General features: G+C 40.6%; 2 protein-coding genes across 2 annotated transcripts; one reads left to right on the forward strand and one right to left on the reverse strand.

The window, feature by feature from the left end:
- The first annotated feature begins 15,856 nt into the window (after positions 1-15,856).
- On the forward strand, positions 15,857-93,743 carry LOC114643211 (zinc finger protein 665-like). Its single transcript, XM_051935859.1, has 5 exons — positions 15,857-15,975; positions 23,054-23,470; positions 31,651-32,683; positions 77,247-77,728; positions 88,165-93,743. The coding sequence occupies exons 2-5, from the start codon at positions 23,080-23,082 to the stop codon at positions 89,118-89,120; spliced, it is 2,862 nt and encodes a 953-aa protein (XP_051791819.1). The 5' UTR covers positions 15,857-15,975; positions 23,054-23,079; the 3' UTR covers positions 89,121-93,743.
- LOC114669136 (zinc finger protein 239-like) lies at positions 52,916-71,686 on the reverse strand. Its single transcript, XM_051927331.1, has 5 exons — positions 71,549-71,686; positions 65,372-65,588; positions 65,134-65,270; positions 62,927-62,986; positions 52,916-55,031 (listed from the first exon to the last, which is right to left on the reverse strand). The coding sequence occupies exons 2-5, from the start codon at positions 65,491-65,493 to the stop codon at positions 54,481-54,483; spliced, it is 870 nt and encodes a 289-aa protein (XP_051783291.1). The 5' UTR covers positions 65,494-65,588; positions 71,549-71,686; the 3' UTR covers positions 52,916-54,480.
- Positions 93,744-141,597: the final 47,854 nt, after the last annotated feature.

Below are 141,597 nucleotides of genomic sequence, written 5' to 3' on the forward strand. Positions count from 1 at the left end.
CCCTTACTTGGTAGTGCAACTGACAGCAAACAACTGACTATGGGTGGCAAGCCACTTTCAAAAGATCTCAGGGATAGGGTTGTGGACAGATATAAGGCAGGAGATGGAGACAAAAACATCTCAAAGGCTTTATCAATCCCAAGGAGCTCAGTAAAGTCCATAATAAAGAAGTGTTTGGTGCTACTAGGACCCTCCCTGGATCATCCAAACTGGATGGAATAGCAAGGAGGAAACTGGTAAGAGAGGCTACCGAGAGGCCAATGGCCACTTTGAAGGAGTTACAAGATTTGATGGCAAAAAGAGATCATTGTGTGCATGTGACAACAATTTCACAAGCACTCCACAATTGTGACTTGTTCGGGAGGGTTGCAAGGAAAAAGCCACTTCAAGAAAAGGTCACATTAAGGCTTGTCTGAGCTTTGCCAGAATGCACCTTGAAGATTCTGATGCCAAGTGGGAAAAGGTCTTCAAACTATTTGGCCTCAATACCAAATTGTGCACCAATGCAGCTCACCATCCACAACACACCATACCTACAGTAAAGCATGGAGGGGGCAGCATCCTGTTGTGGGGGGCCTGGGGCTCTCGTTAGGGTAGAAGGAAAAATGGATGGGGAAAAATACCATCAAATTCTTGAGGAACACCTGCTACCCTCTGCCAGAAAGTTGAAGATGGGCAGAATGTTCACCTTTCAACACGACAACGACCCACAGCACACAGCAAAATGGACCACACAGTGACTGAAGGAGAAAAAAGTGAATGTCCTGGTGTGGCCAGTCAGAGCCCAGACCTAAATCACAGTGAAAATCTGTGGAAAGATCTGAAGATAGCTGACCACCAACGCTCACCATCCAATGTGACCGAACTTGAACAGTTAAACTGTAAAGAAGAGTGGGGAGCAAATATTGAGTGGGCTCAATCTAGGTGTGCAAAGCTGATAGAGAAGAATCAACAGACTCAAGGCCGTCATTAAATCAAACGGGGGTTCAACAAAATGACATTAACATTGGGGGGCTGATCCTTTATTAATCTCAGTAGGTCTTGTCTTTGATTTTTTATAATTCTTCTGAACTGTAGCTGTGATATCTTTCACTTGGATGTTAGAGGTTGCATTGAGGAAGTAAAGCTGGGAAGAAACATTGGTTTGTGTGTTTTCATTTAAGGCTATAAAGCAAAAATAATGGGAATGTTTCAAAGTGGGGGGGGGGGGGTTCTTTTCTATACCCACTGTATAACTCTGTTGCTTTGCTCCCTTTAGGCAGATCTAACCATAACTTGGAACGGCTCATACCTGCATATAAACCCACTGCCAGTCACCAAGAGGACCTTGAATAAATGGACGACAGAGGCTGAGGAGGCTGTAAAGGATTCCTTTGAGAAATTTGACTACAACATGCTTTGTGAGTCACGTGATGGAGACCTTGAGGAACTTGGCCACTGTTATCATAGAGTACATCAAGTGGAAGATTGTGGGTTCACTTCCCAGTTCCTCCCTGTGTGGATAGCGCTTTGAGTACTGAGAAAAGCGCTTTATAAATGTAATGAATTATTATTATTATTAAGTTTTGTGTGGATAACACTGTCCCCCCAAAGGCAGTGCACTTTTTCCCCCAACAACAAATCACAAAAGACCTGAAAGTCCAACTGAATAAGAAATAGAGGGCCTTCAAGGAGGAAATTAAGGTGGTGCAGTCAGAGCTGAGGAAGCAGCTCAATGAGGGGAATGCCCATAACAGAGACTTTTGAGACACAAGTTACAGCAGAACAACATGGAGGCTCTTCAGGAAAATGGCTAGATGAAACCATTGTTGTGACTAGGGCTGTCAAATTATATAAAAAAAGGTTTGAATGACTCTTATGTTATAATGAGACTTTTGTCAAGATAACACTCGGGCCTGACACTTACGTAACACTGTTAGCACTTTTTAGGCCCAAGGAATCCTTGGGTCTTATGCTTACGTGAGACGCGTCTATAGAGTTGTCCGAGTGACACTTGGGGCTAACGCTTTTTTTTTTTTACTTGCTATGCATCTGCAAAATATGACATGCTTGTGGCAAAGTTGTGACGGTCCTGCCTGCCACATTCAACTGGCATCGCGCGTTAAAAACACACCAAGTCAGAGTCCACACAATCTGTCACATTTCTCTCCTTAACAGATGGAGCGATATTCTAATAGGAGAGGCCTGAATATTTTTTATTACACCTCATTGTTTTAGGTGTTGCATGCCAAGCAAGCACTGTGTGAGACACTGTGTGTTGCCTGAGGAAACTGAATATCCATGGCAGACGCTGAACAGGCTCAGGGGATTTTAACGTGTTGTGTTTTCTTTCTTTCATCAGATTGGACTCTAGTATAGAATGCCGAGGATGGGGTGGGCGACCAGGTCTGACTTTGTCTTTAATTTTCCCCCTTAATAATAATTGGCTGCAGACCCCTTTAGAGGTGTGATCTCTCCAGGGATGCTGCTGACGGAGTTTTTATTTTCCACTAGTTTAGTTTTCATTTATTTGTTTATGTAGCACAATTTAAAAACAACCAGTGGTTAATACAGAAAACAAGAAATACATATAACCACTCCACTAAAATAACTAAAAAGCCCGAGTACTCAAGTGGGGTTTTAGCCTGGATTTAAAACATTCAATGGTGAGGGCTTTTTGAACATGGAGAGGAACACTTGTCCACAATTTGGGCCCAGCCATGGAGAAAGCACAGTCACCTTTACGCCTTGTAAGACTCTAGGGGTCACTGTTGCCCCTTCAAACCCAACAAACATACACTCTGGACACAGGTTAAAAGCAACAGGAAAATCCTCTAATTTCTTTCTTCCTCTATAGTGCCTTTAAGCACCTCCACCACAATAAACAGGTAAGTGAATACACAATACTTCAATAATAATCAAATATTCTCTCCTCCACATCTCCCAGCAAGCTCTGTCCTACACCTCCCGACTCCAGTGAGATTGCTGGGTTTACAGCAGTCCTTTATATAGTCCTTGACCTGGAAGTGCTTCTGTCCTTCCGCCCCCATGACTTTCCAGCACTTCCGAGTTAGATGGAGAATTTGCAGTTTCTTCAGCCTGGAAGTACTTTGGGACTTCTGTCCCCGTGACTTTGGAGAAAGTAGACTCTTCCAGATCTCCCTGCAGCGTCTCCTGGCGGGACCCATGGTACCCAGCAGGACTGTGAAGCAAAACTCCAAATCCCATGGTGCCCTGTGGGAATCTGGGGCATCACTATGCTGCAGGGAAGCTGCCATCTAGTGTCCTGGGGGAGGCAGTGTCACAAAGCAGTTGCCTTCCCCCATCCTTCCATTCTTTGGGTGTCCAGGCCGGATTGAGCTGCCGGCCATCCATCATAGCCTCAAATGAGTGTTTGGGACACAAAGCAGCAGCTTATCGGCTGACCTTGGAGCTCTACAAGGACAGTAGGGATGCATGAGGTCAATGAGGTAAGCTGGAGCTAATCTGTTCAAAACTTCAAACTTGAACAATAACATTTAAAACGAACTCTAAATTTCACAGGTAACCATTCTATCGGTGCTAAAATTGGGGTACTATGGTACGATTTTCTTTGCTTTCATTAGCAGACCTGCGGTTGCATTTTGCACAAGCTGAAGACGAGACAGAGAAGTCTGACTGACCTCAAAATCTAATCCATTGCAAAAATCCAGACGAAAGGAAATAAAAGCACGGATTAATGTCTCAAAACGTCTCTACTCCGCTGCCAAATGGCCCATAGTTCAACAATTAATTAACAGACAGATATTGTTGGTTTCCATTTATTGATTAATTGTTAATAGATTCCTACTTGTTTTGTGTGTTTTGAAACAGATCTTTGTCTTTACATATACTAATTCTGCATTTAGTAATTTGTTAAAGTTATCTTTGCATTTTACTGGAGAACTTGTTGCATCGCTCTGTGCTTGCAGTCAATGAAGAGCACCATACAAAAGTGAATAAAGAAAGGAAAATCTGAAGTATTATTTTCCACTTGCATTAATGAGAACAGTTGGACCCAGCCACAGGGGGTGTGTTTCTTCATGCCAGTCCCAAGCCCGGATAAATGGGGAGGGTTACGTCAGGAAGGGCATCCGGTGTAAAATTTTGCCAAAATCAATATGCGGACAACAATATAAATTTCCATACCAGATTGGTTGAGCCCCGGGTTAACAGCGACCGCCACCAGTACTGTTAGCCTACAGGGTGCTGGTGGAAATTGGGCTACTGTTGGCTGAAGAAGAAGAAGCAGAAGAAGACGGGGGAGATGTGTCCAGAGGCAGGAGAAGAGGAGGAAAGTAAAGAGAGTGGAACTGAGGGTAGGAACTTTGATGGACGTGGTGAGTGTAACAGAGCAAGATGTAGAGGACAGGAAGAGATGGAACAATATGATCCACTGTGGCAACCCCTAATGGGAGCAGCCGAAAGAAGAAGAAGAGGATTAATGAGAACAGCCAGAGATATCAGGTTTTGGAGTCATTCACAACACGATTAAAAGCAGAATGATATTTTTAGGGTAAAGGGGGAGTGTTTAGGAAAACTGCTGTGAATGCACTTGTATGCCTGATCAAAGTGCAGAGCAATGGGATAGAAATATTAATTTATTAATTAATTTAGAAATAAATTTAGGTCGGGGCGGCACGGTGGCGCAGTGGGTAGCGCTGCTGCCTCGCAGTTGGGAGATCTGGGGACCTGGGTTCGATTCCCGGGTCCTCCCTGCGTGGAGTTTGCATGTTCTCCCCGTGTCGGCGTGGGTTTCCTCCGGGCGCTCCGGTTTCCTCCCACATTCCAAAGACATGCTGGTTAGGTGGATTGGCGATTCTAAATTGGCCCTAGTGTGTGCTTGGTGTGTGGGTGTGTTTGTGTGTGTCCTGCGGTGGGTTGGCACCCTGCCCAGGATTGTTTCCTGCCTTGTGCCCTGTGTTGGCTGGGATTGGCTCCAGCGGACCCCCCGTGACCCTGTGTTCGGATTCAGCGGGTTGGAAAATGGATGGATGGATGGATAAATTTAGGTGACTTTACATCCTTTGAGGCATTCATTTTAAATATTAAAACATTCCAACACAATTATAGTGCAAGTTTACAGACCATCAGGGTCATATTCATTGTTCATGACTAAATTTAGCAACCTTTTACCTGATTTGGTTATAAATTATGATCACATAGTGCTGATGGGGGATTTTAATGTACACATTGATGTGGAAACTGACACTTTTAGCAAATGTTTAACTTATTTGTTAAGTTCAGTAGGATTTTGTCAGATTGTCAAAGGTCCAACTCATAATTATAACCACACATTAGATTTAATTATAACTTACAAAGTTGAAATTCAAAATGTAAATATTACTCCATTAAATGTAGTTATTTCCGATCACTACTTAATTACATTTGATTTAGTCCTGCCCTTGCCAACACACTCACAGATTAAAACAAAGACAGTGCTTTGAGCAAGTTGAGGGTAATTGTGGAAAACCATTTAGATCAGTTAACATCAAATGTAAACGTGGAAAACAATTTAGATCAGCTAACATTACATTATGATGTGACCTTGAGTGATGCTCTGGACGCAATGGCTCCCCTTAAAACAAAAGTGATCAAAACACATAGAAACTCTCCCTAGTTTAATGAAAACACTCAAGCTCTTAAATTAGAGTGTTGAAAACTGGAGAATAACAAAGCTACATGTCTTTCAAATTGCATGGGCAGAGAGTATTAAAAAATATAAAAAAGCTCTCTTTAAAGTTCGCTCAGAATACTATTCTACAATAATAGATAGCAATAATAAAAATCCTCGGGTACTGTTTAGAACAGTGGCTAAATTAACAAATGGAAATTCAGATCAACAGTGCAAAATACCAACAGATATTAGCAGTACAGACTTTATGAACTTCTTCAATGAGAAAATTAAAAATATAAGACCCCAGATCTCAGCATCACAGTACAAACCACATACAGTACTAGCTTAGCAGACCCTGTCTCACATTGCATTCAGCACTTTAGTAAATTTAATCCTGTAACTAAGCAGGAAGTCTTAATTTTAACTTCTAAAATGAAACCCACTACTTGTTTCCTAGATCCAGTGCCAACAAAACTAGCAAAAAGTGCAATAATGGATGTTCTTGCAGTGCCTATTCCTAGCATTATTAATAGTTCATTACTGCATGGCATAGTACCTGATGCACTAAAAGTGTCAGTCATTAAACCATTACTTAAAAAGTCAGATCTAGACCCACACATACTAAATAATTATAGGCCTATTTCAAATTTACCATTTCTCTCTAAAATACTAGAAAACATCCAGTCAGATTTAGTCACACCTTACGCATTACAATTTATTTGAGAAATTCCAGTCTGGTTTCTGCACTGGTCATAGTACAGAAACGGCACTAACGTGGGTTGTAAGTGACATTCTGATATCCTCTGATGAAGGAAACTCCACTGTAATTATGTTGTTAGACTTAAGTGCAGCATTTGACACCATCGACCATTCTATTTTACTGCACAGGATAGAAAATGATGTTGGGCTTACAGGCACCGTGCTCGCTTGGTTTAGTTCTTATTTATCAAATCAATTCCAATATGTACAGAAATGTGCTGACAGGACTCCATCATTATACACAGAAGTTCAATATGGTGTCCCACAGGGCTCAGTACTGGGACCTTTACTGTTTTCACTTTGCGTGCTTCCACTGGGATCTCTCATTAGGAAACAACATGTTAAATTTTCACTCGTATGCAGATGACACCCAGTTATACCCTTCTTTTAGATCTAATGAAGTTTCTCCGATGTTGTCTATAATTAGTTGAGTTAGTGAATTAAAGGAGTGGATGAATAACAACTACTTGTCTTTAAACACAGATTAAACAGAGGTGTTAATTGTTGGAGGGAATGACGTTGATCACAACAATATTTTGTCATCATTTAACTCAGAATCGGCATTAATTTTACTGAATTAGCCCACAATTTCAGAGTTATCTTTGACTCCAGCATGTTATTTAAAGCACACATTACAAAGTTGTCCAAATCATGTTTCTTCCATCTTAAAAATGTTGGGAAATTAAGGCGCTTTCTAAATAAACAGGATTGTGAGAAATTAATTCATGCATTTATTTCTAGTAGGATTGACTACTGCAATGCAGTGTTCACTGGATGTTCAAACTGTTCTTTATAAAGCCTCCAGTTAATCCAAAATGCTGCTGCAAGAATTACTACAAGAACAAGAAAATACAAACTCATAAACTCCAGTACTTAAATCCTTACACTGGCTCCCGGTTAAGTTTAGGGCAGATTTCAAAATCCTCCTTTTAACATATAAAGCCTTAAATGGCGGAAGTCTGGCTTACTTGTCTGAACTTATCATGACTTACAAACCTGAGAACACATTAAGATCTCAAGATGCCGGTCTGCTTATGATTTCAAGGATTAATAAAATAACAGTAGGAGGTTGAGCTTTTAGTTACAGGGCCCCTAAACTATGGAATGGTCTGCCTGCTACTATAAGAGATGGCCCTTCGGTGTCAGCTTTCAAATGAAGACTCACTACTTCAGTTTAGCACACCCTGACTAGAGCTGCTGATTAACTGTACAGACTACATCTCTGTTGTTGGTCATTAGCACTAAAACATAAGTAACATGATAGTTAGAATTGGATACTAACCTTCACCTATTCTGTTTCTCTTCTAGGTACTCAAATGTGGCACTTGGTGCCACGGCCCACCTGCCAAGTTGTTTTGCCTGCCTAAAGTAAAGTCATCTCTGATGGAGGATCGCAGGAATCGTGGGGTTAGAGGGGTCCTTTCATCGGATTGGCTGGCCCAGCGCTGTTTAAGCTGTGGAATGACCAAATGGGGGAAGCAGTTGGATGGCTGAGGTCTCCAGGACTCTAAACAAATCCAAATCATATTATGGGATATCATCTACTGTTAAATTCTGCTCCGTATTTGTAAAATTTTTATTTTTATACTGTATTGAGGATTTGTTCTGTTCTATGTATTGTATTGTATTGACCCCCTTCTTTTGACACCCACTGCACGCCCAACCTACCTGGAAAGGGGTCTCTTTGAACTGCCTGTCCCAAGGTTTCTTCCATTTTTTCCCTACAAGGGTTTTTTTGGGAGTTTTTTCTTTGTCTTCTTAGAAAGTCAAGGCTGGGGGGCTGTCAAGAGGAAGGGCCTGTTAATGCCCATTGCAGCAGTTCTTGTGTGATTTCGGGCTATACAAAAATAAATTGTATTGTATTGTAAATACTCTGTCCCAAACTACATTGTGAAGGGCTGGCATTGATGAGTTTTACTAATGAAGATAACAAGGCAAAGCATTTTAAGTTACAAAAAGGCTGATCGTGTAAGTGATAGGCAAAAACAGATCTACAAAATACCATGGCACTGCATTGTGTGTCGGGAGTAACATTAGTGCTCTTGTAACAATTGAATGCCAGATTCTGCTTGTGAATAAGTCCTTTTTTTGTAACAGGACCATAACAAATGCTTACAAAATGCAACACTTCTACAATATCATAAAATGGATTATTCATGTCTGTGCTGTGTGGCGTATTGACATGCTGGTATTTAAATGACTTGTTAATATAAAGGATTCATAGGTCATATACTAAAAATGTCATATCAAGAGAAATAAGTCTGAGTTAGGCCCCCTCAGACCACTCCAAATTGTTAGTGGTCACATTGCAGAGATGAATAAACACTCTACTGGAGCTTTGTAAGTGTTATGAAGACCCAAAGAAGCCATTGTTAAGGTCTTGTTACCTAAGAGTAAATGAGTGACAGATGCATTTTGGCAGTGCGTTAACTAAAGTGTTACCAAAAATTGAATTATATTCAGATAGTGACACTCAATATGACAACTCTAGCTGTGACTTAACTACACCTTGTCAAAGTCTAAAGGACAGAAACACAGTCCTACAATTACAGTACAGCAAAGCACAAAAATTGGAATTGCCGTTAAACTCAGTATTTTACTTCACCAAAGAGAGAAAATGGCATTTTGCTGTACACAAAATTTGTTCCATGACTGGGCCTGATGCTGATCAATGCCAGCCATGTCAGTGTTTAAGAGGTGTTAAGGTGATGGATTCTGCTACCATAAATGACTTGTCCAATAGGTAAAGGCCATCAGCCCAACCCTTCAGGCTAATTCTTACATTTTAACACCCACCTTCTCCAGAAGGATAAGAACCTGATGCTTTGGCAGTCTTCTTCATGTCAGATTCCAAACAATTTAGCTTCACCTGGACAGAATGATACTGTTGGCGGCAGTGTGCACTCGGTATGAATCCTAATCCTGGAGCCTCGCCTTCTGATGAAAAACCTTGCCAGTCAGACTTCCATTTGAGGTCTTCTGCCTTTACACCACGGACAGTTTGGTTTTCCTGCATGTTGGTACTGTAAGACATCAGCTTAGAGCCTCCTGGTGCAAAGAACCTCATCAGAATTGGCTCAGAGTGGCGCTCCACAGGGGGCAGTGCTAGGGCCGCTGCTATTTTTAATATATATAAATGATTTAGATAGGAATATAAGTAACAAGCGGGTTAAGTTTGTAGATGATACCAGGATGGGTGGATTGGTAGATAATTTTGAATCTGTTAAATAATTACAGAAGGACTTGGATAACAGACAGGTTTGGGCAGATTTGTGTACAATGAAATTTAATGTCAGTAAATGTAAAGAATTACACATAGGAAGTAAAAATGTTAGGTTTGAATACACAACGGGTGGTCTGAAAATCGAGAGTACACCTTATGAGAAGGAGTTAGGAGTCGTAGTGGACTCTAAGCTATCGACTGACAGATAGTGTTCAGAAGCCATTAAGAAGGCTAACAAAATGTCAGGTTATATAGCACCTTGATGTGTGGAGTACAAGTCACAGGAGGTTCTGCTCAAGCTTTATAACACACTGGTGAGGCCTCATATGGAGTCCTGTGTGGATGACATTTAACATCTTATTAAAGAAAGAAACATCCTATAACAGGCCAAATCAGTTATCAGGCAGGAGAAAAACTGTTCATTGTATCTTTAATTACTCCTCGGCAAAGTGTCGTGGAGGGAGCGTTCATCAAAAACAGTCTGTTACAGCCTGGTCAGAATGATCAGAGAAATAGAATAGAAGTTCATTTTATAAACTGTTGAATTTACATACAGCGTCAATCAATGCAAATATTTACTCTGGTTGGTTCATTGGTTTACAACCAAATGATTTATATAAAATGAAAGTCTATTATATTATATTCAGGTTCTTCTTATACCTTTGAGTTGTGCCACCACCCTTGAAATTTCTGTGCATATTACAATTGTCCATTTTTCTTGTTTATAGGACATCTGCTGATTTCTTAGTCATCTCTTAGTTATCCTTGAGTCCATTTTGTATATTACATCGACCTTTCTTCTGGTACATACTTTATTTACTTGACCATCTCAGGATGGATGAGTGGTCTAAGGCACCAGATTCAAGAATAATTCCTTCCCCAATTGGGTGTTGTGGCCTCTGAATGGAGGCGTGGGTTCAAATCCCACTTCTGACAGCACGATTTTTGAAGTCCATCATCCTCACAGGTAGTGCTGTGGTAGTGCTGCTGCTTTGCAGTAAGGAGATTGTGGATTCGCTTCCCGGGTCCTCCCTGTGTGGAGAGCGCTTTGAGTAGTGAGAAAAGCGCTATATAAATGTAATGAATTATTATTATTATTATTATTATTATTATTATTAAAGAATTATTATTATTATTATTTTTTCCTAAACCAATTCTCATATTTCAGTGTTCATTTTGTTGTTCACTTGACCTTTATCTGGTTTCCTGGTGTGTCTGAACAGGTTTCTGTCTTTTATTAAGCCTTTATGCTATTTCTTTAAGATGAATGCTATATCACCCGAAAATTATTCATCCACCAATTATTTTGCCACCAATTTAAATGTTATTTGTCATTATTGCTGTCTTTGTCTGTACGGTGTGACTGTTGTAGGACTTAAAATAGCAAATATGGATACCTTGTGTGTTATGTGTTTTTTTAAAAATTCAAGTTAAATTTGTTCTCATGTGACTGTAGTACAAAGGAATTCTTACTTGTGTGTCTCCTGAGAACAGGTGACAAAAATACAATACAAAAAAAAAAAAATGAGAAGAACTTGTTGCCATGTTGGGTGGCATGGTGGCGCAGTGGTAGCGCTGCTGCCTCGCAGTTAGAAGTCCCAGGTTCGTTTCCCGGGTCCTACCTGCATGGAGTTTGCATGTTCTCCCCGTGTCTGCGTGAGTTTCCTCCCACAGTCGTAAGACATGCAGGTTAGGTGGATTGGCGATTCTAAATTGGCACTAGTGTGTGCTTTGAGTGTGTCCTGCGGTGGGTTGGCACCCTGCCCGGGATTGGGATTGGTTCCCTGCCTTGCACCCTGTGTTCGGATTCAGCGGGTTGGAAAATGGATGGATGGATGGATGTTGCCATGTTTGAGAAAAGTTCAATTTCTGGCACACTGCTTTACAGATTACACCTGGGAGACATTCTGGGCAGCTGCTCGAAACAAGCGAAAGCTGTACAACGAGAGCAAGACCCGAAAGTAGACAAGCAGCACAACATTGTAATAGCCAGCAGCCCTTCTGACACATTTCCAATCTTTCTCTCGCCGCCATTGTCTCCTTCTGTATAGACATAATGTCATCACTTTAATTTATTTACTTTGTTGTGGGAAACTATTTTTAGACTGTTTTACTGAATTTCTGTGAAGTTTTTGAATGTTTTCTTTTAAAACCCGACTGAATGCTCTGTCACATTTTGTTATGCACTTTTTACTAGATTGACTCTTATACGCACTTCAAAGATAATGAATAACGTCTGACATTGGCAGACTGTGAGGTAAGCCATAGAACCTTTCTAAAACCATATTATAAACTGGGTACACTATGAAGCACCGCAGTTGTAGTAGAAGATCCCTGATTGAGATACCATAGTAATGCAATGAAAGTGGTTCGACCATAGCAGCAAGTAAGTACTAAAACCATTGTATCCTCTCCTCCATAAAAATCATAGATAATATTATTATGGTAATACTATGGTTGTTTTTGGAAGGGAATGCTCTTTGATTTGGGTAAGGGAAGAAGGCTGTGAATTTCTCTTTTATTTAAATCTGTATTGCTTTTGGCAAGTGTACCCACACTCTTAAAAATGAAGGTGCCAGAAGGGTGCTTCAGAGTGATGCTATTGATGTACCATTTTTGGTTCCCAAAAGACTCATTGACATGAAGTTTCTAGAAAGAAGTTTGATTTATCTAGATTGGTAACAGACTCTATACAGTAAATAACCAGAAATGGATGGTAACAAATTTCTAAAATACCAAGAAACCATGATTTTAAAAGAACTTTCTCTGCATACAATAACACAGGTCAAGTCCAGGTTTTCTTACTCTCTAGGTAGCCCCCCACATATTAAAGATTTCAGGGTTTTTTTCCCCTATATACTAGGAAGTATTTCAAAGCACAAAGAACCAACTTCATATGTAAAGAACCCACCCAAGAATGAAATGGTGCTGTGTTAAGCAATGGTTCTATGAGGAACCACACAACCCAGTAAAGAACCATAAAGTTGCTATTAAACAACCAGTAATTTTATCAGTGTAGGGCTGAATGGTGTGTGTTACTGTACGCATTTAGTCTCTTTCATAAAACCAAAGTGTTATTTCTACGGAAGCGTATTAGGGCCAGGGAGAAGAAAACAAAAATATGGACACAGTGAAGAAAAAAGTGTATGTCGAGAATAAAGTCTACATGCTGACTTTATTCTCGACATTTCCACTTTAATCTTGACGCTTATTTCGAGATTATAGTCAACATGTTGACTTATTTCTCGTAGTTTATTTTGTCATTAAAGCAGAATGTCATAAACTTCATCTTAAAATCAATGTTTAATTTATTAGATTTTCTCAAACCCCATCATAACTAATGTAGCACATTAAATGCTTTGTGTTAAGTGTTCCCCGACCCAGTTGTTAATCGCTACGCGCTTCTTAAACTGACTTCCTCTACACTAAGAGGAGATGCAGGCAGGCCCGGTCTTAGGTATTATGGGGCCCTAGGCGAAAGGGGGGTCCAGGGGCCCCCTGAGGGGGGCAGAGCCCCCCTGGAAGCTCTGTGAAATGCGTGAAAATTAGACCAAGGAATCGATCCGGGGCCCCCCGGACGCCGGGGCCCTAGGCGGTCGCCTACTTTGCCTATGCCTAAGGCTGGGCCTGATTGGGACAATTATGTTAACTAAGGTTGTCTTATTTTAATTTCTTATTTGTCTTTTATTCTTCTTTTCTTCATTATGTAAAGCACTTTGAGCTACTTTTTGTATGAAAATGTGCTATATAAATAAATGTTGTTGTTGTTGTTGTAGTATATTTAAGTATACATGACAATTGCTCACTTGGACAATTTGTTTTGGGGGCCCCCAAGAAGGCGGGGGCCCTAAGCTATAGCTTGTGTAGCTTATACGTAAATCCTGCACTGGGCGCAGGCAGCGATCTGCACAAAATACATTCACTTCATGATATTCCTGCTCTCTGAACATTTATTATACTAAGATAAATACTTGATATCATTTTTATGATGAGATGTATTAAAGCATGTATTAAACATGTGGGGGCACGGCGGCGTGGAGGTTGCGCTGCTGCTGCCTTGCAGCAAGTGGGTCCCAGGTATACATTCAGTGTAGATTCAGTTTATGGCAAGTGTGACGAGGCTCCAAAAAGTTACATTTATGAATGGGTATCGCACGGGGTTGGGTACGTTTGAAAGAGGCAGCACTCCTGCAATAATGAAAACCCTCTCAGCAGAACATCCAATGAATTCTGTGTTCGTGTCTCTGACCACCAGCTCACGAACCCAATATTTACACAATATTTCAGTTAAACCAGTGCAATACCTTTTCATTGTGAATTTCCCCTTGGGATTAATAAAGTATCTATCTATCTATCTATCTATCTATCTATCTATCTATCTATCTATCTATCTATCTAAAACACCCAGCTTTATGGAGCCTTGCCACACCTGCCATAATGGTCCTCTATGCTGAACGAACACCTGAGGACTCCTATAGGGTGCAACACAACAGTCATGCCACTGTGCCCCCCTCCCACCCAAAACACACATGTTTAATACCTGCTTTAATTCATTTCATCATGAAAATGATATCAAGTTTATCTTAGCATTCTAAATGTTCAGAGAGCTGGAATATCATGAAGTGAATGTATTTTGTGCTGCGATCGCTGCCTGTGGCTCCTGTCAGTGCAGAGGAAGTCAGTTTTAGAAGCGCGTAACGATTAACAACTGGGTCGGGGAACACTTAATATTGGTTTTAAAGTGAAATTTACGACATGGCAAAGTTAGAGAGAGAAAAAAACAATGGTTTAAAGTGGAAATGTCGATTTTAATCTCCATATAAACAACGAGAGTAAAGTGGAAATATCGACTTTAATCTTGACATATGCTTTTTTTCTTCACTGTGTCCGTATTTTTTCTTCTTCTCCATGGTCGTAATACACTTCCGTATATTTCTGTCTGAGATCGTCGCCTCCTCCTCCTCGGCTTTACAGAGTTCAGCGATCCCACGAGCATATTAAATTAATTATACAGGTACTGCAATGACTGAATGTTAATCGGCGGAGAGGTTTCCTGGCGCTTTGAAATAGAGATTGGAATCGACAACGTAATTGTGACTTGAGCCGCAGACGGGGCCAAGTCGAGCAGAGTCCTAAGAAAGCGGGAGGCGAAGGGGGTGAATACGAGACTCGCCAAATTATTATAATCGCGTGCACTGACTCCGACAGGAAGAAATTGAAGATATTACAGCCACAAATTGACAACCTCAAAACTCAGATCCACATACCTTCTGATAATTTTTAAAAGTCGGCTCAATGAACAACAGGAACAGTCTACGGCGTTGTTCCCTGCTTCAGATTCCTGTCAGCTGCACACCGATCGCCAGTTTTCGTCGCCCTTAGTGAAGTCACATGGCCTGTCACCATGCCCGTCATTTACGTGCACGCGCATTCGCTCGCTCTGGTTTGCATGAATTTGTGCGCGACCGCCAGTATTTTCATTCTTTGCACGCCTTTAAAACAAAAAATAAACGATAAGGAAAACATTTTTAAAGTCACGCAGATATATTATTAAGGTGTAATCTGCGTAAGCATTTTATTTTACTTCAAGGCAGAAAATCCGCTCTTGCGTGAGAGTGTGTAGTGATTCAAGTCTCAAGATAGGAACGTTCTCCATTTTAAAGCGACTTTCTTCATTGTACTCAGATTTAACAGAAGCTTTTCATAAACCGGTTGACTTTATTGGCAGCCCATCTGGTTCTTCAGCGACATAATAATAGAAAAATTAAATAAAATCAGTTCTAAAACGAGCACTAAAGAGGATAAGCCGATAAGTCTTTAAAGGAATCGGCCGGCTGTGCATGCAGCGCCGCCACATCAGGTATTCAGCATACTGTGCGTGCCGAGAAAGTTTCATGGCGCATACCGGACATTTCAAATGCCCTTCTTAATTATCCGCCCAACTTTTTGACAAAAGTAATGATCGTAACACTTTCCCCAATAAACCCTAACGCTCCAATAATAGACTGCTAGCTACGGACCTCCAGAGCTCCACTCCACTTGCAGGAGGTTGTCGCTTAATATAATACGTCAGTAATAACGGCTAGATTAACGTTGAAGGAGGGCTATACTCCAGTCATGTAAAGCAAGTGACAAAAACCTGCAATCCAATTGGCTGTCCAGCGGAGCTTCTGAATCGCGGAGCTGCAGAGGTCTGCAGCTGGACCCATCACTGTTACAGATGCTTGTGGTGACGTGATTCGTGACGTCATCAAAAGCGACGTCCACTGAAGCCTCGCAACCGCCTCGCATTCTGCTGAACACAAAATAAGAAAAGCTGCTGTCTGAGTGAGGCAGGAGTGCGAACGAGTTTAGAAAGAACATCCCAGATAGAAAGAGGGTAAGTGCTCGGGGGTCGGGGTCGTGTGGATGTGGTAGTTTTCATTCGCCCCACTCAGTTACCGCACGCGACTTCAGTGGCAAGCGAGCAGCGCGTTTGTGTCTATTAGCTCGAGCTAATCATCTGTTATGAAGATCTCAGTGGTCCATAGAATTCTGCATCCCTTCTGATTTCGCACAGACGCACTAAAATGTCATTGTTACGGATCTCTTCTTGCTCGCGCATCTTTGTGCGCCGTTTGTCTGTTGTTTAACGCATTATCCGTACAAAGTGCCGCTGTGCCCTTTAGAGACGTGACATGAAAGTGACAGCAAATCTTCTACTCAATATAATCTGGCCAATCTTACCTGCCCAGCGAGGGGATTGAGTGGCCCCTCCATTGGGAGAGGACAAGGGGCACAGCAGACAAAAACGAGATTTAGATGACTTCATATGGTCTTTTTTTAAATAGATCTGAACAACTGTAGTTGTCCAGTGTTCATTTTGCAAGCATCAAATGGAGACACGCATTTCCAAGGCAAAGTCCCAGCCAGGCAAATGTGGATCTCCTCCAATGTGAAAGGACCAAGAGGCACAGTAGATAAGGAAGAATATTGAGACTTCCCAATACATTTTTTAAATACAGTTGATCACATATGACCTCCCATGAGCAACTGTGCATGTAACACAGAAGGGAAACAGTTTTATAGGATTAATGACACCAGCGGCCATCCCCATTTGGTCACGACAGGTACAGGATTTATTTACTTTTGTTAGAACTTTTCGGACACACAATTTATAGCAAAGAGATCACATTCGAGTCCCACAACACAGCCTTTCCTGTGGAAAAGTTTTTTTATCCTTAATTTTTTATTTTATTTTATTTTATTTTGAGTTTCAAGCATACAATGCAAGAATACTTGTATGAAACACTTACACAAAAAATAATTTAAGGTTTCTAGTAGAACTAGGGAATAAACCTGAGGAAATGTTTGACCACAAAGGACAACATGTAGAGTGAATTGGGGGGAGAACATTTATTTGAAAGATTTTGTCTTGCAAATGCCTTTGTACGGGCTTCTTGGGTAATTCATTAATTATTATTATTATTATTATTATTATTATTATTATTATTATTATTAGTAGTAGTAGTAGTAGTAGTAGTAGTAGTGATATTTCTGTGAATCTTTCCATGTTTCTTTGTTGATGAGCTCTCATTAAATGGGCATAGGCAGGCCATGTGGTGTGATGGTCAAGGCTTCAGACTTCCAAACCTGAGGTTGTTGGTTCAAATCCCACTGCTGACACCTATGTGGCCCTGAGTTGGAAAAACAAAAAGAAAATGTAACCAATTGTATCATAAATGTGGTAATCCGCCTTGGATAAAAGTATCAGCCAAATAAGTAAATGTATTGTGGAAGACCTGTACCTGTCACCCCACCGGGTGCCCTGTGTTGTGTTGTGATATTTTGCATACAAGTTGATAAATATTTTGTATGTCTTTATTTGTAACTCAGGCAAAACTAAGTCAGGAAAGTGAATTTTACGACAGAGTTGGGGGAAGTGCTTGAAACAAATATTTCTCTGCTAGAGTCTCTCTCTCATCTCCCACACAAAGCCTGGTTGCCTAACTGCCAAGCTTTACCTCAACAAATGGTCTTGGGAGGTGGCAGGTGTTAAGGTGTTCTGTTCCCCCATTGGTCTGAAGTATGGCTGTTTTGAACAGGCTTGTATTAGAAGCCTTTAAGTATCACAACGTCCTATTGGCTCTAGGGGTTGGACAGAACATCTATAAATTGGCTTCCTTAACCTCACACTCTCTCTTACCAAACTGATGAACTGAAAAGGACAACACAATGAAGAGCACAGCTCGGCAGCCATATTGAGACAGGCATGTGGCCTACTCTAAAGAAAGCTGACCACAAATGTTGTTAACTAGAGACATTTTAAGTAACTAACAAGTCTGTGTACCGCCTGAAACTACACATCAACATTTAATCAGGTTGTATGGTTGCCAATATTCAAATGTACTTTGCATTTTGTTATTATTTATGAATATTATCAATAATACATTATTTTATGTGTAACTTAACTCCTGCTTGTCTTTTACTACACCTAATTGCCTGAGGTTATAGATGTAGAAGGGAAGGTGGGGAGAAGTTATATACTATAATACCTTATAAACAGTGGTAAGTCTGTGAGATTTGAGGCGTTGTGAGAAAGGCTACATATTAATAATACAAAAGGGGAAAGTAGAGCAAAATAATATTCTACCAAGACAAAACACCCTGTTCTCCTTGTCTCTGTTGAGGAAAAATAAGTACAGGCAGGATGAAGCGTCAGTCAATCTTCTTTTATTTTCTAAGTAACGCTCTTTAAGATACAAATCAGGAAAGCAGTAAAAGGAAAGTGTTACAAGCAGGACCTTGGTACCACACTCTTTTATATGCTCTTCAGTTATATCACAGTTCCAAGCAACTCATTCCATGAGCACAAGACCTTTAACATGACTGGTTACATTCAGTTGTTAATGGGATACAGCAGAACGGTGATAACCCTTGAATGGTCTCAACTGACCCCACTCAGTGACTTGTGCACCTCATTTCTCAGCAGTCCATTTTTAACTGGAAGGTTGGTCACTATGTGCGCTGGTGCCCTTCCTCAGATGTGGCAGTTTCTTTCTCCCAGACAGAGGACTCCTCTTCTTCCTCTACTTACCACAGGTTCCTATTTAGAATTGACAGGGCTGTCCGCTCACTTGGCCACAAGAGCGTCTGCAGTTTATTCTTAGTTAAAGACTTGATACGTGCCAGCGGTTACCACTTTTGAATCGGCTTTCAGTAAGCACTCTGCTTTGACATTTAATTGTGTGTGCTTTTATCCATCCATCCATCCATTTTCCAACCCGCTGAATCCGAACACAGGGTCACGGGGGTCTGCTGGAGCCAATCCCAGCCAACACAGGGCACAAGGCAGGGAACCAATCCCGGGCAGGGTGCCAACCCACCGCAGGACACACACAAACACACCCACACACCAAGCTGTGTGCTTTTATATATTACCTAAACTTATAGCAACTTTAACCTTTAAACATAAGGTCAGAAGAGAAGAGACTCGGCATAAACCCAGTAAGCATTGCAGCTGTTTTTTCTTGTGTTGTCAGCACATCTCCATTACATGCCAGGTGCACACTGAACCGGTGATTCAAATTCAGCTTCTACAGTATGCAAGCCAAAGTGGTTGACGATTCAATTAAACAAATGGCTTTGCTCAGTTCTGTTTCAACAAACTGCACTGTCCACAATCAAACACTGAGCAGCAGACTAAAGCGAAATGAACACGTAATACACACACACACACAACACACTTAATGATGTGGCTGTGTGGGTGAAAACAACGATCTTCAAATTAGGATTCTACTACTGTATATTTGTGTTATGGAAGTGCACATTGGTTCTTTCTAAATTATTTTTTATATATTATTTAGTTACATATGACCATTTCTAACTTTACTCTTGTAACTCTTCTTTTATCAAAGACATGCAAGCATGGAGATATTGATAACAACCACAATTAAGTGCACTTGTGCTAAATCCGAATGGACATTGAATTCCACCAGGCACCAACATCTTCAGAACACCACTGGTGGCCAGATGTTTTTGCTATTCAGTGGTGACTACAGCTCATTTACTGTTGTTGAGCTCCATTTAATGCCCAGGCACACCGTCACCATCTCCTATCCATTCCCTTTCTGTTATTCCTCTAGTCATGTGCTTCTGGAATTGACAAACTAATCCTGTACATGCAGTGCTATGATTTCTTCTTCTTCTCTGTCTTTTATGGCCATCCACATCACACATCTGCTGAGTTAAGGTTATTTCAAACAATAAAACAGTAATAAAAAAATTGGGAGTGGTCTCCCCTCGACTTTCTCGTATACTCAGATATGGGGATGGATATTTGAGGAGTAAACCGAAAGATAATGATTATTTTTTTATATTATGTACATTAAAGAACCTTCAACAACAACTCAAATTAATAATATATTGAACAATTACCGGTATAAAAGTAAAGTTGAAAAAATCTGACTCTGCAGCTGCATGAATAAAAGTCGGTAGAAATCTACGCTTTGTACCTAGTACTTGTATGCAAAATTTGGTTGACTGAAGTGAATGTGTACTCAAGTTATTGTGTTTATACACAGACACACACAGACATAATTCAAAACATGGTATTTTCGGACACAGGGAGGTCTAAAACATTGAGATTAATCAAAATCTTAAAAACAGAATTTTTGCAGGATTCCAATACTTTCCCTGTTCTTCATATACAGAGGGGACCCCCTCTTAATTCTTTGGATTTTTGTTTCTCATTGGCTGAGCTTTCAAAGTAGCAACTTCCTTTTAATATATGACATGCCTTATGGACACAGTAGTATTTCAGCAGTGACATTAAGTTTATTGGATTAACAGAAAATATGCAATATGCAACATAACAAAATTAGACAGGTGCATAAATGTGGGCACCCAACAGAGATATGACATCAATACTTAGTTGAGCCTCCTTTTATAAATCTAACAGCCTCTAGACGCTGTCCTCCTATAGCCTTTGAGGAGTGTCTGGATTCTGGATGGAGGTATTTCTGACCATTCTTCATACAAAATCTCTCCAGTTCAGTTCAGTTTGATGGCTGCCGAGCATGGACAACCTGCTTCAAATCATCCCATAGATTTTCGATGATATTCAAGTCAGGGGACTGTGACGGCCATTCCAGAACATTGTACTTCTCCCTCAGCATGAATGCTTTTGTAGATTTCGAACTGAGTTTTGGGTCATTGTCTTGTTGGAATATCCAACCCCTGCGTAACTTCAACTTTGTGACTGATGCTTGAACATTATCCTGAAGAATTTGTTGATATTGGGTTGAATTCATCTGACCCTCGACTTTAACAAGGGCCCCAGTCCCTGAACTAGCCCTACAGCCCCACAGCATGATGGAACCTCCACCAAATTTGACAGCAGGTGGCAGGTGTTTTTCTTGGAATGCGGTGTTCTTCTTCCACCATGCAAAGCACTTTTTGTTATGACCAAATAACTCCATTTTTGTCTCATCAGTCCAAAGCACTTTGTTCCAAAATGAATCTGGCTTGTCTAAATGAGCATTTGCATACAACAAGTGACTCTCTTTGTGGCGTGAGTGCAGAAAGGGCTTCTTTCTCATCACCCTGCCATACAGATGTTCTTTGTGCAAATTGTGCTGAATTGTAGAATGATGTACAGATACACCATCTGCAGCAAGATGTTCTTGCAGGTCTTTGGAGGTGATCTGTGGGTTGTCTGTAACCATTCTCACAATCCTACTCATATGCCGCTCCTGTATTTTTCTTGGCCTGCCAGACCTGCTGGGTTTAACAGCAACTGTGCCTGTGGCCTTCCAGTTCCTGATTCCATTCCTTACATTTGAAACTGACAGTTTAAACCTCTGAGATAGCTTTTTGTAGCCTTCCCCTAAACCAGGAGACTCAACAATCTTTGTTTTCAGATCTTTGGAAAGTTGCTTTGAGGATCCCATGCTGTCACTCTTCACAGGAGAGTCAAAGGGAAGGACAACTTGTAATTAACCATCTTAAATATCTTTATATCTCATGATTGTCTATGAAGTTCAAGGCTTAACGAGCTAATCCAACCAGCACAACCTCATTTAGTAACTAGCTGGGGTTAGAGACATTTTATATTGAACCTTGCACTACTGAAGTTGCACCCAAGAGTAATTAAACATGTGTGTGTGCTGGTAAAACAAATGAAATTACCCAACAGTCCAGTTGAAAGCATGAAGAGTGAGTGTGCCTCAGTCATGTCTCATCTGTTTACAGGGCCACATCTCAAGAATCAGCGCCTCATTAAGCAGCTGGTTGGAGTTTGATGCCCTGACTTAGTTGGTGTTCTGTTGGCTCACTCACTTCACATTTCATTTCTGTTTGGGTGCCATTTAAAGAAAGAAATGAAGCAATTCAGAGGAACAATGAAGAAATTCAGGGGAACAAATCTTAAACAAGCAATTCAATTAAAACGAATTCACAAAAAGTTAATTAGCAGCATAAACAGAATATGAAAGCAGAAAAAAACGAAAGTGTCAAAACAAAGAAAGTAAAGATCGCATTAGCGCAAACAAAGAGAAATTATTACTTGGAGAAATAACGAAAAGGCGAATAGAGATCGAATATATGGACACAGGTGATATGTCAGAAGTATGTAAATATTGTAAGGCTTTGAAGTTTAATTCAGAGAATTTCAAAAACGGGGTTTACCTCACATGCATTTATTGGTTACTTTGCAAAAGAAATTATTAACTGCTGATGACGTCGATCGTTTTGTCTGTGCTGAAATTCCAAACAGAGAAACCTACCCTGAATTATGATACAAAGTCATTAAACACATGTCTCACTGATCTCATTTAAAAGTTTCAGCATGTTTGGACTCAAAAGATTCCAAATATTGTTTTTAACGAAGTTCTGAAAAGTAATGAAATAGCAACAATTCAAAGAATAAAAAATCTTAAAAGTGTGTGTCCGGAAAACCAAACATGGGGGTTGGCAAGCGAAGCGCCCTAGTAGTTCTATAGAGAACAGTCCAACCTCTAATGGATGTGGACCCTCAAGTACTTGTAATAAGTTAGTAAACTCTTGATTTCACCTTCTTGTCTTTTCCTGTTGCAGACTCTGCCTTCCCTCAAAGTTAAGTTCCCCTTTTCATCTTCTCCTTCCTGACATGTATCAGTTTCCTACTCCAGTCTTGTGACTCTATTTATATAAGCATTCCTCACTACAACTGACAACACAATTGTGGGACCCCATCACCACTCACTGTATCGTAATCTCGAGTGATGAATAATACCAGCCCATAATTGTGGGTGATGGCTTTCTGCCATTTTATCGGACCCTCTACTTTTAAGTTTCTTTTACATCTGATAATTTGATATGATGAGTTACTGTCGACAAGTAATGAACTGTCTGACTTGACTGTTGTAGAATGAAATGCAATAACTTTTAGATCTGAATGATGCAGTTGTTAATGTGATAACATTCTCTTGTTTTCACAGAGAGAGACGAGACGCATGAGGCTTACATGGCTATCATGGAGAAAGGAAATGTAAATATTAAAGAAGAGTGTGAATGGGAGTATGTCCATCCTAAACAGGAGAGTCTGGGCATTAAGGATGAGGACTGTGAAGTGGGCTCAGTGGGCATTAAAGAAGAGGCTGAAGAGAAGTCTGTCAGCCTTGAGACACACAAACACAAAAGTGTGGGGAGCATCAAGGAAGATGACCTTCATTATGGGTGTCAAGATGGAACTGTGACTGGGTTGGGCTCTTCTCGAAGCAGGCGTTGTTTTACTCCGGAGCGGTCTATCAATGTGAAGTCTGAATCATTGCAGTCTGACACACAGAGGACTGGGGAAATGTCATCTGTTGGAACTCAGAAAGATCAACCACCACCTACAAAGAAGTCTGGAGCAAGTAAGTGAAAAATAAAAATATGTGTATGCTTTAGGGCAGAGGTGGGCAAACTTTTCTCCCTGAGGGTTACATGGACAACTCCAAGGTCTCTAAATTTACTAAATAATGAATGTTATTTTCACACAAAAATACATTTACTAGTCATGTAACTATATAGCTTTGGTAGTAGTATCAAATAAAATGTAATAGGTCAGGTCAGGTAGGGGAGTAGGCACTGGTATAGCACACTGCTGCACCCACCACATGATGAAACACCTCGGGATCCTGGTTGGCAACCCTGAAGGCAGACACGTGGTCCAGTCCTACCCTCTGTAAATGACCCTCTATCTGCCGCAGCCTGGTGTTACGTGAGCGTGCCCCTGGTACAGCCACTCGGGTCCTCAACAATGAGGATCCTGTAAGTTGGATCACCCTCGGGGAATCACGTCACATGGCCGTACTGCTGTAACTGACGCTCCCTCACTTTGCATGTAATGTGCCTCATTCGGGACTCCATGAGCAACCGCTCATTCGACACAAAGTCAAACCAGTGGTGCCCAAGGATTCTCCGAAGAGACACAATACCAAAGGAGTCCAGTCTTCACCTCAAGTCACTGGATAGCATCCATGTCTCACAAACAGGGGGCACCAGGACTCTAAAAACTTGGACCTTTGTCCTTTTGCACAGATATCAGGATCGCCACACACCTCTTTGCAGCGACCTCATGACCCCTGATGCTCTCCCAATCTGTTTACTGACTTCATAAGAAGAGTTGCCAGAGACATGAATGTCACTGCTGAGGTAAGTAAACCCCTCGACGAGGTTGACATTCTCTCTGCAAACAGACACACTGCTGATTTCCATGGCCAAGAGGTCATTAAAGGCCTGGCTCTTGGTTTTTATCCAGGACACTCACAAGCCCAGACACTCGGACTCCTCGCTCAATCTCTCAAGTGCCCTGATCAGAGCCTCCATTGACTCGGTGAAGATCACAGCATCATTAGCAAAATCAAGATCAGTGAATCACTAATCAAGAATACGTCAGAGCAAATAAAATGAAATATGCCATGTACTCATGTTGCTTCTTAGCCTAAATGTTCTTTAATAACTACTCAAACTGTTATTCAGTTAATCGTTAATGGGATGGGTGCAACTGTCCACAAAGTTTGTTGTAGTCAGCATTCAGCTTACTGGTACTAACTCGCAAGACACTGTGTACGTCTGAGTCTGTTAACAGAGAACTGTTCTTTGATCTGTTAATGGTAGAAGCAAAGAGTACAAACATTTTTTAGGCAAACGTTTTCAAATTACCAAACATTTCTGTACTAAGTGAGGCCTATAAGTCCAGTTAGTTTGATATTCTAAAAAGCCTCCTTCAGGGCATTGTCTGCCAGAAGATCAATTAATTCAAACCGGAGATTATTCGATGCTACTTTAATATTGAAAGTAAAGGGGTAACTCAGCAAATTGAATTGATCTTCCAAAGATATAAACTCAGCAACCGCCTTGGAAACTCTTCTTTTAAAGAAGATACCAGCTGACTGTATTTTCCTGAACACACAAGAATGTGTGTGCTTACATAGCAAGCGGTCTTGCGACTACGTGCGATTGAAACCTCATTGTACGCGTGCGGTTACACGCAGCACGAAACACAAGCTGATGCTTGTACACATGTGACATTATAAACCAGCCTGCTCATTTGTTCACATGTTCCAAAACACGCACTGATTATGTATTTCACACGTCATTTCCGTTAATAAAATCACAATAGTTTTAAGTTTGTGTGCGGGCCGCATAAACTGGTGTCATGGGCTTCAGTTTGCCCACCCTTGCTTTAAGGTCTTTAGGGGGTTATGGGCCTGGTGTCACCTGCCACTCCCCTTCAGAGCAGACACAAACAACGGCACTAATCCTGTGTTTGCTCATCTCGTTTTTCTCCAAGACCACTGCAGCACCTGTATGCCTGTGTATTAATCTGTCGTTTTGTTCATTGCTCTGTTCTGCTATGTAATTAATTAACCCATTTTAACAGACGTGCAGTATTACCACAAAATTAATAATCAACTGTTATTGCTTGTGATATTCTAATTATAATTAATAGCATTTTACTGAAATAATGCAGTTGGCAAAATGTATCCTTTATGCATAAAGTACAGTAGAACCTCCATTTATCAGGAAACTACTTAGAAAACTGTTCAGGTGAAAATGTTACATGATGGATTAGTGGAAATACAAAAACTTTTATGTTTAAAATCGGACTTATTCAAAATGTGTGTTGCTGATGTTGTAATAGAGTAAATACAGGACCTGTGATGTTGTATGAGGAAGTCGGGAGTGGCAGAGAAGTACGTAAGAGTTGTACAGGATATGTACGAGGAAAATGTGACTGTGGTGAGATCTGCGGTAGGAGTGACGGAGGTGGGATTACATCAGGGATCGGCTCTGAGTCCTTTCTTGTTTGCAATGGTGATGGACAGGCTGACAGACGAGATTAGACAGGAGTCCCCATGGACTATGATGTTTGCTGATGACATTGTGATCTGTAGCGATAGTAGGGAGCAGGTTGAGGAGACCCTGGAGAGGTGGAGATCTGCTCTAGAGGGGAGAGGAATGAAGATCAGTAGAAACAAGACAGAATACATGTGTGTGAATGAGAGGGAGCTCAGTGGAATGGAGAGGATGAGGGGAGTAGAGTTGGCAAAGGTGGATGAGTTAAATACTTGGGATCAACAGTACAGAGTAATGGGGATTGTGGAAGAGAAGTGAAAAGAGAGTGCAGGCAGGGTGGAATGGGTGGAGAAGAGTGTCAGGAGTGATTTGTGACAGACGGGTATCAGCAAGAGTAAAAGAGAAGATCTACAGGACGGTAGTGAGACCAGCTATGTTATATGGGTTGGAGACGGTGGCACTGACCAAAAAGCAGGAGACAGAGCTGGAGGTGGCAGAGATAAAGATGCTAAGATTTGCTTTGGGTGTGACGAGGATGGACAGGATTAGAAATGAGGACATTAGAGGGTCTGCTCCAGTTGGACGGTTGGGACACAAAGTCAGAGAGGTGAGATTGTGTTGGTTTGGACCTGTGCAGAGGAGAGATGCTGAGTATATTGGGAGAAGGATGATAAGGATAGAGCTACCAGGGAAGAGGAAAAGAGGAAGACCCAAGAGAAGGTTTATGGATGTGGTGAGAGAGGACATGCAGGTGATGGGTGTGACAGAACAAGATACAGAGGACAGAAAGATATGGAAGAAGATGATCCGCTGTGGCAAACCCTAACGGGAGCAGCCGAAAGAAGAAGAAGAAGAAGATTAGACTTACTGTAAATACAATTTGTATAACCCAAGCATTCCTTTCTTTGTTACTTTTAGCGCTTTGAGTACTGAGAAAAGCGCTATATAAATGTAATGAATTATTATTATTATTATTACTTCTCAAAAATCTGCTATCACCACCACAACATGTTAAACATGGGAATATTAAATTAGGACCCCGTTGAATTAAGGAAAGGAAAGTTGCTTGCATATATAAATGTAATTAATTATTATTATTATTATTATATAAAATCAAAGAACACAATAAAGCCTTAAATGATGGTAATGTAGGATTGAAAAAGAGAAAATAAACACAACTAGATATTTCTGTTGCACAGGTATGTAAAGGCACTCAATGTAGCAATATTAATGTTTAGCCGGCTCGAAACGTATTTAGATGTCAGCACATTGTTTCACTCTGTTGCTATTGTATCATTTATATAACATGCCAGAATACATATAAAGAGCGTTATTGTCAAAATAATTTTCTAGTTCAACATATACTTACCAAATGTTTGCATACTGTCGTGCTGCCCATGCGGCATGGGTAAAAAAAACTGGTCCACGACAAAGATATCCGTCAGTAAGCCCTTAATAATTAACTGAACGATATTCAGAATTATTCAGCAATACATTTGCGTTGAGTTTAATGATAAAGGATGCTGCTTAACAGGTCGTTGCTCTAATTCAGAGTACAGAGTGCATTTAGCGTGCGTCCATAGACCAAGACTGTGAGCAAACAACGACCAAAAAACCTGCGCTTTTACTGTGCATAACAAACAAGATATCTTACCACGTGTCAAAGTCACCCTGAACTTTAGAGCCCTTAAAACAACAGCCCTGAACTTTTTCTGGTCACTGCACTATTATCAGGCAATCATTTGTTACCTATTATAAGAGAAAGACAAGACTATAACAAAGAAAAACATGCAGTAATGGCGGAAAACGGTCTTTCCAGACATGAGTTCAGGATAGAACTGATCTAAGATGGTGGATCTTCTAGCAGGAAGAGGGGTGTCAAAGGTGGACGGACACAGGAAGTGATGTCATTGGTTGTAAAGCTGTCAGTCTTCCTGTCTGCAGAGGTAGGAAGAGAAGAGACATTACTACATAGCGCCAACTCTTAGAGTGGCAGGTTATTACCATTACCAAAGCCCTTACTCTGTCCCCTAACCATACATGTGTGACGCTGTGTAAAATATTGTAATATTGCAATAGCACAGACACCATGACATGCTAAGCACAGCGTATAACCAAAACTTAGCTGTCTGGTCCAGTCACTAATGGCATTGATTTCTTCCTTATCTATAAATCATAAAAGCCTGCCGCTTCCCCTGACAGTTCTTGGCGGCCAGTGCGACTCTCGATCCTTGAGTAGTTGCGGCCCAATTCTTCAGGAAGTGCAACTGCCTCCCCTGCGTGTGTGTGCCAACGTATTAATTTACTGTTAAGAGCCATCTATAAATGGGGAAGTTCAACTTCTGACAGAGCTGGAGTACTAAATGGATTGCAGTGGCAAATAATATGTAGTGGCACTTGTAATTCTGATTAATATATAATTAACTGTGCAGCCCTACATATTAATATATGTTTTGGTGTCCAAGGGTCTTTAGTCTAAATGTGGAGAAACGTTGTTCTCTCTCAGCAGGAAACAGATAACTAATTTTTTGAGAAAACAACGAGATGGGAGCACAAGGAAAAACAAAAGAAAATGATTATAAACCAAAGTGACCGAAATCCAGACAAGCGGCAGCATTCAAAGTCAAATAACATGCAATATCTCAAAAACAAGGCAAGACATGAAGCGTAATCACACGAGAAGTCAAATTAAAAATAAGGATTTTATCTGCAGATCGGATAAGCTTCATAGCAAAAGGCTGACCTTTAATCCTGTTTGCTGATTAATTCAAGCTCATGACCCCAGAGACCACACCACCTAAAAACACGGGATGTGACCTTGACAACAGTACACAAAATGGCTTCCAAAATAAGAAAAAGTTATAAAATATCAGATTTTGCACTAAATAAATCAATACAAGCTTCAGCACACATTCTGATCATTAAAGGTACATTTCACATTGTTAGCAGGGCTCTCTGATTTATAAATGACCCTCTCTTCAATATCATAATACTGAAGAGTTATCACTTTTTTACCTCAATTAATCAAATTAACACTAGAATTACCAGAGCCTACGAAAAAACTTGTAGATCCGTCCCACGTTAAATCACTTCTTAAATCCGTTCGCACCTCTCCGCCATCGTCTTTTGTCTTCTAAATGTGCAGATAAAGACAAGCTGCAAGTAGCCGGCTATTCCATCCCCCCACCGACTTAGAACGTGCACAAACTTCTCCCAGCTCATGCCTTGATTGATTATCTGGGAGTGAAGTGGAGTTTTAGACTGGAAATAATAGATCATTATTTGGAACACACGCATTTCATGTGTGTTTCGTTTCTACAGTAATCTGTGTAAACACATTTTTAAAACAGAAACATTTTTCATATTCTAGTAGTAAATGACAAAATGTAGGCATAAACTATATAATGTATGAAGCCTGAATTCCAAATATCAAAGAAACACTTTCACGAAAGGTACAAATATAACAGAACAAGTGCGCTTTTATTCAAAAATATAACTGCAGAAAAAAAAAAGCCGCCTTAGTGTGCGACATTGACACTTATTTACAATGACTGCCGCCGTGGCACAACAGTATCAGTTGTTGACTGGGAATCAACAGTTCACGAGTTTGATCCTGCATGACTCCCTTTTGAGAAGTGAACTGCTCTTATTTTTACTATTTTAGAATAAAATTATACATTTGATTTCAGTCTGTAACAGCCGGTGTAATTTATGATATTTGTAAAGGTTAGCTTTGTTTTTGTTTTTTTGTATTCACTTTTCATTCTCTCAGTCGCATTCAGGATTCTTCCCTACCCCATCTGACACTGCTGTTTTCACATAAAGACGTGCTATAGTTCTGCAGTGTGTCATGATACATATGACTGCGTGTTTTTTTTTTTTTTTTTCCCCAATCTTGCCAGTCCCCACATGTTGCTGTATGCTGTTTCTTTTGTACTCCAGGACATGCAGAGGAAAGCAAAGTAAAGAGCAGTAACTTCAGCGCTATATGCAATCATCAGACACTCCGCATCTGACACTGCTGTTTTCACATAAAGACGCACTATAGCTCACCCAGGGAGCGCCTTTCCTGCATTTACGACATGTGTACTTGTTGCAGTGTACACACCTCTCTGTGCTATGGTTTCTATTACACTGAACAAGCACCTGTAATTTGCTGCTCTATTCATTATCTCAAAACACCACGCACATTCACAGTAATTCCCAGTTATGTCCACCACTCACACCCACGCCTACAACCATACAGAACTGATTCCACATCAGAGAATTTCCAGTTCCAGCAAAAATTCACACCCGATCTGACGCTGTTCGTTTTCAAATAATATTGCATTAGTGCAATAATGTTTTCACATATATTGTCTTTCTTTCAGGTGTGTAATAGAAACCACAGCATAGAGAGAAGTGAGTACATTGTAACAGGTACACACATTGTAAATGTAAGAAAGACAATCCTTGCGTGTGTGTGAACTGTTAACATTTGAATCTGATGATTGCATATAGCGCTGTCTTATTCAGTGCGCTTATTCAGTGAGCACAAGAACATGCAGGTGGCCAGTTGCTGTGTGCTACAACATGTTGGCAGTGATCAACGCACATTTTAAAAAAAGAAAGAGACAAATATGTGACGTTTTGAAGAAATCATTTTATGACGCGAATAGTACCAATCAGAAAACATCGTCGAAGTAATGCAATATTATTTGAAAACGAACAGCGTCAGATCGGGTGGGAATTTATACTGGCGCTGTTAGAGTCAGATCAGAAGCTGAATAAGCTCCTGTTCTGACTCTAAGTAAAAAGCATGAATTAATCAACAGAAATAACTGTGATCGACATTTTAAACTTAACGATTTACAGTGCATACCAATTTATAAATTTTATGTCCGTTTGAGATTACAAAGAAAAAAAAAACACTTCCTCCCCAACAGGGAATCGAACTCGGGTCTCTAAGGCACAGCAAGGCTGCTATGCTTTGAGACAGCAAATCTTAGCGTTACGCCATGGATGATGTTGTATTATCCTTGAACCTTTTGTGAAAGTGTTTATTTGATGTTTGGACGTCAGGCTTCACACATTCTATAGTTTATGCCTACATTTTGTAACATTTATTACTAAAATATGAAAAAATTTCTGTTTTAACAATGTGTTTACACAGATTACTGTAGAAATGGAACACACATGAAATGCGTGTGTTCCAAATAACGATCTATTATTTCCACTCTAAAGCTCCAGCAGTTCAGTCACTCCCAGATAATCAAACAAGGCATGAGCTGGGAAAACTTAGTGAACGTTCTGCGACGGTGGGGGATGGAATAGCCGGCTGCTTGCTGCTCGTGTTAATCGGCACATTTAGAAGACAAAGGAGAGGTGAGAACGGTTTTAAGGTGGGCCAGATCTACGAGTTTTTTCGTAGACTCTGGTAATTCTAGTGTTAAAAAATATCATTTTGAATAACATTTTAAGAGTATGATCATACTGTAATGTCTAAGTTTTGCAATTTAGTTAACAAAATATGACCAGTAAATTTTTCTCACATGTGATCAATTTAGTTTACTGTTTCAACTTCTAGGCTCCAGTGATTGTGCTCAGTTGTAATAGAGAAAATAAAATGATCAAGTTGAGTGCAAAGTAAGTTTTACAGTTCTTTATGGTTATAAAAGATTGCTGAGAATTTCTTTAATATTGTGACATAACATCAATATTAGGGCAATGGATTGAAAATAATCTTTTATTTTTCCTCTTAAACTTCAAACAGGAGGCAGCCCTTACTGCTGCTCTGAGTGTGGCAAACAATTCTGCGGCAAGAGAACTCTTCAGAATCATAAAAGAATTCACACCGGAGAGAAACCATATTGCTGCTCTGAATGTGGCAAACGATTCCTCCTGAGGAGTACTCTTCACAACCATAAAAGAATTCACACTGGAGAGAAGCCGTATTGTTGCTCTGAATGTGGGAAACGATTCCGTCAGAGGAGTACTCTTCAGAGCCACATTAGAAGTCACACAGGGGAGAAGCCATATTGCTGTGGGGAATGTGGTAAACAATTCTGTCACAGCAGTCATTATTGGGCACATGCTAGAATTCACACTGGAGAGAAGCCATATTGTTGTAATGAATGTGGCAAACAATTCTCTGACAGGAGTAGTCTTCAGAGACACAAAAAAATTCACACTGGAGAGAAGCCGTTTTCCTGCTCTGAATGTGACAAACGATTCTGTTTCAAGACAAATCTTCAGATCCACATTCGAACTCACACTGGAGAGAAGCCCTATTGCTGTTTAGAATGTGGCAAAGAGTTTTCACAAAGTAGCACCCTTCAGAGCCACAAAACCATTCACACTGGAGGTAAGCCATTTTGCTGTCCTGATTGTGACAAACAATTTGCGTGTATCGCCAGTCTGAAGAGACACTCAACAGTTCATACAGGAGAGAAGCCATTTTGCTGTTCTGATTGTGGCAAGCAGTTTTCAAGAAGTAGCGTTCTTCAGAGCCACCGAAGAATTCACACAGGAGAAAAACCATATTGCTGTTTGGAATGTGGCAAACAATTTGCGCATGTTAATACTCTGAGAAGACACTCTACAGTTCACACTGGAGAGAAGCCATACTTCTGTTTGGAATGTGGGAAACAGTTTTCACGAAACAGCATTCTTCAGAGCCACAGAAGGATTCACACAGGTGAGAAGCCATACAGCTGTATGGAATGTGGCAAAGAATTTTCACAGTTGGGCAGCCTTAAGAGACACTCTACAATTCACAAGAGAGAAAAACAGGAAGCCCCAAAAGAGTAAATTGGTTGAAGAACAAGACAAAAGTGGAGGAAAGTGATCTGTAACTTTTCTAATTACTGAAGTCTGGTTCAGTACATTCACACCGGGAGGCTTTGTTCTGCAAGATTAATGTTAAATCTCATCAAGATGAAACTACTGTTGCAGTATGAAAAGCATCCAGAAACGCAAGACCACAGTCTTAGCTCTCAAGATACAAGGGTGCCCTCTGCCTCAACATCAGGGTAGTTGATGGTGATGGTGACAATAAAACATTTTCAGATGAAGTGAAGAAGACCTCCAGTGTGGTGACAGTGTCGCTAGCTCCACCACTGTGGAACAGGCAAGAACAACTTGAGCAAGAGGACTGGACACGATTCAGTATGGAGGAGGATTTTGGATAAAATTAAATAAATAAATATAACCACAGTGAAATGTGACAACAGATAAATAATTACAACATGAAATGTAAGTATGAATAATTAAATGTGTGGCAAAATGTATTTTTTTTTTTTGTTCCTTATTTCTTTATGTATTTACTTATTTCTTGATGTATTTCTTTCAGTAACACGCATGCAACATAAAATAAACCTTGAAATGAAAAGTGTCACTTGTCAGAGATGAGAGGGCTGGTTCTAGTGAGCGCTGTTTTTTAATGGGTGAATCATCGGTAGAATGATGGTGAAACTGTTGGGCGCCTAGTGGCACATTTACAACAGATACTTCAGAGGCAAACTCTTAATGATGAACTCAGAGTTTCTTGAATTAAAGTAGCCACTTCACACAGTGGTTCTGGGAAGCCTTTTCTTACACTTGTGTCCGCCATGCACAGCCACAACACTGAGCATGCGCATGACACTACCACAGTCCCAAGACAAGTAGCGTGCATGTGTCCTCTTTATGGATGATTCACCGGTTAAAAAAAGTATACTTGCTAGAGCCCAGACTCTCAGCATTGACGAGTAGAAGTGACAGTTTCCATTTCAGGGCTTATTTCATGTGGTGTGCAGGGTCACTGAAATAAATTAATAAATACATAAGGAAATGAGAAGCAAAAATGTATTTCACCAACTACTGAATTATTTATCCCTGCATTTAATCTTGTCATAATTTATTTGCTGTCAAATTTCACAGCACTTATTTATTTAATTTTGTCCAAAATGTTTCTCCATAGCCCAGGGGTCAATTGAAGATAAAGAGAAGATTGTGTGCCGCTACTTTTTTTGCAACAAATGCAGAATTTCTCTCTAAGGTGGGCTTGCATGAATTTGAAATCCCACTCCACCATACAAATTAACAAAGATACCTGATGCCACCTGTGGCACGGTGGCGCAGTGGTAGCGCTGCTGCCTCGCAGTAAGGAGACCTGGGTTCGCTTCCCGGGTCCTCCCTGCGTGAAGTTTGCATGTTCTCCCCGTGTCTGCGTGGGTTTCATGTGCCTCACAGAGACCGACATGGCCAATAAATGATTTAATAAAACAGCCATTCTTTCTGAGTTGCGGACCCACTATACCATAGAGGGTCCAAAGACATGCAGGTTAGGTGCATTGGCGATTCTAAATTGTCCCTAGTGTGTGCTTGGTGTGTGTGTGTCCTGCAGTAGGCTGGCGGGCTGGCACCCTGTGCTGGCTGGGATTGGCTCCAGCAGACCCCTATGACCCTGTGTTAGGATATAGCGGGTTGGATAATGAGTGACTGACCTGATGCCAACCTAAGAGCTTTAAATGGAATAATTAAGGAAAGTAAACATTTAGAGAGATTTAGAATACCTGCAAAGAACAGTAAAAGATGAATTCAAGCAGAATAAAACTCAAGGCCTGGGAGCAATGTGAGTAAACAGGGCCAAGTTGAAGGCACAAGACCACAGTTGCCAGGACATCTGCACACGTATTGGATGTGTTGCTGAACTTTGTCTGATTTACAGAGCTACAGGACAATCCAGGTTGTATGGTATGAATGAACACACTCTATTCGCTTTTATTTATGGCACACTAGCTATTAGGATAATGCTTAATGGTTAAAATGTATTTAAGCCTGCTTTCTGTCTTGCACTTTTGCTCTCTCCTATGGCTGTGAACTGAGTTCCTTTCTCAGCTAGGTTACTTAAGGATATGGGGGCACCTCCAACAGAGAAGCTAGAGTGACACTCGTGCCTGCTGATAAAAAATAGTGAACCACAGCCCCGTATGCAAGTGCGTTAACAACTAAGGTGTCAAAATAGGCAAACAAAAGTACAGTTGTACTCAAAATTATTCAACCCTCTTTGCAGATTAGGTTTATTAACAAAATGTACAAACTTTCAGCTGTTGGCAATGAACAAATCAAACAAGAACCATTTAAATAGCTAATATTACAAGTGGCTTCTCCACATTCAACACAAAATGCCACTTTTAACCCCTTAACCGCCCTCTGCCGGATATATCCGGCACCGTTGTTTTATTGCTAACGCCATACTGCCGGAATTATCCGGCACATTTGCCTGTGGTTATATGAATGCCTGGCAAGTAGTATAACTGACGGTTTGGCGTGGGTATTATTACTACGTTGTATTTCGACAAGTCTGTGGTTGTTTTGGCCGGTCATGTGACGTGATTCGCATGTAACAGCTGTGAATATGGCGAAACGTAAACTGACTTCAAGTGAGGCTTTGCAGGCGATTTTGGACAGTTCTGATCATGATTGTAGCAGTTCTGAAGAAGATTTTAGTGACAGTGATGAGCAGCAACGTGCGCTGCATGATACTGTGAATGAAGACGCATCGGATGACGGCGCTGAGTGGGTGTATCCCCAGCATCTCAGCTGGGCTGCTGCCCGTGGTGAACTACCTTTTCTGCATTCGTTTGAGGGAACGTGTGGCTTTATTGTTGATGTAAACAATTACACTGCTGAGCAGTTTTATGAGCTGTTTGTGTCACCTGATTTGATTAGACATTTTGTTCATCAGACAAATCTGTATGCAGCACAGTTTATTGAGAAAAATCCCAATTTACCTCCACATTCCCGTGTTCGTGCTTGGTTTGACACTGATGAAAACGAAATGAAAAAATTCATTGGGATTTTGATGTTGATGGGAATAATCAGAAAACCAGATATTGAGATGTACTGGTCTACAGATCCTATGTATGCAACACCTATTTTTGCAGCTGTCATGACACGTAACCGATTCTCTTTGCTGCTGAAATTCTTTCATTTGAATGACAACAGAAACGAGCCAGATAAAGATCCAAACCGCGACCACTTGTTCAAGCTACGTCCTTTGATTGATCATTTATTTGAAACATTTCAGTTGCCCTACATGCCAGGACCGTCAGTTGCAGTTGATGAAAGTTTATTGTCGTGGAAGGGCCGCTTACAGTTTCGACAGTATCTACCATTGAAAAGGGCACGGTTTGGTATCAAGATGTTTTGCTTAGCTGAGAATTCAGGTTACATTTATAGATTTCGTGTATACACTGGCAACTTGCACAACATTTAGTAGTCAATACTGCTTGAATAAATGTAAAAAATGTAAAAAAGTAAAAAAACGAAAATTGTTCAGATTTCGCCTGGCGTGGGGAATATTTAGGGAGTTGGCGGTTAAAGGGTTAATGACTACTGCAGTCTCGGAATGATTCAACTCCTTCATGACGAGCATCTTTAGTAGTTTGTAGGGCACCCTTTTACCGCACACGTGATGCATTAGCCAGACAGCAGCTTCTGGTGGCATCTTTAATCCATTCCTCCTAGGCAATGGCCTCAGGCTCACTGTTATTCTTTGGTTTGCATGCTGCAACCGCCTTCTTTAAATCCCACCAGAGAAGTAGGGCGGGTGTGACGGTGCCGGTGCTGGTCCAGCTCCATGCTTCCTCTTCCATATTTGGGAGCCTCTTCAACTCAACACCGTCGATAACGTAACTGAATGAGCGTAGCAGATGGGGAAGAAACTCTCCATGCAACAGGATGGTGCAAATTGTCCCAAGTGCTTTTATTACACAAAAACAAAAAATCAAAACAGTGTCCATTAAAGTGCAGCACTTTCGAAAAGGTTCAATAAATAATCCATAAAAACAGTAAAAGAAAAACAAAAGATTCAAAAGACTAAAATCAGTGTCACAGCAGGCGAGTCTTTGTTATTCTCCCGACTTGGACTCCCCAGCTCACCCATAGCTCATGCAGCTTGCAAATACTTCAACAGCCGCAGTCCTCTCCGTCATGGCTGCCTCTGTCGGCATCTGCCAGACTACTCGGGGTCGGTTGTCCTCCCGTCTTTCTTCACGCACACACGTTTGTCCCTTGGATCCCTAGGGAGGATGGCACCTTGATGGTACCCGCTCATCAAAGAATAGTCAGCGGGCACGATCCACCCCTAGAGCACCAAACCCTTGCTACTCTGCGGGGCAAATGACCATGCTGCCGTTCTCCATACTGACTGGCTCGACCTGCCTCTCCACCTACTGCTGATTCTTCCCAGTTCTCTCATTCTTCCTGTGCCAGCCTGTATTTATACGGCTCTGTGGGCACCTCAGGAAGCCGATGAAGCAATTGAGAAAGATCGCGCCCTCACGTGCAGGTGCGACTCGCCCCAATTACCTCACCAACTCCCAGCAGCTCATGGAGACCGACATGGCCAATGAATGATTTAATAAAACGGTCATTCTTTCTGAGTTGCAGACCGGCTATACCATAGAGGGCCACTCTAGAATTTTCCAGGACTCTTTCTGAAGCCAAGCCTTGGTGGACTTAGTAGATAGATAGATAGATACATAGATACTTTATTAATCGCAAGGGGAAATTCACATACTCCAGCAGCAGCATACTGATACAGTAAACAATATTAAATTAAAGATTGAGTAACAATGCAGGTATACAGACAGACAATAACTTTGTGTAATGTTAACGTTTACCCCCCTGGGTGGAATTGAAGAGTCGCATAGTGTGGGAGAGGAACGATCTCCTCAGTCTGTCAGTGGAGCAGGACAGTGACAGCAGTCTGTCGCTGATGCTGCTCCTCTGTCTGGAGATGATTCTGTTTAGTGGATGCAGTGGATTCTCCATGATTGACACGAGCCTGCTCAGCGCCCGTCGCTCCGCCAATGGATGTCAAACTGTCCAGCTCCGTGCCTACAGTAGAGCCTGCTTTCCTCACCAGTTTGTCCAGGCATGAGGCGTCCTTCTTCTTTATGCTGCCTCCCCAGCACACCACCGCGTAGAAGAGGGAGCTTGCCTCAACTGTCTGATAGAACATCTGCAGCATCTTATTGCAGATGTTGAAGGACGCCAGCTTTCTAAGGAAGTATAGTCGGACTGGAGAAAGTACAGTCGAAAGTAAGTGGAGGTATGTATGAGATCATTGTCCTGGTGGAAGGCCCAGTGACACTCAAACTTCAGCTTCCTCACAGACGGCGTGACATTTTCTCCTAGGATTCCTTGATACTTCATCTTGAACTTCACACGCTGCAGGTTTGCAGTGCCAGAAGAACCAAAGCAGACCGCCATGTTTCACTGTAGGCCGAGTGTTCTTTTCAGCATTTGCTTCATTCTTCATCCTCCAGAAATACCGCTGATCCATAGACCCGAAAATTTCCAGTTTGATCGCTCCACAGAACAGAATCCCTAAACCTCTTTGGATTCTCAATATGGTTTTCGAGGATATCAGAGCCAACTTTTCTTGTACTTTTGGGTCACTAGTGGTGTACGTCTTGGTGTCTGGGCATGGAGACCTTCACTGATGAGCATGCGCCTTACTGTGGAAACTGAAACCTCCATGCCTGCTGCCATCAATTCTTCCTGCAGGCCTTTTGCAGTCACTTGAGGGTGTTTGGCCACCTCTGAGATCCGGCATCTGCTATTTATATCGTCCACTTTCTGCCATGTCCGGGTAGTGTAGCCTTGTTCTTTTAACTTTAAACTTGTGAACTGTGCTTCCAGCAGTATCTCTAGGAACATTCAGTGCCTTTGATATCTTTTTTGGATCCTTTTCCTTGTTTGTGCAAGGCATGGATCTCTTCTCTTAACTTTTTGGACAATTCTCCATCTCTAACGTGTGAAAATGAAACGCCTTGACACTGGAGGAGGTTTGGGGCAACCACACCTTGCCCGACCTACTTGACCATATAGGGTGGTCCAGATCTAAAAATGCAATTTTCAATATGCTATAACTTAAGCTTTTTACATAGAGAATTCACAGCACCTGCCTGCACATACAGATGTCACTTAAAATTCTTTTTGTTGCCGATAGATGGCAATGGCAGCACCTGCCCTGCATTCCAAAATGGTGGGGAGACAGTTGTCAGTCGAACAGTTGCATAATTAGATCTGGACCACCCTGTATACTTGAATAAGGCTGCAAAAATTGGCGAATAGGTAGTATGGTAGAGTACAGATCGGAGTCCATAACAGAACTGAGAGCTGAAGGAGGTTGTCTGGCTTTTAAGGCAGGTTGGTGGCAGTGACATCATGGGGACCGGAACCAGAGGTGACATCTTTGGGGACCAGAACCAGAAAGTGATGTGATCAGACCCAGGCAGAACTTCCCATGTTTGGTCTGTAGAGATAATGGAGAGAGGGTTAGTGCACCCCGCCACCCCCTGGCCTGGTGTAGGATTACCTTCTTTTGGTCCTACTAGCTGCCTCCCGTGTGCACGTGTGTGACACATGCAATTTCTAACATGCAAGCAAACATCACTGTGAACACACTTACCTCTAGCCGGTCCGGGTAGTTGATGTGTTCTGGGTCGAGCACACGTGACGAGGCAACTAATGAGGCCCTTGATTAGTCGCATCAGCTACACACCTCATTTATGAATGTGTGGGATTCTAATGATTTTGAGACTGCAGTTGTCATTAAAAGTGACATTCTGTGTCGAATGTGGAGAAACCCCATGTAATATTAGTTGTGTTGAGCTATTTACTGTAAATTGTTCTTGTCTGGTTTATGTATTGCAAACAGCTGAAAGTTAGTAAATTCTGCCAATAAGCCTAATTTGCAATGGGGGGGTTGAACATCTTTGAGTGCAACTGTAATGACAGATGGGTGACATAACGGCGGGTGTTATGGATGCTAGGGGTCACCCCTTAACCCCAACAGACAGACACACAGAACACAAGGGAAAAGCACTAAGAAGTAATTTAATTGATTTTCTTCCTTCTTACAGTGCCACAGCCACTGTAAACAGGTAAATAAAGCACCAATACACAATATGGAATATTCTTCTCCTTCACACCTCCCACCAAGTGTTGTCCACCCACTCCCAACTCAGCCTCGCCTGCTGGGTTCACAGCAGACCTTTGTATAATGCCCAACCTGGAAGTGCTTCTGTTCTTCCGTCCACATAACCTGCCAGCACTTCCATGTCAGAGTCCCTAAGTTTTTAATCAGCCCGGAAATACTTCTGGCCTTCCATTCCCGTGACTTGCTAGGTGTCTCCCATCTTTGTTCTATAGCGTCCCCACTGCACCCAACAGGGCGGAGGTAAAGAACTCCAATGGTGCCCTGAGGGAATCTGGGGCACCACTACCATCCAGGAAAGCTGCCAACTTCCATCTTTGAGGAGGCAGTGTCCCAAAGTAGCTGCCTTCCCCCATTCTTCCAGCCTCTGGGCGTCTGTTGCAGTGTACGAGAAAAGAATCTGTGCATTTATGGGCAGTTCCACAATAAAGCAAAAACAGTTCGATTCGGTGTTAGATTGGAGCACCCAACTAGAGTAGACTACCAGACAAACAGAAAAATTAGGATATTTAGAAGAACCATAGACCGCATGATGCCGAGAACATGATAAAGCAGCAGACAAGTTAAGCAAATGCAAAGTGACTTAGAAAAACAAAGAAGTTATAGAAATGGAGAGGCCTAATGTGACAATCAAAGAAAGAGACACCTGGCTGCTAACTGGACAGCCGCTGCTCCGGACGGCATACTCAACATCTGGCTCAAGCAACTAACAGCAGTGCACCAGGGTATGGCTGAGTTCAAGAACAGCTTAATATAATACCAGCAGCAGGGGCTCATCACAGCTCACTGATGGATAGAAGGAGCGTTTCACAGCACTAGAGGAGAACTTTTATTTGAGCTAAAACATGAATCATATGCATCAGATCAACAAAAATGGACAGTGAAAGCTTGAGTGCAAGTGTCTCAGACCTCCAAAGGCAACTGGAAACACCGACAGTAGATAATGAAGAACTCGGCCCTACACATATTTGATCTCTGGCCGTTGTTCTGTGTCCTGCAGACTCGATATAGAATGACCGTCTAGGGGTGGGTGGCCATCTGGACTGCATCGGACTTTTTCCTCTTACAATGGACCATGGAGCACTGATTTCCCCTATAGATGTGGTTTTCCTCTCCTCCATAGCTCAGTGAGTAATTAATGGACAGAGGATGCTGGGCTCCACTTATGTTAGTCAGTTTCTATTTTGTTTTTTGTGCGTTTTAACAAATCTGTGTCTCTATGGATACTATTTGTATATTTAGTAATTTGTAAATTCTATACTTGCATTTTATCTGTCACACTGCTCTAAGCCTGCACTCCTTAAACAGCGCTCTACAAAAATAAACTGAAAAATAAACTCAATCATCTACAAAGCTTTTTTTGATGTCTAAGGGCAAATAAATAAATACAGTAGAGGATAAGGGGTGCCAGAGAGCCTCCAACGTGAATACAGAAAGACAGTCCCGGGTTCAAATAAAGCGTTTTTTATTACACAATACCTTAGTGTTAAGCACAAAAACAAGTTGTTGTCTCTTCTCCAATTCACCTCTCTTCTCTCCACCACACTGCCCTCCTCCTATCGACTGTTGTCTTCCTTCCTTCCTCCCAGATGTGACTCGCCTGCAGAAGGCAGTGTGTTCTCATGTATTGAGGACCTGGAAGTACTTCCGGTGCCAGGGCTGTTCCCTGCTGGAAGCAGTTCTGGGTTACATGGAAGTCCCACATAGCAAGGTGTCTGTCTACCTGCAGCGCCCTCTTGTGGCACCCATGGACCCTCAGCAGGGTTGCACTGCCAGACTACAATTCCCGGCATTCCTTGCTGGTTCCCGATTGGGCGCCAGTCTCGAGGGCTGCTGCCATCTAGTGACTCAGAGGAATAAACACACAGACAGTTCTTCCCTGTCCTCTTTCATCTTGACCAGGGAAGGTCCTAGAAATATGTCCAGTCGGGATGCCTGTACATCTGCCTGCGGCTTCCTGCCCAGGTAAAGAATCTTTTTTTCCAGGTTGGGATGTCCGTTCATCCTCCTGAGGAGACCTTTTTGGGTTTGGCACCCTTCTCTCCTTTGGCCCAGGTACAGAACCATCTCCTCTCCTGGTCGGGATGTTCATCCGTCCTGTGTGGCAGTTCTTCGTCATCGTCTTCTTCTTTTTTCAGCTGCTCCCGTTAGGGGTTGCCACAGAGGATCATCTTCTTCTATAGGTTTCGGTCCTTTGCATCTTGCTCTGTCCCATCACCTGCATGTCCTCTCTCACCACATCCATAAACCTTCGCTTAGGCCTTCATCTTCCCTGGTAGCTCTATCCTTAATATCCTTCTCCTGATATAGTCAGCATGTCTCCTTTGCACATGTCCAAACCAGCGCAATCTCGCCTCTCTGACTTTGTCTCTCAACCTGAGCTGACCCTCTAATGTCCTCATTTCTAATCCTATTCATCCTCATCACACCCAATTTAAATCTTAGCATCTTTAACTCTGCCACCTCCAGCTCCGTCTCCTGCTTTCTGGTCAGTGCCACCGTCTCCAATCCATATAACACAGCTGGTCACACTACCGTCCTGTAGACCTTCCCTTTCACTCTTGCTGATACCCGTCTGTCACAAATTACTCCTGACACTCTTCTCCACCCACTCCACCCTGCCTGCACTCTCTTTTTCACCTCTCTTCCACAATCCCCATTCTTCTGTACTGTTGATCCCAAGTATTTAAACTCCTCCACCTTCTCCAACTCTACTCCCTGCATCCTCACCATTCCACTGATCTCCCTCTCATTCACACTCATGTATTCTATCTTGTTCCTACTGACCTTCATTCCCCTCCTCTCATATCTCCACCTCTCCAGGGTCTCCTCAACCTGCTCCCTACTATCGCTACAGATCACAATGTCCTCAGCAAACATCATAGTCCACTGGGACTCCTGTCTAATCTCGTCTCTCAACCTGACTTACAATACATAAATAGCAGAGAAATACAATGCATTTCTGAATTTCTAATTGCTTTAAATGCCTGTACACACACAGAGATTAATGTTGTGCGGACCACCGGGCGCATACAGCTGGCCTAACCCAACACAGACAGGCAGACACAAGTTCCAGTTCAGCACACACGTTTTATTTACAGCTGGGGAGCGCTTTCTCTGCTCCCCACAGCACAGTACACAAAGCCCACCACTCTTCTTTTCTCTTCCCAAGAGTCCTTCCCTTCCATTCCTCTCCTGGCAAGCTTCATCTACCACCCCCTGACTCTGGCTCCCCGATTGGCGTGAGGTGGCTCCCTTAATGATGGCCCTGGGAGTGTTCCAAGTGGCTCATTAATCGGACCCGGAATCACTCCCAGGTTTGGTGAGAGCCCACTTTAAGTCTCTGCAGCTCTCCCTGGCAACCCCCATGGGACCCAATAGGGTTGTTCCAAACTCCATGTCCCAGCATACCCTGCGGGAATCCATGGTGTCACAGCCGCCCAGGAGAACTGCCATCTAGCATCCCAGGGAAGGTAGTGCCCTGCCCAGGTTCTCTTTCCCTGTCCTTCTATGCAGTTGACATCCCGGCCAGGTACTGACTGCAGTCGCCTATCACAGTTGCAAAGCTATTTATCATTTTCTCCTAATGCTCAACAGATCTGAATGGCATGTGGAAGACCGAGCTTTTGGCTTGAATCCCTACAGATCTCAACACATTTTTACTGTACTGTTTCCTTTAAGGGCGGCATGGTGGCAGTTAGGAGACCTGGGTTCGCTTCCCGGGTCCTCCCTGCGTGGAGTTTGCATGTTCTCCCTGTGTCTGCATGGGTTTCTTCCGGGCGCTCCGGTTTTCTCCCACAGTCCAAAGACACGCAGGTTAGGTGGATTGGCGATTCTAAATTGGCCCTAGTGTGTGCTTGGTGTGTTTGTGTGTCCTGCGGTGGGTTGGCACCCTGCCCGGGATTGGTTCCCTGCCTTGTGCCCTGTGTTGGCTGGGATTGGCTCCAGCAGACCCCCGTGACCCTGTGTTCACATTCAGCGGGTTGGAAAATGGATGGATGGATGTTTCCTTTTAAATACAAAGTCAATGTCTAATACACATCACTGGCTTCATATGACAAACAGGCCAACACTGGCAAGCTGTTTCTCAGAATTTTCCCATAATGCCTCAAAATCTCTCATATCATTTTGAAGAGCAAGTCCTTGACTTCGTCGTTGGTTGAGGGAAAGGACAGGAGTCAACCGGAAGGTTGAGGTGCCTACTGGGCCACCCCGTTTACTTAAAACAGAGCGATAGGCTCTGGAGAGCAGACTTAACCTCAGGATCAGAGCTCTGTAAGGCAGTGCCACTTATCTCCTAAATGAAATGCCACTTCTCACTTTTGTAGCTCCCTCACTCTAAGGGGCGTGGTTAGTTGCCTTGAGTGGGCGTGTTCTTTGAGCTGTGGGTGATGAGAGAGATACAAGAGTTAGTGACCACTCCCCCTGGTGTCCCGGAATGCTAGTGCTTACCTCAGACAGATGAAAGATGACCCTCGGAGGCTCATGTGTGACAACCTTACAACAAATGTAAGCACGGGAAAGGTGCGATATAAATAAAATGTACAGTGGAACCTCGAGATACGATCACCTCTGTATACGAGAAATTAAAAATATGAGGAAAGTATGAGCGAAAAATTCAGATCTAAATACGAGCATTGGCTCACGTAACGAGCCACGTGCCAGGCTGTGGGTATAGCTCGCGGCTTAGCGAGGGGGCGTGGTAGCTGTAGCGAGCCGCAGGGCGATCTGCGGTGTCTGCGTTTCTCACCTAAGTGCACAGGTGGGAAACTGCCCACATCCATGATTTGTCCTGTGGCTGATGGGCTGGGCAGGGTTGCCACCCGTCCTTTAAAATACGGAATCGTCCAGTATTTGAGAATGAAATTGCGCGTCCCGTTTTGAATCAATACGTATGCGTCCCTTATTTTTTTGTATTAAAAGTGGTAACCCTAGCAGCTGCCATGTCTTCCCCGCATATATAGAGAAGCGCGAGCCGGTTAAGGGGGAGAAGAAGTAAAAGAAAAGAGAGGAGAGGAGAGAGAACGGAGGTTGCAGGAGGAGGCAGGAATCCGCAGCAGTAGGAAGTCGGTGCGAGAGAGCGAGCGAGTACAGGCTCGCGTGTAGCTGAACAGGCGAGCCAAACAGCTGAAGCAGGACGGTGTAGAGAAGGTCAGCTCCATTAAGAGTGTCTCGCCTGTTGCAGAGCCCGCATGGGAGAAGCAGGTGAGACGCTAACAGAGAAGAAGCACCGGGGATTGTCATCTGTTTTTTAAAGACTGCTTCCTGTTGACGTTTTAACCTCGTGTTAAAGGATTGTTATTCTTGTGTATTTTAAACCTCCACTTCACAACTGTTTTAAGGATTATTTATTTAAAGATTTATTGAATGCTCTACTGCACTTTGGACACCTGTTTTGATTCTTTTAATAATCAGTTATATTATTTACCAGTGTTATTTATTAAAGGTAGACTACAGTATATATAATTTATCAGTGTTATTTGTTAGGAAAAATGATTTTTATGTTAATATATTTGGGATGCGGAACGGATTAACTGGATTTCCATTATTTTCAATGGGGACGTTTGTTCTAGATACGAGAAATTCGCTATACAAGCTCAGTGCTGGAACGAATTAAACTCGTATCTAGAGGTTCCACTATATTATTATTATTACTATTATTTTATTTTTTTGAATTTATAAACTAATCAAGTGTCATTATATGAGTAGGACTGGTGGGCTATCTTTGCTGGGCTAATTCTTGGACTCTCCCTTTAATGCCCTAAAATGTCTGCTATTATAACAAAGTGCTCACACATTGCTCATTTGCCTGGCTGTTATCAGTTGAAAGATGAGGAACTTTTGTCGTTTTTGATACGGTATCTCCAAACCATAATTATAATGCATTAAAGTTGCCTCACATACTTTTGACAGATTGGTTAGAGTTATTGGTTTCTTTCTTTAAAAAAATTCCCATAATGCATCAAGACCATTCATTGATCTTTGGAAGGTCAACTCCTTGGGAATCAAAAATGGCTTTCTTATCATCTTTTATTGTGTCATTTTTAAAACTGAATTCATAATGTGTTTAAAAAGTTTAGGTTAAATATACACGCAATCTATTTAATTTTGTACTTTTTTTTGTGTGTGTTTAGTTACACTCAATTGCTTACTAGCTGTGCTTTAGTATGTGCCCAGTAATGCATGGCACACTGCAATTTTGTATCCATTATTTAGTCCATAGTAATTACCACTGTCTTTTAGAAAATAAAATTAAGAAAAAAAGACCCTACCACATCATAGAATACACAGGTTGGCTGGCATCCTGGATGGGGTGGATGATTCCTCACCCGGTAGGGAAGCTGTGATGATGGAAGGATATGGATGGACGGGCAGCCCGACTGGGCCAGTTAGTGGTATCTTTCCCGGTCGAGAGGTCATTAGAAGGAAAGGACAGAGGGAAACTTTTTACGAAGGATGCCCAAGGAACTTTAATGCCCACAGAGAGTCAAGACCTCGGTTTTACATCTCATCTGAAGGACGGCTCCATTTCTATGGCACAGGGTCCCCATCACTGCACTGGAGCATTGGGATCCACATTTACACCACAAGGTAAGCGCCCCCTGCTGGCCTCACCAACACCCCTTCCAGCAGCAACGCGGCCAGGTGAGTCGGAGTCAACAACACTCGCCTACGAGGAGTCGAGGAGGAAGAAGAAGAAGACGTCTGCTTTGCTGTGCTGAATTAAAAGAAGAAGCCTGTGAAAAGTATTTTATGAACTATAAAAAAAAATGTCTACTTGCACCCGGTGTGGTTATGTCTGTGGTTTGGGGGCTCGGTGATGCCCCTCTAAAAGGTCACTCCATTTTTTTTCTGTTGTTTTAATTTCATGGAACATTTGAGTGTCACATCATGGCATTATAAAATTCACAATCTGGGCAAAAATGATTGCTGAGAAAAGACCCTGCACTGCCCCCTACTATGCATGTATGTGATGTTCCTAGTCTAACACATCTTAAGACAAACGAGCAAATAAAGAAATGCACATCTAGTCACATGACACAGCAAATGGCAGGAGCTCACATCACAGCACCTCATCATCACTTACGTGCTATGCATACATTGACACTTTGATTTTATGTTACCTGATTTTTTACTTAAAAGAAGAATGAACACAATCTAACAGAGCACCATCATTTTTTGACTGAATAAATCCCATTTTCATTCGCCACTCTTGTACTGCACTTACAATTTCAGAAGTTCATTATTTCAGAACATTAGAATAAGACTAACTGAGCTACCCGTCAAAGACAAGTGGAAATCTTACTAATTAACTGTAGTCCTCAGGGTTAATGTTTGCAGTGCACCACCTAATGGAATGTATTTTCTAATGCATGGAGTAACGAAAAGCATTACATGTGTCATCCCAACAGATGGCACAAAAATAAAAAGCATTACTACAATATTTGTGACATGCCATCTGTTGGAATAACAAATGCAATAAAAATAAAACGCATTACTACAATATTTGTGATACACCATCTGTTGGAATGAAAGTGAAATGCACATGTCTCTATTATATGCCATTTGGTATGGGATTCATAAAAACAGTGTTGATATGTGTGATGTGCCATCTGTTGGAATGAAAAATACAATACAAATAAAAGGCATTACTACAAAATTTGTGATGTGCCATCTGTTGGAATGACAAATGTAATAAAAATAAAATATATTACTACACAGTGGTACAACAGTAAGGAGACCTGGGTTTGCTTCCTGGGTCTTCCCTGCATGGAGTTTGCATGTTCTCCCCGTGTCTGCGTGGGTTTCCTCCGACAGTCCAAAGACATGCAGGTTAATAATAATAATAATTCATGACATTTATATAGCGCTTTTCTCAGGTTAGGTGTATTGGCGATCCTAAATTGTCCCTAGTGTGTGCTTGGTGTGTGTGCGTGCCCTGCGGTGGGCTGGCACACTGCCCGGGGTTTGTTCCTGCCTTGCACCCTGTGCTGGCTGGGATTGGCTCCAGCAGACCCCCGTGACCCTGTATTAGGATATAGCAGGTTGGACAATGACTGACTGACTGACTATATCACTACAATATTTGTGATGTACCATCTGTTGGAACGAAAATGCAATGCACATGTCTATTATATGCCATTTGGTATGGGATTCATTAAAATAGTGTTGATATGTGTGATGTGCCATCTGTTGGAATGACACTTGCAATGCACATGTCTCTATTATATGCCATTTGGTATGGGATTCATTAAAATAGTGTTGATATGTGTGATGTGCCATCTGTTGGAATGAAAAATACAATACAAATAAAAGGCATTACTACAAAATTTGTGATGTGCCATCTGTTGGAATGACAAATGTAATAAAAATAAAATATATTACTACACAGTGGTAAGGCAGTATGGAGACCTGGGTTTGCTTCCCGGGTCTTCCCTGTGTGGAGTTTGTATGTTCTCCCCGTGTCTGCGTGGGTTTCCTCCAACAGTCCAAAGACATGCAGGTTAGGTGTATTGGCGATCCTAAATTGTCCCTAGTGTGTGCTTGGTGTGTGTGTGTGCCCTGCGGTGGGCTAGCACACTGCCCTGGGTTTGTTCCTGCCTTGCACCCTGTGCTGGCTGGGATTGGCTCATGCAGACCCCCGTGACCCTGTGTTAGGATATAGTGGGTTGGACAATGACTGACTGACTGACTATATCACTACAATATTTGTGATGCACCATCTGTTGGAATGGCAAATGCAATAAAAATAAAACATTACTACAATATTTGTGATGTACCATCTGTTGGAATGAAAATGCAATGCACATGGTCTTTATTATATGCCATTTAGTATGGGATTCATTAAAACAGTGTTGATGTGTGATGTGCCATCTGTTGGAATGACAAATACAATACAAATACAAAGTATTACTACAATATTTCTGATGTGCCATCTGTTGGAATGACAAATGCAATGCACATGTCTCTATTATATGCCATTTGGTATGGGATTCATAAAAACAGTGTTGCTGGGAGTGATGTGTCATCTGTTGGAATGACAAATATAATGAATTGTATTACTGCAAATGTTTGTGATGCACCATCTGTTGGAATAACAGAGACATAGCAACCGGGTGGACACACACGCCCTATTTCTTTTATTAAGGTGGGAGATTTTTTCATTGCTATGAACTTTATCCAATATATCTTGTTCATGTCCAAGCCTTGAGCATGTTAATGTCATCAATGGAAAGAAAATGCATAATATGTAAAAGAACACCTCATCTCCATCTTTACTCTGTTGCTTAATATGAACAGGTACTTATATAATTTTGTCAGCTTACCAGAGATTTTCCATTGGTGATTTCACTTTTCATATTCCCGATGTATCAAAGAAACAAATAGAACTTTCCTGCAGTATCCACATAACTAATTATAAAGGACAGCTGACTTTTGTTTAATCAACAAGCCAAGGAAAAAAAAAATCAGGAGTGCTCTCGGCTCGACTTTCTCATACAGTGGTGTGAAAAACTATTTGCCCCCTTCCTGATTTCTTATTCTTTTGCATGTTTGTCACACAAAATGTTTCTGATCATCAAACACATTTAACCATTAGTCAAATATAACACAAGTAAACACAAAATGCAGTTTTTAAATGATGGTGTTTATTATTTAGGGAGAAAAAAAATCCAAACCTACATGGCCCTGTGTGAAAAAGTAATTGCCCCCTTGTTAAAAAATAACCTAACTGTGGTGTATCACACCTGAGTTCAATTTCCGTAGCCATCCCCAGGCCTGATTACTGCCACACCTGTTTCAATCAAGAAATCACTTAAATAGGAGCTGCCTGACACAGAGAAGTAGACCAAAAGCACCTCAAAAGCTAGACATCATGCCAAGATCCAAAGAAATTCAGGAACAAATGAGAACAGAAGTAATTGAGATCTATCAGTCTGGTAAAGGTTATAAAGCCATTTCTAAAGCTTTGGGACTCCAGTGAACCACAGTGAGAGCCATTATCCACAAATGGCAAAAACATGGAACAGTGGTGAACCTTCCCAGGAGTGGCCGGCCGACCAAAATTACCCCAAGAGCGCAGAGACGACTCATCCGAGAGGTCACAAAAGACCCCAGGACAACGTCTAAAGAACTGCAGGCCTCACTTGCCTCAATTAAGGTCAGTGTTCACGACTCCACCATAAGAAAGAGACTGGGCAAAAACGGCCTGCATGGCAGATTTCCAAGACGCAAACCACTGTTAAGCAAAAAGAACATTAGGGCTCGTCTCAATTTTGCTAAGAAACATCTCAATGATTGCCAAGACTTTTGGGAAAATACCTTGTGGACTGATGAGACAAAAGTTGAACTTTTTGGAAGGCAAATGTCCCGTTACATCTGGCGTAAAAGGAACACAGCATTTCAGAAAAAGAACATCATACCAACAGTAAAATATGGTGGTGGTAGTGTGATGGTCTGGGGTTGTTTTGCTGCTTCAGGACCTGGAAGGCTTGCTGTGATAGATGGAACCATGAATTCTACTGTCTATCAAAAAATCCTGAAGGAGAATGTCCGGCCATCTGTTCATTAACTCAAGCTGAAGCGATCTTGGGTGCTGCAACAGGACAATGACCCAAAACACACCAGCAAATCCACCTCTGAATGGCTGAAGAAAAACAAAATGAAGACTTTGGAGTGGCCTAGTCAAAGTCCTGACCTGAATCCAATTGAGATGCTATGGCATGACCTTAAAAAGGCGGTTCATGCTAGAAAACCCTCAAATAAAGCTGAATTACAACAATTTTGCAAAGATGAGTGGGCCAAAATTACTTTTTCACACAGGGCCATGTAGGTTTGGATTTTTTTTTCTCCCTAAATAATAAAAACCACCATTTACAAACTGCATTTTGTGTTTACTTGTGTTATATTTGACTAATGGTTAAATGTGTTTGATGATCAGAAACATTTTGTGTGACAAACATGCAAAAGAATAAGAAATCAGGAAGGGGGCAAATAGTTTTTCACACCACTGTATATATATATATATATATATATATATATATATATATATATATATGCATGCTCAGGTTCTATTGGCTAGTCTTTGAAACATTGAAACTATTGGCACATATTTGTACTTTGGTGCACATGTGAACCCCAGAGTTAACTTACTGCTGTTAATGCAACACAAAGTCAAATGTCAATCAATCCTCACTTTTGACACCTGTGGCGATTTTCCATAGGTTACAGTTATTGTAAAACACATAGTGGGAAAGTCTGATTATATGTGTATATATATATGTGTGTATATATATATATATATATATATATATATTTAACATGAGGATAAATGTCATAACTCACATACAGATAACATAAGAAGACTCAAGGGTAAGAAACACAATCAAGAAAAAGAGAAGGCAGAATATCAGAAAGGTTAGTAGTCAGACAGCAATGTTTTGTGGGGGTTAGGGTTAGAAGATTCCAATCTATTGTTCTTAAGTAAATATTCTCTCTATATATTTACTTCAGCCAGTGTAGCACAGTCTAAGCTAAGAAATAATAAATGACAATGTTGCACCAGTGTCCTCAGAGAATAGCTCTCATTTTGCAAACAGGAGTCAAAGAAAAAACCTTGACCAGTGTATTTCTAACTACATTTTTAGAAAAGATCAAATTTGCAATACATTTGGACTCTTCAGTCCCAGATTCTGTTACTTAGTACAAAATTTTATTAAGATATGTACACATCTTTCCCTTATATGTTTAATCTCAGGATTTAAACCTTTTGCAAGATTGTCAGACATTTCAAAGATATGAGACTAACAAACATAGTCATAAAATATGTCTATTATATATTTCTTTCGACATGTTAAGATATAGAACTGCTTTCACTTTAGTTGTTCTTTAAGCTAGTGTTTTAATTAATTACAATAATGCATACCTTTCTATCTTGTATGATATGAATTTTAACACTGTCCAAATACTTCATTAGCATGTCAATTTACAGTAAATAAAAGGGAAACCCTCCATTACCCATATAGGAATGCAAATTCACACTGTATTCTTATTATAAACAGGCAAACACCTTTGTGATTTTTGATAGTAACTTTTTCTATATATGGGGTAATTTTTTTTCATACTGAAAATGTACACAATTTTTCTTGAATTAAAGGAAGGATGGAAACAAATCAGCGGATGGAAGAAGATGGAAATCTATGCAAAAAAAAGATAACTTTTGCCCATAATAGCCCCTTCAAAGCTAATTACAACAAGCTGTATAGCTAATTTCTGATATTGACCACATACCCTTATGGCAGAATTGCTGAAAGTGTTGAATCTGTGGAAAAAGCACATTCTACAATTCTGTTGTCTTAAACCTATGGGCACGGGGAGAACAGGCAAACTCCATGCAGGGAACGCTCAGGGCTAGAGCCTTGGTCTACTTGTTAAGAGGGCAGCAAAGCTAACCCCTGCACCATTGTGCCATCCCCTATTTGTCATTCATCCCTTAGCATAGGCACAGAAAAGATTGAAAACATTGTTCTAATGAAAAGTTGTCTGGTCTGCCTTATACAAATTAGTTCACCTCTTCTTTCACTATATATTTTACTACTTCAACAGTGTCAACATTTTATTTCCAAAAAACGTTATCCTAAATTACATAACTAAACAATCCTCTTATACATATTTTACATATAATACACAGAAAAGCCAAGCAAAATGACACCTTTTATTGGCTAAATAAAAAGATTACAATATGCAAGCTTTCAAGGAAACTCAGGCCCCTTCTTCAGGCAAGATGTAATCTTGAAGAAGGGGCCTGAGTTGCCTCGAAAGCTTGCATATTGTAATCTTTTTAGTTAGCCAATAAAAGGTGTCATTTTGCTTGGCTTTTCTCTACATTCATAATGGCTAACACGGTACAACACCCTAGCACTACAGATATAATACACAAAAATACACACAAGACCACAAACATATATGCATCATGACTACTCAATCTGACACACACAAACATTCACATACATACGCACAAATTCCACGGCTAGCAGCAATCAATTTTGTCTTCTTTTATTCTTTATATCTATAAAAAGCAATATCTTCTCACAGGACCTAGCCAGAGCCATAAGAAGATAGGTTTCATATAATAAATGTTTACTTTTATTTTAACAAATTTGGAGGCATCTTACATTTTGCTAATTGTTATACATGACCAAAACCATTAATAAACAGTGTTCTGTTAATGTGACTATACATTTCTCTTATTTTGTGCATATTCTTATTATTTTTAAGCAATTGCTTTAACAATTTAAATGGTATCAATAACAAATCAGTATTATTGTACTTAGAAGAGCTTAGCAATTACATGTCAAACCAGGAGATCTCCATCATACAGACACACTAATCTTTTTTTCACCACAGGAGCACAGCCACAACCCACTACTGAAAAACACTCAGTGGATGAATACATTAATTGCTATGATGGTGTGGTGGTAGCGGTTTATAAAAGGTTCCACATTTTCTTCCCAGGAAAGGTAAAAGATAATTCATTTAAAAACAAAATAGTGTAGATAAGAAAAATTAAACTTGCACAAAAACTATTTGTAAAACTTTTGTTAAAACTCCCTAATACAATATTTATGGGTGGATAAACAAATGCCACCTTTAGTTTTACCTTAACAGTTTAGTAATTAAACAATTAAGACCAAAATAAAATGGAGGTACTTCAAAACATTTTAATTCTAGAAGATGGTATTCCAAGACCAAAGGTTAAGATCTGGTATAGATCTAATCCAAATAAGCCCACCATGTGAAGGTAATAATAAAGACTTGAGTAGTTAGGCAGGTAAATTTTGAGATCTTCCTCTTTCTTCCTCCATCTTTTCCCTCTAATGTACTTCTCAAAGCTTCTACAGGTGGCACCCAAAGTGATTTTACTTTCTGTGGCTAAGAAGAGTGTTGATTTGTGAGAGTTGCGTATCACATTCAGAACAATATGGCTTCTCGTGGGGCTAATTTCTCCCACATTTTCTGGGTGAGGTAGTATCCAGACAGGATGGAGACTCACTCCTTAGTCAGGAAGGTTCAGTTGTACTTCTTTTGCAAGGTCAATTTCTCAGCATATTTAATACTAGGTGAACCTCACACTTCAGCCAAGAAGTGATTTTTGCACTGGAGTTATTCTGTTAGATTTGATAAGGACTGCCGAGCCAATGGTACAGTCCCTTCTTTTATTCTACCTCTGATTCAGCTCAGATTCCATTTCTCATTCTTTGGTTATTTTTTTGCCTTTCTATTCTATGGGGTGATCACTTCGGATTGAAATTTAAACGAGCCATGCTTTATCAGAGCATTTTTTAAAATAATGATGTCTTGTTTCCTTGCTTCTTTTTCTGTCAATTGTTATTAGTATGTACCAATTTACTAACACCTTCCCATTGTCTATTATTCAGCCTGGAGTGTGGTCTTAATGTGTCAGTAGTACTAGCACATTGTATTTTTTTACATATTTTCCAGTGCAGCAATCTGGAAACTTTGTTGGTTCTCTCTATGTGTATAAACCTTCCACCATCAGCACCTTGAAACTGGCAACCAGATGAGTAACTGTTTTGACCTCTGTTTGGCAGACTATGCACCTATCTCTTTGAACAGTTTTTTTCTTTTGTTGCCTTGACCTCTATGAACAGTAGAGTGTCTCTTAAAGCTGTTCATATGAGCAAATTGTCTGCCACATTCAAAACAACAATATGGCTTCTCTCCTGTGTGAGTTCTAATGTGCATCTGAAGAATACTCCTACGACAGAATTGCTTGCCACATTCTGTACAGCGATATGGCTTCTCTCCTGTGTGAACTGTAAAATGTTTCTTAAGACTGCTAAAATCAGCAAATTGTCTTCCACATTCAGAACAGCAATATGGCTTCTCTCCCGTGTGAGTTCTAATGTGTATCTGTAAAATACTCCTGCGAGAGAACTGCCTTCCACATTCCGAACAGCAATACGGCTTTTCCCCTGTGTGAATTCTTTTGTGTCTCTGAAGATGAGCCGTTTGTGAAAACTGTTTGCCACATTCATCACACCCATACGGCTTTTCTCCTGTGTGAATTCTTTTGTGTCTTTGAAGAGTACTGCTGGCACAGAATTCTTTGCCACATTCCGAAAAGCAGTGATGCTTGTTTCCTGGATAAAGTTTCAAAGAAAAAAAAAAAAATAGAAATTAATTTTCTATCCACTCCTCTTCTATTCACATCAAGTCACAACATTAAATAAATGCTGGGAGAAATGAGGAACAAGCTTTGATAAGTATAATAAAATTGTAGAAAGACACTCAACTTGATAATTTTGTCTCCTCTATTACAACTACTCACCACACGAGCATAATCACTGGCACTAAGAAGTTGAAACAGCAAACAGATCACGTGTGATGGAACCAATTGACAGGATTACTGGTCATAATTTGTTAAGTTCACAACCGTATCATCACTTTGACATCAAACTCTTAAAACATTATTCAAAAACGATATACTGTTATTTTATTTTTTTTGTTCTTTATTTCGCCTTATACAATTTCTTGTATTAGATTTGTATTAGAATTTCTTGTATTAAATTGTATACAATTTATTGTATTTTAATAATAGATGTAAAAAGTGACAATCTTCAGTTATCAAGATATTGAAGAGAGCCTCATTTATGCCTAGAATGTGAAATTCACCTTTACTACTCAGAATGTGCTCTGACATTTCTCTTCACATAGACCAAATCCACTGGACTTCAAAATAAACATACAAATGCTTTATTTAAATCACCCTAAACAAAGAAATGATCAAACTGGCATATTAATGTACAGAGCTAAAGGAGCTGCAGTGGTCTGGGATAAAATCAGAAGATGAGAAAACTCAGGATGAGTGCATTTCTTCTCTGAAAGGGAGTGACAGGTAGACTCAAGGACTGGTCAGGTTTGTTACACACTGGTGATATTTACACTCTCTTTTATAATGTTAATAGACATGAAGTGTCATGATTTATTTATGCTAGTCACACTGAAATTTGCTCTGTTTTTGCAGTGTATTTAATCTTATACGTGCGTTCATATATGTATTGTCTGCTTTAATTATCTGTTATACAGTTACTAGCCATGTGTGCCCAACTACGTTGCACGTGTTAAAGTTGTCTGTGAAGGGCTCCCTGTTTAAACGCGGCTGCCAGTCGTGAACTGGGCCCTTCGTCGCACAGCATTATGATTTTATATAAGGGAAACAAAATTACAAAACAAAACCCTTGGACATTGATTCGATAGGAATGGCCTACTCGGAATCACTGTCCGAATAGTAATTATGTGGTGGTGGTGGAGGAGCATTTCTGCTTCTCTCCGTTTACAGTCCGTCTCGTTTTCATGACGCTGTCGTTTCCTCTCACGATCTCTTCTCAACCTTTCTCCAATCTTGCAGGTTGTTTTGTGGCAATACAAAGAGTAAGGAAGAACCAATGCTTCTTTCTTGAACTCCAAACGCCGACTGATGGAAAATCACAGAAGTGTGTCCGACTTATATACTCTGACTGCCGACTCCAAGAAGTGGGTGAACATTCGATTTGGACGAAGTGCTGCCAACGACCGTCGATAGAAACACAAAAAACCACAGTCTCGACAACGAAGCAGGTGTCAACACCAGATCTAAACACAAAGCATGGTGTCAACACCAGATCTAAACACAAAGAGTGGTATCGACAGTGTTTGTAAACAAAAGTAACAACCAAGGTGTTGTGTATTCAGCCAGTACAAACAGCACGTAGTCTCCTTTAGTTCAATCCTCTTTAATCACCACACTCCAACCTCATCCAATGATCCTCCCCCTCACTTCCTCTCCTCCTCCATCACTACTGCCCTCTACTGAACACAGCAGGAACACCACACAAGGTAGTGAATTCGCGGACAAACAAATATCAAGATCCAAATGAAGATTATATATAAAGATAGCTGGAAATGTCAAGTACTCCAAGCCTGTACTCAGTGAAGAGCGATATATAAAAACAAACAAAACTGGCTTTAGAAGAGAAAATGAGCAAAGTTACTTCATTCTGCCATTAGCATTTCTAATCCACGTTTTCTGTAGATTTTCATTAATCAAAGACAAGAAGCTGCCACCTTTTGGTTCATTTCAATCACATCAGGTGACTCTTCTGCTCGTATGGCATGTAAGGCCTCTTTCATCAGCCTTATAGTTTACTGTTAGGGTTTTCCCCAAAGACTCCCGGAGCTGCCCTCATGAAAGACACCAACAAGGATTTGGTCAGAGATCCTTGCAATGGCCTTCACTGCTAAACATGGCTTTTTCAGACTCTGACATTCTGAACTGAGGCTTTCATTATCAATGTGGGTCATCCACCCAAGTCAGCTCAAACAGCATTGAATGGTGACCAGCTGACAGCTCAGCACGTCTTTGTACCAAAACATTCAGACCATTTGGCCTCAGGGTAGACACCACCAAACTCAATCAGGAGCCACTGACCCAAGATATTCTTGGATCAGGTATGCTCATGAAAAACATTGTGATCAGACATGGTGTTTGTTAGAGACCAGATCTATGACCAGCAAAGAAATTCAGTAACAGTTCAACACATTGTCTCAAATCACACAGGTCATTCCTCCTAATCACACCCTCCTCATATCTGTGTCTTTCCCCACAAGCCTGTTGAAGACTCCTAGTAGGCGAAACAGCTACTAGATGGTACCCTTTCAAGCACTGAATCCACACTGTCCAAAAAAGGCCAAAGACTCTGAACAGTGGTTGAATACACATGCACAAATGTGATGAAGGTCCTCCTCTATGCAACTTGAGGTGACTTTCTAATTCACTGGATACAACACAAATTTCACACATTCTGCTGAGGTCTTCTGAGAACACACATACCTGTCTAAAGCCACTCAGGTGAGATTAAAAATGGGATCACCCTTGACTAAGAAGTTTATTTCCAAAGCTGTGTGTACAGGTGATTCCCACTATATCTAGTTCCACTTGTCTTTGTCAGACTATGCCCGACTGGTGTACATGGGCCTCCTCGTCACCATATGCTCACCACTGCCAGGCCTGATCTAGCAGCGAGTCCCAGTATACCCGTTCTTGAAGAGGCTCTGTTTGAATGAATCAAGACTATCTTGACGTTCATTTATGGATTGTGCTTAGTCTGCCACCTCCTCTTAGACGGACCCAATAATAAGCACAAATCTCCAGACAACATCACTTGAAGGACCCTTGACGCATACCAGTCATGCCAACCCTAGGAGTGGTAAGCAACACATAAAATGCTTATCTCATTGTTCTTCTGCTTGCAAATTAAAACAACAGGAGAAAAAAAAGAATTAACTCAATAATAATTTACAAGAGGTACAACAGAAAAATAATCAAACTGAACAAAATTGTATTGCTTGTTTTCTCATATTCCCCAATGAGAAACTAACAATTAGTTTAGATTTAGAGATAAGAAAAAGAGATACAATTGTTTTCACACAAGAGTTCTCTTATTTTTTTAACAAAACTATGCACAACAATATTAGCTGTGTTGCTTATTACTAACAAGCACAATTTAAATCACAATTAAAATACTGATCACAAATATCACAATTACACATTACAGCCCCAAACAGCAGCACACACCTCCAGATGTTACTTGAAGGGTCACTGGGACACACAGGCCACCAACTTACCACACCAGGCATAGGATGGAGAGCTACAAAGTGAGAACATGAAGCGTTTCTCTCATTGCTCCAGGTACACTGTGACTACTAAATGTAATTTTTTACTGAAACAATTTTTATTTTATTTATTGAACAAACACAATAGACCTGTGTTTCCTCAAATCTCAGTGAATTTAGGCAACAGTGTGATCTCTGAATTGTCTCAAAGAGATCTACCACAAGGAAGGCCATTCATGTGAAAATTTCCCACACTTGCCAAAGCACACAACTGTGAAAGAGAGATGCTGGCTGGCCTTATGGGTTTATTTCCGGTCCTCAAATTATACACCATCCAGTGAAAACTCTGCGATAAAATAGAGAAAGGCTACAGGTCGTCAGGAGTTTATGATAAAGAAGAGGCTAAAACCATAAAAAACCGTTCAATACACTAACCATTAATTACATATGTACACATATTAAAACATAAACTAATAAAACAATGACAACTAATGACAACTGTGCATCAGAGCTGGGGGGTCCTCTACAGCGCATCTTCAACCTGAGCCTGGAACAGGGGAAAGTCCCGAGGCTTTGGAAAACATCTTGCATCACCCCAGTCCCAAAGGTATCACGTCCTGGTGAGCTGAATGACTTCCGGCCTGTCGCTCTAACATCACATGTGATGAAGACCATGGAGCGGCTGCTGCTTCACCACCTGAGGCCACAGGTCCAACACGCCCTCGACCCTCTGCAGTTCGCATACCAGAAGAAGGTGGGAGCGGAAGATGCCATCATCTACATGCTACATCGATCCCTCTCCCACTTGGACAGAGGCAGTGGCGCTGTAAGAATTATGTTTCTAGACTTCTCTAGCGCCTTCAACACCATCCAACCTCTGCTCCTTAGGGACAAGCTGACAGAGATGGGAGTAGATTCATACCTGGTGGCATGGATCGTGGACTATCTTACAAACAGACCTCAGTATGTGCGTCTCGGGAATTGCAGATCTGACATTGTGGTCAGCAACACAGGAGCGCCGCAGGGGACTGTACTTTCTCCGGTCCTGTTCAGCCTATATACATCGGACTTCCAATATAACTCGGAGAATCCACTACATCCATTAAACAGTGTCATCTCCAGACAGAGGAGCAGTTTCAGCGACAGACTGCTGTCACTGTCCTGCTCCACTGACAGACTGAGAAGATCATTCCTCCCCCAAACTATGCGACTCTTCAATTCCACCAGAGGGGGTAAACGTTGAACATTATTCAATTTATTGTCTGTTTTTTACCTGCATTTTTTATTACTCTTTAATTTAATATTTTTTGCTGCTGGAGTATGTGAATTTCCCCCTGGGATTAATTAATAAATAAAGAAAGAAAGAAAGAAAGAAAGAAAGAAAGAAAGAAAGAAAGAAAGAAAGAAAGAAAGAAAGAAAGAAAGTATCTATCTATCTATCTATCTATCTATCTATCTATCTATCTATCTATCTATCTATCTATCTATCTATCTATCTATCTATCTATCTATCTATCTATCCATCTATCTATCAACTGAGATTTAAACCCAATAGCCGAAATACAGAGGCAAGCAAATAACCTCAATATTTATCATTAAATGGTATGTGAGGAGAAGACAGTGTGAGTGCAATGGAGGACAGACGGGCACCCAAGCTGGATGATGACATGACCTCTTGCCAGGGGATGGTCGAGCATAAGCCAAAGACCAGGAGAGGTTCCATCCCCCGCCTGTGGTCAACTGTAATCATTCTCATTAATTCAGCTATTCCTAAAGCATTCCAGTGTTTGGAAGTGCAACTGAAAGCAAACAACTATGTGTGTCAAAAGATCTTAAGGAATAAAGTTGTAGCGAGGCAAAAGCTAGGAAATGGATACAAAAAAATCTCAAAGGCTTTATCAGTCCTAAGAAGCATACAGTAAAGTCCATAATCAAGAAGTGGAAAGTTTTTGGTACTACTAGGACCCTCCATGGATCAGGCAGTCCCTCCAAACTGGATAGAACAGTGAGGAGGAAACTGGTCAGAGAGACTACCAAGAGGCCTATGGCAGCTTTGAAGGATTTACAGGACATTACAGCAAAGAGTGGTCATTGCATGCGACAACAATATCAAGAAAAAAGCCACACCTCAAGAAAGGCCACATTCAGTCTCTATTGAGCTTTGCCAAAACACACCTTGAAAATTCTGAGGCTAAATGTAAAAATGTGTTATGGTCAGATGAGACCAAAACAGAACGATAGAATAGAATAGGTATAGAAGAATCAAAGCAAAAGGTGGATCCACAAAGTACGTTGTGGTGGTGGGGTGGGGCGAGTGATCCTTTAACCATCTCAGGGATTCCATTTTTTTTTTTTTTTTTCTGAACTATTGTAATTATATCTTTCACTTGGTTGTTATAAATTGCATTGAGTAAATACAGCTGGAGAAATATTTTTATATGCATCTTCATTTCAGGTTGAAAAGCAACAAAATGTGAATAGTTTGAAGGGGTGACTGTAAGAGGAAGCTAGAAAATCGAGAGTATATATCAATTTATATACGTGATATCAAAATGACTTCAAAATAAAACAGTTGCTATATATAACAAATACTAACTACAAATTGTTTTGTCTTAGAAAGTCTACTCTCAATTTGTTAGAATACATCAGACATGATCATATCATAATTAGAATAACTGCAGATGGTGGTAAAAGTATAAGCACTGTTGTACTCCGGTTTTTAATCTACAACTTAATGTCCCTGATTAAATTCAGTGACTTGACCTGCTTCAATGTAATCCTTATAATTTGAGACACGTATATGCATATGTAGGACTTGGCCACATCACTGCAAAATGTGATCAAGAAATCTGACAGGCATAAGTCAGGGTAGTAGAAGCTTAACACCAGTTGAGTGATGAAACAGAAGAGTGAGACAAAACACAGAGAGAAGAGAAAGGCTGGTGTTCTGAAATAGCCAATCACAGTTCAGAGCTGAACAAAAATGGAGATGCTATAGCCTAAACTGAAGGTGTCTTATCAGGAAAGGGATATTAGAGATTAACACTAGAATTACCAAAGTTTACGAAAAAACTCGTAAATCCAGCCCACCTTAAATCTGCTCGCACGTCTTCATTCAGCGTCTTTTGTCTTGTAAATGTGTCGATAAGCCCAAGGAGCAAGCAGCCTGCTATCCCATCCTCCCACTGCCACAGAAACAGCAAAAACCTCTCCCAGCTCAAGCCTTGTTTATCAGGGAGTCAGGTACCTAGAGCTGTATAGGCTAAAAAAATATATTGTTATTTGGAACACATGCATTTCACATGTGTTCTGTGTCTACAAAGATCTATGGAAGTGTAGCATGATAGAACTGTTGAACACATACCTAATAGACAAACTTTTTCCATGTTTTAGTACAAACGACAAAATTTTCACATGAAGTGTATAATGTGTGAAGACTGAAATCCAAATATCAAATAAACACTTTCAGAAAAGGTATAAGTATAACAAAACAAGTACGGTTTTATTCAAGACTATAACTGAGAAAAAGAAATCGCATTAATGTACATCCCTGTAGTGATTGCTTTGGTAGTACAGTGGTTAGAGTGGCTGACTCCTATTCAAAACATCACTGGTTCGAGTCTTCACATGTCCCAGAATAAATAAATCTGATTTGCGTCTGTAACAGCCAGGGTAAATGTATGGTACTTGTAAAGGTTAGCATTTTTTTATTCAGTTTTATTCTCTCAGTCGCGTTCATGCTCGCCCTGATCTGATACTGCTGTTTTCAAATAAAAATGAGCTAAGGATTACACCTGCTGCAATGTAATCCTTATAATATGAGACTTGAGCTTACTTGAGACATGTATATGCACATGTAGGACTTGGCCACATCACTGCAAAATGTGATCAATAAATCTGACTGGCATAAGTCAGGGTAGTAGAATCTTAACAGAAGAGCGAGACAAAATGGTGATGCCTCCCTACCGTATGAGCTGAACAACTTCTTCGCATTCTTTGAGGCGCAGAACAAAGAGGCTGCAAGAAACGCAACACCACTCTCCACTGACCAAGTACTCGGTCTCTCCATAACTGACGTGAAGAGGACTCTGTCCAGAGTCAATCCACGCAAGGCTGCAGGACCTGACAACATACCTGGTCAGCCACTCAACTGGCTGGTGTCCTCACAGACATCTTCAACACATTTCTGAGCAAGTCATCAGTCCCAGCATGTTTCAAGTTGACCACCATCATACCAGTGCCGGAGAAGTCATCAGTGACATGCCTGAATGACTACCGACCAGTTGCACTCACATCAATCATCATGAAGTGCTTCGAAAGGTTAGTCATGTCACATGTAAAGACTAATCTCCCTGCCTCCCTTGACCCTATTCAGTTTGCATACTGCTTAAACAGGTCAACTGATGATGCCATATGGTCTGCCCTTCAACTCTCCCTGACACATCTGGATAAAAAAGACACACATGTCAGGATGCTATTCATAGACTGTAGCTCCACCTTCAACATAATCATCCCTCAAAAGCTGGTTGTAAAACTGAGCAGGTTGGGCCTGAACACCACCCTCTGCAATTGGATCCTGGACTTTTTGACAGAGAGGCCCCAGTCAGTTCGGATGAGCTGCAACACTTCCAGCATCATCACACTAAGCACAGGAGCGCCACAGGGCTGTGTGCTTAGTCCACTGCTGTTCACCCTGCTGACTCACAACTGCACAGCCATGCACAACACCAACCACATCATCAAGTTTGCGGATGATACAACGGTGCTGGGACTGATAAGCAGGGATGAAGAAACAGCATACAGAGATGAGGTGGAATGGCTGTCTGCATGGTGTGAAGACAACAATCTATCTTTCAATGTTGACAACACAAAAGAGATAATCGTGGATTTTAGACAATCACATCCTGCCCACATCCCACTCAGCATCAATGGTTTAGATGTGGAGTACCAAGTTCCTCGGTGTGCACATAACTGAGGAACTTACGTGGATGCATAACACCTCATCACTAATCAAGGAAGCCCAGCAGAGACTACACTTCCTGAGGCGGCTGAAGCAAGCAAGTCTTCCCCCTTCCATCCTCACCATATTCTACAGAGGCACCATTGAGAGTGTTCTGACCAGCTGTATCACTGTCTGGTATGGCAACTGCAACATATCCGACCGCAAGTGCCTGCAAAGGATAGTGAAGACAGCAGAGAACATTATTGGAGTGCCTCTCCCTTCACTACAGGACATATTTTACAAATGCAATATCTGCAAGGCCTGCAGAATTGTGCAGGACCCCTTACACCCCTCATATGGACTTTCACACTTCTGCCATCCAGGAGAAGATACTGTAGCATCAAAGCCAGATCTGCCAGGCTGCAGGATAGTTTTTACCCCCAAGCTATTAGACTCCTTAACACCAGGCTGCCCCCTGGGATCTTCCACACGGCCTCAACCACCTCTATAAACAGTACTTTTATACATGCGAGCCACTGTCCTGCAATGACGAGTGTGCATTAATAGAAGAACTGAAAATCTCATACCGACCTTTAAGGATTTGGACATTCTTGATATCTTTCTGCGGTGAAACATTCTGACCTGTCATTGTTTACACATGTCTTAAACAACTATTACCATACACTGATAATTTCTGTATTATCTATATCTATCTATTTATTTACTTATTTATTATATTACATATCTAATGACTATATTTATGTATCTAGATTGCAAATACCATACATTGCATCAATGTTCTTATTGATTGCTACATGTCAATATTGCTGCTACTTTTATGTCTTGCCTTTTCACAATGTCTTGTCTTGTTTGTGTTTTAATTCTATTTTTAATTTATTATTTGCACTTCATGTTGTTACACTGTAGATGGACCCTGAGCTTCGCAATTCCGTCATTTGTATACTTTTATATGGTTGAGATGAAAATAAAGTTCGCTCTAACTTGAAATACAGGAAAAAGAAAAAGGTGGTGTTCTGAAATAGACAATCACAGTTCAGAGTTGAATAAAAATGGAGATGCTAAGGCCTAAACTGAAGGTGTCTTATCAGGAAAGGGATTATAGAGATTAAGGAACTGGAAAGGTTTAAGAAGGAGGAATGGGTTAAAACTGAAGGTTGAACAGCAGCAACACAAAATGTTTGGTGGAGCCCATTGTTGCTAAAGAAGAGTCTACCAGTTAGTTTAGACAGGGGGTCACAAAGAGGGCTGTAGAAGTTAAAATGGTATATTGAGGACTGACAAGGAGCGTTTTAGTTTAAGGTGGCTGTGTTTCCCTGTCACTGCGACTTAGTTGAAGATCAGACCACATTGCTAGGAGGAAATAATAAAGAATCCAGGGAACTCCAAAGGGTTCACTAACTTTTTCTTGTCAATCTACTTTTGTATAACACTCTTTACTGAAGATAGGGTTAGAACGTTTGTGTAAAGTTACACCTATAATGGAAGAACAAAAAATTGCTGAACTTTACAAAGAAAACATAAATGAACTCTACATGAAACACACGAAAAAACATTAATTTCACTACATTTCTCATAAAAGCTACAAGACCATCCTTTTCAAATCTTATACAGTTTTATTTTACACTTACTTTTTCCAGACTTATTTGTAGGTGACGGTTGATCTTCCTGAATTCTGACAGATGAAATTTTTCCAGTCCTTCTTGTGTCAGATTGTAATGATTCAGACTTCACATTGACAGGAGGCTCTGGAGATGAACAGGGTCTGCTGTGAAAAGAGACAAACCCGGTTACTATTTCATCTCAACATCCATAATAAAGGTCTTCTTCATCCTCTACACTTTCATATTTGTGCATCTTAAAACTGACCAAATTCTCTTCAGCCTCTTCTTTAATGCCCAACAACACCAGTTCACAGTCTTCATCCTTAATGCCCGGACTCTCATGTTTAGGGTGGACAGACTCCCATTCACAGTCCTTTTCCTCACCATTTACAGTCTTTGTCTCCAAGATATTCATGCCAGCCTCACATGTCTCCTCTTTCACATCCATCTGAACATTACAGTAAACAGAAGCTTTTTCTCTGCTGAAAGAACAGGATAGAACTTAATTAACCATTCAGACCTAAAGAAACTTGATTTTAATTTAACGACACTCTCTCATTTCAGGTTTAGGTGAAGTTAGACAGTTCATAGCATGTTCAAAGTAACTCATCACTCTTCATATCAAATTATCAGATGTGAAAGAAAATTGGGAGGCGAATGAAGGTCCAACAGGCTGGAAGAAGACCACTTTATGTTCATACAGTTGTGGGTCAGCAGCATTCACTATTTTAGTTAAACATACAGTGTGCGGTTGCAGAATTCTGGTATACCAATGAATGTTTCTACAAGCACATACATGGGATTTTGTTAAAAAACAGATCAGGAAGGCGAAGATGAAATAAGAAATTAACTCTTCTGGAATGTACAGCCTGCAACAGGAGAAGACAAACGAGTGAAAGAAAGGGTTTGCTAGCTTAGGCTGACATATGTACGTGATGATGCTTACCTTTTGTCAGTAAGTAAGAAAAACATTTCCCTGGTAACTGTTTAAAAGCATTCAGAAAAAGACACCAGTGCCCCTATTACCTGCTGAGTTGATCATAATATTTAAGTGTAGCAACAGACTTTGATAAAAACCCCTTGTTTTCATCTTAAGTTTCAAAGTATTTTGTTCTATTGAACACTGAACTTTCCTTCTGTAGAAGTAAATAGCACATGGACCTGACTTGAGCTCCTCTGATATCCTTCGCTGCACCACCGCTACAGGGATGGGCACTGATGGCGTTGAAAGGAAAAAGTGGCATATGGATGGCCACTGGATTTGCTTAATACATTGGTATAAATTAACACACATGCTTTGAATGTTTTTTCTCAGGTGCAACTTCAGAAGAGTGAATTTGATATAATACTCATTTAGCCTGAAGTAGTCAGTGAATGAGATAATCCTAATGGTTTTAGATGGGTGCAGAATTGGCTTAGACACAGGAAGCAGAGGGGGATGGTGTGAGGAACCTCATCAGAACTGGCCGATGTTAAGACTGGTGTTCCACAGGGGTCAGTGCTAGGGCCGCTGCTATTTTTAATATATATATCTATATATATATATATATATATATATATATATATATATATATATACTAATTAATAAAAGGCAAAGCCCTCACTGACTCACTGACTGACTCACTCATCACTAATACTCCAACTTCCCGTGTAGGTGGAAGGCTGAAATTTGGCAGGCTCATTCCTTACAGCTTACTTACAAAAGTTAGGCAGGTTTCATTTCGAAATTCTACGCGTAATGGTCATAACTGGAACCTGTTTTTTGTCCATATACTCTAATGGAGGAGGCGGAGTCAAGTATCGCGTCATCACGTATTACGCCTCCTACGTAATCACGTGAAGTGAAGACAAGGAAGAGATTTGCAGCACGAGTCAAACGCGGGAACGAAGGTAAATGACGTTAATTGTTGAGTGTCTTTTAATACTGTGTAATTGTTGAGTGTCTTTTAATACTGTGTAAGCATACATATTAACAGATGTGCAATTAAACGTGTGCATTTACGGGGTGATTTCTCAGGCTTACAGCTCGAAGTGATCACTCGAGTGAAGGCAGCTTCACAGAAAAACTGATCCTTAACAAACTGTTATTGGTATATTTTACCTCAATTTTAAAAGGTTTTCTTTTCTTCTTAATAAAAATTTAAAAGCAGAACTTCGCCGGTGTGAACCGCGGAGATTTGAGCGACTGACGCATACAGACATATTCATGAGTGCAGGTACTTCGGAAACAAATCACCGTGTAAACCTAAAGTTTAAATTAAGTTCATAGACCTACAAAAGGTTGCCATTGATTTCAGGCAAGATTGCTTTTCTCCTGTACAACTATACGTTGCAATCTCAAGAGTGTGCTTGCACGGCTTGGTCATATTACAACCAGAGTGCTGAACTGACAAACTGGTATACAAACAGAACAATCGTAAAAACAGGATTAAATAAAAAGGCTGCTTCCGTTGGCGAAGCAACGAAAAAGGAAGACCTTATATGACGTTCGTTTATAAAACAGCGGAGAGGCTGTGTGAAGTCAGCTACACAAAAAAACAGATCCTTAACAAATTGTTAGTGGTATATTTTACCTCAATTTAAAAAGGTTTTCTTTTCTTCTTAATAAAAATTTAAAAGCAGTACTCGCCGGTACCAAGCGCGGGGATTTCAGCGACTGACACATACAGATATATTCATGAGTGCAGATACTATGGAAACAGAGCACCATGTAAACCTAAAGTTTAAATTAAGTTCATAGACCTACAAAAGGTTGCCATTGATTTCAGGCAAGATTGCTTTTCTCCTGTACAACTATACGTTGCATTCTTAACAGTAAGCTTGCACTGCTTGGTCATATTACAACCAGAGTGCTGAACTGACAATATATATATATATATATATATATATATATATATATGTATGTAGATATGTATATATGTGTGTATATATGTGTGAGATATAGATAGATAGATAGATAGATAGATAGATAGATAGATAGATAGATAGATAGATAGATAGATAGATAGATAGATGTGTATGTATGTAGATATGTATATATGTGTATATATATGTAAATATGTATATGTATATATATATATGTGTCTGTATGTGTATATATATATATATATATATATATATATATATATGTGTGTGTGTATGTATGTATGTGTGTATATGTATGTGTATATATATGTTGATATATGTATATATATGTGGATGTGTATATGTATATATATATATATATATATATATATATATATGTATATATGTAGATATGTGTATATGTAAATATGTATATAAGTATATATGTTTATGTATATATATGTTTACATAACCTCTTTAACACACTACTTCTCCGCTGCGAAGCGCGGGTATTTTGCTAGTATATATATATATATATATATATATATATATATATATATATATATAAATTATTTAGATAGGACTATAAGTAACAGGCTGGTTAAGTTTGCAGATGATACCAAGATAGATGGATTAGCAGATAATTTGGAATTTGTTATATCATTACAGAAGGACTTGGACAGCATACAGGCTTTGGCAGATTTGTGACAGATGAAATTGAATGTCAGTAAATGTAAAGAATTACACATAGGAAGTAAAAATGTTAGATTTGAATACACAATGGGTGGTCGGAAAATCGAGAGTACACCTTATGAGAAGGATTTAGGAGTCATAGTGGACTCTAAGCTATTGACTTCCAGACAGTGTTCAGAAGCCATTAAGAAGGCTAACAGAATGTTAGGTTTTATAGCACGATGTGTGGAGTACAAGTCACAGGAGGTTCTGCTCATCTGTTATAATGCACTGGTGAGGCCTCATCTGGAGTCCTGTGTGCAGTTTTGGTCTCCAGTCTACAAAAAGGACATAGCAGCTCTAGAAGAGGTCCAGAGAAGAGCGACTAGGCTGATTCAGGGCTACAGGGGATGAATTATGAGGAAAAATTTAAAGAGCTGAGCCTTTACAGTTTAAACAAAAGAAGATTAAGAGGTGACATGATTGAAGTGTTTAAAATTTTGAAGGGAATTAGTAGTGGATCGAGACTGTGACTTTAAAATGAGTTCATCAAGAACACGGGGACACAGTTGGAAACTTGTTAAGGGGAAATTTCACACAAATATTAGGAAGTTTGTCTTTACACAAAGAACGATAGACACTTGGAATAAGCTGCCAAGTAGTGTGGTAGACAGTAAGATATTGGGGACTTTCAAAGCTCGACTTGATTTTTTTTAGAAGAAATAAATGGATAGGATTGGCGAGCTTTGTTGGGCTGAATGGCCTGTTCTCGTCTAGAGTGTTCTAATGTTCTAATTAGGCAGGTGGATATGCAGATGAAATCATTTAGCTGAGGTACGAATGGTGCTGGTAGCTTTTAAAAGAGCAGCATTTAGTGTATGCACCAGAAGACACCGTGTGTACTGACAAAGACAGACACACAAGCAAGGTAAACATCTGAGCTGGTTGTGGCTTTTAAATGAATTTCATGATCTTGGGTTTAATTTGTTTCAGGAGATAGATCTTGTTGATTGAAATTAAATGATGGTGCCATGATCCTTTTAGCAAACACTAAATCATCCAAATGGTGATTATCAGCAAGTGATTTTTTTTTTTTTTTAACCAGTTGCTGATGCTGGCTGTAGATTTTTTTCAGGTTTTAGTTATATGTCAGCTTTATTTCCCAGCTTTTTGCTAATCAGCTGAAGTTTGCACTTAAAGTTTCAAATCAATTGGACCCACCTTCTTTTCAACTTTTGTCATATGAGCTTTGCTTTGGAGGTGGGGGTCTGCAGGTTTACGCCTGTGCATTTTTGTTTGCTTTTTCATTTGTAATTCATGTCACAGAGAATTTGATTTGTTTGTACATTTATACTGAATCACTTTTATTATTTGTGTGTAGTTTTGACATTAAGTTTGATTCACCATTGTAATGGAGGCCACGAGTTACCAGATATGTGCTTTAGTGAATGAACAGCAGCCTGCAGTTAAACTGAGCTGTTTAATTCAAACATTAAAAGGTGTGGGGGGTACTGCCTCAATGAATAGCATGACTGCAGTAGAAGGACTTCATAAAGATAAAAATAAACTATTTCTTAAATTTTTCATCCATAAATCAAAGTGAACTAAAATACACAATATCAGGGAATTTATAGTGAACCACTGCCACAGTACACTGCTAATTACCATAATGTTCTCCAAGCACCTTAACCTAATTCTTTTCTAACTTGAACTATTTTGTTTCGCATGCAAACAATTTTGACTTCACAGTTTAAAGATTCACGGAGGGTCATGCATACCAGATTTAGCATGTAGCATCAGCACAGAATTTACAAATGAAACTGTCTGGGAAAAGATGCTTACTGATGCAGGGCAGCAGATAGATTGTACAAGTCTTAAAGAATATCCCCAGACTTTACTTTAAAATCTCTATACCAGAATTTCAGCGCTATTCTCAAGAACTCAAAACAAAATTTCATATTCACTAATTTCATCTTGTACAAGTAAATTTTGCATACACACAAAATCATAAATACATTTAATATTTAACACAGTCCTTAACCCTCTATTAAATCCCAGCTCCTCACAGTATTGTGACCCTGGCATGGTGGAGGCCTTGTGTGCTTCAGTCATCATAGTGTTCTGCTGTCTGGAGATTTGTGCTCCGGATTGACCAGTTTGCCATGGGTAACCCTAAGGGGAGAGGCCAGGGAATGAACAACTTATTATTGGCCTTCATGAATATTCTAATTAAATCAAAGAGAACCGTGCCCAGTAGAAGGATGTCAGACCTGGCAGTGGTGTTCATCTAAGAGTGCCTGGTGGAACACACGACCTGGAAGGGCTCAGAACGATAAAGCCACATGTAGCAGCCACCATATGCAACTTAGCCTTCACCCGACTACCATAATCCAGCACAATGGAATCGCAAATATAAGCCTTTGGAACACGAAAAAAGAGAGTACTTGTAAAGGGCAGGAACTAACTACTGGTCAGGAATGGGCCACTCGCAAGTGTCCAAAACCACACCAACCCAAGTTAGATTTGCTGGACCACTAAACCTGGGTATCTTTAGAATGTCGGGGAAAACAACACCACCAAGGCACACATGTAAACTGTACGCAAACCGTAAACAGACCGAGTTTCAAATTTAGTCTGCTGTAGTTGTGGGGAAGTGACACTAACCTTTAATCTGCATTAACGCCTAGAATACTCATTAACAGGCAATACTGATTTGGAATTTAACGCCGAAAGGTAGGATTTTGCCACATTTGATATGTGTTCATAAAAAAAATAAATATAATTTTAAATCCACTTCAGCGAAGTTTGGTGGTGGGTTCGCGGACAAGGACACGAACACGAACGAGCTATTCACGCACAGTAACTGATTGGGGAGAATAAAAATTCACACACTCATAAAGTGTTGCATCCTAACGCAAGCACTTACCCTCTGTCTCTCGTGACAGGATTCTTTCTAAACTCGTTCGCACTCCTGCCTCATTTGCTTGATAACAGCCTCTACTCTTGTTACCAGTGAATCGCCACCGCCACATCCTTCTCTGCACTTTTGGAAACTTTGCTGTCGCATCTCTCTGACGTCACGGCATCCCTCCTACTTCTCCATACGTAGTTCCGGGCATGCGTTCCGGGTGAGAATCAGAGTCACTGCTGATTGGATGAACGAGCTGCACTCAAAGTCGCTCAACATTAGCTGTGATTTGTCAGGAAAACAGGAAATAAACAAGTCAAGTTGAGCGAGCGGCTATCGAGCTTCTTCAATCTCGTCGAAAGACTCTGCGGTGAGTGAGCAGAATTCGGCTTCTTTACCCCTCGAGCCGAAGGACACATTTGTGTCTGTTCGCTCTTTTTTTTCTTGATCGCCTATCGAATCCACCGCTAAGGCCGCGTGTCACCCCCTTTCACACTGCCATTGTCCCTGCTCCTGTAGTTTGTTTATTCATGACAGTAAATCGCAAACGAAGTTTGTTAAACGTGTGGCCCATCGACCCTAATACACCTCAAAGCGCTTAATGGCATTTCGCATTGACCAGATTTTTTTCTTTTGCACAGTGGAGTGAAATGAAAGATAAACGTTATCTCCTTAGCCGGACAGTTAACGTTACTCTGTTTGATGCCGGTTATCCCAGTCGATAAAGCGGACCACCCGGTACGCGATGGCAGTGGGCTTCCCTCCGAGCAATAACACTTCGATTTTGAAGGTCTTTTGTGCATTCAGTCCACCTTGCTGAGCTGGTCAAGGAGAAGCATATAATAATAATTATTTCTCTCTCTCTCTCTACATTATATTGTAACGACCTTCCGCGAGTAGGTACTTGAACAAAGGAGAAAATGTTGACGTAATCAAAAATTAAACGTTTATTCATCTTAATGATCTAAAACAAAACTAAAAGTGTGTTGAACTTATGCAGCAGTAAGAAAAACAAATCAATTGTAACTATTTAGATTTGTCTATTACTTCTCCATTGATTTTGCATTTGTGGAGGACGCCCAAACTACAGCAACAAAATAGATATTTTTATAAAGTCTAAAAATCACACAGAACAATTTCTCAACGGGCTTTAACTGACCTTGTTTAACTGACAGCCCACAAGCATTGACTCTCTAACAAGACAAGAAAAAAAAATCTTCTAAACCTTTGCAGGAAACATAAGAAAAAAATCTTGGAAAGGCAACTTAAACATAAACACCCTTAGGCAGGTTGAAAGTGCAATGGGTGCGGGACCGTCTTACCAGCATCATAGGCCCCCGGGCAATGTTGTGCACTGGGGCCACTGTATTTATAGCAAAACAGAAACATTCCCCTACGCTCCTGGGGCCCCCAGCCAGGGCCCATTTTCACATATGTTAAGATGGCCCTGATATGGGTGTCAAAAAATAGGATAAAATAAAAGCCAGAAAACAGAATGCAAGTAGTCCTCTTCTCAGCGCTAAGTATCTATTATAGTTATTAGTCTGATGTGAAATGAATACATCAATAAACAGAGTCTATCATTTAGAGATTGTTTTATTATACTTGTAGGTCTGTGATTGGATGAGCTGGGATGACCAGCACTGGTGTTTCATTTGGCACAACAGCTGTCATCTAATTGCCATGATTTCTACACATTTGTCCATTTCACTCCACTGAGTTCCTGGCTTAGTCTCCAGTTGACTCTGTCTCCCCTTTATAACCCCTCTGTTCCTTCGCATAGAGAGCCACATGATGTGGATGGAGTAGAGGAAAGTGAGGAAACAACAACAGATATTCAAAGTGGCAAAAGTTTAAACTCAAGTGTCACTGTGCAAATTAGGCATATCACGAATCAGTCAATTGTAGATAGCAATACAGTAGATATTCAATAAATAAATAAGTAAAACACAGTTAACATGCCCTTTCTGAAGAGCAGCAATCTTCTCAGCAACATACCTCAGCATTCAGCCAAAGAACGCATCCCCATCGCCTCCGTTGCTGCTTGTGAGCCGATAATGCTAGTGACTTTTTGTTCACTTCATCCTCATTCACTCTATCCTCGTGCCATATTCCCCACAGATACTTGAGCCTATTGTTTCCCTCTAATGACCTTTCGTCACCTCTGCTCTTCATGAGGAGACTCAACTTTGCCACCAAACTCAGACCCCTGGGCTGTCATTCTCTCCCCTACCTCCTGTTGGTACCCTCAGTGATTTCTCCATATCTTGCCATGTCCAGTGCTTCTACCAGCTGCAGAGTAGGTTAGATCCTGATCTCTTGGAGCTCATGCCAGTCCCAAGGAGATTCGCCTAGCTCAGCCCTCTATCTCGTTCCTCCATCCACTCCCAATTGTCTCTCCAATTCATTTTTTCCTTTATACTTTGTTTTTCATTTCTTTCCTCCTTTCTTCTCCTTACTCCTTATATACACACACCACATTAACCACCACCTGCATCCTCAGTTGAACCTCATGTATTAACGCGCCTCAACTCACCAATTGCTTGCTCATTGATACTGCACATGCATACTATCATGCAAATCCCTAGTTGTACCATACCCCGGTTTATATGTGAGGTAAGCACTAACATGTATTAATAATGCTTAATGTCCCAAATCAGTGACACTATATGTCACAGACCTGTGCATAGAAGCTGTTCCTAAATCAACAGGTGTGGTGGCCAATGGACTGGAGTGAGAAAAGGGACTGTACAGGATGGCTAAGGTGTTTAATAATCTTTGATTTTCTAAGCCAGTGTGTGCTTTATATGTCCTGGACATAAGACCGGTGGATGCTGGTCATCCTCATCCTGGTAGATCTCTCCTCTCCCTTCAACACAGTCAATCACCAGATCCTCCTTGCCACCTTCTCTGACCTTGGACTGCTTTTAGATGGTTTGAATTCTACCTCTTGGGCAGAGCTTATCCTAGCAAGGGAAGATGTCAAGGGTGCAAAGATTGGTGCTGGGTCTTCTCTTCTTCTCAACCTATATTTTCCCACTAGGCCATATCATCCAGTTCCATGTTTTTTCTAATTAGATCTATAATAACAATACGCAGTTGTAACTGTCATTCCCTCCAGTGGACCACATGGTGTCAGCTAGAATCTCTGCCTGTCTCACTGATGTTGCAACCTGAATGAAGGAACACAATTTCCAGTTCAGCCTGGCAAAGATGGATCTTGTTATCCAACTCATCTGTCTGTTCAGCATGCCCTCTCTGAACAGCTTGGCTTATTCTCACTAACACCTGTCAAGTCTGTATGCACCCTTTGGGTGCTGATTAATGGCTAGCTATGAACAACAACAACATTTATTTCTATAGCACATTTTCATACAAATGATATAGCTCAAAGTGCTTTACATGATGAAGAAAGAGAAAAAAGACAAAATAAATAAGAAAATAAAATTAGGCAATTCTAATTAACATGGAATAAAAGTGAGGTCCGATGGTCAGGGAGGACAGAAAAAAACAAAAAAAACTCCAGATAGCTGGAGAAAAAAACAAAATCTGCAGGGGTTCCAAGGCCCCAAGTCCACCCAGCCCCCTGTAGGCATTCTACCTAACATAAATGATCTCAATCAGTCGTCATGGTTTTCAGACTTCACATGGAAGAATTAGACAATGATGGTCATGTGGACCTCTGGCCTTCAATCCATCAATGTAGGGACAGCACAGTGCTTTGATCAGGTGGTGGTAGCGGCGCAGATCACCACCACAGAAAACCATAAAAAGAACAGCAGAGAAAGTAAGTGTCCTTCAAGAACCATTTCGCCATGGTCTGTTGATCTTTCAGATTCATGGTATACAACATCCCTTAAATCAGATCATATCTGACAGAGTTTGCCGTATAACTCCTGGTCCAGGTGTGGGTCATGACATGTCTGGACTACTGTAACTCTTTTTTGGCAGGAGTACCTGCATGTGTCGCCAGGCTGCTGCAAATTATTCAAAATGCTGCCACATATCTGGGTTTGAACCAGCCTAGATGGGCACATGTTAACTCTGCCTTAAGGCCATTATTTTGACTCCCTGTTCCAGCACACTTTAAGTTCAAATCCATGATGTGTGCTTACAGAATAGTCAATGGGCCAGCACCTATATATCTGAAGACACTTGTAAGTTCCTGTGCTGCATCTTGCCTACTCAGGTATGCTGGTAAATAGCTTCTGGTGATGCTACATCTGTGTGGCATCAAATCTCAATCCAAAATCTTCATGTGTAGATCCTACTGTAGCTGGTGGAGCAGGCTGCCCATCTCCATTTGAAATTATGACTCCCTCTACGTGCTAAGGAAGCATAGGACATGGGAAGTAGTTACAAAGCAACCTAGTCCATTTACAGCAAGAAGTAGAAGGCCACGTTTGAGAATGAATGACATCACAATTTTACAGCACCATTTGCCTCAAATTGTCAAACATGATGACAATTTGTCATTTTCTGATACTAATGCTAAGGCTTCACCACAAAGATAATAATAATAATATTCAAAGTAGTAAGAGAAGAAGAAATGAAAATATAATGAGGTATGATAGTGTGCTAAGCTGTAAGTAATTGTTTCCACATCACAGCTACATCAACAATAACGCTGTAATGAGCACCGAGGTGGAAAGACTGAGGCACACACACACCGAATGATAGTTAATCCTAATAACCGGCATGTTTAATTAGCAATGAATGATCTACAGCCGTAACATTCCCGCTGTTACAGCTTCTGGAAGTACCTTGTAAAATAACATTTATGGAATAGACAGAGCTATTAGTCATATTCATTCTTCAAGCTTCCCTGATCGTCTTTCACGCTCACATGCTGTGTCCCTCTCCATGATTTTCCCCCATGTTTCTGCAAGGCTCTATTCATCTAACACCCTGGAACTATCCACCTGTCTTCTTGAACCTTCCAGGCTTGTAAAGTGCAGTATGAATGTTCCAGGGGTTCATTTAGTCCAGGGCTCAATTCACCTGTGTGATATTTTGCTATAAATCACCGATCTAGCCTCACTTATCTTCAGAGTGACATACTGGCTTCTACAATACAGTTTGCATCCAGGACCACCTCTATGTTGATAACGTGATATCACTTGTGATTCAGATTTTCATGCTCACCCACACTTGAAGCAAGGATTTTTAAGCACTTGTGGATTTGTAAGAAAGTAACTTGCTGTAATATGAATCCACATGGAGTCTTGGGTAAGTATGTGAATCTCAGTATTACCTCACTCATCATAAGGGCATTCGGAGTTGGGTGCAAAATTCACAAAATGGTTGCTTTGGACATTCACAAATCATTGCTATCGCAAAGGCATGTTAAGAATATTATTCCGTCTGTGCCAAATCAATATCTTTTTATGAGTTCCTTGTTGTCCAGCATGTCCACAACATTCAGCCTCTCCTGGGATGTGCGTGGCACTCTCTACCCGAATACCATCTTCTGGCAGCTCCTAGCAACTTAGGATAGCTCACAAGGGCTCCAGAATTCTGGTGAAATTAGGAGCATTTTCCTAAATTAAGAAAATTGATAAAACACTTTTACTCCAAAGAACAGGACCAAATTTGCATCACTCTGAGATTTTTCAGCCAGTTATGACTATTTTCCTACTCTGAGACATGTGAGAAATATGGGCACAGTTCTCTTTTAATTTACCACTAGCTAACCTAAATTATTTTATTCCCACAGCAACAAAGAAGAAGCTGCCATTTCTTGTTACTCTCAGATGGAAGTGACAGAGGAGACGTGCCTGATGGATATGGCTGAAATGGAGGAAAGGACTGTTAACATTAAGGAGGAGAAGGATAACTGTGAATGGGAGTATGTGCACCATAAACAGGAGGGTGTGTACATTAAAGATGAGGATTGTGAACAGGTTATAGTGGGATTTAAGGGAGAGACTGAGGAGAGTCCCATCACCACTGGTCTACTGCATGATAAAGTAATAGACCAGGTCAAGGAAGAAGACATTCAGTCAGAGTCCATCTGTCAGTCTGAGTGTCAAAATGGAGGTGTAACAGGATTAGCCTCCCCTCGGAGGAGAAGCTGTAATGTTCGGAAGCACCCTGTCCGTGTGAAGTCTGCTATATATTCAGATGCAAAGGCCACTGAGGAAATTTCGAGGAGAACACTGGAAGATCATTCGTCATCTACAGATCAATCTGAAGAAGGTAAGTGCAAACTAAAACTGAACATATGGGGAGAAGAAAAAGTTGACACATCATGATTAACACTTCATCTTTTGTTGATGTAAAAAGTCAAAACTTGTTATATCAGACCTTCTTTCAACTTTTTCATCTTCAATATAATCGTATAAATAAGAATATTTCATTATAAAAAATAAGTTACTCATTTTTAGGTAAAATTATTAACGATTAAACTCTCTCAATATCCTGATTGCTCAAGCTGCCACTTCTGGGGCACTGCCCTTGATGACCACACAACATTAAAAAAGGCATGCTAGCCATGACAGACCAACAATGTTCAGAGCCTTCAGCATTTCAGGGTGGATCACATCCACCCTCAGGGCCTTGCCACCACAGTGTTACTTAACTACCTCAGTAACTTCCCTCAGGGAAATGGGCATTGATCTACTTCTTCTACAGAGGGCAAGTTCTGGAGCTACGCAAAGTGTTCCTGATCCCACCAGACTACATTCTCAGTTCAGGTTAGCACTTCTCCACTCTTCCTGAGAAGAGACTTGGTGAAGCCCTGCCTTCCCCTTCTGCATAATTTGATGGTTTGCCAGAATCTCTATCAGCCCGATTGATCATCGTTTTCCAAACTCCTCCCGCATCTGGGTTTTTGCATCTCTGTCCGCCAAGGCTGCAGCCCTTTTGGCCTGTCGGTGCTTCTCTGCTGCTTTGGGAGTCTCCTGTGCTTAGCCATACACAACAGTCTTCCTTTTTCAGCTTCATGACATCCCTCACCTCTGGTGTCCACCATTGGGTTTCTTGGGTTGCCACCTTGACAGGCACCTGTGGCTTGACAGCCGCTTCCATAAAGGAGGTTTTTAACAAAGCCCATTCAGACTCTGTGTCCCCAGCCTCCTCCAGATGTGAGAAAAGCTCTTTCAGAGGAGGAAGATGAAAGTCTTCTGGATAGAGGCCTCCTCCTAGATGTTCCCAGTCCACCCTTACTGCCTGCTTGGGCTTTTCAGGTCTGTCCAGGTGCCTCCCCCCACCATCTAACTCAACTCATCACCAAGTGGTTATCATTTGACAGCTCTGCCTCTCTCTTCATTGGGTGTCCAGAACATACAGCCACAAATCTGATGATAGTATTATAAAATCGATCATTGATTTTTGGGTCTTTTAATTGAAGCCCCCTTTTCTTTAACTCCACCAATATTTCTCTTTAGATGATTTTCTGTCAGTTTTGGACTTGTGATGTTTTTAATATGATGCCAGTGTTCCGGGGGTCGGTGCTTGTGGGGAGTTGAAGAGGTGATCACCACAGACGGCCCTTTTGCAAGGGCAGTATTTTCATGCAACGGTATGTTATTAACATTATGAAATAATAATGCCAAAAATGAGAAATAATTATGAACCTTAAGAACTACACATATACTGTGCACATTTCCTTATTAACCTCCTTAGTGTAAGACCCGAGCGTTAGTTGGGCTGCGAAAACCATGCTAAAAGCATTAGTCCCGAGTGGCACTCTGGAAACTGTACAAATGTGTTTTGTGTAAGCATTACAACCGAGAATCACTCGGGCTATAAAAGTGCTATCAGTGCTGCCGTTCTTTGGAGAAATGATTTTCAAGTTCAGGTTTTCAGTAATTATGAAATACCAGTGAATACACTTGACTTGAGTATTCCTAGTTTTCCTACTCTTTCTTCCTCTGTACGTTTATCATTCGTTTGCTCATAGGTTGATAAGCTTGCTGCTTCCTGAGCAGCTCTTCTTTTTTCCACCCTAGCGGCCCGCTTCTTCTCTTCTTCTGTCTGCCTCTTTTCGCGTTAAAACTGACTAAGTCAGTGTTTGTGTTGCAGTTACTTAGTACGTTTTCCATAATTTTTCACTTAAGCTGGCACTTGAGGCAGATTGAAGATTCAAGAATGATTTAAGATATGAAGAGGTAGGGGAAGTGACTGCAAAGGTGGTATGGATGAGAACAGCGCCAGTACGCATGCACCGCACAGCCGGCCTGCTGCCGACAGTTGATTCTACAATAGCATAAAATAAAAATAAAAAGAGGAATAACCTTGGAGGTCAATCATCACCCCGAAAGCGGATAGTAGACGTCACATAGTATATGTGTACAAAAGTTTAGGTGAATAGGTCAAACGGTTTGTGAGCTACAGTTTATTTAAAGTCCTGGACAGACAAACGGACAGCCACAGTAGCATATTTTATGTAAAGATCTGTACTTTACCAGCAATGAAGACTTTGATAAGAATACCCATCCAGCAGCCAAACTGAAGAAAATTTGGGAGATATTCCAAAATTGTATTTGAAATATGAAATTTTGCCATTGTAGTAGTGCTGGGAGGTATACCGGTTTATACCGAAAACCGTTTTTTGTTTTTGTTATGATATGGATTTTTCTTATACACCGGCTTAAATAGCCTAAACAATGTTTGGAATGTGGTGCAGCGGGAAACTGTTTAAGGGGGGACCTTTTTCACTGCTACACTGCTAAACACCCATGCAACGGAGTACATGCATTAGTGGAGGTATTGAGCGGTGAAAATGGACAGAGAACATTCCAGAACTGAAGCTTTAGCAGATGATAAAGTTGAACATGATGACACAGAAGAACTTTTGCCAAAAAAAGGAGCTGTGTCTGTTATCTGGAGATACTTTGGTTTTAAAAGGTCGGATGTGGACCAAACAACTATTTACTGCAAATGCTGTCGAGCTAAATTTGTTGCCGGAGGCGGCAACACGAGCAATTTGCTGACCACCTTAGCCGCAAACATGCTTTGGAGTACCATGAATGTATGTAACTTAGATTGGTTCCCTGCACGTCCTCAGGTAAAACTGAAAAGGCTAGAGGACACTCGACTCAGATGTCACTTGTAGACGCGTTTGCTAGAGGTACTGCCTATGACAAAACAAGCAAGTGGTGGATTGCGATAATGAACGCCATTACAATCCATATAGCTATCGTGTCAGTGGACAGAGATTGTTAACATTAACAGAAAGTGTAGTTAGTTTACAAAAAATATTTACTATTTATTCCTTTCCTAAGACATGTTCAGTGCAATACAACTTTTGACATGCACCTCTGGATATTTTACTAAGTCTAAATGAAAATATGTTGTCAACATTATAGTTTAAGTTGTTTGCAAAATTTGTTCAATAAATAGGTTCTATATTTTGACTGCAACTGTCATGCAATGTGATTCCTTCTCTTCATTAGTCCCACCCCCTTGAAAATGATCACTTTATGGGGCCATGTAAACCTGTATTAATACTTGTGTGCACATTAAAAAATTTTTTTGTACAATGTACAGTTCTCATAACAGTGGAGTAGGTTATTCTTAGCCAGTCTACTGCAGTAATTGCAGTGGAAACTGGGGTTAACATCCACTCCTGCATGGGAAAAAAATACAGTGAAACCGGTATAATTTTAAAAAATACTGTGATATGAAATTTTGGTCATACTGCCCAGCACTAAATTGCAGCAAAATTTCGGAGCATTTACATTCCAGACCGTCAGCATCGAGGAAAGTCTCGTGGTCTATAAGGGCAGACTGTCATGATATAGTACATCGCGTTAAAAAGAGCGAGATTTGGTATAAAGTTTTATGAGCTTTGTGAATCTTAAACAGGATACATTTGGAATTCGGTTCTGCACACAGGGAAAGGGACAATGTTTGATCTGAAATAGTCAGTACAGCATTGCTACGTCATCGGCATTGACTTTCATAGATGCTTTGTTGGATCAAGGTTACTGTGTAACCATGGACAACTTTTATACTTCACCAGAGATATTTGACATCTTGCTACAAAGAAAGACTGACGCATATGGAACAGTGTGTCCCAACTGTCGTGGCAAGCCTGAAGACTTTGGCAGAGATAAATTACAGCGAGATGCGCTAGTAGCTTGGCAAAAGGGTAAAGTGCTTGAAATGGAAGGGCATGAAAGACATTTGTCTTCTTAGCACTGTACATAATGCAGCTACAGTCACTGGACCTTGTGCTGCGGTCGACTACAAGAGCACAATGGACGGCGTAGATTGTGCAGATCAAAAAATGACTTTTATCCTATTATGCGGAGGCAACAAAAGAAATACTACAAAAAGAAATATCATCTGGTGGAATCGTGCATTTTTAATACATTAGTCTTATAGAAACAAGATTCGTGCAAACTTTACATGCCAGCTTGTAGAACAAATCACTGCTGCACATCCACCGTTCACATTACCGCTAAAGAGACGCGGACAACCCAGTACATCATGGATCAATTAGTAGACATTTTATTGATTTATATACCTCCAACAGAAACAAAAAAAAAATACAACTCGTACCGGTTCAGTGTGCTGTTCAAATACTGATAAACCTGGAAAGAATATCCAAAACAAACACGCAATTATTATCCTGACCGTGATGCTGGATTGTGTCTTACATCGTGCTTGAAGATTTACCACACAAAGGACTCATTTTGAGACTATATAATGTTTTGGCATCATTAATAGTATAATTATTACTGGTGTTGTTATTGTTCATTTCTTATTATTTGTTTTATTCATCATTACTATTATTATTTGTATCATTATTATAATTTTGAGATTTAATAAAAATGCAATGCTTTTTACATGTTTTTTGGAATAAAATGCAACGCTAAGGAGGTTAAAATACTACTTGTAAAAAAAAGAAATGTTTTTTAACAGTTTAAAATTACACAAAATGCAGGCCACAAAGCTTTAACTGTTCAGACAACATCCGAGAATCGAGTTTGTTGTACATGTCAATGCTCAAGCTACAGTTCTGTGCTTAATATTGTCAATCATTTTCTAGATTCTCATGTATTGTATTGTGTTTATATTTGCTTATGTCTTTTTTAAGGATTTTGTAAATTTCTAGAATGTTTTTAAAATGTCAGTCATGTGTGCAGTATCTGTTAAATTCCTCTTAAGTTTGAGGTGTGCATGCCTTGATAGAAAGTTAAGGTGTCTTTATCCATTTCTGTTGTTTATAACGCATAATGTGAATATCAAGGTAATGGAAGAGACAGGAAGACACTACTTAGGATGTGCAGGTTTTAGCACTCAGACACTTGAGCGTATTTACAGTTTTATTTGACATCACGGCACACTACAGGCAGATCTCCAAGTCTTAGCACTTCTTTGGAACCTTCCTATCTGTTAGGGGCCAGGGGGTGTGTGTGTTCTATACACCCTGTCACCACCCTTCTGTACTGATTTGTCTATAGTAAAAGAATTCTTTAGGAGGAACTCTGTTGGGCATCATGCAAAGATCTTTAAGGAAATCTTACATTCTGTACTGAGGAGTGCGACTGTTCTGAATTGACCGATGTTGACTGAGTTCCTCTCCTTCAGAATCCAGACATCCACAGTGAGCCTCCACTGTTGGGCTACTTTCCCCTCTCCCTCAGACTATCCTGATAATCCCCCACAGCTGCTGCACTGTGACAGGGACTGGCAAATCAGAAGTCTTCTTTCTTTAGAATTTTCTTGCTTTATAGTCATTTGAATGTCTGTTCAGACCAAAATGTCTGCATGTGTATTTATTGATTCACTTACTTATCTACCTATTTATGTATTTATTTAAAGATCTTCTGTAAAAAGCCACATTTCTCCAGGGGGCAATTAAAGTTCTATCTATCTAACCACCAGGCCACTTTTTAGCACCCTAACCTGTTAAAGGTTGGGTTTGAAGGCTTTAGTAATCCATTTACAAAATGGTGCAGGCTGTTCACTTTGTCCACATCACCTTCTAAACACCTGAGCCCTGGATTGCCTGAATCCATTAATGATGACCAGCCCTCTCTAGACATTGTGGAAACTGGCTCGGACACAGACAGGCAGACACGCTCATGTCACCCAACACACGTTTATTTACATTATTTACATGGTCCTTATTGTGCTCACAAACCCCAAAGACCTGGCCACAACACAATGCCTTCTCTCTCTTCAGGCCGCCTCCTTGCCGTCCTCCCGACATCATCTTCCTTCCTCCTGACTCTTGTCCATGACTGGAGGGAGGCGGCCCCTTTTATACACACCCGGATGTGCTCCAGGTGCTCCCCGGCAATCTTCCACCGGCACTCCCAAGTGTGGCGGAAGTGTCGGCTGTGTACCCGGAAGCACTCCGGGTGTCCCTTCTTCTCTTCCCCCTAGCACTTCCGGGTGTGGCGGAAGCGCTGGGGTCCAGGGTCCCCAAGGCATCAGGGCACCCCCTGGCGGTGGCCACAGGCCCCTACAGGGTAGAGCTTCCAAGCTCTGTACCTGTGGCCCCCAATACAACCAGGGTGGACGCCCCCTCGCATCCTGGAGGAGGAATGAGCCCTCCTCCTGTCCTCCTGGGTGTCCCGGCCGGGCGTGAGCCCCGTCCGGGTGCCACAACATCCTCTTTCATGTTTCTGAGTGAGTTTGTTTTCTATTTTAGCGTTGTAAGCTTCCTTTCCTTCACTCAGCTTTTTCTTTAGAACTCTCTGTGCGTCCTTTAGAGCCTTTATGACACCAGATTTGAGTAACCTCTTTTTATCATTCAGAAGTTTTTAGCTCCTTAGCAATTCAGGCCTGTTGTTTAAAAAGCAATGCATCCTTTTGGTTCCCCAAGAGTACCATGATAATCTTACTAGAAGACAATATCACAACACTATGGGAAGCAGATCTTTTCAGATGTTAAAGATGACTTTAAGTGTAAACTTCTGCAAGATTTTGGCAGATCTGACCACAATCTGATTCATCTTACTCCCAGCTGAATTCCTGAGCAAATATGATGATCTCTACAGTAATCCCTTCTCCATCGCGGGGGTTGCGTTCCAGAGCCAACCGCGAAATAAGAAAATCTGCAAAGTAGAAACCATATGTTTATATGGTTATTTTTAGATTGTCATGCTTGGGTCACAGATTTGCACAGAAACACAGGAGGTTGTAGAGAGACCGGAACGTTATTCAAACACTGCAAACAAACATTTGTCTCTTTTTCAAAAGTTTAAACTGTGCTCCATGACAAGACAGAGATGACAGTTCTGTCTCACAATTAAAAGAATGCAAACATATCTTCCTCTTCAAAGGAGTGCGCATCAGGAGCAGAGACTGTCAGAAAGATAGAGAGGAAAGCAAACAAATCAATAGGGCTGTTTGGCTTTTAAGTATGCGAAGCACCGCGGCACAAAGCTGTTGAAAGCGGCAGCTCACACCCCCTCCGTCAGGAGCAGAGAAAGAGAGAGAGAGACAGATAAAAAAAATCAATACGTGCCCTTCGAGCTTTTAAGTATGCGAAGCACCGTGCAGCATGTCGTTTCAGGAAGCAGCTGCACAGAAGGTAGCAACGTGAAGATAATCTTTCAGCATTTTTAGACGAGCGTCCGTATCGTCTAGGTGTGCGAACAGCCCCCCTGCTCAATCCCCCTATGTCAGGATCAGAGAATGTCAGTGCAAGATAGAGAGAGAGAAAAGTAAGTTGGGTTTCTTCTCAGCCATCTGCCAATAGCGTCCCTTGTATGAAATCAACTGGGCAAACCAACTGAGGAAGCATGTACCAGAAATTAAAAGACCCATTGTCCGCAGAAATCCGCGAACCAGCAAAAAATCCGCGATATATATTTAAATATGCTTACATATAAAATCCGCGAAAGGCGAAGCGCGATATAGCGAGGGATTACTGTATATAGCTTTGTTCATACAGTGCTGCCATTTAAAACATCACTTACCTCCAGAGCGCTGAATCAAGGCAGACAGAAAAATACAAACCTGTCTCTGTCAAGGAGCTTTACAAGCTGACAGTCACAACAAGGCTTGAGGGATATCATGGGGGTAATATGACCATGTTTTTTACTTTCTGGAAAAATAAAATGAAATTTCTTTTAGTCTTTTATTTGAATTACCACTTTTAATATTAAAGCCATGCAACTTTGAAAGGAAAGTCCATTGGTATTGTTGGATTATTAATCAGGCAGCCGTGGAGGCAAACCAGGCAGCTTGGGTCCTAGTGGTGAGATGCAAGAAAAGAGTTCTGGTCGACTGGGGATTTGAGGAGTAATTATGTGTTGTTTCAATAAGTTTGAAATAAATTCAGAATTTAGAAGTTGCTCCAACTAGTCATTTGCAAACCAGGCAGCTGGGTTCCTAGTGGTGAAGTGCAAGAAAGGAGTCCTGGTCGACTGGGGGTTTGAGGAGTAAATATGTGTAGTGCCTGTTGTTTCAATAAGTTTGAAATAAATTCATAACTTTAAAATCATTGGAACGTTACACTGGCAATGAAGTTGTGGAATCTCTAGAGGTAGTAATACCGCGTGGAATGACAACCTAAGGGAAAAGTTCTGAGTTTGATCCAGAGATGAATGTCTGGCAACAATATATAGAACGACTGGAATTTTACGTTGAGGCCAGTGACATCTCTGATAGCAAACAAATAGCCAGTATTTCTAAGTTATTGTGGAGATGAAGTGTACACACTTTGAAGAGACTTATGTCAGCCCTCCAAACCATCCAAGCTCACTTTTACTCAAATCGCCCAAAGGATCATTTTACCCCCAAACACAGAATGATTGTTCACAGATTCAAATTTCACGCCAGAATGAGAAACTCGGCTGAATCTGTGGCGGTTTTGTGGCTAAACTGCGACGGGCATGTGAGTTACGTAATTTTGTTGGAAACCTTGAGAATATGAAGACATTTCAGAGAATTTATCATCTTCTGTAAGTGGGCCGGGGAGTTATAAAGGGAGACAACCAGAGAAAACTTCTTTTGTGACTTAATTACAGCATATTAAAATGAGGACTCTGCAACCTTTTTCCTTTTCTTTTCAGGAGAAGTTGATGGTCCTCAGCAGTCAATTCTCATTACCACTCCAGCCAGCGTTCTCCCTTCTGGTTACACTACAGCTTTCTTCTTTCTCTCCACCACTGATATTTCCAATCTCCTCTCTAGTCCTCCCACCACCTGTCCGTTTGCCCCTATCCCCTCACATCTCCTCCAGGCTCTCTCTTCCTCACTCATTTCTTCAATTATACATGTTAACAACATCTCATTCAGCACAAGCACTTTTCCTACAATGTTCAAACAGGCCATAATAACTCTTCTACTCAAGAAGCCTTACTTTTGACCCATCTCAAGTAGGTAATTTCAAGAAATAATAAGCTGGGCATACTCTGTTCTAATGTTAAAGATGTCTTTAAGTGTAAACATTTTACACCTTTGGGCAGATCTGACCACAATCTGATTCATTTTACTCCCAGCTTCAAGTCTATTATTAGATGGCAACCTGTTAAAATAGAAATACTGAGGAAATGGCATACTGGGAAATGGATGTGTGAGCCACATGGGAATGATATTGAGAGACTCGGTCAATGCATCACAGACTACATAAATATCTGTATTGAAACTGTGGTAACCATGAAGATAGTATGGTGGTGTTCACAGTTGTGTTTCTTGTCTGTTTTTATTTAATTTTGTATCATTTATTTGTGTTAATATTTCTTTTACTTATAATGTACATTTTACTGTGTGTTGGGAAAGGATGTGGCCTAGGTTACAACCCTTGTGTTTTGTGGGTGGCTTCACCCTACTTAAGGGAGGGCCTCTCACTGTTCCTTGCGGTTCATTGAACACACTTGGGCAGTAGAGTGTTTTCTTGTGTTTCTATCCTTTTGCTATTGCTCTCGATTTTTTTGGGATTTTTAATCCTTGCTCTGGACTTCGTATTGGGACTGTGTTTGTTGATATTTTTTTGAACCTCTGCTCTGTTTCAACCACTACCTTGCATTCTGTTTTGGGATTTGTTTGCTTTGTCTCTCCTTAGTGCTCTTTAGAGTGTTGGGACTTGCAAAGTCTTTTGGAAAATAAACCTTTTATTTTTATAAAGGTTTGTCTCGGCCCTTTGAGTATCTAGTTGAGGTATTTGACTGTGTTTTCCCCCTCTAGTGGGCAACTTTGAAGATGGTTTGACACCTGTGCTATCGGGATTTCCCAGATCACCACTGGCACAGCAGCAGCGTCCTCAAGCGCAGCTACTAAATTTTCTTCTATGTATTTTGAATACAGTTTCTTCTTAAGAGTATGTAATTTTGTCTCATCGTGAGTTGTATTTAGCCATGTTGAATCTCCAGAACATGCTCCCATTTTATCTTCATTTGGGCTCTTTTCTGAGATTTTTACAGGTCAAAGTGGAGTTTACCGTGTTACCGTAACAAATCAATTGCTGAATTACAGACATTGCCTCAACTTCATTTAAATATATTAATGGTGGGTAGCTAAAACTAAAATAATTAATTTTCATTATCTTTATTACTCTACTCTTACTCAATGTTTCCAGTGTTTATTTTTCTTTTCTTTTGTGCTTCAGATTGCAATGGAATTTGAACCATTTAAATGACGTAGGGTTAATTTTGACAGTAAGCGACTCTCATTTTACACATCCCTTTCAATAGGTCACCTTTATTTCCATATTTGTTTTTCTGCAGCTTTACAAGAAAATGGCGGCTTTATCTTACCCTCATCGCCTCAGACATCTCTTCAGCACAGATCACAACAGAAAAAAAATTATGAAAATATGAAGAAACTGACATCCGAATCAGAGAGTGTGATACCAGCCTCTTTGCAGGATGATTCTCTGACGCTGATGAAACTAACAACCGCTCAACTTCATATGCACAGTAGAGACTCGGTCACTGTCCACCAGGAGCAAATGAAAAAGCTGAAAAGCAAATCTAAATCCAGAGATGGTAGTCTGAGTCAAACACAACAGAAGATCTTTGAGTGCTCTGAATGTGGTAAACAATTCACACGAATGGGCAATCTCCAGGTCCATGCCAGAGTTCACACTGGAGAGAAGCCATATTGTTGTTTTGAATGTGGAAAAGGATTCACCTGCAAGAGCAGCCTTAACAAACACAGAAGAATTCACATGGGAGAGAAGTCATATTGCTGTTCTGAATGTGGTAAAGGTTTTACCTGCACTAGCAGCCTCAAGGAGCACAGAAGAACTCATACGGGAGAGAAGCCATATTGCTGTTCTGAATGTGGCAAGCGATTCACACAAATGAGTAATCTTCAGGTCCATATGAGAATTCACACTGGAGAGAAGCCATATTGTTGTTCTGAATGTGGTAAACGATTTTCACAAAAAAGTGCTCTTCAGGCCCACACAAGAATTCACACTGGAGAAAAGCCATATTGTTGTTTTGAGTGTGGCAAGGGATTCACCTGCAAGAACAGCCTTAGTAAACACAGAATAATTCACACAGGAGAGAAGCCATATTGTTGTTCTGAATGTGGCAAACAGTTCACTAGCAGCCATGGCCTTCTGTACCATAAAAGACTTCACACTGGAGAGAGGCCATATTCTTGTTCAGAATGTGGTAAAGGATTTCCTTGTACTAGTAGACTTCAAGAGCACAGAAGAACTCATACTGGTTAACTGTAAACATATGATAATGCAGAAACCTGAGACATAACCACAGTGGCTTACTGCAAGGAGAACCTTCCTGCTTTCAAAATTTGAACAAACTAATATTCCAAAAAATGACTCCCCATTAAAGGGCCCCTCCACCATATACTAGATCTTCATAGCAATAGACCCTGAAATAATTCACACACACACCTGGACCAGAACTGCCTGATGGAAATATCACACAAAGGAAACCAAAGAAAGTCATATGGGACTAGAGAACAGCTGCCACCCTAAATAAAATAATCATGGAATGCTGTGAGAAAAGTGGAAATCTTAGCAAGGTATGGATTGATTGCAAAAAAACATTTAACTGTCTGTCTTACTCTTGGATCTAGAAATGGCTATACAAAATCCACCTCATTCTGATACATTTCATCTCAACTACTGTGCCTCACTGGCAAATAACCTTCCAACTTCACCATGACAAAGAACAGGTCAGTATCCCAAACATAAAATTTAAAGTGGAATATTTCAAGGAGATTAACTAGCACCCATACTTTTCTGTCTGGCATTAAACCCACTACTCACCCTCCTAAATAACCTTGGCTATGGATTTAATGAACCAGAACCTCAGATTGTCCCTCGCCTCCTATTTATTGAAGATTTGAAACTGTACAGCTTCTGCAGCTGACAACTGGAGGAGCAACTACACTTAGTCAAATTGTTGTCAAAAGAGATTAGAATGACACTTGGACATGACAAGTATCCCAAAGCAACTTTCATTACTGGAAATCTAACATCCCCTGTAAATATCAACCTCGATCAGGCATGAGTGTTAATAAAAATTTGTACCCAGATGAAACATTCAAATACTCTAGCATGAATAAAGGAGAGCGGTCATAAACCACAAGACATTAAGAGAGACAACCATCAAGAAGAACATAAAAGATCCTTAGCGGCTTCCTCACCACATGTAACAAAGTCCAAGCTATCAATCAATTTGTAATCCCCATCCTATCCTATAGGGTTGATATAATTAATTAGTCACAGAATAACCTTCATAAAGCGGACACCACAAGAAAAAATCTGCATGCATACCAACTCATTTGCAAAATTCAGTGTTTCAAGAGATTATGTCCAACTATCAGAAGGAGTTATGGGCCTAATTGAAATTGACTACATTTACAGATCGTCAATAAATTGGACTACAAATTTCTTAATTAACTTCAAGGTCCCAAATGTCCAAAAAAATATTTAACTATGAAGTAAGAAAACATAAACCAACATCCATAATCAAGCTAGCTAATTTATTCTGAGAAAAAAATGAAGAAATGATAGGAACTTCCCCACCTTGTGCACAAATGGACTGAAGGAAGAATTCTAAAATTAGACCAGTAACAAAGAAGAAAAAATTGTGAAGACCACAAATATAGTTGTAAGCCTGCACGTAGACCCAGAACTTAATCATGTCTAGCTCACAAAGAGTGAATTATGACCACAAGATGAACGCCTAATCACAGCTGCACATGACAGGGGCCTGTGCACAAAGTGGTTCAGGACAGCAAAAGAAAAAAAGGAATAAGTGACGCTACTGCTAAACAGAACTAGAAACAGTCGCCCATCTCATTGTTGAGTGTGAGGTACTGATAGCTGAAGGCTTACAGTGGCATGTAAACATTTGGAACCTTTGCTAAAAATGTCTGTTACTGTGAATAGTTAGAAGATGAACTGATCACCAGAAGGCATACAGTTAAAGATGACACATTTCTTTAATATTTTAAGCAAGATTACGTTTTTATTTCCATCAGTCACAGGTACAAAATACCAAAAAAAATTTTAAAGGGTCTGAAGGAAAAGCTTGGGCCCCCGACCATGATTAGTACTTAGTAAGACCCTGTTTGTCAAGTATCATAGCTTTTAAACAGTTTTTCAAAGTCAGTTTTTACTTAGGATATTTGTGCCTATTAGTCTTTGCAAAAGTTTTCTTATTCTGCTGGATTCTAGGGGCCTTCTTGTATGCAGTGCTCTGTCTTTTGAGTTTTCTCCACCGATTTTCAATAATGGTTAGGTCAGGGGTCTGTGAGGGTCATGGAAAAACCATCAGCTTGTGCTTCTTGAGGTATTCCATTGTAGATTTGCAGGTGTAGATTTTGTCGATTGGCAGCACGGTGGCGCAGTGGGTAGCGCTGCTGCCTCGCAGTTGGGTGATCTGGGGACCTGGGTTCACTTCCCAGGTCCTCCCTGCGTGGAGTTTGCATGTTCTCCCCGTGTCTGCGTGGGTTTCCTCCCACAGTGCAAAGACATGCCGGTTAGGTGGATTGGCGATTCTAAATTGGCACTAGTGTGTGCTTGGTGTGTGGGTGTGTTTGTGTGTGTCCTGCGGTGGGTTGGCACCCTCCCCAGGATTGTTTCCTGCCTTGTGCCCTGTGTTGGCTGGGATTGGCTCCAGCAGACCCCCGTGACCCTGTGTTTGGATTCAGCGGGTTGGAAAATGGATGGATGGATGGATTTTGTCGATTTGTTTTGGAATCAATAGCTTGTTGTAGGACTCCTCTTTTTTTTATGGAAAGACATAACAAAGTGGCTAGACTCATTTCCTGGAATCTCTGCAAGAAATAAAACTTACCAGCACTAGAAAGAAACTGGGACCACAATCCAGACTGTCCATCCATCCATTCATTATCCAACCTGCTATATCCTAACTACAGGGTCACGGGGGTCCACTGGAGCCAATCCCAGCCAACACAGGGCGCAAGGCAGGTAACAAACCCCGGTCAAGGCGCCAGCCCCTAACGCAGGGCCAATCCAGACCGTATAATGGTAAATGAGGAGGTGTTAGTCACATGGGGCACATGAATACCAACTGACAGAAAAATAGACGCTAGAAAACCAGATATGGTTATCAAGATAAAATGAGTCTAAGAAAGCCTGGATAATGGAAGTATTAGTTCCTAGTGATTACTTAGTTCTGATAAAGGAGAGGCAAAAAATAACTACCATGAAATGCAATCCGAGATATGCCAAATATGGAACATAAAAAACAGAAATAGTCCACACTTTGCTAGACTCGACATGCCTTATAAAGAGAAGCTTTCAGGCCCATATTGACATCCTGTCAATTACCATAACCCCATAAGAATTGCAATAAAAATTCTTAGTGTTATAAGGATCATAAGCATTATTAGTAAGAAGTCAAGCAAAACGTCACCTTTTATTGGCTAACTAAAAAGATTACAATATGCAGAAGGGGCCTGAGTTGCCTCGAAAGCTTGCATATTGTAGTCTTTTTAGTTAGCCAATAAAAGGGGTCATTTTGCTTGACTTCTCATTATATTCACAATGGCTAACACGGTACAACACCCTAGCACTACAAGCATTATTAGGAAAAAGGCAGATACTATGCCAAGCCCTTGCTGAAAAACATAAGGGATTTTAGACTAGCCTGACTAAAGAGTGAGGTTCACTTTTGTTTTGATGGTTAGTACACCAAGAAAATTCAGAGAAATTAAACTTGAAAGAAACCATATTGTTCTGAATGTGGCAAACGATTCAATACCAGCCATGGCCTTCTTTACCACAGCAGAGTTCACAAAGGGAGAGAATCTATATTGTTGTTCTGAATGTGGCAAAAAATTCACTGCCAGCAACAGCTTTCATTACCACAGAAAAGCTCACGCTGGAGTAGAAGCACTAGCACAAGCTGTTGGTCAAGGGTACATATGTGGAAATAAGAAGAACTTTATGACTTCCTTAAAAGCATTCGACAAAATCCAAGCCGTCAACCAACTAGCAATCAATGTGTCCTGATTACAGCTTCGGAATCCTAGAATGACCACAAAATTATGGCCATAGGGTGGACAGTGTAAAACAAGAACATTGCTGCATGCACATCAACTAATGCACTGTTTGTTGTATATTCCAAGAATTTACATCCTGTTATCTAAAATAAGGTATGGGTCTGATTGAAACAGGTTTCATGTGCAGCACAACAGTCTTTGAATTTCAGGCCTACTTGACGTTCTTCAAAGGTGAATTCATAAAGAAGTGTTCAACCATAAATTAAAAAAAAAAAAAACACAATTATGCAGTTTGGTCAACTAATCAGAAGTGAAAGGAAAATGGAAACTCACATTGTATCCAGATAGAAACAGTAAAAACCTGCTAGGCAGGAAAAGCAGGAATTAAAGTACTGAAGTACAAAAAGTGGGAAATATGCTACCCTTCTGCAGCAGCTCCATGTAGGTTAGGAGTTTACCCACAAGTGCTGCTGGGTAGGCTGTGATGTTCACTTCACCTCCAGTTTTCTTTGGACATCACTACGAGTACCTGTGAATCATAAAGCCCATTGTGCATTTTGAAGCTACTTGTTAGTGCATGATATTAGCTTACATTACCCCAAATTTGAAAAGTCATATTGTGTTTATACTGATTGTGTCATTTTGTAAATATTTCAATTCTGGAATCTGTTTTAACATTTTAGTCACAAGAACAAAGTCTGTTACAGTAAATGTCTCCAAAGTCTGCTCTGTTTTTAGTTACAAAGGGCCTTTTCACTTCTGGGACAGTTTGTAATGGCTGAGGTGTTTAGAGAAGCAGACGGGAGGAACAAAACAGAGGAGTTTTGCTTCATATTTGATAGTGTATTAAACGTTTTTTTTATTACCCACCCTTTTTGTGTTTTATTATTTTAAAAATAATCTTTCATTTTTGCAAAAGTAATATTTAGGTATTTACCATTTTGTCTAATGTTCTGAATGTCACAATATGTATTCCATGTGGATGTGGGGCATCACCTCATGCCTAGCAAGTGAGACAAGCTGGCTTTTATGAGTTTAATACCTTATTACTCCACTGACCCTCGGCCACGATTCTCAATGTCCTGGACAGCCAGTTAAAGTCAAAAGTGAGTGAAATCTAGCAACGGATATGAAACATGCTGATTGCTGCCACGTTTATACCACAACCTATAGTGATGTTACTATCACAGTAAAATGATAATAATAATAAAAATAATATATACTGTGTGTATATATGTATATATTATTATATATATATATATGTTGGTGCATGACTAAATATATATATATATATATATATATATATATATAGAGTCACTGGTGGCTGGGGGGGGGGGGGGCGACCCGGCCAGGACACCCCGGAGGAGGGCTTACGCCTCCCCCAGATGACATGGGGGTGACAGCCAAGGGGCGCCCCAATGCCTATGGAGCCCTGGACCTCAGCACTTCTGCCACACCCGGAAGTGCTGGGGGGAATAGGATCGGGGACACCCGGAGTGTTTCCGGGTGCGCAGCTGGCACTTCCACCACACTGGGGAGTGCTGGCGGAAGATTGTCGGGAGGCACCTGGAGCAGTTCTGGGTGATTATAAAAGGGGCCGCCTCCCTCCGTTCAGGGGCTGGAGTCGGGAGGACGAGTAATAATAATAATAAATAATAATAATACATTACATTTATATAGCGCTTTTCTCAGTAGACAAGGTCTTGGAGGAGAGGCAAGGAGGCGGCCTGAAGGAAGAGGCATTTGATAGTTGGCCGGGACTTTTGGGGTTTGTGTGTCACTTATTGTAAATATGAAGAATAAGCATGTTGTGGGTGACTTAAACGTGTCCGCCTGTCTGTGTCTGGGCCAAGCTCCACAATACATATATATATATATTGTTTGGGACCCGAGCAGCTGGACTAGGCCAAAGGGTCACCCATGTAACACCTGGCTGTGGTAGATAGAGGGTCATCTCAGAAGGGTGGGACTAGACCGCGTGTCTGCCTGGGGGGGTTGCAAACCGGGATCCTGAGTTGTTTCATCGTGTAGTGGGTGCAGCAACACACTGTACCAGCGCATGCTCCCAAACCTGACTTGACTTGACTTAACCTCTGCATTCACCCAAACACACAGATATTTGGAAATAACAACTTATTTGGTTACACTAGTAGAAAAATTAAAAAGAAAAATTAGACCAAAAACCTGCAGCCACTTGGAGTAACCAAGATGAGCAACTGTTGTAACGTGTTGAGTGGTCCTTTCATCCTAAAGTCCCCTGCGGTATTCAGTTGTGTGCAGACATTGAAAGAAACAGTGACTGACAGGAGAAATTTCAAATTAAAGAGTCTAAATTAGTGTAAGCCACCATAATGGAGGGCATTCATGAGACATGTGATGATTTACTTCATGAGGCTCACATCCATAATAAGCAAGAATAGTTGTGTTAGTTATTTGTAATATTAAAATGGGTGACGTAATTACATTCAAAATGTAAATATTCTCAATTGCCATAGAAATTGTCACTGTCACCCTCTGACAGAGGTCCATAGATAACAAGACCCCTGATAAAACATTAAAATCAAATATAATATTATTAACCATTGACCTTGAAATAGTAAAAACCAATACTCTACATGCTAATGCTTTAAATTTGTCATTTTTGTCATTCTAGACGTTGCTTGTAGAATACTAGGACCACCCATGAAGAATCAGATATCAAACATATGACCATTTACGTGATCAGCAACCCAAAATATCATGAAACGACATTCCATGTGCCTACATTACCAATCTCCATTTTATCTCAAAATTTTGTTGAAAAGAGTAACTTTGACACCTTGCATCCCACTAGGGGGTGAACCCCTGGGTTTGGTTGATGTAGCATTCACAACTTCAAGTCCTTCTGATCAGTTTTACCAGACACATTAAGTTACTCTTGATCATTAAGGTGTAATTTCTTCCTCAAAATATGGACCAAATATGACCTAAAAATTCTGATTTTTTGGGGGGTATAGGGCGAAAAATAGGGGGGAACCCCAAAAAGCTCAGCGTCTTGCATGATGAAACATCAACTCAAGGCAAACAGTATATTATATGTGGGGGGTGTTGGAGGTTGGGGGTTCTCATATGGGTGATTCAGGAGGTGCCGACCAATTCTTAACTACAATTCCATTTCCAATTATTTGCTTAGCAGATGCTATTATCCAAAGGGACTTCCTCAAGAGGTCAACATAATCAAGAAAACGTCTATCTGGGGGACTGTTTGGGAACAAGTGTGACAGGACAAGGGGATAAAAACTAATAATCACAAGTGAAGAGCTGAGAACACAAAACTGAAGCAAATTACAATTCCAAGATTGCAATACCCAACTGATGAAATCAGTTTGACCGAAATTCACAAAACAAGAAATCCTTCAAATCCTTCTTGAGCACATTGAGGGAGTCAGCAGTTCAAATGGAGTTGGGCAGTGAGCTTCACCAAGAAGCAGCTACACATGAAAAGAGTCCGGACTGAGAATTGATACCACGCAAAGGTGGCATCACTAGATGTCATTCATCAGCACACCTGAGTGGACGAGAAGGAGCACAGGCCCTCAGATATATATGTAGGTGCTTACCTACTGACTGATCAGAAGGCAAACATGAAGGATTTAAACTTAATATGTGCCACAGCAGAAAACAAATTTAGTGATCTGAAGAGAGGAGTGCTTTGGCAGGTTGAACATCAGACGTGCCAATACATTTTGAATCACCTGAAGCAATATGGTGGCACACGCCAGTGGCCTTGAAAATAGAGAATTTCAGTAGTCCAGATGTGACAAAACCAAAGTCTGGACCAGCAGTTGCACTGCTTACTCTGTCAGATGTGGACTTGTCTTGTGGATATTGTACAGAGTGAACCTGAAAGATTGAAAGACTGTAGTGACATGGTCCTTAATCAACACCTGGACGTCAATCACATCCCAAAGGTTACATACAGACTTGGTGGGTGATAGTGATAGTGGGCCAAGCTGAACAGAGATGGGGTGCTGAATAGGTGCAGAAGCCTGGATAACAAGCAGGTCCATGTTTGTCAGGTTGAGCTAGAGATAGTATTCCTTTATCCAAGTCGCAATATCAATAAGACATCAGCTAGAGATTGTAGATGAAACCGTGTGGTATTTAGGATGGAATGACAGGAAGAGCTGAGTATCATCAGCACGGATAGGAAAAACTATGGGATGGGATGATTGGGCCAAGAGAGGACATGTGGAGTGGAGAGATTGTGGAATGGTGGCTCTGTGGCTAAGGATCTGCACTGGTGTTTGGAAGGTTGCTGGTTCAAATCCCATTAACTGCCAGAAATGATCCAATTCCGTTGGGCCCATAAGCATGGCCCTTATCCTGAATGTTGCTCCAGGGGTGCTGTGCAATGGTCTAACCTTGAAAGGTCTTGAAATAAACTATTTTCCCTCAAGGATTAATATAATATATCACATCAAAAATATCAAACTTAGTGAGAGTAGAGGAGAGGCTGCAGTACTGATCCTTAGTGTTCACGGGAAGCACCCATGACATCTCTTCATGTCAGGACACATGGTAGGACCTCCCCAAAAGGTAGGAGAGGTGGGAACAAGGACAGTAACAGTAAAGCCAAAGTCGAAGAGGGTGGAAAGGAGGATGTTGGGTTTAGGAGCGAGTAGACTGGCCAGAGTGGGTGAATAGAACTGAATGGTGATAACTAGCACCTTAACCTGAGAAAAGGTTGCAAAGTCATCAACATTCTGTCATGTCTGACCCTTCCTTGAACCCACCCCCTGTTTGCCCCAGGAAACTGTCAAGAGCAGACTTGATGGATGTCTGCCCCTCCTTCACCCCGGCACCCCTCTCCTGAGGACAAGTCCAGGCCAGTTCCAGCCGGACCCTCGGCATGTCCCCAGGCATGAAGGACCTGCCTCTGCCTCGGCTCCCGGTCAGGAAGCCCCTGATGACTGGCCCCTTCCACTTCCTTACCCACTTCTTCCAAGGACAGGCCCAGAACATGTTCCAGCCGGAGCAATCTACCTTATAGCCGTTCCTGCCTCTACTGTTTTGGGTAAGAACCCTCTGTACCTATCTATCTATTATTTAAAATATCTGTCTAACCTTTGCTTTATCACTTGTAAACCATATTTATTATTTTATCTAAGTCAAGCCACCTTCCCCATCTCACAGAAAGACCAAATGACGGGTTTCAGCCCCAGTCAGCTTTCAGCCGACAGCCCCTGCGAGTTTGCTTGCAAACAACTGCACCCGCCCATTTCGAGCACCCATATTTCACAGAAAGGCACTTTACAGCCGCAGCGGTGAAGCAGGTTTCCCACAGAAAGCAATGTGCAGGGTCTCTCTACACAGTTGACACATGAGAGCGGAGCAGAGAGCCTCTGCGTGCGTGTGCCCCCGAGATGACCAGATCTGAAGCTGTAAGCGTACACGCAGGCAAGGGCATGTAGTTCAAAATACGAGCTGACCGGCTCTCTCTGTCTACACAGAGACTCTCAGACCCCCAGCGTGCCCCTGAGAGCTGGCACGCGTCTATAGCTGGAAGCTGCAAACTGTATGAGCCTCGGAGCGCCGCAAGATCCAGCCAGTGCCCACCACAAGCCGGGAAACTGACAGCCCCTCCTGCTGCGTTCGTCTCAGCGCGCATGCTTGTACTCTCAGGAATGTTTGGGGGGTCAGGGATTTCTGCTGGCCAGTCCCTCGTTCACCGCTCTTAGGTCATATACTAACCTCCACTTTGATTTATTACCTTTCAAGACATGGAGCAGTCTCGTGTTACAAACGCGTTGTGTCTCTTTTCACACTCCTGCCTGTAAAAGCCCTGTTATCCTGCTCTCTATTCCTTCCTCTGCCTCAGGTTTAAGAGGGGCTTGCACCCAGGCTTCACCGTCACTTCCACTGGACTGGCTCAACTACTAGGCCCACATCCGTGTCATGTGCAGACCACAGCTTGGTCAGGACTGCTCCTCCATGTCAAGCCTTAGTAGTTCTTGCTTTGTTTCATGCATTTCTAACTGTGGAGATTCTGGCAGTTCCACTACTTTGGGCACACCTTCCATGCTAGCTGTGTACTAAATTCTTATGCATTTTTTATCCTCGCTCGCTTTGCGCTTTTTCATCACAGGCTCTAAGTCTTTGCTCTCAAATCCTCTCAGCTACTAGCAAAGTCACGTGTGGCACAGCAGAAGGGTTTCTAAACCATTTCTTAGTGAATTTATTTTGATCTATTTGCATATCAGCTCCCTGTTTCCTGATTATCACATAGTGTGAGACAAGAAGGACATTCTGAGAAGCAGTTTCAGAGAGCCATCTCCACTCCAACTATTTTAGACCAATTTCTCAACAACCAACTTGCTGTCTGCAAGTTCCCTTCCTCCGACCCCCGCCTGTTCGTGAGCGCCCAGAACGTCTGTCCATGGATTGTACTTCACTTTTCAAGGTGATGCATAAGATAACTAGTTCGATATAAGCCTTGTAAAAATCACACAGATGTATGCTACAGTTCCCTTTTAAAGCACCTTCGAGACGTATAAAAAATCTCCTGTACATGTCGAGATGACAGCCCATGTCTGTCGTCCTTTACACTATATACAGTAACATGTTTGGTTACTCTTTTTGTAAGTATAATATAATTAAGTTATTTTTAAAAGTAACACCACAATGCTCAAGAGAGACAGATTCCATGTGTGTTTTTGGATTTGCTGTGGCCCGTGATGATTTTTCATTTTTGCTTAGCTCATTTCTATAACATAGGAGCCTTTTGACAAAGCAAAACTCTGTAAATGCACTTGTGCATTTAAACGGAGATTTATAAGAAAGCAGGTTTCTACCTTAGCCTGGTTACTCACTTTATCCCAGTTTTGTACGTGCATGTCAAAGCACTCACTGTTACACTAGCACAAAATGTTGATATTTTCTGTCTACTCAAAAACTAAAATTATTTCTATTAACACAGGGGATAATTAGAAATCATTTTACTATTTTTAATTAAAAAGTTAAAAACAGAAAAGCCCAATTATGATTTTTGTTTCTGCGGTGGGTTGGCACCCTGCCCAGGATTGGTTCAATGCCTTACGCCCTGTGTTAGCAGGGATTGGCTCCAGCAGACCCCCGTGACCCTGTGTTCGGATTCAGTGGATGATTTTTGTTTTGTCACTGGAGGGTCCTAGGGTGACACTTTTCCCTTTTATACTCTTACTTATGTAGACCTTAAAACATATTCTTACCAAAATAGTTCATCACTTCCCAATTCCTGTAACTTCAGGTAATTAGACAGAGCTCCATAACAGGCAAGAGAGAAGTATTATAGGTGAAATACACAGTGCCATAAACCAAAAGCAAAATAAAGTGTGAACACCACACAACCTGGTATTGCTAGATGTTTCGTTTTTTCCTGGTGACCCATTTTTTGCGTTGCTTGAGGTATCGGCCATAAGTCAAGATCTTTCTTTTAGTCTTTTTTGATCAACTTTTATACTGATTTTATAAAGCTAATCTAGGTATGATGTGGTCATCCTGTCTCCAGGACAACTTTATCTTTATTACATTTAAATTTCTTGTCTCTGAAAATTCATTCATAGCTCATACGCTTCTGCTCTTAGAGCCAGGAGGCTATAGTGAGGTGTGCTTGTTTAACTAGAGGCAGGGTTTAAAAGTGCAGGCAAGCTGTGTATTGGCTCTGACATAGTTAAGAGGTCAGTATTCTGAACTACGTGCAGAAGAGCCACGTTTGAAGCCATAGTGTGAGAAAGGCAACACATGAGAAGGGGTCTCACCAGCAAGGACCCCCTGAAGTAATGGCAAGTTGGCACCTCCAGGCTGACAGGCAGCATGGAAGATACAAGAGCTTTCCACAGTTTTTCTTTCTTTTTAATTCTGTTGCATGTCTTTTTATTAATTTTACTTTTATTAATCTTGAATACTCACTTTCTTTAACCGAATGATAATCAGACTATAATGGCTTAAATAACAATTGTAAAGTATTAATGATCAAACCTTCATGTTTGTGTGATTATTTATTTATTTAGTGTTGGAAATAAAGATCAGTCGAACACAGAGACCTCCTAAATTTAATGCGTCTTTCTTTGAGGAATTCTCTGACTTAATGTCAATTTTATTTACGAACTATGACACAGTCTTAATATTCGGCGACTTTAACTTTCATATAGATAATCAGTATGACCAAAAAGTAAAAGAATTCATGAACCTCCTGGACTCTCTTGACTTGAGACAGCTCGTTAATCAGCCTACACATAAAGCAGGTCATACGTTAGACTTAGTGATTACTAACGGACTAAAAGTTGATATAAAGCAGGTAATTGATACGGGTCTATCAGACCATTTTCTTCTACTATTTAATGTAGAAATATTGATAGAAAACATTCATGAGAAGCATATTGTTAAAAAAACGCTTCTTTGACTCATCAGCAGCTTTAAAACTTACAAACATTCTAAGCAATCAGTCTGTTTATAGTGCCAACTATAATAGCGAGGATAATGTAAATAGTAAGGTGGAAACATTTAATACTAAAGTTAGAGCTGCTGTTGACATAGTCGCACCTGAAAAGACAGTTAAAAAATCTTCTAGCATTGTTATACCATAGAAGACCCAAAGACTGTCTGATCTAAAGAGAACATGCCGTAGCGTAAATGGAGGAAGACTAAACTAACTATCCACTATGAAATATTAAAAGTTAAAATAACAGAATACAATAACACAGTCTGTCTTGAGAGGCACTGTTATTTCTCTAAGATTATAAATAACAATGCTAGTAACCCCACAGAGTCTTATTCTCTATAATTGATCGTCTACTAAACCCAGGTAACTCAAAGGAATGCCTCCTAAGTACTTCCAGTAAAATCTGTGAGGCTATTGCTGTATTTTTCAATTAAAAAATTAATGATATTAGAAATAACATAGTATATCTCCCCAACACTGAGGATCCTCCTAAGCCCCAGTACTCCGTTACAAACAAATTAAATTCTTTCACCAGGATATATTTACCTGATTTATATAAAATAACTTCTCAACTGAGACCCTCCACCTGCATCCTTGACCCAATACCACAAATTTTTTCAAAGAAGTATTGGGCGTGCTTATTGATAATGTTCTTGACATAGTAAATTCGTCATTAGATACGGGGGTCTTCCCAGACTGTCTTAAGACTGCTGTAGTTAAACCCCTACTTAAGAAAAATAATCTCGACTCCTCTGCTCTTGAAAATTTTAGACCCATCTCTAACCTGCCTTTCTTAAGTAAAATTCTAGAGAAGACCGTCATTACGCAGTTAAATGACCACCTCAATAAACATGCTATTCTTGATAAATTTCAGTCAGGTTTTAGAACAAATCACAGCACAGAAACTGCACTCATTAAAGTAGTAAATGACCTGCGGGTAAATACAGACAGAGGCCATTTATCTGTTCTCATCCTCTTAGATCTGACTGCCGCATTTGACACCATTGATCACAATATTCTTAGAAATCGCATTAGTCAGTGGGTGGGTCTCTCTGGCAGTGTCTTACATTGGTTTGAATCCAACCTGGCAGGGAAAAAATTCTTTGTTAACTGTGGTAATTACAACTCAAAGACACATGATATCCTATATGGTGTTCCACAAGGCTCTATCCTGGGTCCGCTGCTCTTCTCAATCTACATGCTTCCGTTAGGTCAGATTATCTCAGGGCACAATGTGAGCGACCACAGCTATGCTGATGACACACGGCTGTATTTATCAATAGCACCTGATGACCCCGATTCTCTTGATTCACTAACACAGTGTCTTACTTGTATTTCTGAATGGATGAATAGTAATTTTCTCAAGCTAAATAAAGAAAAAACTGAAATCTTAGTGATTGGCAATAATGGATACAATGAGGCTATTAGAAACAAACTGGATATATTAGGATCAAAAGTCAAATCGGAGGTAAAAAGCTTAGGGGTAACCGTTGACTGTAATCTGAATTTTAAATCGCATATTAATCAGATCACTAGGACAGCATTTTTTCACGTAAGAAACATAGCAAAAGTTAGACCTCTTATATCATCGAAAGATGCTGAGAAATTAGTTCACGCGTTTGTTTTCAGTCGACTATATTACTGTAACGCACTCCTCTCAGGACTACCGAAAAAAGACGTAAATCGTTTGCAACTAGTACAGAATGCAGCTGCTAGAATCCTAACTAGGAAAAGAAAATCCGAGCACATTTCTCCAGTTTTGATGTCACTTCTCTGGTTACCTGTGTCATTCAGGATTGACTTTAAAATTCTGCTTATGGTTTATAAAGCCTTAAATAATCTCACCCCATCTTATATATCGGAATGTCTGACGTCTTATATTCCAAATCGTAACCTCAGATCCTCAACTGAGTGTCTCCTTAGAATTCCAAGAGCTAAACTTAAAAGAAGTGGTGAGGCAGCCTTCTGCTGTTATGCACCTAAAATCTGGAATAGCCTGCCAGTAGGAATTCGCCAGGCTAATACAGTGGAGCACTTTAAAAAACTACTGAAAACACATTACTTTAACATGGCCTTCTCATAACTTCACTGTAATTTAATCCTGATACTCTGTATATCCAATTCATTATAATAACTATTCATGGTGGCTCTAAAATCTGTACTAACCCCTACTCTCTCTTCTGTTTCTTTTTCCAGTTTCTTTGTGGTGGGGGTTTGCGCCACCACCATCTACTCAAAGCACCATGATGTTTCAACAATGATGGATTAAAAGACAGAAGTCTGCAGGACCATCATCATCAAGTCTTTCTGTGAGAACCCTAAATACAAAGAGGACTATTTCATTTTTGTTAGGTAGAATGCCCAGAGGGGACTGGGCGGTCTCGTTGCCGTGGTCACCCCACTTGCCATCCCCAAGCACCAGTCTTGCTTGCACCACAGTCTTCTGTTCAGCAGTCCAAACCCATCTTCTACAGGATGCCCTCTGATTCATGGTACAAAACATCCCCACTATCACAACAGCAATATCCACTAAGCTCATTTGTAATGGACAGCTGTTCATTTTCTTGTCTATGTTTTATGTAAAAAGATGTTCTGAGCTCATCCTTGATCTCCTACAGGACTTCAGCTACATTAACAACATTCATTCATTTTGCTTGTACAGTGACACGCCTGAACTCCAGAAACCACATTCTATGAACAGAGACTGCTATAAATGGACAGCAGATCTCCTGCAGTAAATGACTGCTTCCCTTGAACATGGCAGAAAGTGTAAACTGCACTCATAGCAATCACATCTGATAACTTTTTCCTTCATTAAATCGTGTTTTCATTCTTTTCTCTTTGCTCCTTCCCTCATTCTATACTGTGACACCAATGCTGCCAGTGATGCCCTGTGCCCTGCTCTTGCCTTCATACTTCTTCTTCTTCTTCTGGCTGCTCCTGTTAGTAGTTGCCACAGGGGATCATCTTGTTCCATCTCTTCCTGTCCTCTACATCTTGCTCTGTCACACCCACAACCTTCATGTCCTCTCTCACCTCATCCAATAACCTTCACTTAGGCCCTTTTCTTTTCCTCTTCCTGACAGCTCTATCCTTAACATCCTTCTCCCAATATACTCAGCATCTCTCTTCTGCACATGTCCAAAGAAACGCAATCTCACCTCTCTGACTTTGTCTCCCAACTGTCCAACCTTAGCTGACCCTCTAATGTCCTCATTTCTATTCCTGTCCATCTTCGTCACACCCAATGCAATTTTTAACATCATTAACTATGCCACCTCCAGCTGTATCTCCTGCTTTCTGGTCAGTGCCACCGTCTCCAGCCCATATAACATAGCTGGTCTCAAAACCGTCCTGTAAATCTTCTCTTTCAGTCTTGCTGATACCCAACTGTCACAAATCACTCCTGACACTCTTCTCCACCCATTCCACCCTGCCTGCACTCTCTTTTCAACCTCTCTTCCACAATCCCCATTACTCTGTACTGTTGATCCCAAGTATTTAAACTCACCCACCATTGCCAACTCTACTCCCTGCATCCTCACCATTCCACCGACCTCCTTCTCATTTACACACATTTTCTGTCATGTTCCTACTGACCTTCATTCCTCTCCTCTCTAGAGCATATTTCCACCTCTCCAGGGTCTCCTCAACCTGATCCATACTCTCACTACAAATCACAATGTCATCAGCAAACATCACAGTCCACGGGGACTCCTGTCTAATCTCGTCTGTCAATGTGTCCATCATCATTACAAATAAGAAATGGCTCAGTGTCGATCCCTGATGTAATCCCACATCCATCTTGAATGCATCTGTAATTCCTCCCACATACCTCACCACTGTCACACTTCCCTCGTACATATCCTGTACAAATCTTGTGTACTTCTCTGCCACTCCCGACTTCCTCATGCAATACCACAGCTCCTCTCAAGGCACCCTGTCATATGCTTTCTCCAGGTCCACAAAGACACAATGCAACGTCACTTCTTAGCCGAGCTTCCACTACTCTTTCCCTTAACTTCATGCTGTGGCTCATCAATTTTATCCCCGTGTAGTTACTACAGTCCTGTACATCCCCTTATTCTTAAATATCGGCACCAGTACGCTTCTTCTCCACTCCTCAGGTATCCTCTCACTTTCCAAGATTCCATTAAACAATCTGGTTAAAAACTCCACTGCCATCTCTCCTAAACGCCTCCATGCTTCAACAGGTATGTCATCTGGACCAATGGCCTTTCCATTCTTCACTCTTGCCTTCATACTGTCCATCCTAAACTCAGATAGGTCTGCATGTAAAAGACCCTCCTGCATAGAGCTTTCAGAAGACCTTCATAGCCTCTGGACAGAGCTTAGGAGAGCTGAAAGGAAATGGATCCTTCTAGATTCCAATGCAAATCTTTAGCCACAGAGCTACCACTCTGCAAACTCTATACTCCACACCTCCTCTCTTGGTTCTATCATCCAGTCCCATAGTTTTTCCATTCCACACTATGCTGATTGTACAAAGTTGTTTCTGTCATTGCCTCATGAATACCACAAGATATCACCTAAAATCTCTATTTGATGTCTCACTGACATTGTGACTTGGATGAAAGAACACTACCTCTAGCTCAACCTGGCACAATGGACCTGCTTGTTATCCAGGCTTCTCCACCTATTTAGCACCCCATCTCTGTTCAGCTTAGCCCACTATCACTATCATCTATCAAGTCTTTATGTAACCTTCGGGAGGTGATAGACATCCTGGTTTCATTTAAGGACCATGTCGCTACAGTCTCTCGATCATTTAGGTTCACTCTGTATAATATCCACAAGACAAGTCAACATCTGATAAAGTATGCAGTGCAACTGCTGCTCCAGTCTTTGGACTTGTCAAGTCTGGACTACTGCAACTCCCTATTGGCAAGAGCACCGGCAGATGCCACCAAACTGCTGCACATGATTCAAAATGCAGTGGCACGTCTGATGTTCAACCAGCCAAAGCGGGCACATGTCACTCCTCTCTTCAGATCACTAAACTCTTTTTCTGCTGTGGCACATATTAGGTTTAAATCCTTCATATTTACTTACAGAGCAGTCAGTAAGTCAGCAACTAAATATGTGGAGATACCTCTGAGGGCCTGTGCTCCATCTCGTCCACTCAGGTGTGCTGATCAATGACATCTAGTGATGCCACCTTTGCATGGTATCAAATCTCAGTCTGCACTCTTTTCATGTGTAGCTCTTTATTGGTGAAGCACTCTGCCCACCTCCATCTGAACTGCTGACTCCCTCAATGTGCTAAAGAAGCGTTTGGAGGATTTCTTATTCGGTAAATTTCAGTCAAACTGATATCAGCAGTTGGGTTTTCCAATCTTGGAATTGTAATTTGGAAGTGTTTTGTTTTCTCAGCTCTTCACTTATGATTATTAATTTTATCATCTTGTGCTGTCACACTTTATCCAAACAGTCCCCCAGATGGACGTTTATTTGATTATATTGACATCTTGAGGAAGTCACTTGGGATAAAAGCATCTGCAAAGCACATGATTGGAAATGGAATTGTAGAACATTAGAACACTCTAGACAAGAACAGGCCATTCAGCCCATGTAGTTAAGAATTGTAGTTAAGAACTGGCCAGCACCTCCTGACTCACCCATATGAGGACCCCCAACACCCCCCACATATGATATACTGTTCACATCAGCTTGATGTCTTGTTATGCATGATATTGAGCTTTGTGGGTTTGCCCATATGTTTTGCCCTATAGACCCCAAATAAATCTGAATTTTTTGGTCCATATTTTAAGCAAGAAGTTACACTCTTATGATAAAAGTAAGCTAATGTGTCTGGCAAAACTGATCAGAAGGGCTTGACCTTTTGAATGCTACATCAACCGATCCCAGGGGTTCACCCCCTAGTGGAATGCAAGGTGTCAAAGTTACTCCTTTCAATAAAACTTTGAGATAAAATGGACATTGGTAATGTAGGCACATGGAGTGTCATTTCATTCCATTTAGAGGTTGCTGGTCACGTAAATGGTTAGATGTTTGATATCTGATTATTCATGGGTGGTCCTTGAATTCTACAAGCAACATCTAGAATGATTAAAAAATGACAAATTGAAAGCATTAGCATATGGAGTATTGTTTTATACTATTTCAAGGTAAATGGTTATTAATATGATATTAGATTTGATTTTTGATGCTTTACTAGGGATCTATTTATTTATGAACCTCTTCCAGAGGGTGACAATTTCTGTGGCAGTTGAGAACATTTAGATTTTAAGTGTAATTAATTTACCCATTTTAATATTTCCAGTAACTGACACAACTATTCTTGTTTATTATACATGTGAGCCTCGTGAATAAATCATTAAATGTCTTTTGAATGCAATCAATTAGGGCAGCTTACGTGAATTTATATTTTTACTTTGAAATTTCTCCTGTCAATGACTGTTCCTTCGAATACCGAAGTGGACTTCAGGATGAAAGGACCACCCAACACGTCACAGCAGTGGCTCCCAAACTCATCCTGGGGACTGCAAGGTGCTGCAGGTTTTTGGTCCAACTTTCCTTTTTAGTTTGTCCACAAATCTAACTAAGCAAGCTGTTATGTCCAAATTTCAGTTTGTTTGGGTCAATGTAGGGATTACAATGGAAAGTTTGTTCAATTTGTCTTAAATAAAACAGGATTACATTTCTGAGGACCTGGACGTCATCAGCAATTTCAGGCCTGACCTCTGACTGGTCTCCACTTGTACCATTGATGTTAAGTCAGCAAATGGGTAACGGCCCAGTGCTGGCCCAGGTTCACCACTATCATGTGGCCCACATACTGCCATTGTCACACATGTGCGCATGGGAGGTAGCTAAAGGGCTTGAATGAGGGTGACTCCGAGCCTGACTGGGATGTGACAGAGTGCACTAACTCTTTTTTCTCGCTTTTCTGCAGACCATTCATGGGCAATCCCGCCTGGTCCTGATAACATCAAGCCTGCTTCTGACCCCTTTGACATCTCTCATGGGTCTAAGCCTATGGAGGAAGACCCTTCCAATTCCCACCCCCCAATGTCATTTCCCTTATTGACCATTAAAAGCCGCCACTTTTCCCCTATCCCTTCATTTCTGTTTAGGACTATAATTTGTGCACATCAGTGCCATCAATTGTGTTAATTTTGCAGCCACGAAATAAGATACGGGTGGCTGCCCCAAACTATGCTATGGTTCTTTGTCACATTTGTGACACCGATACTCTCATTCATATCTGCCTTCCAGAACTGAGCCACAGGACTAGCACCAGATCACAGGCCTCAATCTTCATAACACCTCATTTGAAGCAGGACTTGGACAAGAACACAGCCCAAAAAATAAAAACTTCCTGAAAAGACACTATAGTCAATGTTGTTTCTCTCTATTTTTGAGCAATTCTCCAGATTTTAATTAGGATGTTGGTATTATCAGAATTTCAGACTCTGAACATTTGTTAAGCGAATTCTTCTTGCTTACAGCACTTGACCTATGCCCGTTATTTCCCATTCAAAATAACTATTAAAATGAGGGTTTGGCCTTTTTATATTATGAGTGAACAATTGCATCAAAGACATCTTAACTGATTTTTATTTTCCTTACTGATGCATTAAATTATAGGAGGGATAAATCTGATGACCTAGTGTACCCAACAGGTTGAACCCCCCCATTTTACCTTACATATACCTTACCTCTGCGGTGGGTTGGCACCCTGCCCAGGATTGGTTCCTGCCTTGTGCCCTGTGTTGGCTGGGATTGGCTCCAGCAGACCCCCGTGACCCTGTGTTCGGATTCAGCGGGTTGGAAAATGGATGGATGGATATACCTTACCTATTTTCAGTTAAAAAAAGAAAAATAAAGTATACACATATAGCACACCCACGGAAATTTAAATCAGGTGTGCAGTATTTGTTGAGCAAACTCAAATTGATCTCAAAAAAAAAAAAAAAAAAGTAAGGGTATATATTATGAGAGAGACGAATGATAAAAAAATGTATATCAACTGATTTATTATTACTACTCTCAATAGATAACGAATTATGTGAATTCATTGGATCTGAAGATATAATAAATGATTTTGCGGAAAAGAAACCTCAAAAAATAAATGTCAACTAATGTTTAAAAACTCAATTTGTTGTATTGTAGTAGCTCTTCTTGCATCATATTTCTCATATTGTAATGTTTTCGTAATGACAAGTTAAAATAATGTTTTTAATGAAATTTTAAGTGTATGGTTTTCTTAATTCATATAAATATAGCATATACAATTTTTTTTATTGCGGTTGGCTGGCGCCCTGCCCGGGGTTTGTTTCCTGCCTTGCGCCCTGTGTTGGCTGGGATTGGCTCCAGCAGACCCTCGTGACCCTGTAGTTGGGATATAGTGGGCCGGATAATGGATGGATGGAATTTATTTATTTATTTATTTATGAGTAATATTTTTTGTAATATCTCCCTCAAGTTACATGTCAATTCCTTTTAAATTAAATTAGGGGCCCCATATTAGGTATTGCACCGGCCTCCCACATGCTAACGGCGGTCCTGGACACTCCCAACAGCTCATCAGAGTGACGAGAAGCAGAGCCGGCTCTTGGATTTTTGCTGCCCTAAGTGAAGTTCTAAATGGCACCCCGACACCCCTTTTGGTTTACGAGGAATCATCACTGCCAGACTTGTACATTGAAACCTGAAGATAGGACTGGGGACAGCAAAATATTTAGGACCTCGAATTCACTATTGGAGAATGTCAAATTGCAACGTCTGTTTACAAGACTGTCTCAGGAAAAAATACGCTCTTGAGGGGTGCCATTTCAGAAAATAAGTAGGAATCGGGATGTATTTGTCAGTCAGTCAGTGTCCAGTCCGTTATATCCCAACTACAGGGTCACGGGGGTCTGCTGGAGCCAATCCCAGCCAGCACAGGACGCAAGACAGAGACAAACCTCGGGCAGGGCGCCAGCCCACTGCAGGACACACACACACACTAGGGACAATTTAGGATCACCAATGCACCTAACCTGCATGTCTCTGGACTGTGAGAGGAAACCCACGCAGCCACGAGGAGAACATGTAAACTCCACGCAGGGAGGACCCGGGTAGGTCTCCTTACTGCAAGGCAACGCTACCACCGTGCTGCCCGGATGTATTTGAACTCTATTGTTTTTAATATTTCTCTTAATGAAAAGAAACACTCAACTGATTGCTAAAACTTCAAGACCGATTCTGAAGTTCTTTATTTAAACTAGTAGCAGAATATACACCTTTTGATTCTGACGACATTGTATAGATTTTTTTTTTATTTTTATTGTTTTTAAACTAAGTCACCAAAACATATGTCATTTAATAAAACAAATTGAAAATTTAGCATAACATCATTCAGTGAAACAGACACTATAATGATTATCTTTAAATAGGACTATTTCCCCACAATTCCTATTCCCCTTTGCACCTGTATGCAAATAACATAATCCACCTAATCCAATCAATGCACGAGCTTTTCCAGCGAGAGATGGAAAGCGCGCAACTGCTTTAGCGTGCGAAGAGCGACTTTCACAAATGGTGGTGAGCAGCAGAGGGCGATATTTGCCAAGTTTTAACAGAAGTTTTAATGTACCTAGGTGACGTTAGCTAGCAGTGTGCTTAAAGGGTTAGACAAACGCTCGCACAGGAGCTCAAAATTAAAAACTGGATCCAAGTCGAGGGCCAAATTGGGTCAGTATTTATTGAAAAACAGAGTAAACTGAGCAGATTTTTCACATGTCAATTTATTCATATAAAAATTTCAACTTAACATGTCCCAAGACATAAACCTAGCTTATTGATTAAATAAAAAAATGAGAGATCAACATTAAAATAAAAGACGACAGGGGCATTCATTGATCATGTCTTCCTCTCTATTAGCACAGAATCATTTCTAATGAAAATATTTTATTGCAGGCTATCAAAACAGCCACAAAATCCTCACTGAACATCCAAACATACAGCTACGAACATTCTACCTTTCAATTACAGGAGAAAACAGCAAAAAGGAAAACATTCATTCAAGCACGCTCTCTGTGACTTTGATGCACATTAGCCCAAGCCAGATCTCAGGCTCTGAGCCGCGGAAATTCTCAAGACTGAATGAAGACGTGCATCAGTGAGACGACTCCTGTGTGAAGTTTTGTTCATCTTCATCACAGGTATGTGCTGCCAAACTTTGAGAGTATTTCAGCAGATTGTCCGCGAAGCTACGGCATTGTTGGGGATAAACGTGGAAACTGCATAGACATAAGTTACAATCCCACGGGCCGAATACATTTGTAACGCAGGCTTCGAGATTGACATGTTTGGGTAAGACACTTTCAGATAAATAAATTGTACATTTACCTTTGTCTCTTTCCCGTTTCTCCTCCTGTGCTTTTCTTCTTTTTCTTCCCTGTGCACCAGAGGGTTTGTGTCTTTTTGACATGCTCTTATGGTATTTAAAGTTTATTTGTAAAATAGTGGTAATCAGTCAGTCAGACGTTGTCCAACCCGCTATATCCTAACACAGAGTCACGGGGGTCTGCTGGAGCCAATCACAGCAAGCACAGAACACAAGGTAGGAACAAATCCCGGGCTGGGCGCCAGCCCACCGCAGGACACACACACGCAAAGCACACAAACTAGGGACAATTTAGGATCGCCAATGCACGTAACCTGCATGTCTTCGGACTGTGGGAGGAAACCGGAGGACACGGGAAGAACATGCAGACTCCACGCAGGGAGGGCTCAAACCCAGGTCTCCTTACTGCGAGGCAGCGCTACCACCGTGCTACCCGGATGTATTTGAAGTCTTGTGGGTTGAACGTAATCGCCCACCCCTCATGAACAGGTAGCAACAGGCAAAGGAGAGGAGGAGCGGGGGTATTGATTGTCGTGGAGCTGTTGAGGGTGCATGTCAAAAATCCGTTTTCATATCATCTTTGAGTATATTCAATTAATTTACTTTCATTTAAAATTATAACGTCTTAGAAAATAATATTGTTGCAATATTATGAGTAAAAAAATATATTCGAAATAAATGGTTCCGTCGCCCCTTGTGTTAAACAGCACCCCTAGTGGTCGCCTGTACTGATTATACGCCGAGCGGCTCAGAACGGAAGAAGCTTAAGTAGTAGTACATACAGAAAGCAACTGTCAAAGGAGGTGTTAGATTGATTTATGACATTTAAGCCCCGCCCCAAATATGAAAATATGGAAATATGAAAATATGATTTATGAAAATATGAAAATATAAAAATATAAAAAATATGAAAATAGGAGTTATGAAAATATGAAAACATAAAAATATAATTTATGTAGCTATAAAAATATGAAAATTTATGAAACTATAAAAATATGAACTATACCCCGCCCCTGGGGGGTTGGACCACCGTCATAATTGATCATCTCTAAACCACACCTTTTAGGTTGGGTCTTTCGTAAATTGGACACCTATCACGCCCCATTAACAATACTCACGCCCCCCGAGGTACGCCTTTATCTCTCTATCTGCCTATAGGGTTAGGGGTGAGGCGTGTCTCTCACCCTCACTGGGGGAGGAGACGAAAGAGTTCTTGTATAAAATTCTAGTCATTTAGTGAAAACGCCACGACACACAAAAGCAAACAGAATGGACGGTCTTGTGAACGCTCCTAAGAAACTGAAAGCAAACAGGGTGTCCAGAAGAACGTTACGGGAGTTACGGGAACCACGCTTCAGCTCAGTCTGGTACGATTCTAACTGTGCTTTGTGCCGGGTAGAGGTGAAAAGAAATGCTGAGGGACAGCTCACGATCGCCGTTTCCAAGAAGGAGCCTATCCTTCCCGAATATAACGAGGCTGGTCACGAAGAGGAGGAAGATAAAGAAAATGTGATAAAGGAGCGAGTGAGTGAAATTAATTTTTCTATAAAAGACTGGACTTTTTTTAAAGCTCTTATGCCAAATATTGATGAAGCTATTTACCAAGGGAAACTCTCTGACCAGATGAAAAGAATTAAAAGAAAATTAGAGGAGGAGTTTAGCATGTTGAATAATTCATGCTCGGAGGAGGAGGAAGAAAACTGGGAGGCAACCACCCCCTAAGTGAGCGGGGATGAATACAGAGGTCTTTTCCATAGTTTACATTAACCTAAAAACCTATCGAGATGTCTTCAACTACTTACCCTACCGAAGCTGGTGCTAGCTGGGCCGGTCGTCTCCCTGTTCTCTCGGCCTCTGAGGTGGCAGAAGTCCTCGACATTTTGATGCGCTCCGAAGAACCAAGCTCCGGAGGTATGGAACATACGTCCACCGCTGACTACCTGTTTTGGCCGGCTAGCCTTCAAGCCAACACCGCTTACTCTAATCCCGACGAGATGATCGACACTAACCTACAGCCCCGCTACTCTGCTGCAGACCAGATGCCGACAGACAACGATGTGTTTTGGCCGGCTAACCTTCAAGCCAACACCGCCTACTCTACTCCCGACGAGATGATCGACACTAACCTACAGCCCCGCTACTCTGCTGCAGACCAGATGCTGACAGACAACGATGTGTTTTGGTCGGGTGACAACCAACACCCCGCCGGCTACGCTCCTGATCAGACCTGTTGGTCTATGGAACAGACGGCGCACCGCGACGGCCTGTTTTGGCCCGACGACATCGTACCTAACTCCGGGTACTCTGCTCCTAATAACTCTCCTTCAGACCCATCTTCTGATGCCCTCAAATGACCAGATCTATTGGCCTGAACCACAGTTACCCGCCCCTGATGATATGTATTGGATGGACAGTCTCCTGGAGAACCGTACAGTACCTGACCTTTTTGTCCCTGCTGAGGAGATAGCCGTGCAGGCCATGTGGCAAGAAGAGGCCATGGACGAACTGGTAGATGCTCTGTCCGCATGGAAGCCATTGTCCCAGAATGCTGATTATGAGAGTATGGACCTTGAACAAACTGACGGGCCCCTGGGTCAAACACTTCGAAAGACTCTGAAACTGGTAAAGAGTTTGATTGCGGCTCTGCTGGACATAATAGTCGATCGGGACCTAAAAAGCACCTGTCATGGCTGTTTCATAGATCACCCCAGCCAGACGCAGCATACGTGTCTGTTTGAGCCTGACTCTGTTTATTGGGTTGGCCGCTTTCAAGAGGTTCTGACTGTTTTCCGGAAACCTTGGCTCAGGAGCCTGGTCATAAAGACTCTGGGTTGCTTCAACATCTTTCTGCCTTTTCACAAGGTTCATTCATTTGTTCAAAATGCTGTCGATGAACTGGAAAATGAACATTCTATTAGCGAAGCTATTGTACAAGCCTTTCACAACATGGACGATCCCTCTTACTCGAAAATACGTGAAATAGCCGATGCCTTTTCTAAAAGACATTTTTCTGAACCGAACACGACCGATGCACCTTTGGGGTTTTACGGGGAGTACGACTTTGAGTTCAGACACTTCGTCTGATTTTTCTATGTTCCTGTTCTATGAAATGTTTTAATCATGTTTTTTAATACTGCCGTTTTGAAATTTTAATCATGCTGTTTTGAAATTTAAACAATGTTGTTTTGAAAATTAACAATAAAGACTCATTTGATTTTTAAACCATTGACATTTTTCTTTCACCGTCGGTGATGGAGGGTTACTTGAAAAAAGTTTATTATAACCCGGCAAATCCTGGTAGCATTGGGGGAAAAGACTCTTTGAAAAGAGCTCTTGAGGTTTCGGGTCAGAAAGTAATGACCAACAGGTGTCGGATTGGTTATCCGGTCAATATGCTTATACAATTCACAAACCCGCTAGAAGGCATTTTAGGAGAAATAAGGTTTATGTATCCGATATAGACTTGCAATGGCAAATGGATTTAGCGGACATGACAAATGTGTCAGAGCATAATCTGGGTTATAAATATTTGTTAACCTGTATCGATGTACTTTCTAAGTATGCGTGGGTACGACCCCTGAAGAACAAAACGGGTAAGGAAGTGACAAGAGCCTTCCAAGACATTCTGAGCGCCGGTCGAACTCCAAAGAAGCTCCAGACTGATAAGGGCAAAGAGTTTTTCAACCGAGATTTTCAAAAGCTGTTAAAGAAGATCGGAATAAAACATTTCACCACAGGAAACGAATTAAAGGCCTCTGTGGTGGAGAGATTTAACCGCACACTAAAATCTAAAATGTGGAAATATTTCAGCGCTTATAACACGAGAACCTACATCGATAAATTGCCGGATCTAGTATACTCTTACAACAAAAGTTATCATCGAAGCATAAAAATGGCTCCATCCGATGTTAACACTTTAAATTCCTGGAAAGTTTTCAAAAACTTATACAGCGTAGCCAGCCCCCCGGGTCCGCCGTTGTTTAAGTTCAAAGTAGGAGACACAGTTAGGGTGTCTAAAACCAGACATCCTTTTGAGAAAGGTTATGAACAAACATTTTCAGATGAAATTTTACCGTATCTGAACTTGTACCTAGGGAACCGGCGGTGTACAAACTGAAAGACTACGATGGTGAAGAGATTGTAGGATCATTTTACGACCCTGAATTACAGAAAATTAAAGTCGGATCCACAGACGTTTACAGGATTGAAAAAATACTGGCTAGGAAAGTTAAGAATAAAAAAACGACTCATTTTAGTCAAATGGCTCAGCTGGCCAGAAAAATTTAACAGCTGGATACCGGAGAGCCAAGCCCAAGATGTTCAATAAAATCCAGAACGCTCCTAATCGACTCTTCATTCTCTAGCGGTATACGATGGAGCGTAAAAGTTTTTTTGTGACTCTACCGAGCAACGCTTCCTCAGACATTTTCCCTAACAACACAATTTCCAATTTCACGACCAAGCTTGCTAAACCCATAGAATTAGAAGGTTCTTGGGAAGTCGGTCTAGCCGAAATTCAGTACCCACATACGTGGAATACCATAGACAAACCGGATAACGAATTCTACTTTTCAGCTCCAGGGGTAAAAAAACATTACTACATTCCATGCGGATATTACGAAGGTATTCACGACCTAGTGTCTTTTGTGAATTCGACAACCTTAAGCCTGCCCACTTTGACAGATGTTGCAGCTGGATTTGTCCCTTCCGAGAGCTCTGCGAAATTCAGTTATAATGCTGTGGAAAGAAGAGTCTACATGGTACCGGGTGAAAAGGATGAAACTATACACTTAAAAGGACAGCTGGGTCGAATATTAGGAGCGCATCCTGATCACACTCGGGGTTTAACTTATAAGGCTCCTTTCCCCGCCAACATCAGGGCCGGCTTTTACACTTTGTACGTGTACGGGGATATGGTATCTCATCAGAGAGTCAGAGACAGCTACGTACCCCTTTTGAGGTGTGTTTATATAGAGGATCAGGCGAATAAAATTACAACCATCACATATGACAAACCGCATTATGCCCCAGTCAGCAAGAACCATTTTGACACAGTGACTATTGAAATAAAGACGGACCAGAACAAAAACGTGCCATTTCAGTTTGGTAAGGTGATAGTGAAGTTGCATTTCAGACCCGTCAGGCATTGTATGCACGACTGAAACAATGAGGTCTTACCAGGACCCGACACCTTACATCCAATATTATCAAACCCTTGCGGGTAACGGCTTACCGGGATTCTCTGGATCCCCTGTAATGTATGGTGGGGGGATTGGAGGTATAGTTCGAGGATTGTTTAGAAGAGCTTTACCTCTCCTGAAAAAAGGCTTTGACATCGCAAAACCACATATCAAATCCACGGCTAAAAATATTGTAAAAGATGTGATCACAGGGGCTATATCCAGTGCTGCAGGTGGAGTCCTAGAAAAGCAGGAGGTTGCGGGCTTGATGGTCATGAGAAAGACAAAACGCAAGAGACCACCGGGGTTGCGTCAGGCCCCGCCAGCTAAAAAGGCCGGGCGCACTATTTTTACAGCATTATCTAAACGTCGTCAGAAGAGGAACAAGACTAAAGCAAGCAAAAAGAAGAAGAGAGACATTTTTAAGAGAAGATGGCTTTCATACACAGAATGTCCGAAGAGTGTGTCAAATCTGAACTGGATCTGTTTACGGCGCCTTTCACTCAAACGAGTGTAGATAAAAGTATATACGTTGAAGTACCACCACTCTCAGCCCTCTCTGAAGTAGCTCCGCTAGAATTTCTCATAGCCGGAAATGGGGAAGATTACCTGGACTTGAATAACACTCTTCTACACCTAAGGGGAAAGATAGTGAATGCTGACAGGACTAACATACCTGCCGGGGCAAAGGTCGGATTTGTCAACTACCCTATAGCCAGTTTGTTTTCTCAAGTTGATGTCACCCTGGGGGACCGCCTAATATCGCAGAGTTCAAATTGTTATCCTTACCGAGCGGTCTTAGAAGGTATGCTAAATTACAGCCAAGAGACTCTTCATTCTCAGTTTGCTACAGGACTTTTTTACAAAGATACATTTAACAAATTGGAAGAGACAGACCCCGCCGGAGAAAACATCGGTTTTAATAACAGAAGCGCCTATACAGCCGGTAGCAGGACTGTCGAACTTCTGGGGCACATACATACAGATCTCTTTTTCCAGGAAAAACTACTATTGAACGGCCTAGACGTGAAGATTAAAATGGTTCGGAACAAAGATGAATTCTGCTTAATGTCCGGTGATGCTGAACATTACAGAGTAATCATAACATCAGCCTCCCTGTTTGTAAAAAAAGTAAAAGTTTCACCAGCCATGAAATTAGGACACGCTCATGCCCTTACATCAGCCAATGCTAAATACCCTGTGGAAAGGGTGAATATGAAAGTATTCAGTATGTCCGCGGGAATCCGAGTATGGGTCAACTACCAAAGTATGTGGTGATTGGCATGGTGGATAATGAGGCCTTTTCGGGGTCTTATACACGGAACCCGTTCAATTTCAAACACAACGATGTAGAGTTCCTGGCTCTGTACATGGACGGTGAACAGATTCCCGCCAAACCTTTTCAACCAGACTTTGTAAGCGGCAACAGTGCCAGAGAATATTATAACCTGGTATTGGCCACTGGTAAGCATTTGAAGGATCAAGCTCTGTCTATCAGCCGTTCAGAGTTCTCGCAAGGATATACTCTTTTCGCTTTTGATCTAACCCCCGATCAAGAATGCGGTGATCATTTTTCATTAGTTAAAACTGGAAACATGAGATTTGAATTACGCTTCCGCGTCCCTCTCCCTCGGACCGTCAATCTAATAGTATATGCGGTCTTTGACAACATCATCGAAATCAACCAGAGACGTAATGTTCTGTATGACTACTAATAAGCACCATGAATACAAAACAATTAACACAACTACTGTCCCAAGACCCCTACACCGAAAGATATTTCCACGGTGTGCTGGTGTGTGATCAACTACCGGAAAAAAATAACGTCTTGCCGGCCATGTTTGTAGTGAATACTCACCGTCAAACCCAACCCGGAGAACACTGGCTGGGGATTTACCTCACAGAAGACGGAAATGGGGAGTTTTTTGATTCCTATGGAAATCCTCCGGACTTTATCTACTTCCCGAATGACATTTACCGTTTCTTAAGCAAAAACTGTAAACAAATCATTTACAATAACCGACAGCTTCAAAGTTGGTTCTCGGACAAATGCGGTCAACACTGCCTCTTCTATCTGCATCAGAGAGGAAAAGGTCTCCCATACACCTCTGTAATAAAAAAGTATTCGGAGGACGTGAACAGTAATGAGTCTATGGTCTCTAAATTTATTCGTTCCTGGTTTCCTTCACCGGGACTCTGTTTTTATCAGTACCCTTGCGTGCAAAGATCAGAGACCTGTAAATATTTCAATAGACGGTTAAAGGATGACGACACTCTGTAATGAGATAAAATTGTATTTAATAAACAAATAATTTTACAAATTAATAAGCAATCCATTCCAGTCTTTTTTTTCTCGGTTTCAGTCGGTAGGGGCTAACTTCTGTTTGATGAGCAGGGAGCAGGGCGGCGGGTGGCTTAAAACTTTCAAGGAGTTCTCTCGTTTCATCATTAGGTATGACAGAAAATGGAATGTTCAAACCGGCCATGGCATTTACAAATTCCTTCCACCCCCGCGGTCTCCTATGTTCAGGTATTGTATGAGAACCGGTCAGATTACGGACCAAATCCACCATGTTGGATCCGACCAAAGGTTTACCTTCTAACAACAGCTCTCCACGATTATTCCAAAACGTGTGATGGGGGTTAACAGACATTTTATGTAAAACAAATTCAACATTTTTCTTTGCTTTTACAGGCGCGCTTCTCAAAACCTCTTGCCAAACCTTGTCCTCAGACACCTTGACTGTTCCAGGGCCCTCCTCGCCATTTTCTTCTTTTGGTAATACGAGCATCAGACTGCTAGTTTCTTTATCGGCCTTTTTAACTAGAGTCAGATATCTCTACAAGATAGAAGTGTAAAGCTTCACCTTCTCATCAGCCCCTATATCACAGTATTGCAGGATGTTTCTCATTTCTTTGTCCAGTTCAGTTTCCGTGGCACTCAAGAGATCGTTCGGGTTAGCACTCTTTTGCTGAAAAAGAGACATCTGTTGCTGCAGGACCAAATACATTTTCTGAGCGTATTCCATGTTTATGCTCTAGAAGCTAATAAACTGGATATGAATGGCACGACGACGCTTAAAAGAGCTCCCAAAAAGCCTCCTTTCTGGTTCAGAATAGCTTTCTTCTTTTTTAAGGTTAGTTTTCTGTCACTTATTTTTCTGACAGATGTTTTATGCTTCTTGAGTAGCTTAAACTGTTTGGGTGAAAGAGGTATATTACCTTTTAAAGTATTACAGGCTATTTCGGACAAAGCATTAATTAAATCGTCAGAAGAGGCGTTTATAAGAATTTTACGGCGGCGACAAAAGCAACGGAGTAAGGCCCTCAGAGGCTGTAGGTTTCTGCTTATTCTGGCCGACATGCTGACAGAATATGTAACTTTGACTCAGAACAGCTTCTTTTATCTTTTCACGGTGTACACGACCGGCCGGTCGGGCGGAAACAGACCTGTTCTTAAACGCAGTTCGTCTGGGGTCTGTGCCTTTAAATCCACTAAGAGACAGCCGTACGGTAGTTTTGTAGCATCTTCGAAAGCTTCCAAAAAGAACTTAACACGCCTCGGATACATTTGGCGGGCCAAGGTAGTAATCTGCAATTTGTCCCTGGGGTTTTTAAAAAGAGTAATATAATTGGCGTTAAGATTAATCGTTCGGCTTTTCTTTCCTTGAAAGAATAAATTTTGAACCAAGTAAATGATAGACAGATTCCGATGATGAGTATATTTTGTGAAAGCCTTTTCTATTTCCTGGCTTTCGCTAGCCGAATCCATCAGATCATCTATAATGACCAAATTTATCTTCTCAGGAGGGAGAAGTTCGTCGTCGCATAAAGACTTTGGGAGTCCCTCAATAAATTTTAATTGCTGAAATTTAGCCGATAGCTCGTCATACATTTTCTGCCAGCAACTATAAAACCAAATTATATTTTGAAAAGGATGAGACACAACGTGGTTCGAATGTTCCAATAATTTTTTCACATAATAGGATTTACCGGAACAAGAGGGCCCCGAGATAATTTTAGCGAAGGGGTGTTGAAGGCGTGCGTCAAAATCTCTTTTAGTAGCCATAAGGTCTTGTGTTGTAATCTTTTAGGAGAACCCTCTTATTATACACCACTCTGAATTTCTTCCTGAGTGGTCTGTTTTCTAAAGTGAAACGTTTTTTATTTCGATGGATCCGCTTACCGTGAACCAGTAACTCTTGAGGAGGGGCTTCATGAGACGTCACAAAATTCTGAACTAGATTGGTTAGTGATTCGAGGTTTATAATTTTACCGGTTTCGTGATTGATGGTGATACCTTTTACCTTCATACATGTTTTGCCTTGTGCCGTTTTATACCCGTACGTCTTTGGACCGCCTGAAGCAAATTCAGTAATATAATCACCAGGATTTAACTCACTGGTGAGCTCTCCTAAATAGTCACCCAGAGGAGGATTGTACTGACCAGGCTGAGAAGTAAAAATGACCGAGTCGGTGTCGTGGTACAACACCCTCTCCCAGACTGTCCAGTAAATCGTACAACTCTAACCGGGCATAGGCCGTGGTGAAAGCAGCAATGACAACATTAACGCTACCAGGTAGGGTATACTTTTCATTGGTGTACTTCCATTGTATTTGAGCAATGTCATCGCTGATAAATTCAAAATAAGAAACATTATACTGTTTGGAGAAAATATATTGCAAGAATTCCTCACCGTCCTTGACTAAGCTAGTAGTGAGATGGAGAGGTTTTTGCCCAAATTTACCCCAAAGAGAATTTAAAAACAACTTTGAAATTTGTCTCTTAGCCAGATTTACGGCGATGTTATCGCGGTCCAATTGCACACCTTCCTTCTGATAATAATCTAAAATATAACGGTCTCGGGAAGCCTCATCCGTACACCAGGCAGGGTAGCCCGAGGCCTCCTGCTTGCCTTTTAGATGAAGCTTGATATAGTCTGAGAATAACTCAGAAGTACGTTCGGGGTAATGCCAAATCTCATATACTTTTGAAACTTTATACCCTTTGTCAATGGCCTTTGCTATTTCCACACTGCACCAAGTACCGGTTAAAGCTCTCTCATCCTCTGTGTGATGACAGTCCACAGTCTGAGCTTCTGTCTCCGCGCAGGTGCGACAGAGGGTGAACATTAATTTCCCACAAAACCTGAGAGGCAGGACTGGAAAATTGAGACCACGTGGAGGCTGGACGGTGGCTTTAATTAATCCAAAATACTGCCTAAGATCGCCAAACTGCTGAAAAATGATAGTGGGGTGACCGACCGGGTACATTTTTGTTTTATTCACAAACGGGTACAAGCTAGTGAAATCATAATAGTGAATCTGTTCGGGGCCCACTGCCTTGTGGTACAATTTTATGGCGTTGGTACAGCCGCTGAACAGCGAGTCCCTCGGTTGTATACGTTGAGGGAAATCACAGTGTTTTAAGAAAGTTTGTAGCCTGAGGTCTTGTTTTTTCATCGTCTCCCAATCATGCTCCCAGAGCACGTGCACATCTAAATTAAATTTTGTCCTAAGTATTTCCAATTTTCTCATAAACTTTTGGTACATAACCGCACAAGTCATACCGGTTAAAGGATGGGTACTGTTAAAATCATAACATTCTGGACAGCCGTGATAAAAACAACCGGCAAATTCAAAGGCAGTCGGAATACCTTTAACTACGGCATAGCCGTCAAGATAAAAGGAACCCTTCTTTACTTCCCCAAGGTTTAGAGCGTGTCGAATGTTCAAATTTTCTGTTTCACAGAGATACAATAACAATTGAATAGAGGCGTTCGAATAGTTTTTCTGACTACTACTGTAATGGTCAGAAGGAATTATGCCGACAGACTTTGGAGGCATACAGTTTTGCCTGTACATGGCCATACATAGAGATGCCAGGGTCATGCATTGAAACGGGTCAATATTGCCAATTTTGATGACCTCGTCTCTGAATTTAATGCACGCTGTTCTAAGAATTTCAATGTCATTTTTACAATAAAAAGCCATCTCCTCTTTAAAATTAAAAACACTATGCTTGACATTGTCGTACCAGGTAAAAAAATCTTCTTTTTCTTTGGTCATCATGCTCTGAACACCGTAGCATTCAGGTTCAGGGTAGGGGCTGATATAATTCTGATTTTCAGCTGTATTGAAGATTGCGGCTTCAAACCCCATGGCTTTAGGCATGACACTCAATTTCATTGTTAAAAAATTCAAAGAATCTATAAAACGTAATTGATAACCGTCATCTGTGAAACACATCAGCTTATTTCCTTGAGTAGTAACACTAGGGTTCACACCATTTTCAAGCAAATACTTCATTAAAAAGTACCCATCGTAACCTTTTGAATTGTGGGCTATGAAGGTATAGCCTTGATACTTGGGGCGACGGTATCTGGCAAAGAACTGGTGTACACAATCTTCACCCGCCCAGAACCAGGATTTACCCCGCAAGGACTTACAGTATATGTAATTAGGAATGTGCACACCTGTTTCTTGCCGACTTTCAAAATCATAAAATACGTATTTCTCACAACGATCCTCAGACTTCAAGGTTTCTATAAAGCACTGATGGTTTTCTGCATCATTTTCAATTTTTGCTTTACAAACCCTGCATTCCTTGGGCCGACATTTATGGGGTTTTGAGGCGGCATTCACTGTGTAAGTTTTGTAACACAGGGGACACATTTTTGCTGTGTCACAGGCCGCTTCCATATCGTTGGTCTTAGCGTTAAATTTAGGAATTGTATGCTGAATAAAACAAAATTGGGACCGGCAGTAACGGTTGCAATCACCACACTTGACAAGTTCTTCAGGGATCGGACGGCAATCTGGGGAGAAACAGACGTTGCAGTGACCTTCACAACGATGACTAAGGATGGAGTGGTAGCTTGTGTAACAGTAGTCGCACAAGTATTTCACCCCCAGAAACCCCTTTAAATTCAAAATACCGTAGTAATGGTTGTCGTGTAAAAACATAAAATAGGTTTTGGGGTTTCTACCTCGGGAGCTTTCAAATTTTAAAAATTTCTCATTTCTTAGACACCGGTACCAGACAACAATTTTAATACCCAGTAAGTTTTCAAATTTATGAACGTCCGCAAAGGACACTTTTTCATCCTCAGATAATCCAGCCCTGCTCTGAAGGTTATACGCTTCACGCATGCATAACTGTGGGTTTTGCATGTACCGGTCCTCCATTAGGCTAAGCAGACAAAAGGCAAAACAGAGCTGATTTCCGTAATTATAAGAAATAATTAAATGCCTCATTTTCTTTCTAACTATTTCATGATTGAGTAGAGATGAGACCTTGCGAGAGCCACGAGCGCCCCCGCTAGGTGACCAAACAATCTGGGTGACTAGCATCAGAGACTCATCCGTTAACACACTCGCATGACTCTGAAGAAGATTCTCTATCTGATGAAGAAAATTGTCTACATTAATATTAGAGCCAGTCAGCTGTATGAAAACGCTGATAGGTAATGAATCAGCACGCAATTCTAGCTGTACAACATCTTGCGGATTTAAAGTACCTGAAAAACTATCCAGAATTCTTTGCAGCGTCTCATGAATACTGTTAAACACCTCCTCATAAGACTCATACGACTCAGTTCATAGGCATCGGCGAAATTTAAGGGGTGTCTTATTTCAGTGTGATTAAAAGCAGGTCTATCGATCTGCTGAAAACCACCCTGACCGTCGTTACCAGAGACAACAGAGGGCCCGGCAATGCCTAAAGTAGACGAGGGTGAAGGTTTAGATACCACAGAACCACTGGACATAACTGGCGCAACTGAAGGGGTAACCACAAATGGCGGGGCAATAGGGGCTGAGGAAGCAGTGACTAAAACAGAGGGCGAGATTGAAGCCGAGGGGGCAGAGGAGACTGAAGCAGATGGCAGGATTGAAGCGGGGGGCAAGACTGGAGCAGAGGATGCAGAAGGGGTAGCTGAAATAAAAGAGACAGAGGGTACAGAAGGGCTAGAAACAGAGGACAAGAATGGAGCAGGGGGCAAGAATGGAGCAGGGGCCAAGACTGGAGCAGGGGAGACTGAAGCAGACGGCTTGGCAACAGAGGGCAAGACTGGAGCAGCATTTACAGAACCCAAAGTGTTTGTTAAACCATGACCCGTTTGAGCATTCACATTTTCGTTCAAAGACCGCTGAACCCTTTCTAACAAGTTATTTAATGTTTGCATTTCATCGGGGGTGGCTACTGGACGTAGGGCTTCTAAAAGGCTGTCAAGCTGGTCAAAGCCGATGGGAGTGGTAACCGGTGAAGGAACTCTCATGGTCGCTATTATATTATTCATTTGGAACATGTTTTGATTTTGCCAATTAATATATTCCAATTCATTAAAATATCGGGGTGGTGGAGTATGCCTTTTTGGGGGCCGAATAGAATAACTAAGTTCATTCACCATGTCATGCAATAACCCAGCATTTTGAGAACCGCTCCCAGCGTCCAAGTCCTCACTTGCACGCCTTTTGCCAGACATTATTTGGGGAACAAGTTTTCTAAAATTGCATACAATAAAATAACCTTTTCACGTATAGCTGGAGACAGGGATTAAGAGTTTTGAAAAATCAACAGCACTCGTTCGATTTCAGCCTTCAGCTCAGCAGCCTTAGCAGCGGGATCAAATCTTTCAGGTTCACCGATTATTTGGGTGAGAGGTCCGTGTGATGATACAAACGGCGGTGATCCCCCGAGTATCTGAGTAAGTAAGCCTGGAGAGGCGGATTCTGAAAAAAACAAGCAAGACTAAGTTTTCTTTAAAAATAAACATTTGCCGCGCACTCGCACAAATAGTTCAACTTACCGGGCTGCGTGAATGAGATGTTCAATAGTAGACTGTCCGAGGGCCTTTGCGCCGATTCTAGATGCTGACTGGAAACTTCGGAAAAATTACCACTCTGAGGCAGGATTTTTATTCTCAAAAAGACAATCTGTGGCCGCTATTAAATCCTCCAATTGCAAACTAGTTAGATTTAAAGAATCAAACAGTTCAGCCTCCGATTCTAAAATATAAAAGACTAGGTTTGTACGTACTTAAAGACAATTACATTAAAAAGTAATCAGCCAAGACGTTCTTATAAGTTTGTGCATTTTCATTAAAAGTAATTAGCATGAAATGTACATACTTAAAGACATTAAAAGTATTAAATCGGCGGTCTTATAAGCAACATTTCGATTTAAAAGTACGGCCGAAAGAAGATCTGACTCACTTTTTGAACAGCCAACCGGACAGAAATAAGAAAAATACCACATTTATAAACTCTGTGCGTTACGACTAGGTACAGTTTTTTCATTTAAAAAGCAGAAAATCCCCAACTCATCGCCGGAACTATCTGATTTATAAAAGAATATCATTTCAACAGTTTGAAGAGACGGTTGATAATCTACACTTAACCTCAATCACAAAAGTATTTTTACCATGCCAGCCATTGCGGAAGAAAAAAGCGAAAAACGACTACCTTTTAAAAAGCTCGCAAAGAAACTTGGAATGCTGAAAAAGTTAGCGTGTTGATAGACTGCGAAGCGGGACACTTTATGCCGGCATCGGGCTCTGTACTGCCTTGGAAGGGCGGAGCAAAACACTTAGGGTGTTTGGGAGAGATCTCATAGGTTCAGAGTTGTTGATGTTCCTCCTCTAAGGGGCGGGGAGACCCTGGTAGCGGGAATAAGCCTCATTCAAACACTCGCCGCTATAAGGTTCACATCTAAGCAAATAGGAAAAAGATTAACCTTTTATGTTTTACCGAGAGATCGTTGTGCTAAACGCCACGTGTATTTTAAATGTGAAACGAGGCTAAAATACAGTACTCGAAATAACTTTATTAAAGATCATTGTGAATAGAAGAGAGAGTCATTAGTGGAAAATATTTCATTTAATAACTTAGTTCACAGATTAGCCGAATGTGAAAACGTCTGACATTTAAAATGGAACACATGGGAAAGAAGCTTAGTGTTTAATGAGCTTTCAACCCTCTGAATAGCGGTGGCTTCTTTAATAATCGTATGATTTTCCGATTTCATTAAATATAAAAGAATTTAGCATTAAAGGCCATTTGCTGTTTGGTGGGGTCTTTTCCCATGGTTTAAAATTGACCGCGATCTGATGCGGTCAATTGGTGACCCTATGTTAAAGACATTTGTGGCTTGTCCCAGCAAAGTGCCGCATGGCAGGGTGCTTCCTTTTAACACTACGGTATCTTTTCCCACAATTTGCTAGCAAGGGTGGCTGGGCTAGGGGGCTTCCTTTTAAAATTGGTGACACTGCTTCCTTTTAACTGCACAGTATCTTTACCCACCATTTGCTAGCAGGCGCTGTTTGGCGGGGGGGGGGGGGGGGGGGGGGGGGCTTCCTTTTAAAATTGGTGACCCTATGTTAAAGACATTTGTCCCAGCAAAGTGCCGCATGGAGGGGTGCTAGCAAGGGCTTCTTGGTGGTGGGGGCTTCCTGGGTCTCGATTTACCTATCGACTGTTTCAACAGCTGAAAATTTTACACTAAAGGTACCGTGGTTTTTAGAAAGAGTCACACTGGCGCAGCTTTGTCTTACGATTAGGATAAGTGAATATTTCATTTTTAGAAAGTCACGTCCATGCGTGGGAATGCAAGCAAGATCCATGTATATTTCTTTTTATGAAGCCACGTTTTAGAAAGTGCTGGAAAGATAAGTGTTTATTTCTTAATATTAGTTTTGAATTTAGTGTTTATAAAATGAAGCGGCGTGTCTTGAGATTATAACAGAGCGTGGGGAGTGAGTATCGTTTTAGCTATGGCTATGCAGGAAAGAGAAGTGCTTATAAAATAAAGACGCGTGTCGTGAACTTATAACTTAGAGCAGGGAGTCAATATCTTATATCGTTTTTTAGAAAATTGTATATTTATTTTCTTACTATTAGTTTATAACTTAGAGCGATGAGTCAATATCTTATAGCTTATAAATCATATTAACGTAATCCATATTTTTATAGTTTCATAAATTTTCATATTTTTTATATTTATATAAATTATATTTTTTATATTTTCAGAAATCATATGTTCATATTGGGGGCGGGCTTAAAGTCATCAATCAAAAAGGGGGCGGGGCTTAAAGGTCATAAATCATTCGTTTGATAATAGCTATCTGTATAACTACTGATTACAATTAAAGACGTGCCGTTCATTTACTGCAGCTTTTAACCTGATTTAAGATTTTATGAATATTAGTTTGAGCGTTAAAAGAACATATATTCAATATTCGAGGTGACTTCTCGGTTACATTCTAAGGAAAGAGATCATTCACAACACTAGAAACTTTATCACTATTCATAAATGTTTAAAGATTTATTGTAATAACTGATAAACTTACACTTATATACTATAGGGTGGTCCAGATCTAATTATGCAATTTTCATTACGCTATAACTTATTAAGTTTATTACATAGAGAATTCACAGCACCTGCCCTGCACACAGAAATTTCACTTGAAATTTGCCGATAGGTGGCAGCACCTGCCTTGCATTCCAGAATGGCGGGGAGACGGTTGCCAGTCGAACAGATGCATAATTAGATCTGGACCACCCTGCATGGCTTTAAAAACATTTGAAAACGAATATTCATATTATCTGTACATTGGAGAGAACGAAATTTATAAAAACTATTAGATGTAAGTTCAAACAAATGGCCAAAAACTAAACAGATTGCTATTCGGATTCCACATGTGTTAGTTCAGATTGTTGTAATTTCCTGTGCATCTCCATGTAGTTCACCAGCACACTAACGGCTTATGACAGCGACGGCGTGGCGACTAATAAGCTGAACGGCTGGATCGGCTGTGTGTTGTGATTCACTAGTTTTACGTGTTTCTGTCCAGTGGAGGCGGCGGATTTAAATGAATAAATGTGATAAATGTTTCCCTGATAATCAAAAATGTTTTGATAAATCAATTTTAGTAATGATTTTAAAACACTATAGAAATGTGCAATACAAAGACTGTTCATAAAATCAAATATAAATTTCGCAATACCTCAGAAAGAAAATATTTGGTGCCGTCTGTGGAAACAGGCGATGTAGTAGTCGCTTACTCGCACTTTAGGCGAAATGTGAAAAGACCTTACAAATAAGAAACTACTGGGCAATATAATGATAATTTAACCATCCTCATTTTTGCATTTATAATTTTTATAAAGCCTAAAAAACTATTTAGATGAAATATTTTTTCCAATTACCACTTTCATCCAATAATAAGAATATTTTACCGGGCGACGTTAGTAGACGGAGGTGGTGCCCTTTCATGTGCGGGGCCCGGTGCCTACTCACCTCTCGCCGGGAGCTTACACAGCCCTGATTACTGAGCACAACAAACAGTCAGATTTGAAATTTCAGTTTGATCGGATTACCGGAACTAGTTCTTTGCCATATGAACATGCAATACAAGAAACATATTCAATAAGAAACATACAGATACGAAGTTTCATTATGATCATTTTGACACATCTGGTATAATTAAAGTTAATATTGCCTTGTAGGACTGACATTTTTTGGGTATGAAATTTGTGTCTCCCTTTTTACCCAGAATTTACCCACACACTCACACACTCTCTGATTGACTGACAACATCATTTCAATCTGCTTTCTTGGCAGTTGAGTCTGTGGTGTTGAAGCAGGTTTAACTGTTAAACTAATTATTATATTTCGACATTTAGGTGCTTGTTACTGTCTTTCTTAAGGCAAATTGTGTTCCACAGTTGTTTGGAGCTGTGATTTTTTGAAATGTACTTTTTGCTTTTTTTGGTTTTGTGCTGAAAATACAGTGCTTTTAGTGATTTAATAGTGTTGGTGACATTTTCTTCATTGTACTGTTTCTGAATTTCCACGAAAGATTATTAATTCATTGTTGAAATTGTGCAACATAGTATTCTCAGCATTTGTGTTCAATACTTATCACGTGTGATTGGCTACATATGAACACTAACAGTCGGCAAGTTGGTTTTTCATTGTTACTCGTTATTTTGTCAACCAAAGACATTTGTTTTATCGGTAATTACGGCGGCTGTCTGAACTAATTCAATAAACTGTTTTACGATCAATGAAATCAATGTTTTCTATTTTTTCCAGTAAGATGCCATTTTTAATTAAACTATAGATATTCTTTAAAATTTTAAATTTTGAAATTTACATACTGTACCTTTCCTATTTGAGTTTTTACTTCTTTAATCCCACAAATTGTGTTTCATAAATATTTTGATCTTTCATCAGTTTAGTACTGTAGGTGAAATAATTGACATCTCTTCTCCTTTCCACGTTTGTTTTTTGATTGCCTGAGCTTTTTTATTACCTACACTTAATTTTTTATCTCAAATAAGAGTTAAAAAGCAAACAGCATTGCAAAGGCAGAAGAAAATGAATCAGTTGCGTACAAGATTACGCGCTGATTTTTCATATAAACAGAATGAAAGACTTAAAGACAGGGCTACAATAATATGTAATTTTGGGAATATCGAATTATTTATCATATTTAGTAACAGTTTATTGAACTGCGTTGTACATATTATTATTGTAAGTTTTATTTATTCAACGATGCAAAGAAATTGCATGGTACAACCACAAAATAACACCATTAATGGAAATTTATCTAATCAAGAACTATCAAACCAACTTGAAATTTGAATAGGTACATGTTTTGTTTTACAAGTTGACATATTCATACAATTATTATAGCATCTCTACGTATACGAGAGAGTGGAGTGGAGATGTTGTTTTACGTAATATGTCTCTGTCGCTCCTTTAATATTCACAGAACAGAACAAATATACATTCAAATTAAAAACCAGGAAAACATTTGAAAGTTTAATAACTCCACATGAAATTTATCAACATTATATTTGCAATGTAGCCAGATTAAGAAAACACTATTCAAGATAGGCAATGGAGAATGAAGGTCCCCGTAAGCTGGATCATTTCAAACATTGTTCAATACACACAGTTTTAAAAGTGTTTTTAATTTTCTTTTACTGAGAACTCAAAAGTTTAGACATTCATGTTCATGCCTGTTGATCATTACTTATTTTTAAACATAATAAATTAATGTCAGTAACAGAACTCTCCCCTTTATTGAACGAGGCTCCAGTAATAATGTAAAAATTATTTCAAATATTTTGAATGATAGAATTGACTTTCAGAGTCGGACCGAGGCATAAGCGAACTTAGCGACTGCTTTGGGTCCCCGAGGCCACCAGAGGGAGCCCAAGAGCGCTTGAAATGTCACAAACGAAACTTTTAAAAAATTATTATTATTATTATTATTATTGGAATTACTAGGTTCTAACCTGCAAAACATGAACGAAAGCAGCAGTAAAATTAAAGGAACCCAAACGGTTTATTCATAAATTGTTACAAAACACAAACTGGTGTTGCAGCCGTGTCTGCATGTATTTGATGCTTTCTCCAGTTGAACTGGTCTGGTTGTCTAATATGACAGACCTGTCCGTTGTCTATACGTTGTCACCAGGCTGAAGAAAAGGAATACTTATGGACCATTCTCATGACAGTATCTTTCCAAGTACTAACAAAAACAACGTCCTTTGCTTTCTTCTTTGAGCTGGAAAAAATACTCCAATGCATCATGTCATCTTTCATAACAATTCTGCCATATCATTTTCAACATATTACAAGTCTGTCAAAAAACAACTTCAATCAACAATCCACCTACAACAACACAGGTAGGCTACTTCTCGGGTCTCCCGCTTTGCCAGGATTACAAGTCACTCATCATATTATTAAAACGAGGAAATAGATTGGAGGGCACAGATGAACGCTATTCTCCTATTTCAGTATAGTATTGAACAGGAAAATCGCTGCATTTTAAATCTGGGCATATTGTATTCTGACATGGATCAGTGTCGCTTGGATTTAGAAATTTATCTGAACTCATTAAATATACTATGCGTTATGGCCATGCAGTGAAGCAGTGTGGCCACATGACAAAGAAATCGGGGAAATGACAGAACTTTATCATCTTATTAATATCTTGTGATATATTATGTCTACAGTAATCACACAAAAACACAATGTTATGTTAAGCTGGTGTCATGAATCGTGTGCACGAACGCGCATTGTAAAGGACGTTATATCAGATGCGATCAGTCAGACTAACATCAGGTTACGGTCTTCTCTGCGTCGACATGCTTCAAATAAAAGTACATCACAGAAAAAGACATATCCTTCTGGAGCAGAGAAAAGAAAGAAGAAGAATATAGAAGATGAGAAAAAACAGCAAGATAAAGATAAGTTACATGACGAATTTTAACATTTCATCAGAATCACTTGCTAAGTAGCGTCATTCAGTTCAGTCAGGGGATGTGCGGCTAACGTTAGCTACTTAGGGGATTGGGAGGAGGAATTCAGGACAAGGATGGAAACGCATGAGTAGTAGAATTCAGGGACTTTCTGTCAAAATGATTGATGACCTTAAGCACCGCCCCTTTTGGCTGTCATTAAGCCACGCCCCTTTTAATGGATGTGTGACAATTCCTTGAACCCGCCCCCACTCCCTGTTTACCCCAGGAAACTGTCAAGGGGTTTTAATGGATGTCTGACCCTTCCTTGAACCCGCCCCCTACCCACCTGATTGGTCCTCCTTTGTGTCAAGAGTATTTGGAGGGTTGTCTCTTATTCAGGTCTGTGAAATGTACTTCTACATAAAAAGGCCTAAGGATCTCGGGAGTCTGGTCATTGTGAATAGTTAATACAGAAAAGAGAATACAGTACACACAGCGCACTTGTCCTATCTCTTCGGAAAAACCCAGGTGAATTTTGAACATCATGTCCTATGATTGGTTAACACTGTGGACGCAGGCGCTACATCTCCGTCATATTGACCTTTACAGAGTAAAGATTATAGAATGTTTTACGCTCTCCATTACAAGATCCACAGCCCCCACAGAGAGTTTGACAATTAAGTGGAGACCCTTTAGTTTGTCAGAATCATGGGGTTAGCGCAGAGGTCCATATTCTAAAATATCTTAGATTATATCTATTTAGTTAGCATGTCGGCACTGTTCATTTTCAATATATGTGGTATATGTCCCTGTCCAGGGGTTTCTTGTCAAAAGGTTAAAATAAAACAGAGATCCAACATATCCCTATTGAAACAGCAACATTTGTTATTAAGTATATAGGTTCGTCTTGCATTCTAATTGCTGTATCAAACTATGGTTCATTTCAAAGCAAAATGCAGCCAATCATTTTGCTTATAACTAAATTAAATAAATCTTATAAACAGAACCCAGTGCTTGATAATACTTAACACTAATGGATATCATTAAAGGCTACTTCTGTGCTTTATTCAGTTTTAATATGTTTTATTTAAAAATGAACTCTTTAAGACATATTCAGACTATTCCAGACTGCACATGTCAAAAAAGCTTCTTATTTATTTCAAAAGGTTTCTTTTCATGCTGGTTTTGTCATCTATCAATGTTTTTTTATACATCACGGCAGTTTTTCAAATTGTAATAACTCCTTTATAGCTCCAGTTTTTCATGTGATTATTTACTTCATAATTATCTTTTATTTATTTATTTAATAATTTTGGCACAAATGTCCTTACCATCATGACTACCAGTCTAGTTAATATTCTAAACTCCAATATTTAATGTTCTTCCTGAATCTGGGGGAACACAAGCCCAACTTTTAGTGCCGGATAAGATTCTAACAATAACAGGCTAATGTTAATTAGCATCATACTAGCAGATGTTAAATAATGTTTTCCCCATCTCTTTGCAACCCCGTGGAACTGCGTAAACAGATGACAGTTTAGCTGATAATACACCGCAGAACACGTAGGTTCTGTTGTAGTGTGCTGTGAGCTTGGGGTGATCCCTTGTTGATCCAGTCTTAATATGTTTTTTAATCTCCTCTGTGACTTAGTATTTGTAAATTTTAGTGTTTACTATCTTATATTCTGCGGTGGATTGGCACCCTGCCCGGGATTGGTTCCTGCCCTGTGTTGGCTGGGATTGGCTCCAGCAGACCCCCGTGACCCTGTGTTCGGATTCAGCGGGTTGGAAAATGGATGGATGGATGGACTATCTTATATTTGTGATATGGGCGAGTCAATGTTTCATTCTGGAATAATAATGTCTAGCTTAACTCTGCCCCTGACCGTGATCATTGCACAAACCTTGGTCCTTTGACTCGTATTCAAGAAGATTGCAGACACTTGTTGATTCTTGGAATCCCCTTCACCCTGAATGCGAATAAAACAAAGGGTGCTTTTTCACAAACAGAGGGGGAAAAGCCATTTTCAATGATAGATGGTTTACCTAAAAGAAAGAATAAACCTCACAGTTTTAGAAAATTTTAATCCTTGTGTTATCACCTATAATAGATATTATGTAACTATTCACTAAAACATTTTCTTTCCTGAATTGCCTAACGTGTCCAAAATAAGCCTAATCGTCAGCCCTGTAGTGTATAGGCTCATAAAACATACGATAACCATTCTTATTTTTCAGGGGCTCATAACTGATGTAAAATGGAAGGCTCTTACCAAGTGTTAACAGAAGTTCTAAAACTTTGTATTATACAAAGCACCCTAAGTACCAAAGTGGTTATAACCTGTTGATGAAAATGCTGATTTAAATTAAAGCCTGAACAAGATAACTGTTTTCTAATCATCGTATAAAATGTTTAGTAAATAAAGAGAGACTAAATACAATTTATAACAAAAATGGAACACCGACGGACAGCTAAATAACCGAGGGAATCTAATTTAGCTTGAAGTGCCACAGAGTGTTTTACAAATAACCCCAACAACAGCGGTTCTCAAACTGTGGGGCGGACCCCACCTAGGGAGAGTGAAGATGTCCATCCATCCATTTTCCAACCCGCTGAATCCGAACACAGGGTCACGGGGGTCTGCTGGAGCCAATCCCAGCCAACACAGGGCACAAGGCAGGAACCAATCCCGGGCAGGGTGCCAACCCACCGCAGGACACACACAAACACCAAGCACACATTAGGGCCAATTTAGAAATGCCAATCCACCTAACCTGCATGTCTTTGGACTGTGGGAGGAAACCGGAGCACCCGGAGGAAACCCACGCAGACACGGGGAGAACATGCAAACTCCACGCAGGGAGGACCTGGGAAGCGAACCCAGGTCTCCCAACTGCGAGGCAGCAGTGCTACCCACTGCACCACCATGCCGCCCGAGTGAAGATGTGAAAAGAGAAAACAAGAATCGAAAATATGAAAAATACATCTATTGAACCCAAAACAAATTAACTTAAACTACATTCTGATACTAGAAAAATAAATATAGAGATAAGATAAATGTCGATAAAAGTTAAGTATGTATAATAAAATAAGCAAATAAACTGTAATGAGAATAAAATCTGATTTTTATTTTTTTTAATTTTTCATGATTAACATGACAAAGATTTGGCCATTTGACCGTGCGTTTGTGTTGTGAGCAGAATCTGAAAAAAAAAAAAAGATATATGATAGAAGATATCAGATGTCTCCAGTTCCCACCCAGTTCCTTTAGGGACCTTATACTGGCTATTATCATTTAAAATGAGTACAGTACAGAAATTAAGTTATATGCTATGTTTGGGTGGATGTGATCAGAAAGGCACTGATGATTCCAAAGATCAGTCAAGAAAACTGTTGGAAAAAATGGGCAGAACTGTTTTGGAAACAAGGATTTTTCGTATAATGGTTTAAAATTGGACCTTTACAAAGATGCTTTTAGATGCTTTATTTTCGAAAGATGCTTTATTTTCATGTTAAAGCAACTGGTCATTTTACTTGGCTACTGAAAATGTATTTTGTTCACTAATGCTTTAGTGTTTAATTAAGAATTACCTGAATATTTGATAATTAGTTTAAGCAGAAAGAGTAATTAGCTCTGCTATTTTGTGAGCTATACAAGCGTGCTGAGCTGTCGGCTCCCATTTATGAGGTCACTAGCATGAGCTAAAGCTGATGATTTTAAAAACATGATTTTAGTTCAATGAACTTCGGATGTACAGAAGAGCCAAGCGCTATAGTCTCCTGGCTCTAAGAGCAGAAGCGTAAGAGCTATGAATGAATTTTCAGAGACAAGAAATTTAAATGTAATAAAGGAAAAGTTGTCTTGGAGACAGGATGACCACATCATACCTAGATTAGCTTTATCAAATCAGTATAAAAGCTGATCAAAAAAGAATAAAGGAAAGATCTTGACTTATGGCTGATACCTCACACAACGCAAAAAAAAAAATGGGTCACCTGGAAAAAATGAAACATCTAGCAATACCAGGTTGTGTGCTGTTCACACTTTATTTTTCTTTTGGTTTATGGCCCTGTGTATTTGACCTATAATACTTTTCTTTTTCTCTTGCCTGTTATGGAGCTCTGTCTAATTACCTAAAGTTACAGGAATTGGGAAGTGATGAACTATTTTGGTAAGAATATGTGTTAAGGTCTACGTAAGAAAGAGTATAAAGGGGAAAAGTGTCACCCTAGGACCCTCCCATGACAAAAATCATAATTGGGATTTTCTGTTTTTAACTTTTTAATTAAAAATAGTAAAATGTTTTCTAATTATCACCTGTGTTAATAGAAATAATTTTAGTTTTTTGAGTAGACAGAAAATATCAATTTTGTGCTAATGTAACAGTGAGTGCTTTTAAATGCACTTACAAAACTGGGATAACAACAACAACAACAACATTTATTTATATAGCACATTTTCATACAAAAAGTAGCTCAAAGTGCTTTACATAATGAAGAAAAGAAGAATAAAAGACAAATAAGAAATTAAAATAAGACAACCTTAGTTAACATAAAAAGGAGTAAGGTCCGATGGCCAGGGTGGACAGAAAAAACAAAAAAAAACTCCAGAAGGCTGGAGAAAAAAATAAAATCTGTAGGGGTTCCAGGCCACGAGACCGCCCAGTCCCCTTTGGGCATTCTACCTAACATAAATGAAATAGTCCTCTTTGTAGTTAGGGTTCTCACGGAGTCACTTGATGCTGATGGTTATACAGACTTCTGGCTTTTAATCCATCCATCATTGTTGGAACATCATGGTGCTTTGGGTAGATGGTGGTGGCACAAGCCACCACCAATAGGACACCGGAAAAGGAAACAGAAGAGAGAGTAGGGGTTAGTACAGATTTTGAATGAATAGTTATTATAATGAATTGGATATACAGAGTATCAGGATTAAATTGCAGTGAAGTTATTAGAAGGCCATGTTAAAATAATGTGTTTTCAGCAGTTTTTTAAAGTGCTCCACTGTATTAGCCTGGCGAATTCCTACTGGCAGGCTATTCCAGATTTTAGGTGCATAACAGCAGAAGGCCGCCTCACCACTTCTTTTAAGTTTTGTTCTTGGAATTCTAAGGAGACACTCAGTTGAGGATCTGAGGTTACGATTTGGAATATAAGGTGTCAGACATTCCGATATATAAGCCGGGGCGAGATTATTTAATGCTTTATAAACCATAAGCAGAATTTTAAAGTCAATTCTGAATGACACAGGTAACCAGTGTAGTGACATCAAAACTGGAGAAATGTGTTCGGATTTTCTTTTCCTGGTAAGGATTCTAGCAGCTGCATTCTGTACTAACTGCAAACGATTGATGTCTTTTTTGGGTAGTCCTGAGAGGAGTGCATTACAGTAATCTAGCCGACTAAAGACAAACGCATGAACTAATTTCTCTGCATCTTTCGATGATATAAGAGGTCTAACTTTTGCTATGTTCCTTAGGTGAAAAAATGCTGTCCTAGTGATTTTATTAATATGCGATTTAAAATTCAGATTACAATCAACGGTTACCCCTAAGCTTTTTACCTCCGATTTGACTTTTAATCCTAATGCATCCAGTTTATTTCTAATAGCCTCATTGTATCCATTATTGCCAATCACTAAGATTTCGGTTTTTTCTTTATTTAATTTGAGAAAGTTACTATTCATCCATTCTGAGATACAGGTTAGACATTGTGTTAGCGAATCAAGAGATTTGGGGTCATCAGGTGCTATTGATAAATACAGCTGTGTGTCATCAGCATAGCTGTGGTAGCTCACGTTATGTCCCGAGATAATCTGACCTAATGGAAGCATGTAGATTGAGAAGAGCAGCGGACCCAGGATAGAGCCTTGTGGAACACCATATAGAATATCATGTGTCTTTGAGTTATAATTACCACAACTAACAAAGAATTTTCTCCCTGCCAGGTAGGATTCAAACCAGTTTAAGACACTGCCAGAGAGGCCCACCCATTGACTAAGGCGATTCTTAAGAATATTATGATCAATAGTGTCAAATGCGGCACTCAAATCTAAGAGGATGAGAACAGATAAATGGCCTCTGTCTGCATTTACCCGCAAGTCATTTACTACTTTAACGAGTGCAGTTTCTGTGCTGTGATTTGTTCTAAAACCTGACTGAAATTTATCAAGAATAGCATGTTTATTGAGGTGCTCATTTAACTGCATAATGACTGCCTTCTCTAGAATTTTACTTAAGAAAGGCAGGTTAGAGATGGGTCTATAATTTTCAAGAGCAGAGGGGTCGAGATTATTTTTCTTAAGTAGGGGTTTAACTACCGCAGTCTTAAGACAGTCTAGGAAGACCCCCGTATCTAATGACGAATTTACTATGTCAAGAACATTATCAATAAGCACACCCGATACTTCTTTGAAAAAATTTGTTGGTATTGGGTCAAGGGCACAGGTGGATGGTTTCATTTGAGAAATTATTTTATGTAAATCAGGTAAATCTATCCTAGTGAAAGACTCTAATTTATTTATTATGGAGTACTGGGGTTTCGGGGGATCCTTAGTGTTGGGGAGATATACTATGTTATTTCTAATATCATTAATTTTTTGATTGAAAAATACAGCGATAGCCTCACAGGTTTTACTGGAAGTACTTAGGAGGCATTCCTTTGAGTTACCTGGGTTTAACAGATGATCAATTGTCGAAAATAAGACTCTGGGATTACTAGCATTGTTATTTATAATCTTAGAGAAATAGCAGCGCCTCTCAAGACGGACTGTGTTATTGTATTCTGTTATTTTAACTTTTAATATCTCATAGTCAATAGTTAGTTTAGTCTTCCTCCATTTACGCTCAGCTCTACGGCATGTTCTCTTTAAATCAGACACTCTTTTGGTCTTCCATGGTATAACAATGCTAGAAGATTTTTTAACTGTCTTTTCAGGTGCAACTATGTCAACAGCAGCCCTCACTTTAGTATTAAATCTTTCCACCTTACTATTTACATTCTCCTCGCTATTATAGTTGGCACTATAAACGGACTGATTGGTTAGAATGTTTGTAAGTTTTAAAGTTGCTGATGAGTCAAAGAAGCGTTTTTTAACAATATGCTTCTCATGAGTGTTTTCTATCATTATTTCTATATTAAAAAGTAGAAGAAAATGGTCTGAAAGACCCGTATCAATGACCTGCTTTATATCAACTTTTAGTCCTTTAGTAATTACTAAGTCTAACGTATGACCTGCTTTATGTGTAGGCTGATTAACGAGCTGTCTCAAATCAAAAGAGTCCAGGAGGTTCATAAATTCTTTTACTTTTTGGTCACATTGATTATCTACATGAAAATTAAAGTCGCCGACTATTAAGAGTGCGTCATAGTTCGTAATTAAGATTGACATTAAGTCAGAGAATTCCTCAAAGAAAGACGCGTTGAATTTAGGAGGTCTATACACGGATAATACTAGAACGTGAGAATCTCCCTGAATAACAATGGCGAGATACTCAAAAGACTTGAACTTACCAAAACTGATATTTTTACATTTTAACCTGCTAGAGTAAATGTTTGCTAGCCCTCCACCTCTCTTTCCTTGGCGATCAGCACGAGTAAAACTGTAATCCGGAGGCGCAGATTCGATTAAAACAGCTGCGCCATCTGAGCTAAGCCACGTTTCACTTAGTGCAATAAAATCTATTTTTTTTTCACTAATAATGTCGTTGATAAAAAACGTCTTGTTAGTTAAAGCTCTAATATTTAATAGTGCCATATTCAATGTTTCGGAGGAGCAGAGATGAATACTATGTGCGTTATTGATATAGGGAACAGGAATTAAGTTATTTTTATTAGCGCCGCTCTGTGTGTATTTTTTGTTTAATCTATGATCTGTTTTTACAGTTTTAATACATTGTTCATCTAAAGTAGTAACTTTAATTAAATTATTGGCGTTTATGCCGTATTGCCTAGATTTTCTATGTGCATTAAGATTGGTTATTACAGTATCTATGTTGCGCACTTGTATGGAAGATTTTTTTAAACAATTATCATGACCAAACACAGGAGTGGCATTTCGGAAGGGGTTAAAAGCAGAGATAGATAGTCAAGATAAACGAATTACCTTCGATATGTTTTCGGAGAGGACCCGGGCGCCGAAGCTGTTCGGATGCAGGCCATCTCGCTTGAAGAAACGCGGTCTTTCCCAAAAGAGGTCCCAGTTGTTAATGAACCCGATGTCTTGATTCTTGCAGAAGCCCTGCAGCCAGTTGTTTAAACCAAGCAGACGACTGTAGTACTCGTTTGATCGTCTGACGAGAGGGAGTGGACCCGAGATGAAGATCTTTGCCGATGGGGTCCTCTCCTTTGTGTCTTTAATTAATGCAGTGAAGTCTGCCTTGAGGATCTCCGACTGTCGGTGCCTTATGTCGTTTACGCCAGCATGTATAACAATGGCTCCAACTGCCCTGTTCTTGTAGATCGCCGGTGCACGTCTCGTCACATCTCGGACACGAGCACCGGGAAAACAAGAAACAAAAGATTTTCTATTAGGATAAGGTGTGTAACCTGCTTTCTTATAAATCTCCATTTAAATGCACAAGTGTATTTACAGAGTTTTCCTTTGTCAAAAGGCTCCTATGTTATAGAAATTAAAAATCATCATAAGCACAGCCATTCCATTCATTACTAGTTTAACAGGTTAGAGAGGATAAATATGAATACACGTGCAAGATGTGCCTCATACCTCGAAAACAAAAGGCTTCAATGCGGCGGAAAGCTCCGGCTTCCAGCGACCTTTTAAATGCCACGGAAATGGAACTGAATAAACAAATTAAATTCATACTTGAACGCGGTGACTTGAGCTCCGATGCAAAAGTAAAACTTTATACGACTATCTTACAAAGATACCTGACCTTTGTGAAAAAAGCTGATAAAGAAACAGGTACCACAGAAAAATGTCTACATACAAACTTTTTAAAGACGTAAATAAAAACAGACAGCCAGGTCTCAGGTTCCCTGTGTATTAAGATATAATCTCATACATCCCGGTACATCTTATACTATTCATTTACCCTATTATTCAACAATACACTTGATATGTCTAAAAATCGTCTGGACTTTGGGGCTACTATAGGCTGTACTAAAATAATTACATTTCATTTAGAAGAATGAAAACACAGTTGCATTAAGCTCCTGGTCCCTGTTCATCCTTGGAGGCTGTCTCCAACCGGCTATCCAAATGAGAGTTTATCAAGTAAAAATGTTTCGTTACCTCAGACTTTTAAAAACAGGCGGATCCGTACAGAAAACAACCGGTTACAGTGGCATTCCGATTCGAAAGAGTACGCATTTCACAAATGGGGCCCTTCTGCACGTATTTCAGTATACAGAGCTCTTAACTATGCCACAGCTAATTCACAGCCTGCCTGCATTTTTAAACCCTGCCTC

Source organism: Erpetoichthys calabaricus, chromosome 1 (assembly GCF_900747795.2).
Source record: "Erpetoichthys calabaricus chromosome 1, fErpCal1.3, whole genome shotgun sequence".
Lineage (NCBI taxonomy): Eukaryota > Metazoa > Chordata > Cladistia > Polypteriformes > Polypteridae > Erpetoichthys > Erpetoichthys calabaricus.

What these genes read in the sequence shown, in the direction of transcription:
- LOC114643211 (XM_051935859.1), top strand. Translation starts at nt 23,080, where the DNA reads ATGGCTATCATGGAGAAAGGAAATGTAAATATTAAAGAAGAGTGTGAA. An exon ending in TACAAAGAAGTCTGGAGCAA is followed by an intron (nt 23,471 to 31,650) that starts GTAAGTGAAAAA and finishes AACTTCAAACAG; the next exon opens with GAGGCAGCCCTTACTGCTGC. An exon ending in AAACAGGAAGCCCCAAAAGA is followed by an intron (nt 32,684 to 77,246) that starts GTAAATTGGTTG and finishes TTATTCCCACAG; the next exon opens with CAACAAAGAAGAAGCTGCCA.
- LOC114669136 (XM_051927331.1), bottom strand. Translation starts at nt 65,493, where the DNA reads ATGGTGAGGAAAAGGACTGTGAATGGGAGTCTGTCCACCCTAAACATG. An exon ending in AAGAGGCTGAAGAGAATTTG is followed by an intron (nt 65,271 to 65,371) that starts GTCAGTTTTAAG and finishes CTCTTTTCACAG; the next exon opens with CAGACCCTGTTCATCTCCAG. An exon ending in TACAAATAAGTCTGGAAAAA is followed by an intron (nt 62,987 to 65,133) that starts GTAAGTGTAAAA and finishes TTTTTTATCCAG; the next exon opens with ATGTGTCAGGGAGAGTTGAA.